Source organism: Microcaecilia unicolor, chromosome 13 (assembly GCF_901765095.1).
Source record: "Microcaecilia unicolor chromosome 13, aMicUni1.1, whole genome shotgun sequence".
Lineage (NCBI taxonomy): Eukaryota > Metazoa > Chordata > Amphibia > Gymnophiona > Siphonopidae > Microcaecilia > Microcaecilia unicolor.
Window position 1 is genome coordinate 82,630,038 of NC_044043.1, and position 133,632 is coordinate 82,763,669.

General features: G+C 44.6%; 1 protein-coding gene across 1 annotated transcript; it reads right to left on the reverse strand.

The window, feature by feature from the left end:
* Positions 1-365: 365 nt before the first annotated feature.
* GPR153 (G protein-coupled receptor 153) lies at positions 366-89,744 on the reverse strand. Its single transcript, XM_030185628.1, has 6 exons — positions 89,543-89,744; positions 53,472-54,005; positions 44,621-45,050; positions 8,207-8,396; positions 6,905-7,086; positions 366-1,702 (listed from the first exon to the last, which is right to left on the reverse strand). The coding sequence occupies exons 2-6, from the start codon at positions 53,846-53,848 to the stop codon at positions 923-925; spliced, it is 1,959 nt and encodes a 652-aa protein (XP_030041488.1). The 5' UTR covers positions 53,849-54,005; positions 89,543-89,744; the 3' UTR covers positions 366-922.
* Between the last annotated feature and the right edge of the window lie 43,888 nt (positions 89,745-133,632).

The following is a 133,632-nucleotide window of genomic DNA, read 5'->3' on the forward strand; positions in this document are numbered from 1 at the left end:
TATATGCCAGCTTATAAATGTTTAAGTTGTAGAATATATTTATGTGCCTGAACATAAATGTTGATCTGAGCCATTTTAAAAATATAAACGTTTATTTTTCCTGAAGCTGTCACAGAGCCCTGTATCCCTTTGCCAGTTTGGCTTTCGGGGGAAACATCAAGAACTTGGGGATTCAAAGGGCGACCACCCCCAATCCTGTACAGGAGCACCTCTCAATAGGAACACTTTTCTGAAACTTAAGACCTCCTGAGGTGGATCTGTTAGGACATAGACCAGGGCTGTCCAACTTTGGCCCCTCGCCAGGTTGGGTTTTCAGGATTTCCACAATGAATATGCATGAAATCTATTTGCATGCAAATGATCTCGTGCATATTCATTGTGGAAATCCTGAAAACCTGACTGGATAGTGGCCCCCGACACAGACGTTCATTCCCCTTCTAAAATGGAGAATAAAAGTTCAATTTTCAGGCCTGCCTTAGCTCTGCCCAAAACATGCCCAGACCATGTTCCCTTGCCATTTGCACGTTCTTCGGTTTTAGAAAGGTATAACCCGGCATTTGTAAAATCAGAACTCAGACATTTATGCAAGATAAATGTTTAAGTGCTGGTTTATGTCCATCTAAAATGCAAATGTCATTTCTAAAACAAGCACCTTACAGTATATCTTTGCGAGAAAAGATTTAGGAAGAACCACGCTAGCTGTGCTTGAGATGCAATAGAGTTTTCAGATCTCATACTAATTTTAAAAAAGGTCTATTTTGGTATGGCTGGAAGCGGAGACTGTTTCTTTGATGCTTAACCAACTTCAGATACTTAAACAAGTATTTGTTACTTGTGTCGTTTCCCTCCTCACTTACCTTCCCCACCAACTTAATACAAAACCAGACCAAAATTCATCAATAATTACGTTCAACAATTCTTCCTAAGATGCAGATCCAATAGAATCTGAATGAAAAGTTATATATCCAGAGGAGGCAGAAGGGGAGCTTAAAAAACTGTTTGCGCTTCCTTTGCTTTCGACTTTTCTCAGGTTTTCTTGCTCACCCCAGGCAGTGCTCAGATCTGTCCCGTACCCCTCAGACTCTGATCGGCTGCTTCCAGCCGCCAGTTCATCAAGTGTTTTGGCTTCCGATGCATCAATCTGTTTCTGACCACTCCGGGTCCCCCTGTGGCCCTCTGTATAAAAGCGTCTGTGATCTTCCTGAATCCTGTGGGGCCCGGGCACTGTGAGTGTGCATCCTTTCCCCTGGGCGGGGAACCTGCGCAAGGCCTGAGGCTCCCGTTCAAAATCCGTGAGAGGGAAGTGTGAAAGGGGCACTGCCTGGCTGTGGAAAGGGTCCGGGATGAGAAACATGGAAGATGGCCTGGCAGAACTCTTGCTTGGGCTTGGGTGCGGTGTTTCGTCAATAAAGCTGACTATTTCCTCCCTGCTAAAACATTTGTAGTCTTCCTTGTAGAGTTCTTCTATGGCGAACTGCTTGAGAGAAATGATGCTTTCCGCTGACTTCCGTCTCTTACGATAAGAGCTGCTGCCCTCATGGTAGGCCACGAGGCTTCCTTTCCTCTTCTCGTTCCTTGGCAAGCTGAAGAAAGGTATGGTGGCCATGTCTTCCATCGACCCCCAGCTCTGAAGAAAGGCTGGAATCGGGCCTGTTGTCCAGATATCTGTTTCATCATGAGAGTAGCGTCTTGTTGGAGGGACCTACAAAAGACAGGAACAAGAAAGCAAAATATAAAACTTCATATAGGAAATTCAAATTGGGTGTCTACCTCTCAACTATCCCAGAAAGAAACCAGAGATAACAATTTTGAAAATCACAAACATATGACCTGCATCAAGAACGGTGTTGAAAAACTGCAGCGTAGAGATTTAAAATTGTTAATTTAATACACTTATTTTAAATTGGGAATCAATTAAGACAAGACTCAATTTTCATCAACATCTGGTAAAGTTCAACTATAATTAGCAAAAGCTATTTGGAGCATTGTTACATTAGACCATTCATTAAGAGGAAAATATATCGATAGACTAAGGGGGAAGGAACAGCTTTGATCTTTATGAGTCAGTTGAGAGGTGCGATTGGTGTTATTAGGCATTTCCAATGTCTTTTGCCCTTATACGGAAACTTGACCCCCTAGAGGTATTTCCATAAGACTACCACTAGGAGTCACGAGTGCCATTTTTAACCCAGTGCATGAGCAATTGGAGATCGCTCCTGCCCCATCCCCACTAGACTCCTGGGAAACATACAGGGTGGGGATGAGCATTCCAGGGGGCACGCCACAGTGTGAGGTATTACCAGGGAAGGGTAAGTGACTTCCTAGGTAGATTCCAGATGGGAGGAAACATTCAAGTAGGTTTTCTTCTGCTTGGGGGAAGGGGGTCTTAGGAAGGGGGTCTTGGGAAGGGGGTCTTGGCTAGGGTTACCATATTTTGTCCTCTGAAAAAGAGGACACATGTCAGTCCTGCCCCGCCCACACCACATCACTTTCGGATCCTCGCCCTGCCCTTTCTCGCTCTCACCCCGCCCCCTGTCACATATTCCCCTCCCCTCCCCCTAGTCACATATTCCCCTCCCCTGCCCCCACCCGTCACCTCCCCTCCCCTTACTTACTATCTACTGCCCTGGTGGTCTAGTGACCTCTTTGGGGCAGGAAAGAGCCCCCTCTTTCCTGCCCGGAGCGCTGCCTTGCCCTGCATCCTTCTTGGTCTCGGCTCGGGATTCAAAATGGCCGCCAAGAGTTGAAGTCTCGCGAGGCCGCTTCAACTCTCAGCGGCCATTTTGAATCCCGAGCCGAGACTGAGAAGGATGCAGGGCAAGGGCAGGCAGCGCTCTGGGCAGGAAAGGGGGGGGGCTCTTTCCTGCCCCAAAGAGGTCACTAGACCACCAGGGCAGATAGTAAGTAAGGGGAGGGGAGACCCACGGCACCACTCGCCTGCCCGCCCGTTTGTCCAGAAATCCGGACAAACAGGCGGGCGGGCAAAACCCGCCGGACATGTCCGGGGAAATCCGGACATATGGTAACCCTAAGTCTTGGCATTGGAAGGGCCTTGCAGTAATGGGGGAGTTACATACGGGTGGCTCTTTGGGAGGTCATTTGTGATTGAGGGGGCTCTGAGGACAGCTTACTTTCACTGTGGGCAGTCCCTTTAAGATGTGGCCTAGCAGCATCAGGCCACGGCTTTGAAGCCTGATGTTCAGGGGATGACAGAATAATGCTGCTTGCAAAGTGGAGCACGAACATTATTCATTTACCGCGGGAGTCAGTGACCTGTGGTACTGAGCTACCACTGGTTGCTGACTCCCTTGGTAAATCAAGGGGCAGATAATGCCCAACTTTTATCACACCTTGATAACTCTCCCCCGAGTCTTGTCTTTGGATGCTGAACTGGTTGAGCTCACTGTTTGGAAAAAAAGGCAAAATGCACAAATTGGTTTAGCACACAGCTTGGCATTGAATATCTGAGAATAATGCTAGTGACAGCTAAAACCCACTCACACCCATAGCTGAATATTGACCCCCTTAGGGGTTCTTTTACTAAGGTCCGCTGAAAAATGGCCTGCAGTAGTGTAGGCGTGTGTTTTGGCCGCGCGCAGAATCATTTTTCAGCGCACATGTAAAAAATGCCTTTTTGGGGGGCCGTAAATGGATGTGCGGCAAAATGAAAATTGCTGTTCGTCCATTTTCGGTCTGGTCTCACGTGTTAACCGGGTAGTAATGGTCAATGCGCGTCCAAATGCCGATTACTGCCCACACGCCAGAAAATAAAAATATTTTCTGACGCATATCAGACGTGCATCAAAAATGAAATTACCGCCTGGGCCACGCGGTAGCTGGGTGGTAACTCGGAATTGGTGCACGTAGGCGCTTACGCGGCTTAGTAAAAGGACCCCCTAAGGTAAGCTAACGGATTTAGTATGTGCTAAATGATATGATGCCTGCTATGGGAGGGATTCTATATATGGCACCTAAAAAAATCAGCGCAGAAAACATTTCCACCTAAGCGCATTCTTTAATCTGCACCTAGATTTAGGCGCGGTATATAGAATACACTCAAGTGGCAGTAAAAGCGCCTCCATTTACACCAATGAAAACATGGCATAAATCCCGACACCTAGATTTAGGCGCAGAGGGCCATATTCTATAACTACGTGCGTAAATTTCAGAATGCCCATGCTCATCTCTCCACCCATAATCATGCCCCTTTTTGTTTGTGCGCATCTAAAGTTAGGCGCAGTGCGTTACAGAATACACTTAGCGAGTTGTGCATGTAAATTCTAATTATTGCCAATTAGTGCTCATTATTGCTTGTTAAGTGCTGTTATCAATGCTAATTAGCTTGTTAAGCCAATTAAGTTATGTACGCCAGGGGCGTAGCCAGACCTCACGGTGGGAGGGGGCCAGAGCCCAAGGTTGGGGGCACATTTTGAGTGCCGCCTTGCTCCCCTCACAAATACCATTGCTGGTGGGGGTCCCCAATCCCCGCCAGCTGAAGCCTTCTTCAGTGTGGTCTCCGGCGCAGCTGCGTTTGCTGCCTGCCCCCTGCTCTTCTTTCTTCTCCTGTGCAGGCTAACGCTGAGCATCAGCGTGCACAGGAGGAGCAAGAAGAAAGAAGAGCAGGGGGCAGGCAGCGAACGCGGCTGTGCCAGAGACCGCTTTGAAGAATGCTTCGGCTGGTGGGGGTTGGGGACCCCAGCCAGCCAAACCAGGAGCCTGGATGAAATTTGCAGAGGCCCAGGCCCCCATGGCCCCCTGTAGCTACGCCCCTGATGTACGCTGTTATAGAATCCGCTTGGATTTCAGCGTAGATCTCTAGGCAAGCTATATAGAATCCAGGGGGTATATTCCTATGGGCGTCTTATCATTTAGCGCACGCTAATTGTTAGCATGGCTTAGTAAAAGGACCCTTTAGTGTCTACCAAGTTTTGATAAATAAATCAGTATCTTTTCTATTTAAAAAAAAAAATAGAATCCTTATTAACGTAAGATAATTAACGTACGCTTTCAAGCAAAAATACCATATTTATCAGCAAATAGGCTTTGCTCTTTTTCGAAGAGAAGGTGGAGAAAATTTGAATTTAGGGCCCAGATCTCTGGTATTACAAAAAGTCACTTTTACAAACTTAAGATGATTTATTCAAGCCATAACCTTGTCTCAGCCCTGCGAGAGTCGACCAGATTATTGCAACGCCTTATATAATGGCTTACGGCAATCTGACATTAGACATCTTCAATCAGTTCAGAATCTGGCAATTAAGTTACTGATGAGTTCTAATAAATATGATCACATTACACCTCTCTTGCGGGACGAACACTGGCTCCCATCACCGATATGATAACCTTTAAGATCCTTTACCTGGTTTATAAGATAACTTAATTCAGGAATTCCTTATCATCTTTTGAGCCAACTGGTTCCCTATATTCCTGTGAGAATGCTTATCCTGCTTATTTTCAAAGGAGAAGGACGCCCATCTTCCGACACAAATCGGAAGATGGGCACCCTTCTCCTAAGGGCAGCCAAATCGGCATAATCGAAAGCTGATTTTGGCCATCCTCAACTGCTTTCCGTCGCAGGGACGGCCAAAGTTCAAGGGGGCGTGTCGGCAGTGTAGCGAAGGCGGGATGGGGGCATGGTTAAGAGATGGCCGTCCTTTGCCGATAATGGAAAAAAGGGCGTCCCTGATGAGCATTTGGCCGACTTTACTTGGTCCCTTTTTGTTCACAACCAAGCCTTGAAAAGATGCCCGAACTGACCAGATGACCACCGGAGGGAATCGGGGATCACCTCCCCTTACTCTCCCAGTGGTCACCAAACGCCTCCCACCCAAAAAAAAACCCCAAATTAAAAAACATTTTTTTGCCAGCCTCAAATGTCATACCCAGCTCCATCACAGCACTATGCAGGTCCCTGGAACAGTTTTTAGTGGGTACTACAGTGCACTTTAGGCAGGCAGACCCAGGCCCACCCCCCCTCTACCTGTTACACTTGTGGTGGTAAATGGGAGCCCTCCAAAACCCACCAGAAACCCACTCTACCCACATCTAGGTGCCCCCCGTTACCCTTTAAGGGCTATGGTAGTGTTGTACAGTTGTGGGTAGTGGGTTTGGGGGGGGGCTCAGCATCCAAGGTAAGGGAGCTATGCACCTGGGAGCAATTTGTGAAGTCCACTGCAGTGCCCCTAGGGTGCCCGGTTGGTGTCCTGGCATGTGAGGGGGACCAGTGCACTACAAATGCTGGCTCCTCCCATGACCAAATGGCTTAGATTTGGCCGGTTTTGAGATGGGCGTCCTTAGTTTCTATTATCGGCGAAAACCCAATGTCGGCCATCTCTAAGGTCGACCCAAATGTTGAGATTTGGCAGTCCCCAACTGTATTATCGAAACGAAAGATGGCCGCCCATCTTGTTTCGACAATACGGTCAGGGACGCCCCTTTACGGGGCCGTCCTTAGAGATAGGCGCCCTTATAGATGGGCGCCCCCGTTCGATTATGCCCCTCTTTGTCACCTTCACAGAACCAACTGGTGGTCCCTTCGTTTTGGATAGTTGCTTCTGCTTCATTGTGAACTAGATCATTTCATGTCTCTGGTCCTTCTTTGTGGAATACATTGCCACCTGCTATACGTCTAGAAACGTCCTTACCGCTTTTTAAGAAACAATTGAAGGCTTTTTTATTTACAGCTGCTTTTGGTAACCAGTTTTTCTTTTCTTGCAGACCCTATCACACCGCACCTGTGCGGGTGCCTGTGCAAGCTACCCCATATCTGCTGATTTTATTTTCTGTTATAAATGACATTCTTTTTATTTTAAGATTATTGTTTTTATCGTGGTTAACCGCTCAGATTGGTTTATAGGCGGTATATAAAATTTCAATAATCTTGGAAAAAACATTACTGCATTACCTGGAGATACTTCATTTTGTCCTCTGGTATTTCCCTCAAAGGATAGACCTGTGGGACTCCCCTTTCCAGTGCAGAAAAATCGTATTTTGTAATTCGATCCATTGCTATTATATCTCCTCCGTAATAGTCATATGGTCTTTCATACATCAAATCAGAGTAAATTCCACCATCTGGGCTGGTGTCTGCAGGATTGAAAGCCATATATTCAGAATAAAACAAAAGTGAAAGGAAATTTTAACAATCACAAAGTAGACCCCAGTCAAATACATCGCAATTGTCATTTCATGCCGGATTTGTAATTTCTTCACATATTACAGATACAAATCGACAGTATTTGATCTTCCACCAAAATGATGTGCATTCACATGATTCACAGGTCCATTTACTAAGCTGTGTAAGCGCCTACGCATGCCCAACGCACGCCAATTCCAAGCTACCGCATGGCCCGAGCGGTAATTTCATTTTTGGCGCACGTCCGATACACACATCAGAAAATATATTTATTTTCTGGCACATGGGCGTTAATTGGCATTTGGACGTGCATTGACCATTACCGCCCGGTTAACGCGTGAGATTTTACCGCTAAGTCAATGGCTGGCAGTTATTATTATTATTTATTGCATTTGTACCCCACATTATCCCACCTTTTTGCAGGCTCAATGTGGCTTACAGAGTGTTGTTATGATGTAGTCATTACAAGATCTTAAATACAATCGATGATAGGCTGAAGGATCTTAAGTACAATCGATAATAGGCTGAAGGTAAATGGGGATTTAGATGGAAAGGTGGTAGGTAAGGTTGTGTGAGAGGTGTTTTTTGGTGCACATGAGTGGTTTAAGGAATGATTTGCTTCATTGAGGATTGCTTTTGTATGCTTTGTTGAAGAGATGTGTCTTCAAAGATTTGCGAAAGTTGGTTAGATTATCCATGGTTTTCAGGACCATGGGTAATGCGTTCCATATTTGTGTGCTTCTGTACGCAAAAGTAGTGGCATATGACTGTTTGTATTTAATTCCTTTACAACTGGGGAAGTTCAGGTTGAGGAATTTGCGGGCCGATCTTTTGGCGTTTCTGGGTGGTAGGTCCACTAGATTTAACATATAGAGTGGGGCGTCTGTGTGGATGATTTTGTGAACGGTTATGCAAATCTTGAACTCAATTCGTTCCTTCAGCGCACCCTAGTAAATGGACCCCTTAGCTTCTTTAGTGGAGAGTGGCGCCACCTGGCAGAAAGGAGGAGAACTGTGCATACAATGAAATGTGCTCATGCCACACACACACACACACAAGCTCATTTCTTACCATCGTCTGTATCGTCATTGGACATGATTGCGACACACTTCTCCCAGACTGCCTTCACATCTGCTCTGTAGCGGTCACAGGCCCAAAGGAACATGGGAAGGAGAAGGGACTGCACAACTGAACACCAGAGAACACACAACACCATCCAGTCATAAGATGTATCAAACTTCAAGCTGGTAAAGCTCACAACCTGGAACAGTAAAGCGATAGCAAATTACTTTACAAATTTTTCAGTTCAATTTCTTTATTACATTTTGAACACACAAAAATAAATGTATTCAAATCTTCAGCAATACCTACAGAGCAGAAGAACAGAGTAAGCCAAACAAAACACTGGGAGGGAAACTGTTGACTACAATCATAATTGAACACAATCCAGTACATGCCCAAAGCTAAGATTATTCATTTGAATTCAAAAAGCATGGTAGAGACTCGGATGATCCCCAACCAATTATGTTTCTTTGCTGCAACTGCCAGTGCATATGAGTGGAGGAGTAGCCTAGTGGTTAGTGCAGCAGACCTCGATCCTGGGGAACTGGGTTCAATTCCCACTGCAGCTCCTTGTGACTCTGGGCAAGTCACTTAACCCTCCATTGCCCCTGGTACAAAATAAGTACCTGAATATATGTAAACCGCTTTGAATGTAGTTGCAAAAACCTGAGAAAGGCGGTATATCAAGTCTCATTTCCCTTTCCCTTGTGACATCACAATATCAGAAGTGAGCCAAGTATCGGGCAATCAAGCCATTGTGACATCACTGATGAGGTTGGTTCTTATTGGTGGAATGAGTGGAGGAATAGCCTAGTGGTTAGTGCAGTGGACTTTGATCCTGGGGAACTGAGTTCATTTCCCACTGCAGCTCCTTGTGACTCTGGGCAAGTCACTTAACCCTCCATTGCCCCTGGTACAAAAATATGTACCTGAATATGTGTAAACCGCTTTGAATGTAGTTGCAAAAACCTCAGAAAGGCAGTATATCAAGTCCGATTTCCATTTCCCTATTTGAGATCCTACATGGAATGTTGCTACTATTGGAGGTTGAAGATGGAATGTTGCTACTATTGAGATTCTGTTGCTACTATTTGAGATTCTACATAGAATGTTAATGTTGCTATTCCACTAGCAACATTCCATGTAGAAGCCTGCCCTTGCAGCTCAGCAATGCGGCCGCGCAGGCTTCTGTTTCTGTGAGTCTGACGTCCTGCAGGACATCAGACTCACAGAAACAGAAGCCTGCGCGGCCGCATTGCTGAGCTGCAAGGGCAGGCTTCTACATGGAATGTTGCTAGTGGAGGAGTAGCCTAGTGGTTAGTGCAGTGGACTTTGATCCTGGGGAACTGGGTTCAATTCTTACTGCAGCTCCTTCTGACTCTGGGCAAGTCACTTAACCTCCATTGCTCCAGGTACAAATAAGTACTTGAATATACTATGTAAACTGCCTTGATTGTAGTTGCAAAAACCACAGAAAGACAGTATATTGTCCCATCAGTATATAACTCAACTTAGAAACATCCTTTCATCTATTCAAAATTGTCTGAACTGCAATAGAAAGTAAAATGTCCAAGAGCCTTTTATCTGGACCAAGAAGGTCAACCTTTTCTATACTCGATTTACCAATAATTATTAAGTAAAGGTGTTTTTTTTTTATGTGGCCCATTCCCCCCCCCCCCTACCTGTTACATTTGTGGAGGAAACAGTGAGCCTTCCAAAACCCACCAGAAACCCACTGTACTAGAGAGCTGCACGGTTTCCGTCCCCGCGGGAATCCCGCGGAACCCGCGGGATTCCCGCGGGGACGGAGGCAGTTCCTGCGGGGTTCCCGCGGGGATGGAACCAGTTCTGCGGGGTTCCCGCGGGGACGGAGGCAGTTCCTGCGGGGTTCTCGCGGGGATGGAACCAGTTCTGTGGGCTTCCCGTGAAAGTGTAAGCTGCACCTGCACCAGCCTCTCATCTACCGAATACCAATTTATTTGAGTGCTGTCTCCTCCTCCTCTTCTTCCTTGCTTTAACAGCATAAATGTGGAAAGTCTTCCATTAAGGAGATGGTAGAGTCACAAATGATGACGGAATTCAAAAAGGCGTGGGATGAACACAGAGGATCTCTAATTAGAAAATGGAAGTTATATAAAACCTAACCTTAAATGGCTGCATGTGTGTGGATATGTCAAGTGACACTTAGATGGTGACTCTGGCTGTGATGAACTAGAGCTGATACCTGGCAGACTTGTATGGTCTGTGTCTCATACATGGCAATCTGGTGTAGGATGGGCTGGAAAGGGCTTAGACAGCAACTTCAGTGGCTGGAACATGAGGACAGTGCTGGACAGACTTTTACGGTCTGTGTCCCACAAATGAGAACATGAATAGGCTGGAGTGGGCTTCGATGGCAACTCCAGCAGTTGGAATATAAGGATGGGGCCAGATAGACTTCTGTGGTCTTTGTTCCAGAAACACGAAAGAAAAACCATAATCAAGTATATAATATCACACTCGTTGATTTAATGATGAATTGATCATGAGTGTGACTATTGGGCAGAGTGGATGGACCGTTCAGGTCTATTTGCTGTCACTTACTATGTTACTATTAATCCTCTTTGCTCCCAGGCTGGTGCACAGACCTCAGCTCTGACACAGGCACGAGAATCAGATGTCACCTGACCTACTGGCGCGTGCATGTGGCGGCCTCTCAGCACACACTGCCAGTGAATCAGAGACAAATCTTACATGTGCGCACCAGAGTTCCAAGTTCCAACTTCCGTTCCTTCCTTGCCTACAGTGCTGTGGTTCAAATCCAGAAAGAGACTGAGGGAGCTGACTGGAACTTTCTTTTATGTACTATTAAATTCTTACGGGGATGGGTGGGGATGGGTTAAATTCTTGCGGGGACGGGTGGGGACGGGTTGGGATGGTTTAAATTTTTGCGGGGATGGGTGGGGATGGGTAAGATTCCAGTGGGGATGGGTGGGGACGGGTAAGATTCCAGCAGGGACGGGCGGGGATGGGTAAGATTTCTGTCCCCGTGCAACTCTCTACACTGTACCCACACATAGGTGCCCCCCTTCACCCATAAGGGCTATTGTAGTAGTGTACAGTTGTGGGTAGTGGGTTTTGGGGGGCTCAGCACCCAAGGTAAGGGAGCTATGCACCTGGGAGCAATTTCTGAAGTCTACCGCAGTGCCCCCTAGGGTGGCCGGTTGGTAACCTGGCATGTGAGGGGGACCAGTGCACTGCAAATGCTGGCTCCTCCCACGACCAAATGGCTTGGATTTGGCCGGTTTTGAGATGGTTGGGCTCAGTTTCCATTATCGGCAAAAACTGAGGCCGGCCATTTCTAAGTCCAGCGATCTCAACATTTAGGTCGACCATCTCTAAGGTTGACCTAAATGTTGAGATTTGGCCGGCCCCGACCGTATTATCGAAACGAAAGATGACCGCCCATCTTGTTCGATAATGCGGCACATGGGTGGTAATCGGCATTTGGACGCGCATTGACCATTACCACCCGGTTAACGCGTGAGATTTTACCACTAAGTCAATGGCTGGCGGTAAGGTCTCAGACCCAAAATGGACGCGTGCCAATTTTCATTTTGCCGCACATCCATTTTCAGCCTCCCCAAAAAAGGCATTTTTTATAGGTGCGCTGAAAAATGGATCTGCGTGCGTCCAAAACACGCGCCTACACTAGTGTTGGCCATTTTCAGCACACCTTAAAGGACCCCCATAATTTTTTTTTTAGCATGAGGGCATGCTTGGGGCAGAGAGTAGGCATGCCCTGAGGTAATTGATTAGCGCAGGCAAATCACTGAATGCTGCTGTGAGCTCTTGCCACCTACAAAATAGGTGGCAGTAAGGACTCACACGCTCACTGGCAAATTAGCACGTGGTCATTAATCGAAAAAAAAAAAGAAACTGACCATTTTGCAGTCACACTAAAAGTGATCTTAGCGCACGGAAAACCCATGCACTAAAAATAGTGCAGGCCAGTTTTTAGCACAACTTTGTTAAAGAGCCCCAAAATCTGTCCTAAAATTCCATGGGTCAAATCAGAAAGATGATATAATTCGTATGTATTATTTTTCTGGCTTCTGAATTTAGGCTTTAATTGATACACATTAATAAAACAGATGTTTTGGCCCAAATTCTACATATGGCGCCTGAATAATCAGTGATGAAAAACCACTCCCTTAGCGCTAGTCTATAAGCTACGCCTAAAGCCAGACATTCTTTATAGAATACTAGAGGAACCACGCCCATTTCCTCAACAATGAAACGGGCCCTAGGAAGGCTGTCACGTAAGCTTTTTTTTTCTCTCTCTCTCCCCTGCCCTCCCCTCCCCTCCATGTCCAGCGATTCTTCCCTCCCCTCCCTTCCATGTCCAGCGATTCTCCTCTTCCCTGCCCTCCCATCCGTGTCCCGCGATTCTCTCCTCTATTGTCCTCCCATCCCATCCCATCCATTTTCCTCTGCCCTGCCTTCCCCTCCCTTCCTCCCCTCGCGATTCTCTCCTGATTTGTACCTGAACGTTCTCTGGCTGGCTGGCGCTGGCTTCCCTCTCACTGTTCCACCCACTCACATCATTACGTTTTGACGCGAGGGCAGGACAATGGGTGGTTATAGATGTTACGAACTCAGGCATCCAGACGTAGAACGTTGGAGGTGCAAATTATTATATAGGATGTGCACTTTTACTTCTTGTATTTAAAATTTAGATGCACCCATTTAGGCCACCTAAAATCACGCCTAAATACCTGCACCTAAGTTAGGTGTAGATCGGGTGCATTCCATAATAGTGCGCATAGTTATTTTGGAACACCCACCCACCCATGCCATGCCCCCTTTTCGGCTGTGCGAATTAGAATTTATGTGCACTGCATTATAGAATACTAGTAAAAAAAGGCCCGTTTCTGACACAAATGAAACGGGCGCTAGCGAGGTTTTCCTCGGAGTGTGTATGTTTGAGAGTGTGTGTGTGAGACTTCCAGCTGAAGTCTCGGCGGCCATTTTGAAGAGCGATCCGGCAGCGGGGGAGGGAACCCATTGTTAATTGGGGAACCTTCTGGGCGGAACCCAGAACACGAAAGAAAACTAAGTATAGTGACCAAGAAGGCGCAGCCCAAAGTTAAGAACTACCAGGACTCCACAGTCTTCCCAGATGCACCCTGGACTGGTTTAGCCGGATTCAAGGAAAGGAAATTATCAGATCAAGGTAAATTTTACCTTCCTTATCATCTTGCTAGACCAGTCCAGACTGATGAGATGTACCAAAAATGTATCCCATCAGGTGGGAGGAAGAGATGGCTCCTGCCACACAGCTCTGCCAAAGGCAGCATCTCCTCTGGCCTGGCCATCGATCTTGCCTTGTTTCACAAAGGAATACTGTGAGGACCAATCTGTAGGCCAACTACTTAAGCTTCTGCCTACGAATTTGCCTGAGCGCTAGTTGATTGAGTTTTCAAGCCCACTGGGACCTCTTCCAGTCAAAGACTTTGAGACCTCTCCCCCCCTTAGTGAGGGCCGTGAAATAATACAAAAACTTCATCTGACTTAAGAAAAGAATTGGTGACTTTCATGTACTGCAAAAGGACTCTACAGACATCCAGCTTTGCCTCTCTCTCTGAAAATGCTGGAAGCAAGACCACCTAATTTAGATGAAAGGGGAACACAGCTTTTGGAAGAAGGTATCATCCTGATAGAAACAGATTCAGCTGAAAAGGAAAGATAGTGATCCCTGCAGGAAAAGGGCATGAAATTCAGATACCCTTCTGGCCAAACAGATGGCTCCTGAATCTATCTTCAGTGAAAATTCCTTCAGCAAAGTATGCTCCAAAGGCTGAAAGGGTAGTTTAGAAAATGACTGGAAGACCAAACTGAGATCCCAAAGGGGGCATGATTCCTCACAATGAAGGCCAAATTTGCTTGATTGCTCACAAAACATGACCCACATCAGGCTGCTGCTACTTTTTTTTTTTTTAATAAAAATGTTTATTAGCAAACAGAGGGAAAGCATACAGATCATTCCATATAGCAAGTACAAAAATACTGAAACTTACGTGAATATCACCAATACCAACAGCACTGAACAGTTAATGAAACAAAACAATGCAATTCCTCTGTCCTTTTTTCATTTGGACTCCCCCCCCACCACACACACTAATCTTAATCCCTCCCCATTACTCTTCGTCCCAAGCATCCATCCACACCACTACTGTCAACAGGGACTTGAAGAACTTGAAGGGCCCCTGCCATATACCCGTTCCGTAAGTGTTAAAGAGTATTTTTTCTCCGTCTTGTTCTCATTGCCCATACTTCATTCCTTCCAACTGGCCATTCCTTTCCTAGTAGCCTGCCAAATTCTCAGATAAAGAAGTGTTTTGGCTGTCCAAGACTTAAGTATAGTTTGAAACACCATTAACAATGCCACTATGACAAACCAAAAACTGAGCGGTGGACCTTGTTCTCGAAGGGGTTATGGATCCCCCAGTCCATTGAACCCTTGTTGTACAACATCTATTACCTCCAGGGCCCCCTGCCACAGTGATGCTAATTTGGGACATTCTAAAAAAAATAGGTAAAAGACCCTTTAGTTGCCTTACATTTTGCACAATGATTATCCTCCCATAATCCCATGTGTTTCACTTGCTGTTTTTTTTTTTTGTTACATTTGTACCCCGCGCTTTCCCACTCATGGCAGGCTCAATGTGGCTTACATGGGGCAATGGAGGGTTAAGTGACTTGCCCAGAGTCACAAGGAGCTGCCTGTGCCTGAAGTGGGAATTGAACTCAGTTCCTCAGGACCAAAGTCCACCACCCTAACCACTAGGCCACTCCTCCACTGTTGCTACTATTGGAGATTCCACATGGAATGTTGCTACTATTGGAGATTCTACATGGAATGTTGCTATTCCACTAGCAACATTCCATGTAGAAGTCGGCCCTTGCAGATCACCAATGTGGCCGCGCAGGCTTCTACATGGAATGTTGCTAGTGGAATAGCAACATTCCATGTAGAATCTCCAATAGTAGCAACATTCCATGTAGAATCTCCAGTAGTAGCAACATTCCATGTAGACTCTCCAATAGTAGCAACATTCCATGTAGAATCTCCAGTAGTAGCAACATTCCATGTAGACTCTCCAATAGTATCTATTTTATTTTTGTTACATTTGTACCCTGCGCTTTCCCACTCATGGCAGGCTCAATGCAGCTTACATGGGGCAATGGAGGGTTAAGTGACTTGCCCAGAGTCACAAGGAGCTGCCTGTGCCTGAAGTGGGAATCGAACTCAGTTCCTCAGGACCAAAGTCCACCACCCTAACCACTAGGCCACTCCTCCACTGTTGCTACTATTGGAGATTCCACATGGAATGTTGCTACTATTGGAGATTCTACATGGAATGTTGCTATTCCACTAGCAACATTCCATGTAGAAGTCGGCCCTTGCAGATCACCAATGTGGCCGCGCAGGCTTCTACATGGAATGTTGCTAGTGGAATAGCAACATTCCATGTAGAATCTCCAATAGTAGCAACATTCCATGTGGAATCTCCAATAGTAGCAACATTCCATGTAGAATCTCCAGTAGTAGCAACATTCCATGTAGACTCTCCAATAGTAGCAACATTCCATGTAGAATGTCCAATAGTATCTATTTTATTTTTGTTACATTTGTACCCTGCGCTTTCCCACTCATGGCAGGCTCAATGCAGCTTACATGGGGCAATGGAGGGTTAAGTGACTTGCCCAGAGTCACAAGGAGCTGCCTGTGTCTGAAGTGGGAATTGAACTCAGTTCCTCAGTTCCCCAGGACCAAAGTCCACCACCCTAACCACTAGGCCACTGTGAAGCAGTTTAGCATCTTTTACCAGCAAGAAAACTTTCCTGTGTACTGGCTGCGTTTATGCTATTCACTTTGTACCAAAATAAAGAAAAATATCACAGAATAAGTTTAAAGGAATCAGAGAGTTAGAAGTGGTTTTTATTCTTACCAGCACAGCTTCAGATATCAGTTTGAAAGTCTTGGGAAAATATCACATGTACAGAATCTCAGTTAGAAAAATATCATCAAATGTACAGAATCTAATATCAATAGCTTAGGTAATAATAATAAGCAATCAGACTAATTTGATAAGGAACAATTGTAAGGAGGACAAAGAAAATGAGAGAGACAGAGATCAGCACATGTTATCTGGAAGCATGGAGAGAGAAACAGAGAGATCACAGGTGTTTCCTGAGACCAGGCTTTCTTAGAGAGAGAGAGATAGGTCACATGTTATCTGAAAACATGTAGGGATCAGCACATGTTATCTGAAAGTATGGAGAGAGAGAGAGAGAGAGAGCAGGAAATATATCAGTGGTTCTGAAGTGAGATAAAATATAAAGAAAGGAGAGGATAGTTCTCTGTTATAAAGAAATAGTTCTTACCAGAAGCAATGCAGAAATAAAGAAGGGAAAATATATTTCCTGGAGAATAGCCAATTAGCAAGGATGCCCTGAATCAGGACAGAGAAAAGTCTCCTGCAAAATATGGCTAATTCTGAAGATTTCTTTGTGTGCAGGTATTCTTATAGAAAAAGTGATGTCGTCACCTCTCCCCCGTCCTACACCAATCGAAGGTAGCATAGGTGTCCTGCCAACACCCTATTGGTACATTTGACTTTGACCATCTTGTAACTGAAGAAAAGATGTGTATTCCAGATACTGGGCTGCCATAGTAATAAAAGCCAGGGATGTCTGCATTCCTGTCTATGGCTACCAGCAGTGACTAGCAGCCAGGTACAGAAAAGACAGAGGGGGGGGGGGGGGGGGGGGGATGGGAGGCAGTACAGCACAGGTAAAGTAGAACATCTTTTTACACCTGGAGAGATTGGGCAGTCTCCTGGTTTCCTAGATCTGAGTGCTAGATAAACCCTCTAGATACTCTCCATTCTTCTCCCCTCTGCTTGTTTGGTACCACACTGCAAGTATATTGAGGATTAGGGGTACATTAGGAATTATCTACGACAAAAAGAAAGAAAGAAAGAAAGAAAAAAAAAAGGACAGTATGTTTCTAGACATTTAAAGGAGGGTGAGGGAGCCATAGGTGCCACAGTACTACCAAAATGTTCCTTCCTTCCCTCTACCACAAAGTGTTCAGCTTCTCACCTCCCGTCCTTACAGAAGACACATCACAGTTGGCTGGCATGGGGACCTTGAGCATCCACACATGCTCAAGGCATGCCAGCTTCTGCCCCCTCCAAAAAATGATGGTCGAAAGGATGGAAGCCATCAAGCCTTGAACATGCACAAATGCTCAAAGTCCTGCACCGGCCAGCCAGGACACATCTTCTGTTATGCTGATTGTAGTGTCGCTGTCACAGGGGAAGAGAAGAAAAAAGAAGGGAACCTTGTGGGGGAGGGAGAGGTGGAAGGAAGGAGAGAGATGATGGAGACCATGGGGAAGGGCAGGAGAGAGATGCCGGAGATCATGGGGGTGAAAGGTAGGGAAGGAGCTGGATGCCATGGGGTAGGACATAGGGGAGTGATGCTGGACTATGGAAAGAGAGATGCTGGGGTCGGGGGTGGAGCTGGGGTAGGTGGGCAAAGCTTGGGCCTCCCAAACAAAATGACGTTCTGCTACCCCTGCACTGAATCTCGCATTTTTCTTCACAAATTATCTTTTTTTGGCCCTGTTGATGCTTCTTTCTCATTTCCCTTCCAGCTCAGTGGGAAGCAGGTCTGGGATCCTGATGTCATTAGACTTCCATCCACAACCAGCTGTAGATATTTCTGCTATATGACAGACCCATCTTTCCACTGGTCACTGCGGCAACAGTGCTGAGGACCATAACTAGACACCAGGACTCCTTCCAGAGCTCTACCGTTGACTCTAAATTTGGCTACCAGGTGTCACCATTGGCAATCTACCTTCTCCTCACCCTCACCCCCTGCAAATGCTGCCTCTGCAACATCTCCATCCCCAGATGACCTAGTGTGTTGAAGACCTAGCTCAGGGCCTCCTGAACTAGGCACCTCCCACATGGCAGCATATAACACTATGAGCCACTGGGCTGACCCCTCAGTAAGGGATCAAGCTTTATCCAACAGGGATGAAATCTGCAGAACAGTCTTAATAACCACAGATGTTTCTAGGCATTTTATTTACTTTGTACTAGTGTATTCAACTAAAGAGTGTTGGATTTTTTTTTCCACATTTGTATCCTTTCTCCATCATTTGGTAGATCAGGTACAACACTGCTATTATCTCCCATGATATTTTAAACCGATCATCTGTATGAGGCATTCAGTTCTTTCTAACATAAGCTATTAAACCTCTTGTGGGAACTGAAAGCTGAGCTATAACTTTACAACTGCCAATACTAATTCCTTTCACTGATGCCCCTGGCAACGTATTAACGAGACTCGCACTAAATTTAAATGTGGTAATTGGTTCTACATTGGGTTTCATCACTTCACAGAGCTTCCTAATTCATGCCACACAGATTCTTTTTTTTTTTTTTTTTACTGTAATCTCTCCAGTCTTAAATGAAGTCTTATAGGAGGTAACAAAACCAAATCAATTGAGCTCTCGGAGAAAAATAAATGCACATCACAGCAGCCCAGCCATGCACAGGCAATGCATCTCACTCCCAATAAGATAATCGGCCAGATGAAGCAGCCAGAGTATAAAGAAAGATCTCAAGAGATCTTGTTAGCTTCACGTCCGGAAAGAACCTTTACCCCCGTGGCACAGCCTGGGGTGAAAAAAAGCTACGGAAGAGATGCGTGTCCAAATATGGGAAATGGACTGTGCCATAAACCTGTACGTACTAGGCTGTTATCTGAAATGCTGTCTACTGAATACAATGAGCTGGGAAGAAAACAAGAAATTGTCAATAAACACAAAGGTTCTCAAAATATGAGCATCACCAGAAAATAATAAATGTAGGAAGGAAAAAAGCCTCAAGAAGCTCACGGCAAAAAAGCCTAAACAGCAGGGCTGCTTTTTCCTTCCTACGTTTAGTATTTTCTGATGCTCAGATTTTGAGAACCTTTGTATTTATTGGTGTGTTACTTGAAATGGTGTGACATCTGGTGTAGGTGTCAATGATTTTGCTATTTTGATTAAGAACAGACTGTAAAACTTAATGAATTTATAGTCTGAAAGTTAAAGGGCCCCTGATTCCTTTCTTCTTCCTGCAAAGAACAGATCATTAAGAAACGCCAAACTGCCCAAAACACAGCAGCCAGACTCGTATTTGAAAAAAACGAAATACGAAAGCGCCAAACCCCTAAGAGAAAAACTACACTGGCTCCCACTTAAAAGAACGTATTGCGTTCAAAATTTGCACCCTGGTTCATAAAATCATTCACGGCGAGGCCCCGGTCTACATGTCTGACCTCATAGACTTACCAACCAGGAACACAAAAAGGTCAGCACGCACATTCCTGAATCTCCACTACCCCAGCTGCAAAGGACTAAATTATAAATCAACATATGCATCCAGCTTCTCCTACATAAGCACGCAACTACGGAATGCACAACCAAACGCCATAAAAACAATGCACGACCTAACAAACTTCCGAGAATCACTAAAAACCAACCTGTTCAGAAAGGCATACCACAATGATCCATCCTAAATACCAGACAACGAAACTTATACCAGAACTGGAGAAATACCGAACTCTCTTTACTTGACTGCTTCATGTACTTTGTCACCAATGAACTTTAACGCAATACCACTTTATTTCTCATTCCGGAAATGAACTCTCTATACTTGACTGCTTAATTTACTCTATCACTTATGAACTTTTAATGCAATAGCACTTTGCATTTCTCATTCCGGAAATGGCGATCGCCATTACGGCATAATGTAAGCCACGTTCAGCCTGCAAATAGGTGGGAAAATGTGGGATACAAATGCAACAAATAAATAAATAAAGATAGTACATTGTAATTAAAACCTTGGTTTATAAGTATCTCTCATGCAAACAGAACTGAAATACATTTTGCAACATTGTATATGTCTGAAATACTACAAATCAGCCACCTCTTGAGGATGACAGATGGTCTGGCAGCATAATACCCACATCAACTTCCAAAGAGAAATGTGGGGAATGGCATCATTCGTGCTATTTCTGGATAAATTGAGTCATCCAGCGATAATACGGATTCAGTGACAAAGAAGCGACTTGGACTGACTGAGTTGGAATCCTCTTATTTTACTTTTGCAGCCAAGATTGTTATTAAAATGTGGACAATTCATTACACAGAACGTAGGATGCTCTTCTTCTCCTCAACCAAGGCGAAAGCTTGGACGCTGCCTCTTAATATCATAGGGGTCGGTTTACTAAGGTGTACTGAAAAATGGCCTGAGGTAGTGTAGACGTGTGTTTTGGGCACGCGCAGAATTATTTTTTAGCACACCTACAAAAAAAATGCCTTTTTTTTGCCGAAAATGGACATGCGGCAAAATGAAAATTGCTGTGTGCCCATTTTGGGTCTGAGACCTTACCGCAAGCCATTGACCTAGCGGTAAGGTCTCACGCGGTAACCGGGCAGTAATGGTCTACGCGCGTCAAATGCCACTTGACGCGCATAACTGCCGCGCGTCAGAAAATAAAAAATATTTTTCAGACGTGCATAGCGGACAAGCGCCAAAATTGAAATTACCACAAGGGCCACATGGTAACGGTCCATCCAGTCTGCCCAACAAGATAAACTCATTTTACATGGTATGTGATACTTTATACGTATACCCAAGTTTGATTTGTTCTTGCCATTCTCAGGGCACAGACCGTAGACATCTGTCCAGCACTCTTCTTGTACTAAAAGTTCTGAAGCTAACGTCGAAGCCCCTTAAAATTTACACTCAAGCCCATCCATATCTATTCAGTCACAATCAGGGTGTAGACCGTAGAAGTCTGCCCAGCACCGGTTTCACTTCCCAATTACCGGCGTCGCCACCCAATCTCTGCTAAGATTCCGTGGATCCATTCCTTCTAAACAGGATTCCTTTGTGTTTATCCCACGCATGTTTGAATTCCATTACCGTTTTCATGTCCACCACCTCACACGGGAGGGCATCCCACATATCCACCACCCTCTCCGTGAAAAAAAATACTTCCTGACATTACTCCTGAGTCTGCCCCCCTTCAACCTTCATGTCCTCTAGTTCAAAGCATTTGTGGTTCGCTACACATATAGCACTTAACTAGAAGTTGTTTAAAAATGGACATAAATCACTCAGCCCTATATTCCTTTCACCCTTTGATCAATGTTTTAGTTAGCATACTAATGTAACTTAAGATTCAAATTGAATTCATTTGATTTTACTAAATTGATTGCTTGAAGCCTGCTTGTCTAAATTCATCAATGCATCAGATGCAACACACCGAGATAAAATCTTGCTTACCACAACACATAGAGGTAAAATATAAAGTTAGCTAATGAAAATCACAATAAAACTACAACTGCATTTTTTTACGTTATTCTCCAATATAAACCTCATCTCTTTATTTCTTGTTCTTCTACTCCCGTCAGGAAATCGTTAAGCATTACGAGACAATGTTTTCTGTTTTCTCCTATATCCACTCCTACTTCCAGCCCTGACTCATGGTCATGTATAAGTAGTGTTCACTTTAAACAGTTGTGCTCCAGATATTTATTGTGACATCTGCAGTAGGCAATGCAAAGATCCACAGCTTCCCCGTGGATCCTGGGAAGGTTTAAAGTGCTGTTAGACCTCCAGGTCTCAAAAGACTCTGAAGAACAATGGTAGCCTGAGTGAGGAATCAAAGGCAGCTGTCTAGCCTGGTTGCCAGGGTTACTGGTCATACCTGAGGCTGGTCCACCAGTACCCACTGTGTTTTCATACACTTGGATGCAGAGTTTGCGAGAAACAAGAGCGCATGAAGCAGATGCTACAAAGCAAAATGCTTTTGCTGTAATTCTCAGGTCTTTGTCCTCATGTTACAAGCCTGTATTCCCCCCCCCCAAAAAAAGGATCCAGCATAATCGCTGTTGCACATTTCAATTCTGTGATACTGCTAAAGGGAAGAGGACGGTCAAACCTGAATGTGTTGTGTGTCTGAGCGTGCACTCTACCATCTCATCATACTGTATTGAATATCAGTACTGATGCTCCCATTTGGTAACTTTCTAAGCCACAGGGGAAGCTAATGATGTTGAGGATTAATGCTGATGGAGGATAAACCCCAAAAGCAGACGTACCACTTTAAAACACAGAAGCTCTTCTCCATATTTCTGTCAGAATAAAAACACGTGCAACGCACGTAAAACGTACAGCGTGGATCTCAAAAGGGGGTGCGGCAATGGCAAGAACTTGGGCGTTCCTAAAATTGACGTGCAGTGTTATACAATAACTTGTTCTGTGCCTAAATTTAGGCTGTGCCTAGATTTTAGTTGTGTGCGTGGTGTTACATGTGTTCTATAAACCACGCTTACATTTTAGTCACGTGGATGGCGTTACGCATATTCTGTATACCGCACCTAACTTTAGGCATGTCTTATAGAATACACCAAAGTGTGTTTTTAATCAGCGCTGATTTTTTTTTATGTGCCATAAATCGAATTTCGTCCTATTGAACTGTGTTGCACTTCTGTGCCAGTGATTTCATATTTTTATGGTGCAATCGTCTTAAAGGTGCTCTCTAGAACTGTGTTTTGTACCTGTGCCAAGTGACTTAATCCAATTAACTTGGTTACACAAGATTTGGTGACTCTGGTTCTGGTAGTTGTGTTTATTACAATTGGGTTTTGAATCTTCAGTGCCAGAGCCCTAATTAACTCAATTTGGTTACATAGCACCTAGTGACTCATACCTTGGAAGGAGGGGCAATTTGTGTACAACTGCGTAGTTAGAGAAAAAAAAAAAACCTGAACTTCACTTTACCTTGGGAGCTGGGAGCTGTGAACGGGACAGTACATACCAGACTCTACGACAGCTGCACATAGTAACATAGTAAATGACGACAGATAAAGACCTGAACGATCCATCCAGTCTGCCCAACAAGATAAACTCATTTTACATGTTATGCAATACTTTATATGTATATCCGAGTTTGATTTGTCCTTGCCTTTCTCAGGGCACAGACCATAGAAGTCCTCCCTGCATCGGTTTTATTCTCCAAATACCGGCATCGCCACCCAATCTCCGCTCAGATTCCACGGAACCATTTCTTCTAAACAGGATTCCTTTGTGTTTATCCCACGCATGTTTGAATTCCATTACTGTTTTCATCTCCACCACCCTCTCCGTGAAAAAAATACTTCCTGACATTAGTCCTGAGTCTACCCCCCCCTTCAACCTCAATTCATGTCCTCTAGTTCTACCGCCTTCCCGTCTCCAGAAAAGGTTCGTTTGCGGATTAATGCCTTTCAAATACTTGAACGTCTGTATCATGTCACCCCTGTTTCTCCTTTCCTCCAAGGTATACATGTTCAGGTCAGCAAGTTTCTCCTCATACGGTTTGCAACGCAAATCCCATACCTTTTTCGTAGCTTTTCTTTGCACCGCTTCCAGTCTTTCTACATCTTTAGCAAGATACGGCCTCCAAAACTGAACACCAAGGGGGGCCTCACCAATGACTTGTAGAGAGGGGCATCAACACCTCCTCTCTTCTGCTGGTTATGCCCCTCTCTATGCAGCCTAGCATCCTTCTGGCCGTCGCCTTGTCGCATTGTTTCTTCACCTTCAGATCCTCCGACACCAATACCCCAAGGTTTGAGTCGAGCTTACTAATCTCTCCCCTCCTATCCGGTATCTCTCTTTTGGGTTTCTACACTCCAAGTGCATCACTCTACACTTCTTGGCATTACATTTTAACTCTATTGATTTTTTAGAAACCTCATAGCGTTATTCTAATTCTATACCCCTACTATTAAGTGTAGTGTAGTGTAATATAATAGTGCTCAGTATCAGGTGCTACTACTTTAAGCTAACAGGTAGCTTATGCTGACGCACCAGTAACCACCATCATTGCACTCCAAGCCCCTTCCTCCCTTCCTAGCCATGTAGTATCTTAAAGATACTATCCAGCTTATAATTGAAAAAGAAAAACGTCTATATTGCGACCCAAATCGGGAGATAGACGTTTATCTCACAAAAACGAATAAAGCGGTATAATCGAAAGCCGAATTTGGACGTTTTCAACTGCACTCCGTCGCGGATGCGGACAAAGTTGATGGGGGCGTGTCGAAGGCATAGTGAAGGCAGAACTGGGGCGTGGTTATCGGGCGATCAGAGATGGGCGCCTTTCGCCGATAATGGAAGAAAAATATGCGTTTTTAGCGAGAATTTAGGGCACTTTTCCTGGACCCTGTTTTTCCACAAATAAGGCCCCAAAAAGTGCCCTAAATGACCAGATGACCACTGGAGGGAATCGGGGATGACCTCCCCTGACTCCCTCATTGGTCACAAACCCCCTCCCACCACAAAATATGCCGTTTCACAACTTTTTATTTTCACCCTCAAATGTCATACCCACCTCCCTGGCAGCAGTATGCAGGTCACTGGAGCAGTTATTAGGGGGTGCAGTGGACTTCAGGCAGGTGGACCCAGGCCCATCCCCCCCCCACCTGTTACACTTGTGCTGGTAAATGGGAGCCCTCCAAACCGCCCCCCAAACCCACTATACCCACATGTAGGTGCCCCCCTTCACCCCTTAGGGCTATAGTAATGGTGTAGACTTGTGGGCAGTGGGTTTTGAGGGGGATTTGGGGGGCTCAACACACAAGGGAAGGGTGCTATGCACCTGGGAGCTCTTTTACCTTTTTTTTTGTTTTTGTAAAAGTGCCCCCTAGGGTGCCCGGTTGGTGTCCTGGCATGTGAGGGGGACCAGTGCACTACGACTCCTGGCCCCTCCCACGAACAAATGCCTTGGATTTATTCGTTTTTGAGCTGGGCGCTTTCGGTTTCCATTATCGCTGAAAAACAAAAACGCCCAGCTCACAAAAAGATAAACGTTCATGTTTTTCAAAAATACGTTTCGGTCTGCCCCTTCACGGACCTGTTCTCGGAGATAAACGCCCATGGAGATAGGCGTTTCCGTTCGATTATGCCCCTCCACATGTGATACCATAACCTCCTTATATTTAAAGAGTTGAGCTGTCTTAGTTATCAACATATGATGATCAAGTTACTTATGTCGCCGGACACCGCTGTATTTCTCTTGGAGTACCGGGTCTGCTGGTGTTCAAGAAGACTGCCCGTCGCTTACTCTTTTATTTTTTTTTATTTTTTTCTATTTGCTCGTGCAGTGATCCCCTTAGCCCTTCTTTCTCGTTCTCAACATGCCTGCATGTTTCGCACAAATGCGTCGTCAGGACAACGTATGATTAAACTTTTTCCGGAGACCATGTGGTGAGCTCGGTCCAGGAACCCAACCATGCGCCGATCACGAAATTACCGTGGGATGCATTTTAAAGTTGCAGTAAATACGAGTTAGTGTTTTATTGCAGCGTAGTAAAAGGACCCCATAGAAATTCATAAAAACAGCAGCAAACTAAAGGGCCCTTTTACTAAGTCGCATAAGCGCCTATGCGCGTCCAACACCTGCCAGTTTGGAGTTACCGCCCAGCTACCACGTGGCTCTTGCAGTAATTTCATTTTTGGCGCGCGTCCGAAAAATAATTTTTTTTAAATTTTCTGATGCACGCCAGCTACGCGCATAGGTCATTACCGCCCGGTTAATGCGTGAGACCTTACCGCTAAGTCAATGGCGGGTGGTAAGGTCTCAGACCCAAAATGGACGCGTGCCAATTTTAATTTTGCCGCACGTCCATTTTTGGCAAAAATTTTTTAAAGGCCTTCTTTTATAGGCAGGCTGAAAAATGGAACTGCGTCGCCCAAATCCCGCAGGACGTTTTTCAGTGCACCTTGGTAAAACGACCCCTAATACTCCTTTCCCTTCTATTCATTCACTGTCCAACCCACAAGGAAATGGCCATATTTTCTACCGTTTATCAAAGCTTCTATAGTCCCTCTCATCTCACAGATTTTCTGGCACGCTGTTCAACCACTAGCAAAATATTAATAGAAAATATCCCCATAAATGTCACACAATACTCTGACACAATTAAGTACATTTGCAGTGACATCACAAAGTGTGTCTGATCTGATGCAGAACATTCTGAGCCACCCTAAAGCTGACACTTAATTTTTTTTTTTTTTTTTAAAGAGCCAAAGCGGAACAGCAGGAAATGTCACATTTTCAAACAGCACTTGCATTTGTGTTTTCAAATGTTCCCTTTATTGTAAAGACAGCTGACATTTGCAGCTCTGTGCCTCTTGCCAAAAACTTCCCCACTCCTCCTTTCCCACAATGCTTTTTGACCCTGATTTCTGGGGAGCAGCACATATTTTTTTTTTCTGAACGTGCTGGATACAATCAACACTGAAATGTCAGCACAAAAACCTGAACTCATGCCAAAAGCAACACTTATTACATCACTGTGGGATTGCATTGCTTGTAAAGAAGGCAGGTCCCCTTAGCCTAGGGGTAGGCAACCACGGTCCTTGAGGGCCACGATCCGGTCGGATTTTCAAGATTTCCACAACGAATATGCATGAGATCTATTTGAATACAGTTTATCAATAGAAATCAAACAAAATAAAACATGGAAAAGAAAATAAGATGATACCTTTTTTATTGGACATAACTTAATACATTTCTTGATTAGCTTTCGAAGGTTGCCCTTCTTCGTCAGATCGGAAATAAGCAAATGTGTTAGCAGATAGTATATATAAGAGAAACATCAAAGCATTACTTTGACAGTCTGACAGAGCGGGAGGGTGGGGGTATGCATGGGGACATCAAAGCATTTCACTGATATTCTAACAGGATGGGTGTTGGTAGGTGAGAGGAGGGTAATAAACAGAGAAATACAGCTTTATGGTTTACAATGGGTTAGAAAACCCAGATCCTTATTAAGTCCTGTTTGTTGGGTTTCAAAATATTCAATCATTCTTATTTCAAAGGTCTTACGTTCCTGTATTGTTTTAAAATTACCTTTCAGTATTCTTACTGTGAAATCACTGGTGCAGTGTTCTGGTCTTGTGAAGATATACTATCTGCTACCACATTTGCTTATTTCCGATCTGAGGAAGAAGGGCAACCTTCGAAAGCTAATCAAGAAATGTATTAAGTTATGTCCAATAAAAAAGGTATCATCTTATTTTCTTTTCCATGTTTTATTTTGTTTGATTTCTATTGATAACCTTTAAGAGTGGACTAACATGGCTACCACACCTCTCTACTTTGAATACAGTGAAAGCAGTACACGCAAACACAATCTCATGCATATTCGTTGTGTTAGTCCACTTTTAAAGGTAAATAAGTAGAAATAAATCAAAACAGAAAAGAAAATAAGAAGATACCTTTTTTATCGGACTAACTCAATACATCTTATGATTAGCTTTCGAAAGTAACCCTTCTTCTTCAGATTGGAAATAAGCAAATGTTGACAAATAATGCTAGTAAAAGAGGCCCGTTTCGTAGAGGAATGAAACGGGCGCACCCAAGTCCCGCCTTCGCTACGCCTCTGGCACGCCCCCTTGAACCTTGGCCGTCCCTGCGATGGAAAGCAGTTGGGGACGTCCAAGATCGGCTTTTGATTGTACCGATTTGGACAACCCTGTGAGAAGGACGCCCATCTTCCGATTTATGCCGAAAGATGGGCGTCCTTCTCTTTCGAAAATGAGCCCTAAAGGCTCCAAAACCTCTACTACAGCTGCAGTAGCTCCGACAAACTCCTCTCAGTTCACCCCCGAAACAGAACAACCTTGTAGTGCTTCCCCTCCTGTTTGGTGGGGGGGGGGGGGGGTGCCAGGGCCAATCCCTCCTCCGGCCCAAAGACTGCAAGGATCGGTGCTCTGCTCTCAGGTTTTGGGGGAGCCTGCCGCTCTTCTTAGGTAAGAGAAGCCCGTCATGCACTAAGGTCTCCTGATGAATTCAAGGGACTCCCCCACCCCCAGCAATATATTTTGTATATGTGTGTGTCTGTGGGTGCCTGTTTCTGTGAATGCGTGTATGTGCGTGTGCATGTGTGCATATTAATGGCCACTGTATATATTTGGAAACGTCAAGCTATTCTACTATTTTAATCTGAATATCTAACAGTAACATGCTAGCATCTGATATAATTAAGAATAAAACAATTACGTGACCAATTGCTATTTCAAATTAAAATATGTGTGTTGACAAATGTGTGCCGTTGACCTAGTGACTGTTTTCCAGTAAATGGATGTATGCATTAGAACTAGCGTCTGGTTCATAAATAAGTACATAAGTAATGCCATACTGGGAAAAGACCAAGGGTCCATCGAGCCCAGCATCGTGTCCATGACAGCGGCCAATCCAGGCCAAGGGCACCTGGCAAGCTTCCCAAACGTACAAACATTCTATACATGTTATTCCTGGGATTTTGGATTTTTCCAAGTCTGTTTAGTAGCGGTTTATAGACTTGTCCTTTAGGAAACCGTCCAACCCCTTTTTAAACTCTGCTAAGCTAACCGCCTTCACCACTTTCTCCGGCAACAAATTCCAGAGTTTAATTATACGTTGGGTGAAGAAACATTTTCTCCGATTTGTTTTAAATTTACTACACTGTAGTTTCATCGCATGTCCCCTAGTCCTAGTATTTTTGGAAAGCGTGAACAGACGCTTCACATCCACCTGTTCCACTCCACTCATTATTTTATATACCTCTATCATGTCTCCCCTCAGCCGTCTCTTCTCCAAGCTGAAAAGCCCTAGCCTCCTTAGTCTTTCTTCATAGGGAAGTCGTCCCATCCCCGCTATCATTTTAGTCGCCCTTCGCTGCACCTTTTCCAGTTCTACTATATCTTTCTTGAGATGCGGCGACCAGAATTGAACACAATACTCAAGGTGCGGTCGCACCACGGAGCGATACAACGGCATTATAACATCCTCACACCTGTTTTCCATACCTTTCCTAATAATACCCAACATTCTATTCACTTTCCGAGCCGCAGCAGCACACTGAGCAGAAGGTTTCAGTGTGTTATCGACGACGACACCCAGATCCTTTTCTTGGTCCGTAACTCCTAGTGTGGAACCTTGCATGACGTAGCTATAATTCGGGTTCTTTTTTCCCACATGCATCACCTTGCACTAGCTCACATTAAATAGCTCAGCTGCCTTTAGTAGATTGTACCGTTCCTTCTGTTTTACATTTGAGGACTTACCCAGGGACAAACTCTACATTAGATTCAATTATTTTGAGTGGTACTTTGAAAATATGCTTGCTGGCTTAAAGCCTACTATATGCTTCCCATGAAAAATGGTTAGACTCAAGTTTTGGGCAAAGGTGATGGGAAAAAAAAAGGGCAAAATGCCTGGCTGCTTAGCTTGTTTGTACAATTATGCAATGACCTAACTGATGTACATAATGTTTATTTTTCTGCAGCTCCAGGACTGAAGCAAAACCGCAGAAAGCACAATCAGATCTACTTACTAAATCATGTTAGAGGTTTAAGAGAGTTTTTAAACATGCATTAAAGTGATAATATGCATTACATTTTGTAGGTCAAATACGTTACTGAATTGTAAAGGCGAAGAAGAAAACAGTAATCAACACAATGCGATGCACAATACTGAAGTAAAGACAGAAGTAACGCAAAACTTAGGGGCCCTTTAACTAAGCCATGTAGGCGTCTATGTGCGCCCAAACACGTGTCAATTTGGAATTACAGCCCGGCTACCGCGTGGCCCGGGCGTTAATTTGATTTTTTTTTTACGTACGTCCACTATGTGTGCAAGAAAGTTTCTGGCGTGCAGCGCTACTGGGTGGTAAAAGGCATTCTACGCACGTAGACAATTACTGCCCGGTTAATGCTTGAGACCTTACCGCTAAGTCAGTGGGTGGCGGTAAGGTCTCAGACTCAAAATGGACATGCACCAATTTTCATTTTGACGCATGTCCATTTTCGGCCAAAATTTTAAAAAGGCATTTTTTTTACAGGCGTGCTGAAAAATGGATCTTGCGGTAATTTCATTTTTGACGCGCGTCCGAAAAATATTTTTTATTTTTGGACACGCGTAACGGACGCGCGCCGAGTGGAATTTGATGTGTGTACGTCATTACCGCCCGGTTACCATGTGAGTTTTTACCGCTAGGCCAATGGCTGGCAGTAAGGTCTCAGACCCAAAATGGACGAGCAGAAATTTTCATTTTGCCGCACGTCCATTTTCGGGAAAGAATTTTTAAAAAGGTCTTTTTTACAGGCGCACTGAAAAATGGCTCGGCACACGCCCAAAACTCACGCCTACACTACCGCAAGCCATTTTTCAGCGTGCGTTTGTAAAAGGACCCATATATTAAGTAATAAGCAAAATATCATGTTGAATCTTCTACCAAACTGATGACCAAAATGGCCAAACCGTAGGGTAATTATATACTACATGAACCAGAGTACCAACGTCTTGATTACGATGCCAGCATTGATTAGTTTCTGATAAACCATGCCCTCCAAAGATGGTGTGGGAACCAGAAGTGAGGTTGATTGCTGCCCAAGGGTCTTGATTGTTTGCATTTGTTTCTTCAGCCACACATAATAAATTGGCAGGCACATATATAATCCCAGTCTACGTATACTTTGCAGTTTATGCATTAAACTGAGCATGTGCGGAAGTGTCAGTGTCGGAGGCTAGAGCACCCTACTAACTTCCTGTTGCTCAGGAAGCACAAGCGAGGGCTCCAGTGGCGACTCTCTTCAGCTAGAAGTGCTTGAGCATCGCCATTAGCAACGGTATGATGCAGTAGGCTGGAGGAGTGAGAAAATGCTTGTCTCCCACCAGTCTACCCGCCAAAATTAATTCCTGGCTATGTCCCTGCTTTGATAGTAGATGTTTGAATACTGAGGTCAGCAAGTGGTTGTCTTTTTATTTGTGTTTTGTAGACATATGTTTTAAATAAGTTTGCATTTTGCCATTGTTTTTTTGTTAGGGGGGTAGGGACTTGATATACTGCCTTTCTGTGGTTACAATCAAAGTGGTTTACATGTTATATACAGGTACTTATTTTGTACTTGGGGCAATGGAGGGTTAAGCGACTTGCCCAGAGTCACAAGGAGCTGCAGTGGGAATTGAACCCAGTTCCCCAAGATCAAAGTCTACTGCACTAACCACTAGGCTACTCCTCCACTAGCAACATTCCATTTAGAATCTCAAATAGTAGCAACAGAATCTCATATAGTAGCAACATTCCATGTAGAATCTCAGATAGTAGCAACATTCCATGTAGAATCTCAAATAGGGAAAGGGAAATGGAACTTGATATACTGCCATTCTGTGGTTACAATCAAAGTGGTTTACATGTTATATACAGGTACTTATTTTGTACTTGGGGCAATGGAGGGTTAAGCGACTTGTCCAGAGTCACAAGGAGCTGCAGTGGGAATTGAACCCAGTTCCCCACGATCAAAGTCTGCTGCACTAACCACTAGGCTACTCCTGCACTAGCAACATTCCATGTAGAATCTCATATAGTAGCAACAGAATCTCAAACAGTAGCCAACATTCCATGTAGAATTTGCTTATTTCCGATCTGAGGAAGAAGGGCAACCTTCGAAAGCTAATCAAGAAATGTATTAAGTTATGTCCAATAAAAAAGGTATCATCTTATTTTCTTTTCCATGTTTTATTTTGTTTGATTTCTATTGATAACCTTAAGAGTGAACTAACACGGCTACCACACTCCTCTACATGTAGAATCTCAAATAGGGAAAGGGAAATGGAACTTGATATACTGCCATTCTGTGGTTTACATAGTATATACAGGTACTTATTTGTACCTAGGGCAATGGAGGGTTAAGTGACTTGCCCAGAGTCACAAGGAGCTGCAGTGGGGAATTGAATCCAGATCACCAGGATCAGAGTCCACTGCACTAACCACTAGGCTACTTCTGCACTGATCATTAGGAGTGTCTTAATTGGAATCCACCCAAGCTCAGGCAATAAATAATAAAGGAAGAGGGTGTGAACCTCACAAGTTTCATAGACTTTTTTTATTAAAACAAAATGTTGAAGTTTCATCAAACAACCCCATGACTCGGACTATAATTCTGCAGCCTCAGCATCCGATCCCCTTCATTACTGAAGGCTGGTCAGACCTGAGTACGCCACAGTCAATGAGAGACACTGAGGGTAAGCTTCAGAGCTTGACCCCTTTAATCTTCAGGCCAGCGAGCATTACCAAACTTGTTGCCCAGGGATGCCATTTAGTGAGGGGGGGGGGGGGTTAGCAGAGATTGCAAGGGAGAAAAAGATACAAGACAGGGGCCTGGGGAGGTGTCAAATATTCATAAGAAAATCAAATTATAATGATTCATGATCATATGATTAAGAACATGCTGAAATATCTTGAAAAGAGAGCAATTTGCACAATGAAATGAACAGTCAGTTTCTTGGGAACTGGATTCTCTCAATCTTTAAATGCATTGTGCCACTTTTCAGTTCATTTGCTTAGCAGTGAGTTCGGCTCCCTCTAGATCATTTCACTGTGTTTCATGCTTTCAAGCAATATGTCCATAGCATTTCCTAAAGGCATAAGAACATAAGGATGTAAGAACATAAGCACTGCCATACTGGGACAGACCGAAAGTCCATCAAGCCCAGCGTCTTCTTTCCAGCAGTGGCCTGGCAAGATTCCAGAACAGTACAATACAGTTTATGCTGCTTATCCTAGAAATAAACAGTGGATTTTCTCCATCTTTTCGTTTATTTGCTGCATTTGTACCCAACATTTTCCCACCTAGTTGCAGACTCAATGTGGCTTACACTATGTTGCAAAAGGTATAATCATAAACAGAGTAAGAGGTATGGTCTAATTTAACATATTACTGGGTAAGAAATTAGATAGCTCAGTAGAATTATTTACATAACAAAATAAAACAGGTAACGCAGGGGTGTGTTGGTAAATTGTTAACAGGGGGCTCTCCCTTGCCAGCAAAGTAAAAGAGAATTCAGGAGGGGCCCAAGCCCACATTTTGGGATCCATTTGTTAAAGTAGCCATGGAGAACCGGCTCCCAAAATTCTTAAAAACTTAACAAACGGCTCTCGAGAGCCTGTGAGAGCCTGCTCCAGCACACCACTGCAGGTAAGATATAATGACCAATAGTGTTAGATAATGTGATTAACATACTCAAATTAGAAGGGATCAGTATTAGTTGGTTTAGATGTAGAATGGAAGACATCCAAAACTTTTTTAAACCCGGCTAACTGCTTTTACCACATTCTCTGGCAATGAATTTAGAGTTTAATTACACGTTGAGTGAAGAAATATTTTCTCTGATTGGTTTTCAATTTACTACTACTTTGTAGCTCCATTTTATGCCTCCTAGTCCTAGTATTTTTGGAAAGAGTAAACAAGCGATTCACATCTACCCGTTCCACTCCACTCGTTATTATATAGACCTCTATCATATCTCCCCTCAGCCATCTCTTCTCCAAGCTGAAGAGCCCTAGACGCTTCAGCCTTTCCTCATAGGGAAGTGGTCCCATCCCCTTTATCATTTTCGTCGCCCTTCTCTGTACTTTTTCTAATTCCACTATATCTTTTTTTGAGATGCGGTGGCTGGGAAAGTGGACTGTAGGATCAGTTTGACAGGTAGAGCTATTAGCAGCAGGAAGTAATATTACCCTTAAACAGGGTTCGTCTGCATTACGAGTGCTTTCATTTGCTCGTTAAGGATTGGTATCTCTGGCTGGAGAGATCATATAATGCTTTTTAGGACCTCCCTTAAGACCTTGCATTTGATTCTTAGAGCTGTCTCTGGCCAGGCTCGTGCGATGGGGAGATAATTTTACTTGTGATTTTATTTGGGGAGCTATGTGTGAAGAGATTTTACTTGTGATGTAAATGGATGAGTGAATGACTCTCTCCTCTCTGAGTGTACGTGGATTTTGGTTCTTTTCCTATCAACTTATAGAGTTCTTTTCTGCCTTCTATTTGATTTGGTTTGATCGTAAACCGATTTTACTTGCTTGGCAAATAGAATATAAACCCAATAAATGATATAAATGGACAGGGCATAACCAGACAGCAGATTTTGGGTGGGCCTAGTCCACACCCTTGTCACCTCTCGTTTAGACTACTGCAATCTGCTTTTTGCTGGCCTCCCACTTAGTCACCTCTCCCCTCTCCAGTCGGTTCAAAACTCTGCTGCCCGTCTCGTCTTCTGCCAGGGTCGCTTTACTCATACTACCCCTCTCCTCCAGACCCTTCACTTGCTCCCTATCCGTTTTCGCATCCTGTTCAAACTTCTTCTACTAACCTATAAATGTACTCACTCTGCTGCTCCCCAGTATCTCTCCACACTCGTCTTTCCCTACACCCCTTCCCGTGCACTCCGCTCCATGGATAAATCCTTCTTATCTGTTCCCTTCTCCACTACTGCCAACTCCAGACTTCGCGTCTTTTGTCTCGCTGCACCCTACGCCTGGAATAAACTTCCTGAGCCCCTACGTCTTGCCCCATCCTTGGCCACCTTTAAATCTAGATTGAAAGCCCACCTCTTTAACATTGCTTTTGACTCGTAACCACTTGTAACCACTCGCCTCCACCTACCCTCCTCTCTTCCTTCCCGTCCACATTAATTGATTTGATTACTTTATTTATTTTTGTCTATTAGATTGTAAGCTCTTTGAGCAGGGACTGTCTTTCTTCTATGTTTGTGCAGCGCTGCGTATGCCTTGTAGCGCTATAGAAATGCTAAATAGTAGTAGTAGTAGTCAAGAAGTGGGTGGGCACCAAGTGTTCTCCTCTCCCCCCCCCCCCCCCCAATGCGATGAGACCAGTATCAGCAGCTTAGGAAGCTTAGACTGCTAAAGTGGAAAGCAGTGTTTTCAGCACCATCAGGGGGAGGTCTTCAGCTGGCGAAGCTTGGGATCCCCACTAGCTAGCACTAAATATGTGCTGCTGTTGGGTGGGCCTGAGCCCTAAGTGGATGGGCCCCGGCCCACCCAGGCCCACCTGGGGCTACACCACTGAATGGACACAAAGACAGTTATAGAGAGATGCTGAAAATTCATGCTATTATCAAGGTGAAGCTCCATCCTAGGTCTGCAATGGCAAAAGAAAGCAGGTGCCTATTTTTACAAAGCACTTGCTTCCTTTTGCCGTTGCAGAGCAGTAGTGTGTTCAGTTCTTGTGTTCGTCTCTTTCTTTCTGAACACACTACCAAAACACTTATCCACACTTTTATCACCTCTCGCTTAGACTATTGCAACTTGCTTCTCACAGGTCTCCCACTAAGCCATCTCTCTCCCCTTTCAATCTGTTCAAAATTCTGCTGCATGTCTTATATTCCGCCAGTGTCGCTATGCTCATATTAGCCCTCTCCTGAAGTCACTTCACCGGCTCCCTATCCATTTCCGCACACAGTTCAAACTCCTCTTATTGACTTACAAGTGCATTCACTCTGCAGCTCCTCCGTACCGCTCCACTCTTATCCCTCCCTACACTCCTCCCCGGGAACTCCGTTCATTGGGTAAATCTCTCTTACCTGTACCCTTTTCCTCCACTGCCAACTCCAGACTCCGTTCCTTTTATCTTGCTGTACCATACACCTGGAACAGACTTTCTGAACCAGTACATCAAGCTCCATCTCTGGCCGTCCAAGTCTAGACTACAAGCCCACCTTTTCGAGGTTGCTTTTAACTCGTAACTGCTATTCACTTGTTCAGTACCCATGTCTGTTTTATCATTCTCACCTTAAGTAATACCCTCTGTTGAGCATGGACTGTCTCTTCATTTTCAAATGTACAGCGCTGTGTATGTCTAGCAGCACTATAGAAAGGGTAAGTAGTAGTAGTATGGATATTAAGGGGCCTATTTACTAAGAAGGGTTAGGGTTTTAATGTGGCATTTAACACAAGGTAATAGCATGGTTCTTGATTAATAGTTAATGCAGCAGCTTAACTGGTAGCATAAACTTTGTTAAACACCTGGCATGGCAATTCATGTTAGGGGAAGAGGCATGGAAGGGGACTGCACCTTGCAGTTAACATGGAGGCCATTAATGTGTGTTAACAGATAACACAGTCCTATATTTTTTACAGTATTGCGATCAACTCTCCCTTTGCTCTCTAGAAAGCAGATGTAAAGCAGTTAGGTTGAGGTGGTGGAGATGAGGACAATATCTGGATGCAAGAAAGCGTGGGACAAATTCAGAGGATCGCTGAGGGAGAGGAAGGGACTATAAAACCTAGTAGCTACTATGGTGGGAAGACTGGATAGGCCAGATGGTCTTTAAATGTCATCATTGTCTATGTTTCTATAAGGAGAACACAAAGGGTGGCTAAAGAAGCATGACGTAGCATATTGAAGGTTATGGGGTACCTGGGTTGAAGCCACCAGACTATGACTTGACAACAGTGCTTACCGATCTCTTTGTAGTCGTGACCTCACGACTGTGGCCAAATAAAATTCTGTCACACTCTGGAGGTGCAGAATAATAATGAACCTATAGAAAGCCTCAAATGCCGGTTTTGCGACCCCATTCGGGGTCCTGACCCATAGTTTGGGAAGCTCTACTCTATAGGAACCAACCGGTCTGAGGCCAGCAGATTGAGGTGACCAGATCTTCTCCAGAAAGGTGATAAAGATAAAACAAGAGGCAGATAGAGAAAGGCAACCTAGTAAAACAGGGCACAGGGTAGCCAAGATGTTCCAGAAGACTCAACTCCCCAACTTGATCAGTGCCAGCAGGTTGGTTTGCTGGTAACGGCTGCTTCGTACTCTGCAGAAAAAAAAAGGAGCTAGGAAACTCACCAGTTTTGGTAGACGTTTACATTATTATAAAAACTGATGGGGGAGGAACTGGGATTTTGCATGCTATTTACCCAGTATGGCAGATAATCAATGAGGAAGACAACAAAACCTGACTTGAATAAGGAGTAATACCGTATATTTTCAACAGAATGCAGCTCAGCATATGACTAGTAGCTTGGGAGTGTCTATGCAATATGGACAGGAATAACTGTGCATACCAGGTGGGTCAGTTGGTCTTTTTCTGCCATCCCCTGCCACGTTACTGGGTTAATTTCACTGTGACTGCTTGTGTCCTGAACTGTGCAAACACAGAGCGCTGTCATATGGAAAACAAAATAACTATTATAATTAAAATGCAATCTCCCATCATTTTCTGCACGTGTTCTGTCTATGTGACAGTTGTTCGTTGTTGGTTAAGAAATGCTATTGTCATCATTGTTGCTGGGAAATATATCCAGGGATTTTTGGGCTCTTGTAACCTTCGTGACTTATGCACGCAGCGCGGCAGCCTGCTCATTTCCTACATCCCACTGCTGACATTTTTCCATCTTAGCAGTTTTCCAAACCACCAAATAATTGTTAATGTTTTTGAATACAAAATACTTGCGTATCCCACGCTGAATGTCCTGTCCTGAAAAATTAGTTGATTGGGTCTCTGCAGGAGAAAAGTCTTTCAGAAGTATAGCGCTGCGTGAGTCTGGTAACGCCTTGCAAATGTTGAATAGTAGTAGTAGTAGAGCTGGTGGGGGGAGGCGGGGCTAGTGCTGGGCAGACTTATACAGTCTGTGCCCTGACAATGGCAGATACAAATCAAGGTAAGGTATACACAAAACGTAGCACGTATGAGTTTATGTTGTTGGGCAGACTGGATGGACCGTGCAGGTCTTTTTCTGCCGTCATCTACTATGTTACTATGTAGAATGAGAAGTATAGCTAAGTACGGTTCAGCATGAGCAGCGATTCCAGGTTATTACTTTGTAGGGGGACTTGGGAGCAAATTCAAAATAGCTCCTTCTAAGGCATATTCAGATGGAAGGGGAAAGAAACACACGATTTGCAAATTGAGCCAGACCAAAGGCCCAGCTAGTCGAGCACTGTGACCAACGCGCGCTCCCTTCAGTCAGCTGAGAAGCTACTGCTTTAATTTCCATCATTTCAACTTATTAAACTTGGGAGTGGAGGAGTGGCCTAGTGGTTGGGGTGGTGGACTTTGGTCCTGGGGAACTGAGTTCGATTCCCACTTCAGGCACAGGCAGCTCCTTGTGACTCTGGGCAAGTCACTTAACCCTCCATTGCCCCAGGTACAAATAAGTACCTGTATATAATATGTAAGCCACATTGAGCCTGCCATGAGTGGGAAAGCGCAGGGTACAAATGTAACAAAAATAAAATAGATACTATTGGAGATTCTACAAGGAATGTTGCTACTATCGGAGATTCTACATGGAATTTTGCTATTCCATTAGCAACATTCCATGCAGAAGGCTGCGCAGGCTTCTGTTTCTGTGAGTCTGACGTCCTGCACGTACGTGCAAGACGTCAGACTCACAGAAGCAGAGGACGTCAGACTCACAGAAGCAGAAGCCTGCGCGGCCACATTGGTGATCTGCAAGGGCCAACTTCTAGTGGAATAGCAACATTCCATGTAGAATCTCAAATAGTAGCAACAGTGGAGTGGCCTAGTGGTTAGGGTGGTGGACTTTGGTCCTGAGGAACTGAGTTCAATTCCCACTTCAGGCACAGGCAGCTCCTTGTGACTCTGGGCAAGTCACTTAACCCTCCATTGCCTGCCATGAGTGGGAAAGCGCGGGGTACAAATGTAACAAAAATAAAAAAATAAATATCAATCTTCTATTTTTATGTAGAAAGTACTACTGAATGCAATTCTCTTCCTGCCGAGATCTGCCAGATTAGCTCTGTGACTAAGTTCAGAAAGCATTTCATAGCTTATCTTTTTTTTTTTTTTTTTTAAAGCATTTCCATTTTGATAGCTTTCATGTTTTTAAAGGATTTTTCTGCATTTTCTAATTAGTCCTTGACTTAACTTTATAATTTTTTTTTTCATTTTGTACGTTTTTATTGTAAGCCACCTAGAAAAGTAGGATACTGTTGGCTACACATTGTTAAAGTAAATAAATACATAAATAAACCGATGAAAGCAGAGGTGACAGCTGGTAATTATGAAATGGGAGAAGCAGATCAGAACAAGTTCACTTCAGCTTATGTCTCCCCCTGTTGTTCCACCTGTTCTCCTTGTGACCTCTCTTCTGTCCTCTACCCTCTGATCCATCACATTCTTACTAATTCTTCACCAGCTCCTCTTCGGTGATGTAAGTAATTCTTATTTCCTGCTCTTTTGTCACTTCTGCCCATGTAGAGAATTATGTTTCAACAATTTTTATTGAGAAATTAACACTTCCATGAAACTTGGCTTTTATCAGAATAAATAACACATTATTGTCATATCAATATATCCATAGCCCCTGCCATCTTTGCTTTTCTCATGTTCTCCCACCCTCCCCTCCCACCCCCTCCCTTGCATCCAATGAGTTGATGCTCATGGTATCGAAAAGCGGTAACATAAAATGATGAGTTCAAATACAAACATATCTTCCTATTATGTTTTCCCCCCTCCCCCTCCGAGCAGGTCTCATACGTTCTCTCATCATCTCCCCCTCCTTCCCTTTCCAAATTGTTACATGCATAGTTATCCACTACAGTTAACTTAATTGTTGTTACAGAGTATTGAGAATGAGACTTCTCCCTCTCTGGGTCATCCCGTCCAAAAAGCATCCCCAAATTTTGAGAAAGCGCACTTTTCTTTTGTATGTTCCTTTCGCTTCTCTCGCTTCCCAGGTCATCAGTTGGTGCACTTGCTTGCGCCAATGCCAAAAGGTCAGTGGGTTTGCAGACGTCCAGTGCTGCATTATACATTTCTTTGCAACCAAACATACCTTGCGACAAAACATGATCTTGTCTGTGTTCAAGTCTAGTGTATGTTTCTTGTTGGTCCAAAATTAACTGTACTGGATTCATATCAATTCTACTAATCACTGTGTTAGACAGGAATTATGTAGAGAATTAAATGAAAACACTTGTCTGTTTTCTCTTTTCCTTGTTAACGTTCCTTCAGTCTGAGCAATGAATGGGCCGTGTCGGGTACCAGCGCACGGACAGCCGCTAGCGCTGCTTCGCAAACAGACCCCTAATTTTGTACCTGAAGCGTTGGAGGGTTAGGTGACTTGCCCAATATCCTGTGTACCTGAACGTAATTCACCTTGAGCTACTACTGAAAAAGGTGTGAGCAAATCCAGATCGATAAAAATATCAAATGGATCACCTTTGGTGGTCTTGTGTGAAGGTTCGGGCTTACTGGAAGGCAATTCAATATAGACTTCAGTATTGGCTGTCTAAGCTTATCAAGTGGTCATCTGAATATTTCCTTTTTCCCAAGAAACCTCCAGGCCTTACTAAATCACAGGCCCTAATTAGTTCGTCATTCTGTGTTGGCTGCTAGGGTCACTCTGGCCGGCTCAGTGGAAATCTCCTTCTGTTCCTTCTTTGGTTAAATGGTAAGTTTTGGTACATATGTGAAATGGAAAAAACTTTGGGCTATTCGTTGCCATACTCTGTCTAAGTGGGAAGCTATCTGGAATCCTGTCCTGAAACATTGTTCTTGTTGAAAAGGTTGAGATTGGGAAGGGGAGATAATCATAAAACCCTGGTAGAAACCTTAGACGTACACAAGTTTTTGTCAGTTTAGAGTTGAATGCACACTTGAAAGCAATCAACGAAACAACTATCTTTCGAAAATCTCTGAAAGCATTCTTCTTCAACAAGGCCTACAATGAACACCTATAATCTCACTAAGTCACCTCACCAACCCACTCAATGATGAAAGCTCACCTTAAACAACTATCCTAATCACTCCCTTCCTTCTTCCCTCCTCCATACCTGATCGCTACACATTACGAATTGTATCTGATATCTTGTTATGATTATGTCAACAAATCTATGTAAGCCACATTGAGCCTGCAAATAGGTGGGGGAATGTGGGCTACAAATGCAATAAATAAATAAATTAATTAATTAAATAAATAAAATTGTTCATGTTCTTTCTGGTTACTGGAGATTGTATTCCTCCATTATTGTACTGTACTTGGTTCAGTAGGTCAGTTTGTGTCTTGCTTGCCTTTTGTTATGTCTCTCAATACTCAATAAAGACTTCTATAAATTAAAAGAAAAAAAAAAAATATATATATCATATGGAGCAGCCGTGAGATTTGAATTGAGCACCCCTGGACAGCAAGCCTGGTGCTCTAACTAAGCTAATCCTTCAGGGGTCCTTTTACCAAGCTGTGGGAAAAAGGACCCTGCGGTAGCGGCTGGGGCCGTCTTTCCCATGCGCCAGGGTCCTTTTTACCGCAGTGGGTAAAAAGCCCCTTTAAAAAAATGGCCAGGCGGTAAGATTACTCTTATCACGTTGCCATGCGGGAGGGAGCAGTTACCGTCACCCACTGAGGTGGCGATACGGGCGCCCGTAGTAACCCGGCAGCGCACAGTTATGCCCGATTACCGATTACACTATAGAGGTAAAAAAAATTTTTATGGCATGCAGCAGTCAGTTAGCATCGGGCTTATCGCCGCTTTGTAAAAGGGCCCCCTCAATTACCCAGATAATCACCTGGACGATGGCGCTGAATACCGGTAGTGCCTGAATATCTCCCACTCCACCTTCACTCCAACCCCGCACCAGCCCAGCGCTAATCAGAGACTGTTGTGGCAGCGTTTCCTGACATTCAAAGGTACTCTTCAGTCAAGGGCTGCCGAATATCAGCACTGAGCCCGGTCAGCGCGATTTAATCAGGTAGGCGTTCTCTCAGTTTACCCCTGGACCCTTCCACTGTTACCTTCTTAAGAGGAGAGGTGGAGACCGCCACACACACCAGTCTCCAACTGTACTGAAGCTGTGTGCCTACTCCTGTCTGTTCACGCTTTCCAAAAATACTAGGACTAGGGGGCATGTGATGAAGCTAAAGTGTAGTAAATTTAAAACAAATCGGAGAAAAGTTTTCTTCACCCAACGCATAATTAAACTCTGGAATTCGTTGCTGGAGAACGTGGTGAAGGCGGTTAGCTTAGCAGAGTTTAAAAAGGGATTAGACGGTTTCCTAAAGGACAAGTCCATAAACCACTACTAAATGGACTTGGGAAAATCCACAATTCCAGGAATAACATGTATAGAATGTTTGTACGTTTGGGAAGCTTGCCAGGTGCCCTTGGCCTGGATTGGCCGCTATCGTGGACGGGATGCTGGGCTCGATGGACCCTTGATCTTTTCCCAGTGTGGCATTACTTATGTACTATGTACTTATCCTATAATGCCAAATAAAGAATCAATGTTGATTACTGTCACAAGTTCTATGAAAACATGAAAATGCCTTCTGCAGCCCCACCTCCTTCCACTTTTCTATTTTAATACATCAAAGTACTTTTGCATAGGCTGTGCATGCCCAGTATGGTTCATGTTTAGTGTGCACTGCAATGAATGTTTCCAAAATGTGTGATGTGAACGGAAACAAAAGATCAGGCTGTGGCCTAGGTAAAATTAGCATCGCATTACTAAAGTTACTGTCTTTTTAAGCTACGATTTTCTGCTCTGGCACAGTAGGGAGGTGTGGTAGCCATATTAGTCCACTCTTAAAGGTAGTCAATAGAAATCAAACAAAATTAAATCATGGAAAAGAAAATAAGATGATACCTTTTTTATTGGACATAACTTAATACATTTCTTGATTAGCTTTCGAAGGTTGCCCTTCTTCGTCAGATCAGAAATAAGCAAATGTGGTAGCTGACAGTGTATATAACAGTCTCTCATAGACAGTCTAGCAGGGTGGGTAGGAGATGTGTATGGGGACTTCAAAGCATTCCATAGTCTATCAGGATGTTTGTGGGGAGGGGAGGGTGATAAGCAGAGAAATACAACTTTATGGTTTATAATGGGCTAGAAAACCCAGATCCTTGTTAAGTCCTGTCTGATGGGTGTTAAAATATTCAATCATTCTGACTTCAAAGGTTTTACGTTCCTGTATTGTTTTAAAGTTACCTTTTAGTATTCTCACTGTGAAATCACTGGTACAGTGTCCTGGTTCTGTGAAGTGCTGTCCCACCGGGGTGGGGACCCTACTGGCTGTATTGTTCATGTGATGTCTGGCACAGAAAACCAAGCTCCAAGGCTAGCACAGAAAAATAAGTTTTCACATATCTTTCTCATCTACCAGTACCACTATCCATAGGCCTAGAAAAAAAAATGCATCTATCTTTCTTCCAGCTAGTGCAGCTGCTAGCAACTTAGGAACAGACTATTTTTTCCACAACTATACATTTTTTTCATTGGCTGTTGCCACCATTACCCCCTAAACATAAAGCGTATAACACTTATTGTGTTTTATTTTGCTGGCGAGACACCTGCTTGCATTTTTTTAATTTTTATTACATTTGTACCCTGCGCTTTCCCACTCATGGCAGGCTCAATGCGGCTTACATGGGGCAATGGAGGGTTAAGTGACTTGCCCAGAGTCACAAGGAGCTGCCTGTGCCTGAAGCGGGAATCGAACTCAGTTCCTCAGTACCAAAGTCCACCACCCTAACCACTAGGCCACTCCTCCACTGTTGCTACTATTTGAGATTCTACATGGAATGTTGCTATTCCACTAGCAACATTCCATGTAGAAGTCGGCCCTTGCAAATCACCAATGTGGCCGCGCAGGCTTCTGCTTCTGTGAGTCTGACGTCCTGCACGTATGTGCAGGACGTCAGACTCACAGAAACAGAAGCCTGCGCAGCCTTCTACATGGAATGTTGCTAGTGGAATAGCAACATTCCATGTAGAATCTCCAATAGTAGCAACATTCCATGTAGAATCTCCAATAGTATCTATTTTATTTTTGTTACATTTGTACCCTGCGCTTTCCCACTCATGGCAGGCTCAATGCGGCTTACATGGGGCAATGGAGGGTTAAGTGACTTGCCCAGAGTCACAAGGAGCTGCCTGTGCCTGAAGCGGGAATCGAACTCAGTTCCTCAGGACCAAAGTCCACCACCCTAGCCACTAGACCACTCCTCAATGAGAAAAGGATTTGTGATCTCAATGCAAGTGTCCTCTCCCTTCAGCCTCCTCTGACCAGCACCTGAAGATATGCTGACTGGAGTTAGATTGCTGTTCTTATGCTTTATCTGATCACTGACAGCTGTACCAGATTGCTATGCTTATCTGCTTTGCCTGACCTATATCCAGTATGCCATAAAGCTAAGTATTTTATCTGATTGAGTGGGTCATTTACATATATCAAAGGAAATATGAAAGAACCGTGAGCTGGTGACTAGCAGCCTGCATCAACGTGATAACCTGAAAAAATAAAGTGATACCTCAAAAGAACTGTCACCCCAGTTTCAAAGCAAGAATCCCATCTAGACATACAGAATCTCAGGTTACATGTTCAAAAAACCCACCCAAGAAATAGTGACGTCAAAATCGAAACCTTCGTTCTTACCTAGTTCTTGATTACGGTTTCAATGCGCTGAGGAACGAAGCCTATTTTGATGAAAGTTGATTACTTACCAGTATAGGAAAGCCCATGAGGAAATCATAAATAAAAACAATCCCAGATATTAAATATGTAATTTGAAGCGAGGTTTTCAGGGGCTCTGAGCCATCGATGGATGACCTTCGTTTGCCTTGTGCGTCCTCCACCACGATGGTAGGCACGTTGAATTTATGTTTATCAATGTTGTGCCCGGTTTGAATAGAAAAAGTCTGAAACAGGGCTATTCCAATGCAAATGACTCCCATCACCACACTGCCACCGATCAAAAGAAGGAAGCAAACTCCAAACCCCAGACCAATTTCAGTAACGATGAATCTACAATCCCGAGCGTAAAAACGTTCAGTTGTGTCATGCCATCCTACGGCAGGTAATGTAGACAGGATAAAAGATACCATCCAAATACCCATTACTGTGTGGACGGCCTGTTTCTTTGTATTGCTTAACCTAGAAAAAAAATCCAAAAAAACAAACATGTTAAAAAAACTGCACAGAATGATACATAGACAAATTTAGCAGATAAAGAGAATCTGGTCTACCCAGTTTGCCTATTTCAGTTTATCAACTATGCTGCCATAGATCCTAACAGATTTGGAACCTTCTCTTTTCCTTCCCTGATACTAACATTTCTTCTTTACCTTTCTTGGCGCTTATTAAAAAGGTTAGTGTATGACCGACTGCTTGACTTTATTGATTCTAATAACATTAGTCATTAGTTTGGCTTTCACATAGTAACATAGTAGATGACAGCAGAAAAAGACCTGCACAGTCCATCCAGTCTGCCCAAGAAGCTAAATTCATATGTGCTACTTTTTTATTTGTACTGTCCTCTTCAGGGCACAGACCGTATAAGTCTGTCCAGCCCTATCCCCGCCTCCCACCACCAGCTCTGGCACAGACCCTTTAAGTCTGCCCAGCACTATCCCCGCCTCCCAACTACCAGTCCCACCTCCCACCACCAGCTCTGGCACAGACCGTATAAAGTCTGCCCAGCACTATCCCCGCCGCCCAACCACCAGCCCCAGCACAGACCATATAAGTCTGCCCAGCACTAGTCCCGCCTCCCAACCACCAGCCCCGGCACAGACCATATAAGTCTGCCCAGCACTAGCCCCGCCTCCCAACTACCAGCTCTGCCACCCATTCTAGGCTAAGCTCCTGAGGATCCCTTCCTTCTGCACAGGATTCCTTTATGGGCGTTACTTAGACATTATCGATTTCCACTTTAGATGTTACTAATATGGACTTTGACAAAGGTACTTCTCATTTACTTGTTACCCTTGATATTTCTTTTGCTTTTGATTCAATGAATCACGTCATTTTGCTTAGACGTCTTGAATCTTTTGGCATAAGAGGTGTGGTCTTAGCTTGATTTTCTTCTTTTTTTTAACAGACAGGTGCTCTTATTCTTTATTAACTGCACAGCCATTTTTTTCTGAGAAGCGATAGCGAACATAGAAATGCTAGCCTCTTCCCTGAAGAAGTTTAACGAAACTTGGCCATGTTGGCAGAGGTTTGGTTGGATGAAAAATCATTGCTGCTAAATGCTTTAAGCTAAGCTAAGTACTATTTATATATATTTTTAAAAATAAATTTAAAAATAAGGTTTTGAAAAGGGTTGAAAGATTTTGAAAACGTTTTTGGACAAAAGAACATAAATAGAAATGTGATTCACGGGTGGATCAATGAGGATATAAGGAACACCATCAACGATTTAGGACTTAGTTCCCATATGGTGGAAACCTTTAAGAAATCTGAAGATCCCCGGACACATTAAAATATATGTATGGATCCATCACTAATATGGAAACTGATTTAAGAGATTGATTTACATAATTAATTAATATGTGTTTGGGAGATTGACCGTATTGTATTGAATTTCTCCTCACACGTGAAGAATTGGTCTACTTAATTTGCTTATTCTTTATTAGACATGCTTGCTATACCGCATTTTCTGATAGACAGGTCAAAGTGATTTACAAATTAAATAAATTGTTAGAAAATAGAGAAAATAACGCCATTAAAACAGATAGGACAGTGAACGCTCATTCCATAAAGTACAGATCCCCAGTGGCAGCTAGTATCGTACAAAAACACCGGAGAATTATTCAAGCTCATCCAGTTTTTCAAAATCACAATTTAAGAATAGCCCTTTCCAGAGAAAGAAATTTAAGGGAACTTTTTACAAGGCAAGGTGATTTTGCAGGATGATTAGACAACTGAGAGTGAACTGGGAGATTTTGCATGTGGACATTGTAAATCGTGCTCTATGATGTTAAGACAACAGAATTTTTTTTTTCTTACATTTGTACCCCGCGCTTTTCCACTCATAGCAGGTTCAATGCGGCTTACATATTATATACAATGGAGGGTTAAGTGACTTGCCCAGAGTCACAAGGAGTTGCCTGTGCCTGCAGTGGGAATCAAACCCAGTTCCCCATGACCAAAGTCCACCACTCTAACCACTAGGCCACTCCTCCACTGGCAACATGCCATGTAGAAGCCTGCCCTTGCAGCCACACAGGCTTCTGTTTCTGTGAGTCTGACATTCCATGTAGAATCTCCAATAGTAGCAACATTCCGTGTAGAATCTGAAATAGGGAAAGGGAACTGGGACTTGATATGCTGCCTTTCTGTGGGGTTTACATAGTATATACAGGTACTTATTTGTACCTGGGGCAATGGAGGGTTAAGTGACTTGCCCAGAGTCACAAGGAGCTGCCAGTGGATTCTAGAAAATACCAACTTAACTCTACTACAAATTACGAAAGTAGTTATGCTGTATATACATTGCTTTCTCCTTGCCCTAAGGTGTATGTAGGCAAAACAATTCGAACACTAAAAGAAAGTTGAAATGAACACAGATTTAGTGTTCTTCATGGGAAAATAGAAGCTCCATTGGTACCACATTGTATAAGTGGATCTCATACATTCGAAGATTTAAAGTGCTGTGTTTTAGAACAAGTAATCAATAAGAGGTGGGGATAGGGGAAGAAAACTTCCACAGAGAGAATAACAATGGACTGATAGGTTACAGACTTTTCTTTTAGTTAAACCGTTCTGCATTTAAGAACGATATTGCTGCTTGGTTGTTTTGAATCGCCGTTCCTTTAAAAAGTAGGGTTCCATTTTGGACACATTAGCAGCGATGGAAGAACGAGATGTGAATGTTTGCATGGTGGGCTTCTGTGCAAATGAAACTCCAGTTTTGTAAGTACTTGAAGCTATGAAGAACCGAGTGAAACTAACAACCGAGTCTTTATATACAGGGTACGACTTGGGAGCCGAAAATTAATGCCACTCCCGATGAAGCACAAAGTGAAACGGTGATGCATTGTAGAGCAGATCAGCAGTTAAAACAAAGGTAAGTACCTGCTATATTCTACTCTTGAAAATATAAAGAAGTTTGGTATAATGAATGAAATATGAAAAGAAAGTGAATAGAAAAATCATAATAAAAACAAAGTGAATATCCTATATAATAAAACTCACCCTCAACGTTCTGAGGACACTGACGTCAGTGTCACTTCCTTCGGGTTCGAAGGGTTCGTGGTGGTGAAGCCACCGAAATCACTGTCTCTGGGCCACGCCCTCGCGTCAAACGTGATGACGTCGAGGGCGGAGCAATGGCGTCACAGAGCGAGGGCGGAGCAATGGCGTCAGTGGCTTCACGACTCAGGAGAGGAAGGTGGCGTACGTTGACGAGGTGCGGAGCAATGGCGGTCAGTGGCTTCACAATGCCGAAGGGGTGGGTAGGGAGGGGTGGGTTCGGGAGGAAAACCTTGCTAGCGCCCGTTTCATTTGCTCCTGAAACGGGCATGTTTTACTAGTAAAGACATAAAAGAAAGGAGGGTTTTTTAAAAGACTTATGAGGAAGCTGCTCAGCCGCCAGTCCAGCGTGTTGTTACTGAGCTTCTGAAGTCTTTTTTCCTCCGATCAAACGTCTTTTGGAATCAATGGACTTGGTATTGTTGAATTCAACTTGCATTGTTAGCGATAGTGATTAGTTCCTTAGAGCAAGTTTAAAGTCTATTTATTCATACATTTCCTTTCTTTGCAATTTTAAAAGAAGCCATTTGCTGCACATAATCTGTTTTATGCACATGCATGGCTTTTAAAATTACCACCTAAAATGTATTACTGCATGCTGTTTCATGTTAACACGCGCTATTTTATTTACTGCTACACCCTAATTACTGAACATTATATTTTGTCCTGATATCATTATGTTACATTTTTACCTATTTATCCACTTTTTATTATACATAATTTTCTTATGCACCTTAATTGCAACAATTTGGAAATTCTTATTCTGTTAATATGATTGCCATGATATCTTTATGCACCTTATCTGTTATCTATATTCTGATTTTCTTATTCCATCAATGTGATTATTGTTGTATTATATTGTAAGCCACATTGAGCCTTCAATTAGGTGGGAAAATGTGGGATATAAATGCAGCTATTAAATAAATAAATTAGTGCATACTACAATTTTTAGCACGCACTAAATTTGATACTCAAAATGAAAATGCACACTTTTAAAAGCAACCTTGAAAGTCCTAATTCCCTTGCTAAAATGAAGAGTTAGTCCTCTCTGCCACTGTGAATATGCAGGATTAATGAAAAGACAAACGTGATTTGAGGGTACATATAGTGAGAGTCTAGGCCTTGGAGTGATATCTATCCTAATAATTGAGCACCATATTCCATCTGTCCAAAATTAGAACTAATTGCTGCCAGCATGACTTCATCAAACTAGTTGGAATTGGGACAGATACATTTAGAATGATTAAAATTGTATGCACAGATTTTCTTTCTAAAGAACTCTAATCAACAGCTGCTTGATACAGGTGTCACTGCTTTGATCACAGCACTTAGCAGAAAACTTCCCTCAGATAATGAATAAGTCTAGATTTAAATGTCATTAAAGCGACGTGGATTTTGTTCGTCTCTAAAAATTAAAGCCAGGGGAGAGAGAGAGGGGGGGAGGGATAGAGAAAGAGAGGGGAGGAGAGAGAGAGAGGGGGGGGGGGAGGAGAGAGAGAGAGAGATGGTGGAGGAGAGAGTGAGGGGGGATGGGGTGGGAGAGGGAGAGGGAGGGAGAGAGAGAGAGAGAGAGATTGCACTTAAAACTGGACAGCATTCAGAAGACTGCAAAGTATGGGGTCCTTTTACTAAATGCGCCAAAAAAATGGCCTGCACTGGTGTAGACATGAGCATTGGATGCGCGCAGGTCCAATTTTCAGCACACCCGCAAAAAAGGCTATTTTTGGCCAAAAATGGTGTGCGGCAAAATGAAAATTGGCGCGTGACAATTTTGGGCCTCAGACCTTATTGCCACCCATTGATGTAGCGGTAAGGTCTCACGCGTTAACCGGGCGGTAATCGTCAGTGCACGTACAATGCCGATTACCGCCCGCTTAGCATTCCGGAGCACATAGTGGTTTTGCGTCAAAAATTAAATTACCGCCCGGGCGGTAGTTCAAAATTGATGCGCCTACGCGGCTTAGTAAAAGGGCCCCTATATATCTTATTCCAAGCATTACACTCAAGTCAGGCTAAATGGTCAGCTCTTCCATCCATTGCTGTCTACCAGCTAATAAACACATCGTTGTCCACCTTTTTGGAAGCAGTTCCAAAGTGATGAAATATGCTGCATTTGAAGTGTGGGTAGGCGAATCCCTTGACTATTTGAATGTTCACAAAACAATATTAAGAACAGTGCTTCTGAAGACATGGTGGTAAAGTGAAAAGAGGTCTATGGTTTTCATAGGGAATTCAAGAGCTTGCTAGGGGTGGGGTTATCTTTTACATATTATGTACTTTTGAGGGATTCGGAGGCATTTTTACTGAAGGGACAGTTGTAAATTGCCGTATACGAGTAAGAATTACAAGAATTTCTGCTGTATTATAAATATTTAATTGTGATTTATTTCAGATTATTGTAATATACCTTGTAATAGTTATTGTGCTTATCAAGGCAATATATAAAATTTAAATTAAATGAAAATTGTTTTGTGTCTTGATAAGAATGTATGGTGTGCCACTCTTGTTGGATGCCTGTCTGTGCAACCCAAAAATTTGGCATTTATGCTTATTTTAAAAAGCATTGAGAGGAAAGTGGGGACGTGCACCGTTCTGTGAGTAACGTCGGTTATATATTTTTTTCACAGCTATGGTTTTAACAATTTAGAACCTCTATACAGCAGATGCACCTCAGTGAACGTCTTTGCTATCACAGTTGTTATAGAATTCCTCAAGTCACTTCACTGGCTCCCTATCTGTTTCCACATACAGTTCAAACTCCTCTTATTGACCTATAAGTGCATTCACTCTGCAGCTCCTCAGTACCTCTCCGCTCTCATCTCTCCCTACATTCCTCCCCGAGAACTCCGTTCACTGGGTAAATCACTCTTATCTGCACCCTTCTCCTCCACCGCTAACTCCAGACTCTGTTCCTTTTATCTTGCTGCACCACATGCCTGGAATAGACTGTCTGAGCTGGTATGTTAAGCTCCATCTCTGGCTGTCTTCAAATCTAGGCTAAAAGCCCACCTTTTTGATGCTGCTTTTAACTCCTAACCATTACTCATTTGTTCAGTACCCTTATTTTATCATCCCCACCTTAGTAATTCCATTTTCCTCTTATTTTTCCTGTTTATTTGTCCTAATTAGATTGTAAGCTCTGTCGAGCTGGGACTGTCTCTTCATGTTCAAGTGTACAGCGCTGCATACGACTAGTAGCGCTTTAGAAATGATAAGTATTAGTAGTAGTAATTCCCAATTAAATAAATTTAGCCTATGTCTGAAACTTGGTTATTAAATAGGTAAGTGAAGAATCCTAAGAAGGACTGCAGCAGGGCTAAGAAATATATCAAGTAGATACACTCTAGAACAGATGCTGTTATAATAAAGAAATGAGGGTATCAAAGTCAATCACAATAATTGTGGCACCTCCAGCAGCCAAGTAATAGCATGGCAGATCTGGAACTGCTTTAGAAACAACACCCATAGTCCTTGGAGAGAAGGAAATCAGAATTCATCCTGCTGGTGAGAAATGCTACTAGCAGAGAACACAAGTTCAAGCGAGTTGGGTTGGCCGGTGTCAGTTTGAGTAGAAAGAGCGAGAAGTAAATTCTTCCCACTTGGGGGTCCTTAAGGTGCACTGAAAAATGGCTTGCAGTAGTGTAGGCATGGGTTTGGGGAACACGCCAATCATAGGAGCCAACTTTTCAAAATTATTGGGGGTGCTAAACCCAATGAAAATAATCCCTCCCTGGACACATACAAGGAACTTTCTTAATATTGGGGGTGCTCAAGCACCCACAGAGTCGGCTCTAATGACGCCAATCCATTTTTCAGCATGCCTGTAAAAAAAGGCCTTTTTTAAATTTTTGCTGAAAATGGACGTGCGGCAATTTGCAAAATGAAAATTGCAGCGCACCCATTTTGGGTCTGAGACCTTATCACCAGCCATTGACCTAGTGATAAAGCCTCACGCGGTAACCGGGCGTTAATGACCTATACGTGCCAAATGCTACTTGAAGCGTTAACCATGTACGTGCCTACAATATCCCTATAGGTGCCTATATGGTTAGTGTGCGCGGTAAGTGTAGGCATGCTAAAAACACCAATGCACCTTAGTAAACAGGCCCTTTGTGGTTAAAGAAGCAAGTTGTGAACCAGGGAAATCAGGGTTCAAATTTTGCTTCTCCCACAGATACTCTTTGCGACCTCAGGCAAGTCACTCCATTGCCTCAGGTCCAACTTAGATTGGAAATCCACTTGCTCACTGAAGTAACCCATCTACCTCACATTCAGCCTGGATTTGGAAAAGGTAATAAATCTAAAATCCAAAACTAAATTAAAGTAATACTTCTCCTCTTATGACCACATAGCAGCAATAAACTCAATTTTAAAAAAAGTAACCAAACAGGCCTCGGTATATGCCTTTACATTTTTGAAAGAAGGAGGAACAATGAGAAATGGACAATAGCTCTTCAAGAACAAACCAAGAGGATGTCTAAGGACTCTGAACCTTTGGTGTCCTCTTGTTCTTGAAGAGTATTGTCCGTTTCCCACTGTTCCTTCTTCTTTGAGATTTCCTGTGGGCTTCCAGTGTTCCTCCACTTCGGTGGATCATCCTCTGTGTGCGATTTACATTTTGGAAGCCATTTTGGATGACAGAACAGAAAATATTCCCCCTGAGGCAGCAATATGTGAAACAGGGATTCCCTGTCAGGATGTCCACTAAAATTGCCTTTCCAATGCATTGAAAAGTAGAAGTCTTTAAGGAAGAACTTGGAAAGAAGTTTAATATGGATTTTTCTGTGCATTGCTGTTAAGGATAAAGCAGCAGCCACATTGTTGACAACCTTTATATTTTGTTATTGTGGAGGTTGTTTTCTTTTTTAAACCTGTGATGTGACTACTCGCTCCTATTTCTATTTTAGTGAAAGTGGTAAGTTGTGTGAGTCTACTGAGATTTGTTTCTCCACATTAGTCAGTTATAATGTTCATTGTTCCACTACTACGCTGCTTTTCCTTTACAGAATCTCATAGATTTTCAGATTGATACACTGTTTCACTTCTTATATATTATTGTCATATTTACATAACAAAACAAAGCCTGCTTAAAATGTAAGGGCTTCACTTTCTTCCAAACAGATAGGAGTTTCCAAAGGAACTTCAGTGGGAAATGCATTCCAAAAAACTGGCCTCATATAAACAAAAGACCTATTTCTACTCTAGGCAAGATGAAGAATCTTTACAGTAGGAAAAGACAAGTCTTGATGGTAGAGACAGTCAGAAAACCAACAGTAAGGAAGTTAATGTAATGAAAAATATGCGAGAAACAAAGTTTACCTGTAATTCACTGGCCAACGGACCATCCACATTCGATGATATGATAACGAGGTAACAGAAAAGCAGGTGACCAAACTTAAGGTATAAAATGTGGAAACAAAAACCTTGCAGAGACCCTCATTCCATTCGTAGTCCGTGTGCTGCCTCCGGAGTTGTATCACGGAGTACATGGTGATGGGGATGGCCAAGTTGAGGATATGAGTTCCAGCCAAGGTACAAATCAAGAACTCAAGAGGCTTCCATTTCTTCTGCTTGGCGCTGACACTCAGAATTCCCCAGGTGTTGGCCAACAGAGAGATCCCTGAACAGACGAGCCAGGCTACTGCATTACTGTGCAGTCTCTGGTCATCATGCATGGTGGAGCGTAGAGTCACCATCAAACGAGGCAAGCTGCAGACCAGGCGTGAAGATGAACGGGAAAAGAAAATACATCCTATGGCGAAATGCGGTCCATCAAGTGTACGTTTGATAAAGGTAATGCAGTTTTTTAGTGCTATATAAATCCATTGTTCTTAGCGCTCCCAACTCGGTGATCTGTAGAAGAATGAATTATTACACAGTTTAAACATGTGAAACAACAAAGAAAGACAATGATCAAGTATATAATATCATGTTCATTATTGATTTAATCTAGAATTGAGAATGAATAAAACTGTTGGGCAGACCGGATGGACCATTCAGGTCTTTATCTGCCGTCACTTACTCTGTTACTATGGGCCCCTTGTACTAAGCACCGGTAAGACCAATGTTGGCTTACCTCTCACTAAACAGGAAGTACCGCTAGGCTACTGCAGCAGCCCAGCGGTACTTCCCATCCCTAGCGCACCGTCATATCAGGCATATGCCCAGCGGTAATCGATCAGTGCCACATGCTACCCGGTTACCGCCGGGTTAGCGCGAGAGCCCCTACTACCACCTCAGTGGGTGGCGGTAAGGGCTCCCCCCCCCCCAAAACGGCCATTTCCTGCAGGAAAGAGAGACTTCCCTTTTACCTGCTGCAGTAAAAGGAGGCCTCGTTGCGTGTGAAAAACACGCGCCAACACCAGCACAGGCCCCTTTCTGCTGCAGCTTGGTAAAAGGGGCCCTATGTATGGTACTATTTTACTTTTATATTGCTAAACCTATGAAAATGTATACTTTTTTTTTTTTTTAGTAACTCTTCATGCTATACATTGGAGACAAAAAACAAACGCCCAAAAAACAATTCCATAAGAAAATAAACGAGACGCATCAATGCGGAGAAACCTCAACATCTATTCTAGCCCGTCGTTGGCTTTGGTTATTTCTACACATATTACAGGCTCTGCTATGATGTTCCAACAAAAATCTTCTAAATATGTGTAGAAATAACCAAAGCCAACGACGGGCTAGAATAATCATTGGTTCCATCTCATTAAAAAAAAATTTGCATTATAAAATAATGAAAAATATCTTCTATGAATGAACAGATACAGACCCAACTTGGTCCCATGTTTTGTCACAACTGCCTTCTGGCACAATGTCATCATTAGTCCATATCAAAGTGAACCAATGTTTGTGGTCAAGGTGACTTAAGTTGCTAATTCAATAAACAAAGTTTTCATCATACACTTCTTAACTTATCTTAAATGAATTCCCCCTCAACATGATCATGTGTCAATATGCTGCGTCAGGAATGGACATTGGAAAGCATGAATTCCCATGCATGTTGAGGGGGGAATTCTTTTAAGGTTTGTTAAATACTACATTCATTAGGATTATCTAGAAAACCTGATACACCTGTAGCCCTCAAGGATAGATGGCTGAATGGGGCTAAGGTCTGGACCAGCCCAGGAATCTGTCAAATGATAGTTACATGAAAATACAAATTGCTTTTAGTTTGAAAGAGCTAATAAACCACAGCATTGTACAGCTCTTAAAAGCTAGACACAAATGTATTTGAATATTCCAACAAACAGATTTATGTGGCTGTTGCAGTGACCACGTTACTCCTTTAAAGGCTCAGTTAGAGGATAATTGTACTAATTTATTTATTTAGATTTTGCTCACACCTTTTTTCAGTAGTAGCTCAAGGTGAGTTACATTCAGGTCCTCTGGATATTTCTCTGTCCCAGGAGGGCTCACAATCTAAGTTTGTACCTGAGGCAATGGAGGGTTAAGTGACTTGCCCAAGATCACAAGGAGCAGCAGTGGGATTTGAACCGGCCACCTCTGGATTGCAAGACCGGTGCTCTAACCACTAGGCCACTCCTCCACTGGCAACATTCCGTGTAGAATCTCCAATAGTAGCAACATTCCATGTTCCACTGCACTAACCACTAGGCTACTCCTCCACTAGCAACATTCCATGTAGAAGCCTGCCCTTGCAGATCAGCAACGTGGACGCGCAGGCTTCTGTTTCTGTGAGTCTGACGTCCTGCACGTATGTGCAGGACGTCAGACTCACAGAAACAGAAGCCTGCGCGGGTTGCTGACCTGCAAGGGCAGGCTTCTACATGGAATGTTGCTAGTGGAACAGCAACATTAACATTCCATGTAGAATCTCAAATAGTAGTAACAGAATCTCAAATAGTAGCAGCATTCCATGTTCCACTGCACTAACCACTAGGCTACTCCTCCACTAGCAACATTCCATGTAGAAGCCTGCCCTTGCAGATCAGCAACGTGGACGCGCAGGCTTCTGTTTCTGTGAGTCTGACGTCCTGCACGTACGTGCAGGACGTCAGACTCACAGAAACAGAAGCCTGCGTGGGTTGCTGACCTGCAAGGCAGGCTTCTATATGGAATGTTGCTAGTGGAATAGCAACATTAACATTCCATGTAGAATCTTCAATATTTATTTAGATTTTGCTCACACCTTTTTCAGTAGTAGCTCAAGGTGAGTTACATTCAGGTCCTCTGGATATTTCTCTGTCCCAGGAGGGCTCACAATCTAAGTTTGTACCTGAGGCAATGGAGGGTTAAGTGACTTGCCCAAGATCACAAGGAGCAGCAGTGGGATTTGAACCGGCCACCTCTGGATTGTGAGACCAGTGCTCTAACTACTAGGCCACTCCTCCCCTCCTGCACAAGATCATTAAACCTCAGCAAATGATTGTGCCAAAACCTTATTTATATTTACCCCTTAAAAGGCATTAAGAGTTTGGGAACAGGAAATCATCTCTCCTCACTGCTTTTGAAGAACCTACTATACTGAACTGGAGCATGGCTACAGCAAGAGAATGTTTTTATGCCAGAGTTACCAAGTGGCTCCAAATTATCAGGACAAGCTGATCCAGTCTTAGGTTAATCCCGCTCCATGCAGCGACTTAGGGCCCCGTTTACCATGTTAACTGCGTAAGCGCCTACAATATCCCTATAGGCGCCTACATGGTTAACGCACACACTAACTGTAGGCGAGTTAAAAATGGTAACGCGCCTTAGTAAACAGGGCCCTTAGAGTCTGAGGCTGGCGTTTTTAGCGCACTAAAACTAAGTGAGCGCTAAATGCTAAAAACGCCCATATGAATACATGGGCGTCTTTAGCATATAGCGCACACCTATTTTTAGCACGCGCTAAAAACGCCAGCGCACCTAAGTAAAAGACCCCCCTTAGGGTCTGATATTTAATATTACAGAATGGGGCTCGTTTTCAAAGCACTTAGACTTGAAAGAGTGAAAAATCGATTCACTTCTACCTGTTCTACACAGGATTTCATAGACCTCAATCGTATCCCCCCTCGGCCGTCTCTTTTCCATGCTGACGAGCCCTAACCTCTTTAGCCTTTCCTGATATGGGGGGAGTTCCATCTCCTTTATCATTTTGGTCGCTCTTCTTTGAGCCTTTTCTAATTCTCCTATATAACTTCTTTTTTTTTTTTTTTTGAGATACGGTGACCAGAATTGAATGCAATACTCAAGGTGAGATCGCACCATGGAGTGGTACAGAGGCATTATAATATTCTTGGTCTTATTTACCATCCTCTTCTAATAATACCTCCTTTTGGGTTGGGCAGATGGCGCCATTTTGAAAGTTGGGTGGATATGTGTTACACACAGTTGTTATCCCACAGAATGCCTAAAGGGAGATGGGGCATATGAACGTTGCATTATATGATCTTCACAGAAAAGTGATTTTACAGACAATTTATTTTTTGTCTCTTGAAATATTTAGTTTTTGCTTCCGATTAGAGCATCCTTTATAGAGTGTTTTGGAATCTCAATGCTTCACCAGCTAATTTGGACACATTTATGTACCAATGGGAATAATGATGATGGTACACAGTGATTCATCAGCTATTTGTTAATGGTCCCTTCGGAGGCCAGTCAGTAGGATAGACCTGTTTTGTGACATCTGACCTATCCCCTCTATTTTAGAGGGTGGAGGAAAGGATACTAAGGGCTCCCATATCACAAAATATTTATACTATTGAAGATTTAGAATCATCACATTGGGATTTTTATTTATTTATTATTACATTTGTACCCCGCGCTTTCCCACTCAAAGCAGGTTCAATGCGGCTTACATAATAATAAGGATTACAGAGTATTGATAGAGACAATGTAAGATATTTACAGCAAAATAATAAAAGAGATAGGTGGGTAGAGATGGGCAAGGGTGAGGGGAGTAGGAGGGGTATGAGTAAGGGGTAGTTGAGCATTGGAGGTGGAGTAGAGGGGATGGGACAAGGGATAAGCATAGGGAGATTTGGTGGGAGATGTAGTCTGGGTCATTGTCATTGTCACCTGGATATGTATTGGGTAAATGGGTCAAAGGATTAAATGGGGTCATTTGGGTAGGCTTGCTTGAACAGATGGGTTTTTAGTGCTTTCCGGAAGGGTAGATAGTCGCTGATTGATCGGATGGATCTGGGGAGGGCATTCCAGAGCTGGCTGCCTAAGAAGGAGAAGTTGGATCCATAGTAGGTTTTGTACTTGAGTCCTTTGCAATTGGGGTAATGTAGGTTGAGGTAAGTTTGCAAAGTTTTAGACATGTTTCTGGAGGGAAGGTTAATCAGATTGAGCACGTAACCCGGAGATTCACCGTGGATAATCCTGTGGATTAATGTGTGGATCTCAACATCCCTCTGTAAGGTTACTTTGTTGTTTTGAGCATTTTGTTTTGGGTTTCCTTTTTTTTAATTTTTTTTCAATTAAATTGAAGGTGCAAATTGGATGCGCACCCAAATTCGCGAGTGCAATTTTGAGTACCTTATATAGAATTAGGGTGACTGGAGCTGTAGACCTTCATGAAAAGAATGAACTACAATTTGAATTATGTGCAGCTTGTGCTCGCTGTCTTATTTTTCAGTGGTGTTCTAAAAATGAATTCATCCGTTATCCTCCACTGAGTGACAATCCTGAAGAATCAGAAATTTCTTGTCCCTCCATTATGTTGCCTTTAATGCTCTGATGAATTCTCATTGCTGTTGATATTGTGCACCTTTGTACGTCTGTTCATTGCAAGAAAATCAACACAACTGGCACAGAACAGCTCAGTAAATGCTCTGGTGCTGCCAGATGCCAGCTGATGTCTAAGCTTCTAAAGGAAACCGCAGAATAATGAACAATTTTAGACTGAAATTGTTCTAAATGTGACCCTCTGAGGACCTGGTATAAAAGGCTTTCTTTCTAATTATTGCTGGTACATAGTTGAAAACTTAAAAATAAAACTAATTTACTGTTTTCCCTTCAGACATAACTACCCTATTAATTGCTTGACTGTCGCAATTTGACTTACAACTTTAATCTACAAACATGTTCTCCGTAAGTGGAGTGATGGGAACTACAAACACATTTTTCCTATAAATGAATAAATAAATACATTCTTACAACATTTCTGATTTGAGAACTTGGGCAAAGCCTGGTACTGGGTGACCTTGACTACTGGAATTCTTTCTATTTAGGACTACTTGCAACTCAGATGCAAGCTTTACAGACCAGTGGCGTAGCCAGACCCAGCATTTTCGATGGGACTAGACTTAACTTGGATGAGCCCTTCTGTGCCCCTCTCCCATCTTCCCAGAGATATAAAAAGAAAAATTACAGGTTTTTTTCACCTACCTTGCATCCAACATCTCTCCCCTCTCTCCTCCGTGGCAACCCAACATCTGCTGCCCTCCTGTTTCTCACCCCCATCCCTCTCCCGGTGTCCCTTACAGGCATTCTCGGTACCTGCATTAATACATTTTTCTTGCTCCTGCTGGCCCCGAAGGTTTCCATCTGGTGCAAAAATGAAATACTGCAGGAACAGGGGACACCTATAAGGTACACCAGGAAGGGATGGAGTTCAGAGACAGGAGGGCAGATGCCGGGATGCCGCGGAGGAAAGCGCATGCACGCCAGGAAGGGAAAGCAGGGAAGGCGGTGTGACAGCGAATATCGCCCATGAAACCTTCTACTGGCGGGGCTTGGGGACCCCTGCCAGCCCAGGTATGTTGAGGTTACAGCGGGGGTTGAGAGCAACAGGGAGGCGGGGTAAAATGTGCTCATGCCCCCTCCCAAATCAAGGTCTGGCTATGCCTCTGCGCCACCTATGAAGCTGTACAATCCCTTCCTCATCCTCTTAGTTCCTCTGTACTTATCTCATGCTTTCCTAAATTCAGACGTTGTTCTTATTTCCACCTTCTCCACTAAGGCTGTTCCATGCATTCATAATCTTTTCCATAAAGAAATATTTTATTTATTTATTTGTTACATTTGTATCCCACATTTTCCCACCTATTTGTAGGCTCAATGTGGCTTACATAGTACCGGAGAGGCAGTGGTGTGCTGGAGCAGGCTCTCACAGGCTCGCAAGAGCCGGTTGTTAAGTTTTTAAGAATTTTGGGAGCCGGTTGTTAAAGTAGGGCTCTCCATGGCTACTTTAACAACTGGCTCCCAAAATGTGGGCTTGGGCCCCCTGCTGAATTATCTTTTATTTTGCTGGTGGGGATGCTGAGCCCCGCCAGCCAAGTAAATAGACTGCTGCTGCTCTCAGCTCCTTGTTTCCAGCTCTGGGCAGCAGGCTGGGACTTCTCGAGCATGTGAGAGAAGTTCCAGCATGCTGCTCAGAGCAAGATGTTGGGAGTGGTGGCAGTCCATTTATTGGCTGCCAGCAAAGGTATGCCTAGCGTGCCCGCACGAAGGGAGGGAGGAGAGAGAGGCAAGTGTTGCTCCCCCCCCCCCCCCCGGCCGCCCCTGGCCCTTCCAACTGCAGAGCTGGCAACCTCCAGAGAAAGAGCCTGTTATTAAAAATTTACCAGCACACCCCTGCGGAGAGGCCTTTGCAGGCTCCGGTGTGAACAAATACCGGGTGATGTTGTGGTAAGATCAAGTTCATGTGGCACAGCTATGTTAGGGAATCGGAGAACGGAAGAGTTGTGTTATGTCCATTACGTACTTTAGTTTGGCTGTGTTGCAGAGATTAGGCATTTAAGTTGGATCGGTAGGGTATGCCTTTTTAAACAGGTTGGTTTTTACACGTGAGTGATTTCCTGCAGTGTCGTCTTGTCATCGGGCACAGGAACCACAACATACTGACAGCTTTCTTGGGGTAACAGCAACCCAGCGGTACTTCCCACCCCTAGCATGCCATCATATCCAGCGCTACAAAAATATATTTATTATTGTAGCAGCGGAGTGTACCCAGTGGTAATCGGGCAGCGTCGCTCGCTGCCTGGTTACCACCGGGTTAGCACGGGAGCCCTTACCGCCACCTCAACGGGTAGTGGTAAGGGCTCCCCCCCCCTCGAAATGGCCGAATGGAAAGCGCTTTACTTGCCGCATGGCCATTTCCAGCCGGAAACAGAGACTTCCCGGTTACACGCTGCGGCAAAAGGGTGCCTCGGCGTGCATGAAAAACATGCGCCAACACCAGCGCAGGCCCCCTTTTGCTGCAGCTTGGTAAAAGGAGCCCTTTCACCAGAACTGAAGCAATGTGTAATACTTGGGATTGAAGGTCAGCTGGGGATGGAATGAGTGGAATGTTTTGGCTGTAATTATGTGTTGATATTCTCTGTTATGGGAAACAGGCTAGTTGTTTAAGGGATGCCAGCACCTCTGGGAAAGGCACCTTCAACCTGTGCAAGTCTGGGAAAGGCACCTTTGTTTCACACTATAAAAGAGGGGGGAGCACGGGACCTTCTTTAGAAGCTTGCCTGGACGTAGGGACGCCTTGTTCAGTGAAGAGTATGTCCCTGCAATCTCTGAGGAAGAGCCAGTGCTTCCCTGGTGGTCTTCCCAGATGCTGACTGAATTGCGGGTGCTGTAAGTATCTTGGTGTATGTGTTCACATATGTATCACCAATAAAAGCGATATACCGCATATTGTGTCTGGTGGCTTTTGTGTTGTCATAAGCACAGCGCCCCCTAGTGTTACACAATGGCGGCAGAGCTATGCAGAGATAAAATAGGAGTTATGTAACCATGGGATATTCTAGACACTGCTGTACCCCTCTCATTTAAAAGTAGCGCAGGGTGGAAAGACCCTCTCTTTTGAGAGAACAGTACGCAGTTAAAGACTTTTGGGATTGCCAGTCCATGAACAGGCCAGTGAATCCTCAAGAAGGCACAACCTCACAGCACAAATGACACTGTAATATATTGCTTAAACCCCTTTGAGTATCTACCTTTGCATTAACAGTGTTTCACATCTGACTAATACTTTTTTTTTTACACATCATCTGAGCAGCTTATGAGAGAGAGTTTGACAAGTTCAGCAGACTATGCTTTAATGCTCAGCACATGCTGACCCCAGTTTTCCATCACAGACAAACCCTGGTCTTTCCCAGGCTCCCATCAGTCAATGATACCATTTGCCCTCAGAGGAAATCCACAGGAGGGAGGCAAATCATTATGCTACATCTGCAGCATGACAGTGGGGGGAGGGGTGGAGGAGAGACGTGCCAGGGAGAATTCAGTCACCACACTAGCCAGTTATTTACATGCTTTCAAAAACAGCAGCATTTTCTTTCCCAGAAAGAAAAAATGGAATTGGGTACTTAATATTGGTTGCTGGGAACAAAGTTATCAATCTTATATAATAATTCTCACCTCCAACGTTCGAAAACCTGGCTGCCTGGGTCCGTAACTTGGGTCTCCGAGGCCTCAGCTGACGTCACGACGCATTACGGCGTGGAATCTGTTTGTGTGTGTCCGTCAGACATCAGCACAAACTGATTCCACGGGTCGTCACAAGCCGTGCGGCCGAGAAGACGAGACTTCGGCTGGCAGGGGTTGGGGTCCCCCGCCAGCACAGGCATGCGACGGCGGCTGCGGAGGTTTGCTGGCGGGGAGGGGGGCTCGAGAGGGTCGTGACGGGGGGGTCTGGAAATCAGAGGGAGCAAGGCAGGAAGGGGTCTGGAAATCGGAGCAGGAGGGAGGGGTCTGGAACGGGGGGGGGGGGGAACCTTGCTAGCGCCCGTTTCCTTTCTGTTGGAAACGGGCCTCTTTTACTAATTAAGCAATAAGCTGCATGTGCATCTCAGCAGCGTGCCCGTATATAGGCACCCAAATCTGGGGGTAAGCATAAGAGTGTACATGCAAGCTTATGAATTTGGGAGCATGAGTATGCCTGCATATTTTATAAAACGTGTATACATTACAAATCTGTCTACACTCTACCCAACCTGTGCCCCTGGTCATGCCTTAGAAATATGCCCATATAAATACTTGCCATCTTTTTGGTGTGCATACTTGCATGCTGGCAAGCAACTATGCAATTTTATATAACAGGCATAAGAACATAAGCGTTTATCAAAGGTCCATCAAGCCCAGGTTCCTGTTTCCAACAGTGCCCAATCCAGGTCACAAGTACCTGGCAAGATCCCAGAACAGTAAAACAGATTTTATGCTTCTTATCCTAGAAATAGAAATAAGCAGTGGATTTTCCTCAAGTTCATCTTAATAATGGCTTACAGTCTTTACTTTTAGGAAATTAGCCAAACCTTTTTTAAACCCTGCCAAGCTAACTGCTTTTACCACATTCTCTGGCAACAAATTCCAGAGTTTAATTACACACTGAGTGAAGAAATATCTCCTCTGGTTTGTTTTAAATTTACTACTCAGTAGCTTCATTGCATGTCTCCTCATCCTAGTATTTTTGAAAAGAATTGTGTGTCCCCTAGTCCTAATATTTCTGTGAAAAAAAACCTCTATAAAATTATATCCCTAAGGGGGAAAAAAAGATTGTGCTTGAAGAGTGTCTGACAGTCAGATGGGAAGAAGAGAAGCCCCAGATCAGAAAATAAATACAAAAATATGGCATAAGTATAATTAATGTAATTCTGTACAAGAATTTATATAAATAAATTCTTATTCTCATACTGCATGATGAGCACAGCAGGTAATTAGGGCTCTTACCAGATGTAATTTGATATAAACAAATGATACCAGACTGCAACTGAACAGATTTTGCGACTATAACCAAAAGGCTTGTGCGTACAAACTATGCCACGGCTTGGCGTGCTCAAATTTGGTTACTCCCTGGCAGCCCAAACTTCATGGACTGAAGGACCTTCACATCTCAGAAAAGCTGAATATCCCTTAGATGGCTTTTATTCTGGATTCTGCTCTGAAAGTTAGGCAGGGTTTATAGAATAGTGCTTAAGTGCAGGGGTCACACCCCAATTTAGGTGTGTCCATTTGTACCATTGAAAACGTGGTACAAATGCCCCCCGCCTAAACTTATGCATGGAATCTCCTTATTCTATAACTAGCCTTTGAGCCCGTAAAAACGGGCTATTATAGGAAGGGGGGGTTGAAAGGCCCGCCCCCGCCGCCGAGTTCGCCGCTGCCCCTTCCCCTCTGAATTCGGGCCCCCCCCCCCCCCACCAAGCCGTCACCACCCACCTTCCACCCGGCCGGGCCCTCGCTCCGCTATTGAAACAGCGAGGGTCCGGGAACGCAGCACTGAGCTCTGCTGAGCTGCCGACGTCGGCCTTCGTTCTTCTTCTCTGCCTGTCCCGCCCTCGTGTAACGTAACGTCGTTGAGGGCGGGACAGAGGCATGTCTCTCCTGCCCCCAGTCTGCGTGAAGGCTCGGACTCTGCGGTGAGCATTCTTGCTCGTTTCCCTTTCGCTTCCACCCTATGCGAGGGCTCAGACTCTGCGAGGGCTCAGACTCTGCGGTGAGCGTTAGACGGCGGTGTCCCTCCCTCAGAAATAAGCAGTACAGACCCTCTCTGTTCCGTCCCCGTCATCACGTATTGACGCAGGGGCGGGGCAGAGAAGGCTTTAGGACTTTCCCCGGGACAAGGGCTTATATAGATATGGTAACTAATTCTGGTTAGAGGCCTTTGACTAGGGGAGTAATACGGGGTAGAGGAAGGGGCGGCAACTTGTAACAGTTTGCTGACCGTCGGAATGTACTCATATTGTTATGTATAACCTGCTAAGGAAATTGTAGATGGGGAAAAAAGAGTAACTGGATTTGTTTACAATAAAAACTGTTGGTATACTAAAGTTGGGACTAAGGGGTGGGAGGGAGGGAGGGAGTAGGATAGGTGGGGGGAAGTAAATGGAAAATGTTGATGATATGTTTCTTGGCTGTATTGCTCTAGTGCTCTCAAGAGTATGTTCAGTTATACCAGTTTTGAGAATGTAAAGAGATATTTCGTGAAGTGTCATCAATAAAAAAGTTGAAATATAAAAAGCCAATTATTGGCACTTGCTATTCACCTAAATTGCACATGTAAATTGGGCACATACATACTTTCTTGGCAACTTTTATAGAATTAGGAGGCTAACGGTCAATTAACGGCATCTTTTGTGTGCGTGTGTGTGTGTGTTTGCAGAGCTTAGAGGAGGGAATGATAGGGGAATGCAGAAACGTGGCTATCTGGATTGGATGCTAAGCACATCCTCAAGATCATAGTAGCATAGTAAATGACGGCAGATAAAGACCTGAATGGTCCATCCAGTCTGCCCAACAAGATAACTCATTTTACATGGTATGTGATACTTTACATGTATAGCCGAGTTTGATTTGTCCCTGCGTTTCTCAGGGCACAGACCATAAACGTCTGCCCAACAGTGTTCCTGTACTAAACGTTCTGAAGCTAACATCAAAGCCCCTTAAAATTTACACTCCAGCCCATCCATATCTATTCAGTCACGATCAGGGCGTAGACCGCAGAAGTCTGCCCTGCATCGGGTTTACTCTCCAAATACCAACGTTGCCACCAAATCTCCACTAAGACTCCGTAGATCCATTCCTTCTAAACAGGATTCCTTTGTGCATATCCCACGTACGTTTGAATTCCGTTACTGTTTTCATCTCCACCATCTCCCGTGGGAAGGCAATTCCACGTATCTACCACCCTTTCCGTGAGAAAAAATACTTCCTGACATCACTCCTGAGTCTGCCCCCCCTTCAGCCTCGATTCATATCTCCTACATCACAGAAGTAAATTGGTTCTTTTCCCCTTTCATGTACAGTACAGCGCAATGGATATTCTGGATAAACTGCATTTTGTTGCCTTTGGACAAGAGCCACTAGGAAGTTTCTCTTTCAAACTCAGCTCTTCCAAGATTTGCTTTGGATCCAAAGCAGTGACAGAAGATCAGGGCTCATGTAAAGCTGTGGAGGAATACAAGTGGACAGACTGGGCGTACCAAAGGTTGTCAACTTCCAATAGCTATGTTCTCACTATGAAATCATTTATCCATCAGCAAAGGGCCCTTCAGTAGAACAGAGGTCAAAACTATTAAGCAGAGGAAATTTGGGGCCAGCTTTACTAAAGGGCACCTACTACATTGGACAGACTCAGGAAAGATGTCAGGAAGTATTTCTTCACGGAGAGGGTGGTGAACGCTTGGAATGCCCTCCCGCGGGAGGTGGTGGACATGAAAACGGTAACAGAATTCAAACATGCGTGGGATAGGCATAAAGGAATCCTGTGCAGAAGGAATGGATCCACAGAAGCTTAGCTGAAATTGGGTGGCGGAGGGAAGAGGGGTTGGTGGTTGAGAGGCTAGGATAGGGGAGGGCAGACTTATACGGGGTCTGTGCCAGAGCCGGTGATGGGAGGCGGGACTGGTGGTTGGGAGGCGGGAAATACTGCTGGACAGACTTATACGGTCTGTGCCCTTAAAAGACAGGTACAAATCAAGTTAAGGTATACACATATGAGTTTATCGTGGGCAGACTAGATGGACCGTGCAGGTCTTTTTCTGCCGTCATCTACTATTGTAACACTAGGGGGCGCTGTGCTTATGACAACACAAAAGCCACCAGACACAATATGCGGTATATCGCTTTTATTGGTGATACATATGTGAACACATACACCAAGATACTTACAGCACCCGCAATTCAGTCAGCATCTGGGAAGACCACCAGGGAAGCACTAGCTCTTCCTCAGAGATTGCAGGGACATCGCTGAACAAGGCGTCCCTACGTTCAGGCAAGCTTCTAAAGCAAGTCCCGTGCTCTCCCCTCTTTTATAGTGTGAAACAGAGGTGCCTTTCCCAGACTTGCACAAGCTGGCATCCCTTAAACAACCAGCCTGTTTCCCATAACAGAGAATAACTCTCCCAGACCTGCACAGGTTGAAGGTGCCTTTCCCAGAGGTGCTGGCATCCCTTAAACAACTAGCCTGTTTCCCATAACAGAGAATATCAACACATAATTACAGCCAAAACATTCCACTCATTCCATCCCCAGCTGACCTTCAATCCCATGTATTACAACTATGTTACTATGTCTATGTTTATTTGCATCCTTGATATATCACCTTTTCAAAAATGGTCAAGGAGGTTTACAATAACTAAAATCGCCAAAATTTCAAGATGAGGAATGCCAGCATAACGATGGGAAAGATAACGCACATACTCATCAGATAAGCAAAACAAGGTAGAGAAGGGGAAACAGGAAAGAGAGGGGAAAAAGGGGTCACGCAGAGACCGGCTACTCGTCTACCAGGCATACCGTTACGAGTTAACTAGACCAAAAGCAAGTTCAAAATAGTGGGGTTTTTAATAGAGTTTTGAATTTGGTAAAGGAAAGTTCAGCTCTAATATAATTGGGCAAATCGTTCCACAATTTGGGTGCCAAGAAAAAAAAAAGGCAGATGATCTGATACTTTCATATCAAGCCAGTTTAGGGGCAGGAAGAAGAAAATTCATTACTATCTAGCGAAAGTACCGATCTCGCTGGGAGAATCTAGATAAAAAGCCTTAAAAGCCAAACACAAGATTTTAAAGCGGGAACGAAACTCAAGCGGTAACCAATGGAAGGCGCGGAGCAACGGAGTAACCTGCTCATACTTTTTAGCACCATGCAAAAAGCAAGAGGCTGTGTTTTGTAATGTTTGTAGGTGCCTTAACTGTGTTGCTTGCTGATAACAACATAAACAGAATTACAACAATCCATTCGCGAAAACAAAAGAGCCTGTATTAGGGTACGAAACGCAGAGAAGCTCAAAAGATCACGAAGGGAGCGAAGGTGACGAAGTCAGAAAACTGGTTTTCAACACACAGGCCTCAAAACGTAAAGCTGAGAATCAAACAGGACCCCGAGATAATGGAAACACTTAACTGGCAGTATAGCCAAAAAAACGTGGGACCGAGGTAGGCATTGAATGATAACCAGGTATCCAACAAGTGATTAAGCTTCCTGGCATGCTTAATGAGTGTTACTACTACTTCTACCAGGGGCGAACTGACCAATCGGGCAAGCAGGCAGTGCCCGAGGGCCAAGAGGATCTACCTGGATGCCCGGCGCACCGCTGGTGATCTACCAGCTTATTTTTGAAAGAGATCGCCGGCCATCTTCCGACACAAATCGGGAGATGGCCGGCCATCTCCTGAATCTGGCCAAATCAGTATAATCGAAAGCCAATTTTAGCCGTCACCAACTGTGTCCCGTCGTGGAGCCAGCCAAACTTCAAGGGGGCATTTTGGCAGGGTAGCGAAGGCGGGACGGGGCGTGGTTACGAGATGGCTGGCTTCGCCCGATAATGGAAAAAAGATGGCCGGCTCTAACGAGCATTTCGCCGGCTTCACTTGGTCCATTTATTTTTAGGACCACGTGTCAAAAAAGTGCCCCAATTGACCAGATGACCACCGGAGGGAATCGGGGATCACCTCCCCTTATTCCCCCTGTTATCACCAACCCCCTCCCACCCCCAAAAAAAACATTTTGCCAGCCTCTATGCCAGCCTCAAATGTCATATCCAGCTCCCTGACAGCAGTATGCAGGTCCCTGGAGCAGTATTTAGTGGGTGCAGTGCACTTCAGGCAGGTGGACCCAGACCCACCCTCCCCTACCTGTTACACTTGTGGTGGTAAATATTGAGCCCTCCAACCCCCCCCCCCCCCCCAAAACCCACTGTACCCACATCTAGGTGCCTCCCTTCACCCCTTAGGGCTATGCTAGTGGTGTAGAGTTGTGGGGAGTGGGTTTGGGGCGGATTTGGGGGGGCTCAGCAGACAAGGTAAGGGAAGTATGCACCTGGGAGCAATTTTTGAAGTCCACTGCAGTGCCCCCTAGGGTGCCCTTGCATGTGAGGAGGGCCAGTGCACTACAAATGCTGGCTCCTCCCACGACCAAAAGGCTTGCATTTCGCTGGGTTTGAGATGGCCGGGCCCGGTTTCCACTATGGCCGAAAACCAAAGACGGCCATCTCTAAACCCGGCGATCTCAACATTTGACCAAAATGTTGCAATTTGGCCGGCGCCAGTCATATTATCGAAAGAAAAGATGGCCGGCCATCTTTTTCGATAATACGGTTGGCGCCGGCCATATAGATAGCCGGCCATCTGTTTGGCCAGCACCGTTCGATTATGCCCCTCCTAGTGGCCTCAGCGGTGGGGGGGGGGGGGAACATGTTTTTTCTGTCCAGCCCGCTGGGCTGCCACTATTCCCCCCGCCTGGCAACCGAGACTCCCAGCATTGTTTGAAAACAAGGCATTATACAGTCTGCTGACCCCTGGCATTTTCTAAAGAGCCTCTTACCTTTTCAAGAGAAAGATTTGCTATTGAGCTAATTACACCATGCAAAATATGTTACTGAAGAGCAAGTTAAGATCACTATTTCCCTCTAGGTTCCTATTAGTCTTTAACCTCGAAAAAAACTGTTTTAACACTTTGTTTACCCAAGCAAAGATTAGTGCACTTAAAACTGCTTGCAGTTAATGTAGCAAAACCTATTTAAGAAGCTCATTCTACAATACACTTGAAATGCAGCTCCCATTAAACTATTCAGAGCGCATCCTTAGAGATTTACCAACTTATTCAAACTAGGTTTATTGAAAAAATTCAGCACACTAGAAACATTTCAAAGGCTTGCCTAACCTTTCTGAAGAAATCTCGATCATACTTGTGAAAAGAATTGTAGCTGGGTTTTGGAGGATCACAGATACCCTAGCTTTGCTAGACTGTCAATTTGGGTGGGACTGAGCCCAAAGTGAATGAGCACACATTTTCTCTCCACTCCATTCTTCCTCCATCCTCTGCCCCTTCCCCTTCCCTCCAGCATGTCTCTCCTCCACAAGAACAGCAAAAAGGAGGAAGGGACCTCACGAAGCCGTGAAAAGCAAAAGAAGGCCCGTTTCAAATCGCAATGAAATGGGCGCTAGCAAGGCTCCCCTCCGTCCCTCCCTTTGTGTCTCCGTGTGTCGCCGGCCCCCCTGCAGCCTCCGTGCGAATGTGCTGTGACCCTGGCCCTTTTGGCACGCCCCCCCAGCGTCCGTGACCGTTCCGTTCCCCCCGATGTGTGTTGCCAGTGCACCCCCTTCCAACCCCACCGATGTCTGCCGGCGCTCCCCCCTCTCCGAAGGCCCCCCCACCCCACTGACCTGCCGAAGTAACGTGTGCTCCGCCCTCGACGTCATCGCGTTTTGACGCGAGGGCGGAGCAGAGCTACAGTGCAGTACAATGTTGGAGCTGAGAATGTGCTCCGCCCTCAACGTCATAACGTTTGACGCGAGGGCGGGGCCCACAGACTGTGATTTTGTGTGGCTTCAGAGCTTCGAACTTACGAACCTGGCTTCAGTGACGTCAGTGCAAATAGAACGTTGAGGGTGAGTTTTATATATATAGATAGATACTTTAAAACGACCCGACACTGCCATGTTTCAGCCCGAAGGCCTGCCTCAGGGGTCTTGATGAATCTCTGATGTTGTAATGTAGGGCTCGACAACAGGAAAACTTCATTGCAAAGGATCTGGCTGTAAAATCCTTCGATTATCTTCTGTCTACGGTATATACTTAATCTTGATACTTCTCTCACAGCTATTCCCCGTCAGTACCCTGAAGCAGCTACAGTCTGATCTACAGCACAGCGAAACGCTGGCCATCGTTGGTCAGGGGAGATCTGAACGAGGCAACCGTGGACCCCATCCGGGAGCACAACACAACCTAAGTTATAAGCTATGTTCATTGTGGCGAATTGATACATCAGAATGAGAAATGGACTGCATGTTAGTATGTTAGATAGTAAAGATTCAAACGAAAAACATATTCAATACTGCATGCACACTGGAATCTAAGGAGGTTTTTCAGCCTATTATAAAGATCAAATCCCTGTATAGATCGAGTAATCGGCAAACGGGATTGTTTTAGTACCGAAAGGGACCATCACAGACCTTGGTACGTTGAGGCTGTTTTCCTCCATTAAACAAAAAAAATTATCCATTCTTACTAGATAGTGGAGGAGTGGCTTAGTGGTTAGGGTGGTGGACTTTGGTCCTGAGGAACTGAGTTCAATTCCCACTTCAGGCACAGTCAGCTCCTTGTGACTCTGGGCAAGTCACTTAACCCTGCATTGCCGCATTGAGCCTGCCATGAGTGGGAAAGCGTGGGCTACAAATGTAACAAAAATAAATAAAATATTGAATGAGTGAACCCCACTACCACGTTATTGCGATTTAGATGATTATCTTCTGTCTTGCAGATGCGCTGAAAAACAGCAGCCCTATGGTTGGCTAATGTAAATGATGCAAGTGTAGCCCAGCCAGCTGAAGAACTCCTCCTCTGGCAGACAGAACTCCTGCCAAGCTCAGTTTTCCGACATGCACCTGCTTTCCTTTATAGAGTAGATGCCACAAAGGCAGAATTACATCTTACTGTAACTGCTTAATGCTCCTTAGTAAAAGGGCCCTCTAGGGTTCTGATGTTTTAAACTCTAGCAACATAACTGAGCCAATATTCAGTTGGCAGGAGACAGCACGCCTAAGTGCCGCGGTCGTCGCTGACCTCGGCTATTCAATACCGGGCCATTACCGGTAACCGGTATTAAATATAGGGGGGGGGGGGTTGACTGGCGTTAACTTAACCAGCTAAGGGACCCTTTTACTAAGCTGCGTAGGAGCGTACGCATGTCCTATGCGCATCAATTTTGAAGAACCATGTGGCCTGGGCGGTAATTTCATTTTTTACGAAAATCCTCTGCATGCAGCAGAAAATTTTCCGGAATGAAGTGCTAACTGGGCGGTACGCGACACTGTATGCATGCTGACAATTACCGCCCGGTTATCGCGCGAGGCCTTACCTCTAAGTCAATGGGTGGCAGTAAGATCTCAGGCCCAAAATGGACGCACGCCAATTTTCATTTTGCCGCACATTCCTTTTCGGCCCACCCCCAAAAAATGGCCTTTTTTGCTTCTACACCAGCGCAGGCCACTTTTCAGCGCACCTTAGTAAAAGGACCCCTAAATGAATATTCAGTACTGCTGCCATAAAAGTGAAAGGTAAGAATATTCAGCCTTCCCTGAAAATGCGCGAGCACCATCACCATTCCAGTGTGCTTTCGTTTTGCTGCAAAAGCTTTTGCACCATATTTTTTGTGTTAACTTCTGCAAGATGTTTCCCCTTCCAAAATTAGTTTTCACTTATGCTCAGCTGCTCTGAGTAATCTGCACTGAAGTTTTCAATTAAGGGGGGGGAGGAGGAAGCATTTTCCAACATGCCTTTCCAGTTCAGTAGTGGAAAGTATACTCCATTAACATGTTTAAAACAGCCCAGCTGGATGGAAACATACCAAGGGGAAGTATTTTTCAGCAAAATCCTGCCAAGGAGCAATTCTGTGCCCTAGAAAAGAGGAATAATGGATCTCCATGTTTGCAAAAAAAAAAGAATAAATCCTTTCAGGACAATTTCCTTTACCATTCTGCCTGTAATTTATTTTAACTGGGGCCAAAACAAAAAGTAAGTAGGGTTCTAAAAATGCAGAGATCGTGTTACTCCCTACTCTCTTCACTTGGAAGTTATTTATATTTAAAAAAAAAAAGGTTTAAGCCATTTTTTCAATATAAAAGAATCTCAAAGAATGAAAATCCTTTAAGTGCAAGACCTAAACCTAGAAACACATTTCTGTATATGCAAAGGACCTTCCTAAGCAGTTAGTTTTCGTTCTATTCACTCACAAAATGCTCAGATTTAGCTCATGCCTTCTTCAGTGATAGATCAAGGTAAATTAGAGAGAGCTTACAATCTAATTGTATCTGAGGCGATGGAGAGAAGGGGGCATGCGATGAAGCCACAAAGTAATAAATTTAATACGAATTGGAGAAATATTTTCTTCACTTAATGTATAATTAAACTCTGGAATTCGTTGCCAGAGAATGTGGTAAAGGCAGTTAGCTTAGCGGGGTTTAAAAAAGGTTTGGCCGGCTTCCTAAAAGATAAGTCCACAGACCATTAATAAAATGGACTTGGGGAAAATCCACTGCTTATTTCTGGGATAAGCAGTATAACATGTATTGTACTTTTTGGGGATCTTGACAGGTACTTGTGACTTGGATTGGCCACTGTTGGAAACATGATGCTGGACTTGATGGACCTTCAGCCTGTCTCAGTTTGGCAATACTTATGTACTTATAAAGTTTAGTGTAAGTTAACAGACATCGGCATGCTAAATGCTGAGCATCCTATTCTATGCCTATGGGTCATTTGTCCATGTGCCACTTAATGCACACTAATGTCTCTTAGTGCACAGGAAGGAGCCCTTTGACAAAGCGGTGGTAAGCCAAACGCAAACTTACCGCATGCTAATCTGGAGCTACCGCCGGCCCAACACGGGTGGCGGTGATAATTTCAGTCCCAGTGCATGGCATTTCCCATGTTGGGTAACATAGGGCTGTATTTTTTTTTTAGCAGAGCACTAACCCAACGGTAATCGGGCAGCACCTCGTGCTACCTGGTTACCGCGGGACCCTTACCGCCACCTCAATGGGTGGTTCTAAGTGCTCCCCCTTGCATGGCCACATGGTAAGAGCAATCTTACCGCATGGCCATGGCTATTTTCAGCCTTTTTCACCCACTGCGGTAAAAAAGGCCGCAGCGCATGGAAAAAAATTTCCCCCGTTGTTACCGCAGGGCCTTTTGGACTCCTTAATGCACACTAATGTCTGTTAATACACACTAAGTTTTAAGAACAGGACCCCTAAGTGACTTGCCCAAGATCACAAGGAGCTGCAGTGGGATTTGAACTTCCCTAATTCTCAGCCTGCTGTTCTAACCATTAGGCTTGAATAATGCTCTTAGGATCAGATTCCGTATGGCATGAAAGTTAGGCACCAGGAAGATCTGCATGAAGCCTGTATTCTATACAGGGCAACCGAACTTTATAGAATACTAGCGCAGTGCGCAGGTTGCGTCCAACTTTGGGCATCAGACTTACACCTGGTTCTATCAGAAGCTAAAAGTTATTATATATGTTTATATTTTGTTTTCCAGGGCCAGAGTAGAAATAAGATTGTAAATCTATCATTGACCACTTAATATAAATGTTTATGACCGTGAATAAGTCTCCAGCCTTTACATTACACAGACCGTCGTCTGTGGCGTGTGGCTATATGCACCGACTGTAACTTATATTTCTGGCTAATGCTTTTTTAGAAAGAGGAGTGGCTGGTGAACAAGAAGTCACTGGATGAAGTTTCCGTGGACTGGAACTCAAGAGTAACGGAGCAACTTCTTCATGGAAAGGACGGCAGGACCGCTTTCCAGTGGAGGAAAGCAAAAGTAACAGAATTAAAGTGATCCCCATGTTGATCCTAGAGGACCCCTAGTTAGTCTGATTTTTCAGGACATTCAGCATGAATATATATGAGATATATTTACACTGAAATAAAGCGGAGCATTCCTGGTGGATACACTGAAAATTAGAGTGGCTAAGACTGGAATGGAAACTAGGGTGGGTGGGAGGGGGGGTCTTTTACGAGGTGGTGGCAAGCCCAACGCTAATCCGGAACTACCAGCAGTTCCCACTCCCGACGTGTGCCACTTTTTGTACCGCTGGTGTTTACCTGGTGGTAATCGGGCAGGGCCCGGTTACTGCCAGGTTAGCGTGGGACTCCTTACCGTTCCCCCCTCCCCCGAAATGGCCACACAGCAAGTGGTTTCAATTGCTGCACGGCCATTTCTTAAAGACAGGATTTTAACCACTGCGGTAAAAGGGGGCCTCAGCGCACATCAAAAACACACAATTTTACTGCAGCTTGTTAAAGGACCCCCTAGGAAACGCACCGAGGATCCCTAGTTTTGAGGAGGCAAGGGAAAGTTAGGAATCAAACTATGCCCACATTAGCCCTCTCCTTAAGTCACTTCACTGGCTCCCTATCCGTTTCCGTATTCAGTTCAAACTTCTCCTATTGACCTATAAGTGCATTCACTCTGCCACTCCCCAGTACCTCTCCACTCTTGTCTCCCCCTACGTTCCCCCCCCCCCCCCCCCCCCCCCGAGTACTCTGTTCTGTAGATAAATCTCTCTTATCCGTCCCTTTCTCCTCTACTGCTAATTCAAGACTCCGTTCCTTTTATCTCGCTGCACCTCACGCCTGGAATAGTCTTCCTGAGCCTATACGTCTAGCCCCGTCTTTAGCCGCTTTCAAGTCCAAACTCAAAACCTACCTCTTTGCCACTGCTTTTGACTCCTAACTCACTTACCCTGTCCTTTATCCTCACCTCTTTATTCCCTCACCCTTGATTGTTCTGTCTGTTTACCCGTCTTATCTAGATTGTGGGCTCTTTGAGCAGGGACTGTTTCTCTGTATGGTGTGCAGCACTGTGTATGCCTTGTGGCGCTATAGAAATGATAAGTAGGTAAGTAGGGATCTTTGGCACTGCACCAGGAATTCAACTGGGTGAACTAGATGGGCTTAACGTTCCTTATCTACCACCATGATCTGTATCTATATGTCACACTGTTCAGAAGAATATAGTCAAATTCTAAAGGTTGCTGGTACTTTTTAACAAATTTCACAGTGATATGGACCATATTCAGGAGGGGCAGCTGCCAGGATTATAGAGCAGAGGTGCTATGTATTTTGGGGGTAAGCATGAGCTAATATTGCTTTGGAACTTAACCGCTCATAGTTCACCTGTTCCTAACTCAATAATCTCAATGTAGGGAGCGTATTCTTTTTCATTTAAAAATGTGAGGGTCTTATCTTGACTTGGAGAAACTTGAGAACATTTTTATATGTAACCGTACAAAGTTTAAAAAGATTATTTTACAAATGAAAACTGAATTGAATTTGTAGTGACATGTTTTATTCAATGAATTACGGGTGACGGGTGAGCATACCCACCTGCACATAGAAACACAGAGCAAAGATATACAAAGTAAAATGCACCATTTTTTTGTAAGCTGGAGGGACTGTTTCTCCCTAACAGTTGTGAGAATGAGCAATAAATGTGTTTCTTCTCAGTAAGGCGAGCTTACTAGAAAAATGACAATTGTCTATTCAGTTCTAATTTCTATCCTCCCATTTAGGGATGTAGTTATCAATGTGACCTACCATTAAGATGTGTTATTTTACCACAAACTCATACTATTTAAGCACAGGTCCCATTTTATGTAATGAGACCTAGCTACTAAGGTTTAACAGTAATACAACACATCTTAATGGTAGCTCAAATTGATAACTTCTCCCCTTAATTAAAGAAAAAAAATCTCTAGAAATCAAAATCACAGCTATATGTAATAAACATGAGCCAAGTATAGTGCAATGAAGCCATTGTGACATCACAGATGAGGTTGGTTCTTAGGCATTGGTGGAATGAGGCATTATGACATCACAGTATCAGCTCTGGTTAAATCACTACTATCTAATATAATAATTTGCTCCTCCAACGTTCCAATGTGTCTCACTGGGATCGTAACCATCTCCTGGCGTCACTGGCCCGCAGTAGAAGCCTGCTGGCCTGACATCAGGAGATGGTTACGAACACAGTGAGCAACATTGGAACATTGGAGAAGCAGCTTCAGCCCTTCCTCCACACGCAACACCATCTCCACCCAGGGCCGCCCTCGCCGCCACGCCCCCACTGAGGTTGCCACCACTCCCCCCTCCACCCCCCCCCCAGAGGTCGCCGCTGCCACTGCTCCCCCCTCCCCCGAGGTCACTGCCGCTCCCCCTCTCCGTCCGACGTCAGCTCCCATTTCCGGCCACTGCTGCTTCTGCTGTTGAGCAGCAGTGGCCACTACAAAAACAAACATAGCAAATGAAACCACCAAAAATGTTTTTCAAAAGGAAGCGTGGCAGTTTAGGATGGGCTGGAGAGGGCTTCGACAGAGACTCCAGTAATTTGGAACGCAAGAACAATGTCAGGCAGACTTTTACGGTCTGTGTCCCGTGAATGACATGACAGATTTAGATAGCCTGAAGTGGGCTTTGACGGCAACTCCAGTAGTTGGAAGATAAGGACAGAGCCAGGTGGACTTCCACGGTTTATGTTCCAGAAACACCAATGAAAAACCATGATACAGTATATAATTTACCAAGATGTGGGGAAAAGGGACCCTGCAGTAGCAGCGGGGGCTGTTTTTCTCACACCTGGAATAGACTTCCCGAGCCTGAACGACTAGCCCCATCTTTGGCCGTTTTCAAATCCAGGCTAAAAGCCCACCTCTTTAACGCTGCTTTTGACTCCTAACCACTACACACTTGCCCTGTACCCTTTTATCCCCACCTCTTTAATTCCCTTATCTTTTAGTTGTTCTGTCTGTTTGTCTGTCCTGTTTAGATTGTGAGCTCTTTGAGCAGGGACTGTCTTTTCACGTATGGTGTACAGCAATGCGTATGCCTTGTAGCGCTATAGAAGTGATAAGTAGTAGTAGAAGTAATGTAGAAGCCTGCCCTTGCAGATCAGCAACGCAGCCACACAGGCATCTGTTTCTGTGAGTCTGACGTCCTGCACGTACGTGCAGGACGTCAGACTCACAGAAACAGAAGCCTGCACGGCCGCATTGCTGATCTGCAAGGGAAGGCTTCTAAATGGAATGTTGCTAGTGGAGGAGTAGCCTAGTGGTTAGTGCAGTGGAACATGGGATGTTGTTACTATTTGAGATTCTGGAATGTTACTATTACTTGAGATTCTACATGGAATATTGCTACTATTGGAGATTCTGTTGCTACTATTGGAGATTCTACATGGAATGTTGCTACTATTGGAGATTCTGTTGCTACTATTTGAGATTCTACATGGAATGTTGCTATTCCACTAGCAGCATTCCATTTTTAGATTGTGAGCTCTTTGAGCAAGGACTGTCTTTTCATGTATGGTGTACAGCGCTGCGTATGCCTTGTAGCGCTATAGAAGTGATTAGTAGTAGTAATGTAGAAGCCTGCCCTTGCAGATCAGCAACGCGGCCGCGCAGGCTTCTGTTTCTGTGAGTCTGATGTCCTGCACGTACGTGCAGGACGTCAGACTCACAGAAACAGAAGCCTGCACGGCCGCATTGCTGATCTGCAAGGGCAGGCTTCTAAATGGAATGTTGCTAGTGGAGGAGTAGCCTAGTGGTTAGTGCAGTGGAACATGGAATGTTGCTACTATTTGAGATTCTGGAATGTTGCTATTACTTGAGATTCTATATGGAACGTTGCTACTATTGGAGATTCTGTTGCTACTATTTGAGATTCTACATGGAATGTTGCTATTCCACTAGCAACATTCCATTTTCAGATTGTGAGCTCTTTGAGCAGGGACTGTCTTTTCATGTTTGGTGTACAGCGCTGCGTATGCCTTGTAGCGCTATAGAAGTGATAAGTAGTAGTAATTTCACGTTCACTGTTGATTTTAATCTTGAATTGACAAGGAATGTGATTGTTGGGCAGACTGGATGGACCGTTCAGGTCTTTATCTGACGTCCTTGCTATGTTACTATGTTAATCATTAATCAAAATCTTCTTCAGGTTATTCCCCTATACATGTGCTCCCCCCCCACACACACAGAGGCCCATTCTTTAATTCTTCCCTGAATTCCATGATGTTGACTATCATTAGTACTCTTTTGATGACACTGTGGAACAGATGTTCTCATCAGTTATCCCATAACACAATACGGGAGTGATGTTTTATATTCATACACATCTGGCCTCACAGCTGCTAAATACTGCATACATCTTTAAAAATCTTTACTATGGATGATATAAGTACACCGTCTTAAATATTCAATTCAGACACTGAATTAGAGATGAGAAGAAATTAATACGTCCCTAGGTTTGGGTTTTTTTTTCACAGTGATCATTCTAAAGGATTTATTAAACCAATATGGTAAATTCACTTTAGGAAGGTGAGATAAGCCAAGATCCAACTTACGTCACTCTCCTATGTTTAGATTGTGTACATAGTATACTGACCAATCTGGAGGGAGAATCTTCAGATAGGAAAAGGAAGAGTTAGGGGTTACAGCAGATGGGCAGACTGGATGGGCCATATGGCCTTTACCTGCCGTCATTTTTCTCTGTTTCTATAACAGGTGTGATTTCAGCACACCTCTCTAGTGGCACAGCCAGGACCTTTTAACAAGGGGTGCATCTCCCACGTACCCTCCCCCGGCTCCAGCACCCCCTGTACCTTAAAATCATCTCTGCTCTAGTCTTCGCCAGGGCAGCGACACTCAGAGACCGCTTGTGGCCTGAACCGGGACTTTGTCTCTGAACCGTCCTGCCCTTCACAAAACAGAAAGCCGCATCAGAAGGAGCGGGACAGTTAAGAGAGTAAGTCCCAGTGCAGGCCGCAAGGCAGCTTACGAGTGCCGCTGCCCGGCAAAAACTGCAGCAGAGATGATTTTAAGGCACGGGCAGGGAGGCGAGGGGCCGGGTCTGGCGGGGAATGCGTATGCAACACATGCACCTTGATTAAATATGCCACTCCACTTCTCTCATAATGTCTACATGAAATACAGCAGACTGCATTAAACTTCTATTTTATAAGGATAGAGTAATAAAAAACAGATACAGGAGGCGATTCTATTTAAAGTGCACCTGACTTTATGCACATTCAGACCCAGGTCTCCTGCATTCAGCGGGAGACTCCCGCTTTGGCAGGTCATCTCCCGCACTCCCGCTGCTGCTTCTCCTGATGAGCAGAAGTGGGGACAAAATAACAGAAAGCAAGCACAGAGCTGCAGTCTTCAGGCCAGGGGCATAGCCAGACTTCGGCGGGAGGGGGTCCAGAGCCGGGGTGAGGAGGCACATTTTAGCCCCCCCCCCCCTGGTGCCCCCCTGCCCCCCCCCCCCCCGCCGTCACCTATTTTTGCTGGCAGGGGACCCCAATCCCCGCCAGCCGAGGAAGTCCTCTTCGTCCCGCGAAGGCTTCGTTCTGTTTCTGACGTCCTGCACGTTGTCCTTGCAGGACGTCAGACTCACAGAAACAGAACGAAGCCTTGCAGATCAGCCAGCAACGGACGTCAGACTCACAGAAACAGAACGAAGCCTTCGCGGGAAGAAGAGGACCTCCTCGGCTGGTGGGGATTGGGGTCCCCCGCCAGCAAAGGTAGCCCACGGCGGGGGAGGGTTGGGGCAGGGGGGAGTTAAGAGGGTCGTCGGCAGGGGGGTCCAGGGCCAAATCTATGGGGGCCCAGGCCCCCCTGGCCCCACGTAGCTACGCCACTGCTTCAGGCATGCGCTGTTGGCTCTGAGGCCCTCTGCCTCCGCTGACATCAACTTCCCGCTCTGGGGCAAAGGACCAGCAGAGCCGACAGTGCATGCCTGAAGGCTGTGGCCCCACATTTGCTATTTGTTGTTTTGCCGCTGCTGCAGCCGCCGCTGCTCGTCGGGAGAAGTAGCAGTGGCCAGGAAACAGAAGATACCGGGTGCGAGGGAGAGGGGGCGTAGAGAGAGACCGGATATGCTGAATGGAGAGAGCGGAGGTGAAATGACAGAATAGTGGGGATGCTGGATAGAAGAGGGGAGAGATGGACGCTGGTTGGAAGGGTAGCGAAAGAAAAAGGGAAGACACTGATGGATGGGTAATGAGAGAAAGAGAGAAGACGTGGATGGAAGGTGAGCGAGAGAGAAAAAGTAGGGAGAGAAAGAGGCAAGACGCTGAATGGAAGGGTAGAGAGAGAAAGAAAGAAAGAGGGGAGACACAGGAAGGATGGGGAGAGAGAGGGGAAACGCTGAATGGAAAATGGTAGAGAGAGACTGGATGGAAGGAAGAGGAGAGAGGAGACACTGGATGGAAGGATCGGGAGAGATGGTAGATGTTGGGTGGAAGGATGGGGAGAGAAAGAGGGAAGACACTAGATGGAAGGGTAGGGACAGAAAGAGGAGAGATGCTGGATGGAAAGGGGGAGAGGATAGAGTTAACTCCATTCATTGGGTAAATCTCTCTTAGCTGTACCCTTCTCCTCCACTGCCAACTCCAGACTCCGTTCCTTGCTGCACCATACACCTGGAATAGACCTCCCGAGCCAGTACGTCAAGCTCCAGCTCTTGCCGTATTCAAATCTATGCTAAAAGCCCACCTTTTTGAGGCTGCTTTTAACTCCCAATCCCTATTCACTTGTTCAGAACCCACATCTGTTTTATCATTCCCACCTTAAGTAATTCCCTTATCCCTTGTTTGTCTGTCTTGATTAGTTTGTAAGCTCTGTCGAGCAGGGATCGTCTCTTACATGTTCAGTGTACAGCGCTGTGTACGTCTAGTAGCGCTATAGAAATGATAAGCAGTAGTAGTACTATTTACACAGGCAGAGACATGACATAAGTGGTTGTGCTTATAGTTTGGTGCATAACAGCAGACTGATACTAGTATTCTAAAACAGATTTGGCGTGCAACTCTGCCGTTATACAATACTAGCTTTAGTGATTGTTAGCACCAACCAATGGCGTAGCTATGTGGGGCCATGGGGGCCTGGGCCCCCGTACATTTGACCCTGGACCCCCCTGCTGATGACCCTCTCAACCCCCCTCCCGCCGGCAACCCTCCCCCGCCGCAGTCGCCTACCTTTGCTGGCGGGGGACCCCAACCCCTGCCAGCCAAGGTCCTCTTCTTCCGGCGCAAGGCTTCATTCTGTTTCTGTGAGTCTGAAGTCCTGCACGTACAATGTCGAGAGGGTCATCGGCGGGGGGGGGTGGGGGGGGGGGTCAAAGTTGTTGGTGGTGGTGGTGGCGGCAGCAGCGGGGGGGGGGGGTCGGCAATGGCAGGGGGGGGCTAAAATGTGCCCCCTCACCTCTGGCTCTGGACCCCCCTCTTGCTGTCAACCCTCCCTCGCCACCGTCGCCTACCTTTGCTGGCGGGGGACCCCAACCCCCGCCAGCCAAGGTCCTCTTCTTCCGGCGCAAGGCTTCGTTCTGTTTCTGTGAGTCTAACGTCCTGCACGAACGTTGCTGGCTGATCTGCAAGGCTTTGTTCTGTTTCTGTGAGTCTGACGTCCCGCACGTACAATGTGCAGGACGTCAGACTCACAGAAACAGAACAAAGCCCTGCGCCGGAAGAGGACCTCGGCTGGCGGGGGTTGGGGTCCCCCACCAGCAAAGGCAGGTGACGGTGGCAGTGGCGGGAGGGGGGTGGTTGAGAGGGTCATTGGCGGGGGGGGGGGGGTCAAAGTTGTTGTTGGTGGTGGTGGTGGCGGCAGCGGTGGCGGGTCGGCAATGGTGGGGGGGCTAAAATGTGCCCCCTCACCTCTGGCTCTAGACCCCCCTCCCGCCGAAGTCTAGCTACGCCCCTGGCACCAACTATCGGTATTTATGCCAATTGTCAATTAGTTAATTATGTTATGTACCTAACTGGCCTTATTCTATAACTATGCACCAAATTGCCATCTACAGAATTGGTGGGGGGGGGGGGGGGGGGGGGGGGAGTTTCTATCATCTTATATGAAATCTCTTGAAAGAAACATCCACATTTCCTCCAATTTACAGAACTAAGACTTTCTTTCTTTCTATTGTTTAATCTACCTTTCGTAAACTCTTAAAGTGATGGCCTACATGCACACAGTTCAGTTAACCATCTTAATATGCACAGTGGTACCTGGGAAACTCAGGCAATTGCTAAAGTGACCTTGTGAATATAGTACAAGGGGGTTGAGGCACTGGAAAACAGTAGCTATACATTCACTTTTCCAAAGACGGCAAGTCAGAGGCTCTGGTTAGGGGAAGAACACATCTGCCTTACTTCTCAGACCCCAGCAGAGCACAGCTGACAGCTTCTCTGAGGATGAAAACCTGATGAGCTCAGTTGTAAAGACACATGGGGTTGAGAAGAAATGCCAATAGAAAGTTTGTTGGCACAAATCCTTGTTAAATGTAATTCTTGTTTAGTTATAAATCACATACATACATATATAAATAGGGCAGATCCATGCATAACTCCATTACTTTTACTCACTACACTCTTTCTAAATATACCTAAATATTCAAAGTCGTTAACTGGCGACAGGATTATGAAAAATTACAAGAGGACCTTACGAGACCGGGAGACTGGGCGGCTAAATGGCAGATGACGTTTAATGTGAGCAAGTGCAAGGTGATGCGTGTGGGGAAAAAAGAACCCAAATTATAGCTACGTCATGCAAGGTTCCACGTTAGGAGTTACGGACCAAGAAAGGGATCTGGGTGTCGTCGTCGATAACACACTGAAACCTTCTGCTCAGTGTGCTGCTGCGGCTAAGAAAGCGAATAGAATGTTGGGTATTATTAGGAAAGGTATGGAAAACAGGTGTGAGGATGTTATAATGCCGTTGTATCGCTCCATGGTGCGACCGCACCTTGAGTATTGTGTTCAATTCTGGTCACCGCATCTCAAGAAAGATATAGTAGAATTGGAAAAGGTGCAGCGAAGGGCGACTAAAATGATAGCGGTGATGGGACGACTTCCCTATGAAGAAAGACTAAGGAGGCTAGGGCTTTTCAGCTTGGAGAAGAGACGGCTGAGGGGAGACATGATAGAGGTATATAAAATAATGAGTGGAGTGGAACAGGTGGACGTGAAGCGTCTGTTCACACTTTCCAAAAATACTAGGACTAGGGCGCATTTGATGAAACTACAGTGTAGTAAATTTAAAACAAATCGTAGAAAATATTTCTTCACTCAACGCATAATTAAACTCTGGAATTCGTTGCCGGAGAACGTGATGAAGGCGGTTAGCTTAGCAGAGTTTAAAAAGGGGTTAGACGGTTTCCTAAAGGACAAGTCCATAAACCATTACTAAATGGATTTGGGAAAAATCCACAATTCCAGGAATAACATGTATAGAATGTTTGTAAGTTTGGGAAGTTTGCCAGGTGCCCTTGGCCTGGATTGGCCGCTGTCGTGGACAGGATGCTGGGCTCAATGGACCCTTGGTCTTTCCCAGTGTGGCATTACTTATGTACCTTACAGTGCATCTAAATATCGAACGCTCGCTGGAGTACAACAAAAAATCAAGGGGAAAGAGCCTCAGAGCCCTCCCTCCACTTTTGTGTATCAGAAGATTTTTGTGGTAGGATTAACGAGGGTCAGTTTACTTCACAGACATAAAAAGCATAAAAGGCATAACATTCCTTTCCTGGCAAAACTTATAGAACGGACAGTCTGCAGTCAACTCGATGACTGGCTAATTGAAAGTAATTGGCTAGACCTGTGTCAATCTGGCCTCAGACCTGGACACGGAACAGAGACAGTTCTTGTGTCCCTTCTTGATGATCTGCCTAGATACTAGTGTTGCTTGATTTCTCGGCAGCCTTCGACACTGTGAATCATAATATCATAGTAACATAATAGATGACGGCAGAGAAAGACCTGTACCGTCCATCCAGTCTGCCCAACAAGATAAACTCATATGTGCTGCTTTATGTGTATACCTGACTTTGATTTGTATCTGCCATTTTCAGGGCACAGACCACTACTACTACTATTTATCATTTCTATAGCGCTACAAGGCGTACGTAGCGCTGCACAAACATAGAAGAAAGACAGTCCCTGCTCAAAGAGCTTACAATCTAATAGACAAAAAATAAATAAAGTAAGCAAATCAAATCAATTAATGTGAACGGGAAGGAAGAGAGGAGGGTAGGTGGAGGCGAGTGGTTACAAGTGGTTACGAGTCAAAAGCAATGTTAAAGAGGTGGGCTTTCAGTCTAGATTTAAAGGTGGCCAAGGATGGGGCAAGACGTAGGGGCTCAGGAAGTTTATTCCAGGCGTAGGGTGCAGCGAGACAGAAGGCGCGAAGTCTGGAGTTGGCAGTAGTGGAGAAGGGAACAGATAAGAAGGATTTATCCATGGAGCGGAGTGCATGGGAAAGGGTGTAGGGAAGGACGAGTGTGGAGAGATACTGGGGAGCAGCAAAGTGAGTACATTTATAGGTTAGTAGAAGAAGTTTGAACAGGATGCGAAAACGGATAGGGAGCCAGTGAAGGGTCTTGAGGAGAGGGGTAGCATGAGTAAATCGACCCTGGCGACGTCTGCCCAGCACTAGCCCCGCCTCCCAACCACTAGCCTCGCCTCCCAACCACCAGCTCTGCCACCCAATCTCTGCTAAGCTTCTGAGGATCCATTCCTTCGGAACAGGATTCCTTTATGTTTATCCCACTCATGTTTGAACTCCATTACCGTTTTCATCTCCACCACCTTCCGCGGGAGGGCATTACAAGTATCCACCACTCTCTCCATGAAAAAATACTTCCTGACATTTTTCTTGAGTCTGCCCCCCTTCAATCTCATTTCATGCCCTCTCGTTTCTACCGCCTTCCCATCTCTGCTTACAAGACTGGCAGAAATAGGTAACAGTGGCACAGCACTTACCTGGTTCAAATCCTATTTGTCAGATAGACAACAATCAGTTCGGTTCAGCATCAGCACATCATCACCTTGGGCAATGGAGTATGGGGTACCACAGGGATCCATAACTGTCTCCCATTTTATTTAATATCTAACTCAAGCCTCTGGCTGAGCTGCTTCGGTCAACGGACACAAAATTCTACATGTCTGCTGATGATACCCACTGAACGAGGTCTACCCACAGCTCCGAGTAAACTGACTGTCTGCCTAACCGCAACTCAGGAATGGACAAACAACAAACAAACTTTGCCTGAACCCAAAATAAAACAGAGATTCTTTGTGTACCAAACACAAGTGCAAAAATAACCGACTTCAAAATACCTCCCCCTAACATAGTAACATAGTAGATGACGGCAGAAAAAGACCTGCACGGTCCTCCCAGTCTGCCCAACACGATAAACTCACATGTGCCATTTTTTGTGTATACCTTACCTTGATTTGTACCTGTCTTTTTCAGGGCACAGACCGTATAAGTCTGCCCAGCACTATCCCCGCCTCCGGCTCTGGCACAGACCGTATAAGTACTACTACTACTATTTAGCATTTCTATAGCGCTACAAGGCATACACAGCGCTGCACAAACATAGAAGAAAGACAGTCCCTGCTCAAAGAGCTTACAATCTCTGCCCAGCACTATTCCCACCTCCCAACCACCAGCCCTGCCTCCCACCACTCTCTCTAAAAACACAGGTCAGGAATCCTGGGATACTGGTAGACTCATCACTAACTCTGATCCCACAAATTCAAACCACCTTCAAAACATGCCTCTTATCACCTATGGCAGCTATGAAATCTCTCTCTGTATATTGAAAAGATAAGTCCGACCACAGTGGTCCATGCCATGATAACATCACGACTAGACTACTGTAATGCCCTGTACACTGGCCAAACCAAAAAAGAGTTTGTATCAGCTCCAACTAATTCAGAATGCTGCAGCACAACTGATAGAAGGCTGCAAGTGACGTGACCACATCACACCCTTCCTGCAAAAACTGCACTGGCTACCAGTAACTTACTGGCTAAATTTAAAACTCTCTGTCCGATTTTCAAGGTCCTCAGACAAAATGGGCCAGAGTACTTAAAGAACAAGTTAGGTCTTTAAGTCATAAGAACATAAGAGTAGCCATACTACTGGGTCAGACCAATGGTCCATCTAGCCCAGTATCCTGTTTCCAAGTGGCCAAGCCGCACGCAGCAGCAGGCACATCAGCAAAGCTGCCGTCGGGGCGGGCTTCCTTCTCTGCCTGTGTCTCGCCCTCGTGTGACGTAACGTCGGCGAGGGCGGGACAAAGGCAGAGAAGGAAGCCCGACGGCAGCTTTGCTGATGTGCCTGCTGCTGCAAGTTCACAGTGCTCGGGCCAGATGGAGGGGCGGCGGCGACTCCGGGGGAGGGGGAGCGGTTCCGACGTCTGCAGCATGCCAGTAGAGACTTCCCTCTCTGTCCCGCCCCCATCATCACGTATTGAAGCGGAGGCGGGGCAGAGAGGGAAGTCTCTACTGCGCATTTGCGAGTGAGTACGGTCACTCGCCCTTTATATGTTTGATTCACACCTTGACACAGCTAATTTGGTGAAACTCTGGCCACAGTTGGTCTCTATGTGGAAGCTGAGTTGCATGTGTCCAAAAGCTAACTTTTGCTTTTCTTACACTGAAGTCACATTTTGGGGGGGATCCACGAAAATGCTGGTTTCACTGGAGTTTTTTACAATTATTTCTCACGGGTTTCTTTTCATGCCTGTGAAGTAAACTGACCCTCCTTAAAGCTACCACAAAAATATTCTGATACACAGGACTCTGTGTTTGATATTTAGAAGTACCGTTAAGCTATATTTAGAATGAGTGTAATGAGTAATATTATTAGAGTCTCTTTTTCCCTCTATTTATATTTAATACTTTTTAATAACTCCTAATTACTGCCAATTGTTTGTTAACACAGATAATTGATTGTTAATTCCTGTTAGTTTACATGCAGATCTGAGATCCGTGCCCAAATCTGGGTGATCTATACAGAACCGGGGGGGGGGGGGGGGGGGGTTAGTACATCACCCTCCTAGTATTTTGTCTTTTTGTTACTCAGTTCTCTTTTCTTCTCTGCAGTGGCGTACCAAGGGGGGGGGGGGCGGTGGGGGCGGTCCGTCCTGGGTGCACGCCGCTGGGGGGTACCGCGGCGTGCGCCTGCTCTGAGATCGCTGATTTCGTGCATTCGCTACAGCTCCCTCTGCTCTGCCCTGGAACAGGTTACTTCCTGTTCCGGGTCAGAGGGAGCTGTAGCGAACGCGCGAAGTCAGGGAACTCTGAGCAGGCGCGCGCTGCGGCACCCCCCCCCCCCAGTGGCGTGCACCCGGGGGAGGTCTGCGCTGCATCGTGGGGGGGGGGGGTGCTGCACCCGGGGGGGGGGCGGGGCACCGCCCCGGGTGTCTGCCCCCCTAGGAATGCCACTGCTTCTCTGTCTTCTGCTTTACTCCTTTCCTTGAGAGGGATCATTTAGCTAGGAGGATCCAGCATTTTTCTCTCCTGGGATCTGCATTGTTTGTGGAGTTTCTGACAGCTCTTCTAAGTTTAGCTGAAGGCCCTGGGGCATCAGTCTCTGAGAAATTTCTCTAGCACATCAGAGGCGTCACCAAAGCTTTAAATGATGTCCTCTCCTTCCCAATCCCTACTCTCCTTTAGCTCAAGATTTCTTTTCTGGGACCAGGTGTACTGTACTAATTTTGTTATGTGTTACTTCTATTTACCACATCAACCGCCATGTCATGGGGGGGGGGGGGGGGTTAAATTTTACTGTCTGACCAAAATACCCTGGTTTGGACGGACAGTCACTTATTTTGTTTTTAAAAAAATATTATCTATAAACTTGCCAAAATATTCCACGGGGTCACTATGGGCACATCCAATCAAAGAAGGTATTGCTTTCAAAATCTGCACCCTGGTTCATAAAATTATTTACGGCGAAGCCCCGGGATACATGACAGACCTCGTAGACCTGCCAACCAGAAACACAACAGGATCCGCACGAACATACCTAAATCTCCACTACCCAAGCGGCAAAGGACTCAAATACAAATCAACTTATGCATCCAGCTTTTCCTCTTTACGCGCGCAACTATGGAACGCACTGCCAAAAGTCGTAAAAACAACGTACGACCACCTAAATTTCCGGAAATCACTAAAAACAAACCTGCTCAAAAAGGCATACCCCACCGACCCAACATAAAAGCCTGAATACCTGCAACACAACGAAACCGAAGCTCGTAATGGACATAACCTAACTCTTCCTCTCTAAGATCCCCTAATGTGTCTGTCACACATGAACCTTATTCTACCACAATATCACCTTGTATTTTGCTGATACCGGAATTGGCGAACACCGACACGGTACTATGTAAGCCACATTGAGCCTGCAAATAGGTGGGAAAATGTGGGATACAAATGTAACATATAAATCTTTCAAAAACGCGCGAGTCCAGGGAATCACTAGGGAAACTGCTCTTTCTGGGTGGGGGAGGGGTGCGGGGGGGCACCTTCCCCGACTCCTCTCTCTCCCAGAGCGAGCACTCGCCAGGCAAGGAGTCAAGCACGCAGGCGCTTGTCTGATACCCCACACTAGTTCGCACGCGCAGCTCCAAAGCGGATTTTGCCCGTCCAAACTGCCCTTGGGGTAAAACCCCGAGAAGCGCAGCAGGACTCTCCACAGCAGCAGGGGACAGTCCTGTGCAAAAGCTCCCTACCTCTCTTATGTTTAAACTATGGCATTCAAATTTGGGGGAGAATATCCTGCCTCCTTCTTACTTATATGATGATTGATTATTATTATTATTATTATTATTATTACACAGACAGTTAGAAGAAGGTGAACACAGAAAGGGGGAATTGCACAAGCGACGGCCATCGGGGAGGTGAAGTTCGCGGTTAGTTTTCCAGCACTTGAACTCGCAGGCTTAGCCCGAGCGTCTGCCGGGCTCGCACTAATCTACCTGGGAAAGAGAAAGCACGTGGGGGCACCGTAGCCTCCCCCACCCCATGGCCTCCCCCATTGATTTCCACTCCTAAACGGTGCCCCAGCCCGTGGGAATGAAAAATGAACTTCATGCGCCATCCCCTAAAAAAAAAAACCATGCATGCACCGTTTTCCCTTTTACCTTGCACGATTTCGCTCCATGATCCGCCAGCAGCCTGGAGAAATCATCCTTCTGTCCTGCAGAGACGGAGGGGGAAGGGGGGGGGTTCCTGCTCCCTTCGGAGCTAGGGGACTCCGGTGCCCAAAGCCGAAGAGGACATTTCCAGGCGGCAAACCCACAGCCTGGATCACAAGACACCCCCCCCCCCACACACCCCCTTGGCGTTTCTTGACGAGCAAACGCGGAAAAAAGTGCGTCTGGGCTGCAACCAGCCGTCACTCTGTGATCAAGAGTTGCAAATAGCTCGTCCCCCTGGAGGAGAATGTAAGGCTCGGGGGTTTTTTCGGTCCTATCGAAGCCGATCCGTGGTGGTTCTGGCTGGGGACTGCGCCGGTGCTGCTCGTCCAGATCAGCCCCTTCTGGAATGTAATATTTATTCTTTCTTCTCCCTGCTTTTTCTCAGGGGAGAAAGGTAGCAGCGCGCATGCTTACAGGCTTAAAAAATCCTCTCTCTCCTCTCTCTCGTGTTAAGATTAACCCTCTTGTTTCTTGACCCCTGTCAGGAATCTAATCGTACGATAGGAACTGCAAACTTCAAAGCCGGCTGCTTTTGTGCCTGTAGAGCCCAAAAGGGCTTATTTCGTGGGAAGGACTGGGCTGTGATTTGCTCTTTTCATTCCTGGACCCTGGATCTAGGCTGGAGTTTTTTTGCAAATTGCAGCAGCAGGGCACAGGGTCATCGAACGGGGGTTTCTGTTTAGGTTGCCTGGGAGATGTGTATTAGATGGGGGTGGGGTGGGGGGAGAGAAAATGCCCACGCGGCCCCAGCCAGCACCACTTCCAAAACAGCTGCGCCCTCAGATTGACAAGGAAGGATGGTGCCGGGGGATTAGAGCAGTCGCTCACTCCACACAGCTCCGTGATCAAAGGGGAGTGGGAGGGAGCACTCGTGTTCTAACCACTTAACTAACCCCTCTAGAAGCTAGGGGAGTAGGGGATTCATCGAAACCACTCATTTACCCAAGCCTAGTATGGTGGCTGATTGCGGGGTCTTTTTCCTCGCCAACGTCCTGTGATGAGGGTCGGGGGAGGATGTTTGTGGGAAGTCTTTTAAGGACTCTCTCTCTCCACCTCCCTTATCTAGAACATTAGGGAACTGACAACAAACATTTGGGGGGGGGGGGGGTTAGATTATACAGATCGGTGAGATTGGAATGTGTGGGCTACAGAAAAGGAAAGGGGGAGGCTGGGTGGTAAAAGAAGCAAGTAGGGAGGGCAACTTTTATTTCTGTTTTTAATGGCATTGTTGGGAGATGAGCAGTGAGAGAAACGGACATGGCTAAAACCCCATTAAAATGCGTTCGATGTATTTCTTTTCTTCTGGAGAGGGAAGAGGTAGATCACAGGTGACTAAAGCGGTCATTTATTTTAGCAATACTGTTCCAGGGCCCCCAAGACTTTCAAGGGTATTATAGGTAATCAATAGAAATAAAACATGGAAAAGAAAATAAGATGATACCTTTTTTTATTGGACATAACTTGATTAGCTTTCGAAGGTTGCCCTTCTTCATCAGATCGGAAATAAGCAAATGTTGGTAGATGACAGTATTTATAAGTGAAACATCAAAGCATTTCAGTGACAGTCTAACAGGATGGGGGTGGGTAGGTGAGAGACAGGGAGATATGCATGGAGACAGGAGGGTGACAAAGCAGTACAATTTTATGGTTTATAAAGGGCTAGAAAACCCAGATCTTTGTTAAGTCCTGTCTGGTGGGTGTCAGGATATTTAATCATTCTGACTTCAAAGGTCTTACGTTCCTGTATTGTTTTAAAGTTCCCTTTCAGCATTCTTACCATGAAATCACTGGTACAGTGTTCTGGTTTTGTAAAGTGCTGCCCCACAGAGGTGACATCCTGATTGGTACTAGGGTATTATAGGAATTTACCGGAGATCTGCTGAGATATCTATATCTAGTTTTGGTTTTTTTTGAAGCAGAGTCAGCTCAAGTATTGAAAATGCCACAATGTAAAAAAATGATTTAGCACCGATATTCTTTGTCTAACATGAAGATGAGTTTAAGAGTATATCAGTCGCCATGGTAACACAGATGATCTAAATTTGAAGTGTAATATAATCTCTTAACATCACTCCTCCAATGACCTCTTTTGCCTCTCTTACTTTTGGCGGTGCGCCAGAACAAGTCGGAGGGAAAAATATGCAAGTCGGTAGCCAATTAAAAATCTTAGAGCAAATCCAGCTCTCCGATGATGAGTCACATCTTGTAAATCGGACAATAAACCTAAAGAGTGTTTAAAAGATGCAGACTTTTCCTTTCCTCAGGCAAGGATATTGACGTCAAAAGAGGCCATTGAAATACTAGGAAACTTTTTTTTCCCCCTGTAAACTCCTTCATTCTAGAGAAACAAACTGGCTGCGTCATGTTAGGGATCATCCAAAATTCCATCTTACCAGGTGCTAGTGTTCTGGGAGGATGTTGCTCCTCTTCTCTCCAAGTTGTAGATAGATAGCTGTGGAAAGTCAATCACAACTGCATTGATATGATACAGACGTTCAAATATTTGAAAGGTATTAATCCGCAAACGAACCTTTTCCGGAGATGGGAAGATGGTAGAACGAGAGGACATGAAATGAGATTGAAGGGGGGCAGACTCAAGAAAAATGTCAGGAAGTATTTTTTCACGCAGAGAGTAGTGGATGCTTGGAATGCTCTCCCGCGTGAGGTGGTGGAAATGAAAACGGTAACGGAATTCAAACATGCGTGGGATAAGCATAAAGGAATCCTGTGCCGAAGGAATGGATCCTCAGGAGCTTAGTCGAGATCAGGAGACGGGGCTGGTGGTTGGGAGGCGGGGATAGTGCTGGGCAACCTTGTACGGTCTGTGCCAGAGCCGGTGGTTGGGAGGCAGGGCTAGTGGTTGGGAGGCGAGGATAGTGCTGGGCAGACTTATACAATCTGTGCCAGAGCCGGTGGTTGGGAGGCGGGGATAGTGCTGGGCAGACTTATACGGTCTGTGCCCTGAAAAGCACAGGTACAAATCAAAGTAGGGTATACACAAAAAGTAGCAAATATGAGTTATCTTGTTGGGCAGACTGGATGGACCGTGCAGGTCTTTTTCTGCCATCATCTACTATGTTACTATATTACAACTGCATTGTGTTCATCCAATAAAAATGTATCATCCATAGCTCTGTTTGTTGACCTACGCTTCTCTTTATCCAAGTGGGATACTCTAGTTTTGGAGGGCAAAAATGACTGAGGAAAACAACGAGCAATCTGGTGTAGCAAAACGAAAACAATAGTGAAGACTTGCTGGAAACCAGGGCAAAGTATAGGGGAGGAGAATTGAGAGATGGTAGCCAGTGCCCCCCAAACTCCCATGGACCTGTAGCCATAGGATAAATTGCATACTTAACCTGTTGGGACATAGTTTACAACCTGCTGCACTGCTCAGACCTGAAGTGTAGCAGCGCCAAGGTTGCCAGGTTGAAAATGTTTTTCCCGCACAAAGGAGCCCAAAATCCAGCCCAAAACCCGCCCAAACTCAAACCCCGCCCCTGACACCCCCGCCCCCGCGTCATCACCCCGCCCCCGCCGTCATCAACCCCGCCCCCGCCGTCATCGGCCCCGCCTCCCCCGTCACCGGCCCCGCCTCCCCCGTCATCGGCCCCGCCTCCCACGTCACTAACCCCGCCCAAAAACGTCATTAACCCCGCCCAAAAACGTCACTAACCCCGCCCACCGCGGCCGAAAAAGCCGCCCAAAAAACCGCCCTGAAGCAAAAAAGCAGCCCAAAAAACCGCAACCCGCCGCGGGTAAAAATTTCCCGCGGCGAGTCGCGGAAGACCGCCCAATTGGGCAGTAAAACCGCCCACCTGGCAACACTGAGCAGCGCTTTCAGTAAATTCAAGGATCATGCTTCTTCAGTATCCAACATGCTGATTGGCTCCCTTTAACAGCCAATTAGCATATGGATATCAACCCAGTTCTTTGGACACACACAGGTTTTCAGATCTGCTTTTTTTATGCAAATCTATCTCATGCATATTCACTGTAGATATCCCTGAAACCCAGAGATAGGTGTGTCCCGAGGATTAGGTTGATACAGCAATAGGACACAGGTTAATTTAGACTAGAGCAGGGTTCTCAACCCAGTCCTCGGGACATCCCTAGGCACAGGGCAGTGCCAACCCGGTAAGCGGGGTAAGCACCGCAGGGGGCGCCTGCCTTCAAGGGCGCCGCGCCAGCCGCCACATAGCCGTCCAGTTGTATTTAAAAATTAAAAAAAATAATAAACCTTACTGCGTTGGTGCGTCGGCAGCTGTAACATTTCACCTTCACAACTCCGCCCATGACCGGTCCTGTACTGTGAGTTCAGAAAGCAGAGCGCCTCCCTCCTCTTCGCTCAACGTAATCCCTTCTACGCCCACCGCGCCGCTCATCCAATCGGCCGTTTCGTCAGTGTGCTGGCGGAACAGGGAAAAGGAAGCGGCTACAACCGGGCAAGCGATGCGCAGGCGCCAGACTGTAGGCTCCAGTTCTGCTTCTGCAGAGTAGCAGCAGCAGCAGCACCCCGAGCTTCAGTCTAGGCAGGGGTCGGTCGGATGGAGAATGGTAGCCCCATGGTCGCCCGAGCCCATCTTCTGGCTGCAAGTGGGCGCAATCGATTTTTGGCTTGCTTGTACTTGGTGGGATTTCTGGTGAGTCCTGTCCAACTTTGTCCTTGATGCTACGCTTCGCTTTATCCTCTATGGGATTTATACGTTTTGATTTTAAGGTATTTTCGGTTAGCTTTCTTTTTGTTTTTTTTAATCAGTGTTCTCAAGATCATTGTATGTTTCTGAACTATGTTTGATTTTATATTATCTATCTACATTTTGAAGTTAAATGCAGAAGTATTTACAGCTGAGTCTATATTTTTAATATAATGGGGGGGGGGGGGAGGAAAAAAGAGAAGGGACATTGTCTATTTGTAGTTATAATCCTTTTGAAACTCTAAAAATTGTTCTATCAAATAGCCTCCCATTCCCAAATGAGCTGAAAAAGGGGGCAGGGTGGGAGAAGAGAGAAAGGAGATGCCACACGTGGGGGGTGGGGGCGCCAACTGATAGTCTGCAGGGGGGCACCAGAGACCCTAGGCACGGCCCTCCCTAGGCAGTCAGGTTTTCAGGATACCTCCAATGAATATGTGGGAGGGAGATGTGCATACAGTGGAGGCGGTACTTGCAAATTTGTCTCATGCATATTCATTGTGGCTATCTTGAAAACTAGACTGGATATGTGTCCAGAAGAGCGGTGCAGACACAGTATTGGTGGTGGTGTCGTCATCTAAGGGTGAAGAAATAGAATTGTCTGTCATATTTGCTTTTATTTATTTTAAATTTATTAATTTATTGTAATTTATTAACCACTTTTTGCCCTAATTCCAGTTGAGAGCAGGGGCGTAGCCAGACACCCAATTTTGGGTGGGCCTGGGCCCGAGATGGGTGGGCAGAAGAACTCTGCCTTGTCCCACAAGTGATTTGGTCTCTCCCTCTCTCGCCTGCATGCCATTAGGTCTCTCAAACATCCTCCCTCCCTTGCATGCAGCAACTAATGCACACTGCTCATGTTGGCCCCACAGCCTTCCCTCTGATGCAACTTCCTGTTTCCGCATAGGTGGGAATACATCGGAGGGAAGGCTGTGGGGCTGGTGTGAATAGTATGTATCAGTTGCCGCTCGCTGCAGGCGAAGATCTGCTATTTACAAGGTATGCAGGAGGGACAGTTGTTGGGAGTTTTTGGCTGGTGAGGCTTAGGGATCCCTGCCAGCCACATCATAGGTGTGCTGCTACTGGGTGGGCCTGAGCCCGAAGTGGGTGGGCCTGGGCCCATCCAGGCCCACCCTTGGCTACGCCACTGGTTGAGAGGTACCTATTTTTGAAGTGTATTATAGATGGAATAGTTACTTTTTCCACCTTCTTATGTTTTATTTATGTATAAATATACTTGTATGTATTTTTGCTTAGATTATTGAATCTCTCGCCTCAGTCAGTACTCCTCGGAGGCAGAGGAAGGGAACTTCTGGCAGCTAGAAGGATGTCTCTGCTTAGACTCTCCCTCAGCCACCCCTGTAATGTTGGCTGAAGTTGTAGCAGCTAGCCTCCTTCTCTCTTAGGCTCAAAGATGCTTTTGCAGAATGCCTTTGGAGCTATGACTGAAGAGGAGGAGACAGTGGCAGGCACAGAGTCACAAAGGGGCCCATTTATTAAGCCATGTTTGCAAATCCTATGGATGTCAATTTTGAACTACTGCCCGGCTATCGCAAAGCCTGGGTGGTACTTTAATTTTTTACGCACGTCCACTAGGCGTGCTGGAAAATTTCCGTATGCATGTAGACCAGTGATGGGCAACCTTTTGAGCTTGGTGTGTCAAAATTCGCCAAAAAACCGAGCATAACTCGGGTGGTGTGTCACTTTTGAAAAAAACCATAATTTCGCGATATTTATAGTTTAAATAACAAAAATGTATAATTGTAATATATAACTGTATTTAATAAACCAAAAACTAATTATTTAACTTACCTGCCGCTATTTCTAATGGTGGGAAACGGCACCCATGATTTATTCTCCCTTTTTGTTTTCCCTCTCTCATAACGAATTGCTACAAACAAGTAGTGAAAGGAGCATTATAAAAGCAATGAAAAGTGATTTCTTAGCTGGACCGGTATTTTTAGGAACTTCCCAAACAAGTGTGGAGCAGGAGCAGCAGTCAGTGTCCAAGCACAGCTGAGCTAAGGCTGCAACAGGATCACAGAGAGGAAGAAAGCAGTAGCTGCCTGGGTTACTGGCACTCAGCACTCAGGTTCGACATTTAATCACAATTGCCTCGAGCCTCAGGCAGTTTTTTCACCTGGCTGAGCTACAACTGCAGTGAGCTGTGATTGGCTGTAGGGAGCTTGTCTGGCGCCTAAAAAGGCACTCCTAATTGGATGATTCTGACGAAGAGGACTGCTGGTTACCAAGGCTGCGAGGTGGGGAGGAGCAGGGGGATTCTGACTCGGAGGGGGGGTTCTGAAGCTGCGATAAGACCACCAACACGCCCCTGTCGCCCCTGCCTAAGACCAGCCCTGGCAGTAAGAGCAGGTAGGCTGAGTTCTATTTGCTGCCGTCTTTCAACCCGCGTGTCATCCAAAATGGCTACGCGTGTCATAGGTTCGCCATCAGGGATGTAGACCATTACCAACTGGTTAACACGTGAGATTTACCGCTAGGTTAATGGGTGGTCTCAAGCCCAAAATGGATGCGTGCCAATTTTTATTTTGCTGCACGTCCATTTTCAGCAAAAAAAGAGGCCTTTTTTCATGCACGCTGAAAAATGGACTTGCGCACATCCAATACACGAGTCTACGCCAGCACAGGCCATTTTTCGGCGCACCTTAGTAAAAGGACCCCAGAATTCACAGGCAGAAGAGGGGCGGGAGCAATGGCAGGTGCAGAGTCACAGAGTTAGGCCTCCAGCCCATTTCTTCTCTCCCTGAGCCGGAGCATCACCAGACTCCCATGTCTTGATCCATAGAGCCGACCCTATAGTACAGTGTTTTATATATTGAGTAACTGCAGAAAACGTACGGTTTGCAAACTCAAGAGCTAACATAAAAATTCTTCAGCACTCTCTGCAGCTTTCCACTGGCTTTATGTTGTTTGAACATTTTATTCAAAACCCTAGGAGGTTATTTTTAGCCAGCATGCTGAGCTCTAATAAAAGGACCTGCTTTCCTCACACCCAGAGAAAGTGAAAAAAAAATTCATGAGTGTTATCACCGTTCACTGCAAAGCTGCCTCAGTCTTCATGGCTCCTGGATAGATTCAGCTTTGCTGGAGTATTTCACCCCCCCCCCCCCCCAAGGTGTGTGGAGTATGTGAATGTAGAGAATGATTGTTGGATAGCAATGTACGAGAATGGTATGGGATTTGCGTTACAAGACGTATGAGGAGAGACTTGTTGACCTGAACATGTATACCCTGGAGGAAAGGAGAAACAGGGGTGATATGATACAGACGTTCGAATATTTGAAAGGTATTAATCCGCAAACGAACCTTTTCCGGAGATGGGAAGGCAGTAGAACTAGAGGACATGAAATGAGATTGAAGGGGGGCAGACTGAAGAAAAATGTCAGGAAGTATTTTTTCACGGAGAAAGTGGTGGATACTTGGAATGCCCTCCCGCGGGAGGTGGTGGAGAGGAAAACGGTAACGGAATTCAAGCATGCGTGGGATAAACATAAAGGAATCCTGCTCGGAAGGAAGGGATCCCCAGAAGCTTAGCTGAGATTGGGAGGCAGAGCCGGTGGTGGGAGGCGGGGCTGGTGGTTGGGAGGCGGGGCTAGTGCTGGGCAAGACTTCTAGGGTCTGTGCCCTGACAATGGCAGATACAAATCAAGGTAAGGTATACACAAAAAGTAGCACATGTGAAATTATCTTGTTGGGCAGACTGGATGGACCGTGCAGGTCTTTTTCTGCCGTCATCTACTATGTTACTATGTTATGGGGTTCTTTGGCTGAGATTATGTCATAACCAGTTATTTTATTGTGTGTCATTGAATGTGATGGTAAAAAGTAATTGGCATCTCCAGCCCCATCACTGATCAAAGTGTTTGCTATAATCAGTGCCGTAGCGAGGGCTAATGACACCCAGGGTGGGTCGCCGCTGCGCACTCCCCCCCCCCCCCCCCCCCCCCGGTGCAGCACGGCGCACCCCCCCCCCCCCCCGCGGCGCACCCCCCTCCGGAGCGACCCCCCCGGACCGCATTCTTACCTGCGGGAGGGCCGATCCGCCCCGAGTGCACGTCACTCGGAGCTGCATCGGCCCCGCTGGTTCCCTGCTCTCTCTGCCCTGGAACAGGAAGTAACCTGTTCCGGGGCAGAGGGAGCAGGGAACCAGCGGGGCCGGCACCCCCCGAGCACGTGCACCCGGGGCGGACCGCCCCTCCCGCCCCCCCCTTCCTACGCCACTGGCTATAATACAATTTTCAGCTGTAGCTTTCCCTCATGCTTATTATATTGCTGATGTGATTATATAAAATGCAAAGCAACCCTGACGTGGTGCTGAAATGTGAGAAATACATAACGGGACCTGATAACACCTGCTCATGATAAGTAGTTGCAAAAATTTCTAATTCTTTAGATGGTTTTGCTTACCTACCTTAAGATCACAACATCTGTATCTTGAGATGTTAATTTGCATAAGCAGATCCCATATTGACCAAACATGCAGTGCTCGACTGGAATCCTCACCTACATTTCTTGTCACATACTAATCTTATGAGTTTTCTGCTGATCTCTGACAGGAAAGAACAGTGATAGCTCAGATCTAGCAACTGGAATTCCTCGCATTTCTAGCAGAGTAAAAAAAAACCTGATAGGATCGAAAGAATATTTACAACACTACTCATAACTTCTGCACCTTAAATATAGCTGTACGTTGGGCATCCTAAGCACTCATAAGTACATAAGCACCGCCATACTGAGAAAAGACCAAGGGTCCATCAAGCCCAGCATCCTGTCTCTGACAGCGGCCAATCCAGGCTTCAAGAACCCGGCAAAACTCCTCCCCCCAAAACTTAATAATGTTCAATGGACTTTTCCCTCAGGAATCAGTCCAAACCCCCTTTAAATTCCGTAAGGCCAGCTGCTGTCGCTACATTCTCCGGCAACGAGTTCCAGAGTCTAACTACACGCTGAGTAGTAATACCTGAGCCAGGTAGATTTGGGAGAGTTGGAAATCAAATATTAGAAAGAGATCTACTTTTTGGGATCTGCCCGGACTTGTGACCGAGACTGGCCACCATCAGAGACGGGATATTCTGCTGGTCTGACTCACTCAAAAAGGGGCGTAGCCATGGGAGGGTGGCATGGGCAAATCAAAGGACGTTTCTAGACATTAGACACAATGTTACAGAATAGGTTCATTGATGCACCCAACTGGCATTAGTTGAATGCAATCATTTACACCAGGTTTCTGTGCCCAAAGTTAGGCACGAGATCTGCAGTAAGCTAGTGTTCTATAAAAGGTGGGGGCCCTTTACCAGTGATGTAGCTATGTGGGGCCAGATTTGGCCCTAGACCCCCCTGCCGATGACCCTCTCGACCCCCCCTCCCGCCGCCAACCCGCCGTCGCCTACCTTTGCTGGCGGGGGACCCCAACCCCCGCCAGCCGAGGTCCTCTTCTTCCTTCATTCTGTTTCTGAGTCTGACGTCCTGCCCTTGGTTTATTAGAGACTCTTGAAAAGTGTTATGTTGGATAGTTATCGAGGGATACATTAATATAAAAAAATATAAAGTTTATTTTACTAAGACAATGTGCGTCAATTTGGAGTTACCGCCCAGCTACCACGTGACCCTTGCAGTAATTTCATTTTTCACGCGTCTGCTAAGCACGCCGGAAAATAATTTTTATTTTCTGGTGTGCGGCAACAACCGGGTGGTAATCGTCATTCTACGCGTGTAGACAATTACCACACAGTTAACGCACGAGACCTTACCGCTAAGTCAGTAGCTGGCAGTAAGGTCTCAGACCCAAAATGGAAGCGCCAATTTTTATTTTGCTGCACGTCCATTTTCGGCAAAAATTTTTAAAAGGATTTTTTTTTAACAGGTGCACTGAAAAATGAATTTATGCGCGCCCAAAACATGCGCCTACACTAGCACAGCCCATTTTTTGGTGCACCTTAGTAAAAAGAACCCCTGAAAGCTGAGCTGCAGGTGCAGCCTATACCGAAATCTCCTCTACTCCTACAAAACGTTTCCCTCTCAACAGTGACCATCCTAGGTCAGCTGCCACCCAGGGTGGATCGCCGATGTGCACCCGCCCCCCCCCCCCCCCCCCCCCCGGCGCAATGACTCCCCTCTCCCCGGATGCATACTTAGCTGCTGGGAGCAGCTGCGTGGCTCTCGGCTCCGCTGGCTCCCTCTGCCCCGGAACAGGAATTAACCTGTTCCGGGGCAGAGGGAGCAGGGAACCAGCGGAGCCGACAGGCGCACGGCTGCTCTCTGCACCCCTCCAGTGGCGTGCACCTGGGGTGGACCTCCCCCACCGTCCCATCCTTGGTACGTCGCTGCCTCTCAAGCACTTTTCCCAGATTAGAGCCCTGATTACTTTTGAGGGATTGGTTCTATATTTGTTATCGTTCGCAGTTACATCTCCTGTTAGAGGTTCCTTCTAGTTTTGAACTGCAGATATGCTAATATTTATCACCCACCTCAATCAGGTAATACATGTACTGAGCCCATGGGTCTCAATAAACTTAGCAGCCATTAGCAAATGAGTTGGTAATAGCCAATGAGCTAATTATCGTCCTATGTGTATATTCTGCATAAGCCAGAATTCTAATGAGTTCTCCTTCTGTCAGTAGCACCTGATCCCCTCCAGCTGTATAAACACGGGCTGTCCACGCTCAAGACCTGCTGCCGTTTAAAAGAACAGTTTAGTGATAGAGTGGGGTATAACGTGCATTGAATTTTGCACGTTCTCAACAATTTTGAAAAGCTAGCTCCTCTAATCTTAGTGGAATTATCTAGGGGGCCCTTTTACTAAAGCCGCGTAAGAGTCTACATGTGTCCAATGCGCACCAAAATGGAGTTACCGTCCGACTACCACGTGGCTCTTGCGGTAATTTCATTTTTGGCACACGTCCAATACACACATCTGAAAAATATTTTTTATTTTCGGACACACGTAATGGACGCGTGCCAAGTGGCATTTGATGGGCATAGGTTATTACTGCCCGGATTCTTTACCGCTAGGTCAATGGCTGGCAGTAAGCTCTCAGACCCAAAATGGACATGCTGTAATTTTGATTTTGCCGCACATCCATTTTTAGCAAAAAAAACGACCCCATGTAATCCAACAACCCCACATAATCCTCTTCACCCAGCAACACAGCATGACTTTGACCTACTGGACAACACACAATCTTAATCCCTCCTGACCCTCCACATATACCTCATACAATCACTTTTCAATCTTGTACTTGTTATCAACCAACTGGGCAAACACCTTTGACAGTAAGCTACATTGAGCCTGCAAATAGGTGGGAAAATGTGGGGTACAAATGCAACAAATAAATAAATAAAAGGCCTTTTTCACAGGCATGCTGAAAAATGGATTGGTGCGTGCCCAAAACCCACAAGCCATTTTTTCAGTGCACTTTAATAAAAAGACCCCATTGGGTTTCTTTTCCCTGACAGCTGTAGTATGTGCCACTGGGGAGTCACGCACATTTCCATGGAGATGAGTTTATTACTGTCCTGAGGCGGTCTCCGATTAATAACAGTTGAACGCGAGATGAATTTCAGCTTGTGATAGACCCTTCTTGCGCCTGCCAATGAAGCTTAGTCTGCAACAAGTCTAGATTTGGTAAATATTGATTTTGTGCAGGAAGAAAAAAATAATATCTTGATAGTCCCGAATTTGACTCTGAGTGCTTATGAATTAATTATGCGCTTCTATTTTTGACAGTGTGTCAGTGTTAGAGGGTTTAATTATATCCCATCCTTTTGTCGCTGTATACTATATAAACAGCAGGTACCCCAAAACATAAATATTTTGTGCACTAGGAAAAATCATTGGATATAAATAGCACACTTCTTGCTTGGCTGTCTTCTACAGAAAATGCGGTTTCTCAAATCAAAATGATAACTTTATAAGCATTGAAAAATAAATCTTTGCCAGCTCTAATTTAAGTAACAAGCCAGATGGTTTCAACAGGGGTGAACTTAAAACCAAATTTATGCTAAGAAGCATCCAAAGCATCTCTATTTTTCCGCCAGGCATTTAAAAAAAATATTTATGCCATGCAAAATGAAAAGGCTTAATTTAATGCCACCTCAACCCTACTCCCTATTACTGAATTTGAAGGGGGTGTTTATACATCATGGATACAATGCTTACAGGGAGGATGTGCTGCCTTCTCCCTCCCATTTTGATGAAAAAGGGCCCTGATTCATTGCTTTGTATGCTTTCCTACTTAAATTAAAACCTGACAAAAATAGCAAATCCCATCCCCCCCCCAAAGCCAAACTTCCAAATCATTGCTTGCAATGCATTTAGCTTGTTCTGCCTAGAAAAGTCTTTGCAGAAGACAGTAAATGGGTGATTCTATGAGGACCTGCTTAGATTCAGGCAGTAAGAACATGCAAAAGTATTGGTATTCAATTCATGCACATGTGCATGTTGATATATATCCATTAAATGACCATTTTCCAGCTGTGTGCTATTCTGTAACAAAGTAACACTATTCGATGGTGTGTACTTTGCGGCTGGGCATTCATATAGGTGGAGTTTGGGCAGGGAGGACATTTATGAGTGTACAATATAAAATTGTATAGAGGGTCATTTTCAAAGCAGACTTACAACGTTACATGTGTTACTATGTAACTGTGTAAATCTGTTTGCTTTGAAAACGAGCACCATAATCTCTCAGCAGTCTGAAGGGTGGCCCTCTTCTGGTGGAGAGTACCCCCCTTTCAAGAGCTCCATTACAAATTTTTGTTACCGCTTTATGTCCACCCATCTAGAGCACGGAAAATGGGGGTTCTCACTGATGGGAACTGTCCTAAATGTAGAACTATTACAGGTGCATTTATGCATTGTGTATGGGAGTGTCTTAAGATTTTGACATTTGGAACACTTTATGGTCCCGTTTGAGTTCTGTACATGGTCAAAACTTTTTCTGGCATCACACCCCACCACAGCCTGTTGGACAAAATAAACAATGTGGTTGAGGGGGTGAGAGTTTCTACTTTATTTTTGCGCAAGGCATGCCCGGTTGCTAAAGGTTGTATTCTTTTGCAGAGGATAACAGACCATTCACTGAATTTGTTATGGCACAACCAGCCTTTTTAAAAATTTATGCCGAAAATGAACGTGTGGTAAAATGAAAATTGCTGTGCGTCCATTTTGGGTCTGAGACCTTACCACAAGCCACTGACCTAGCGGTAAGGTCTCACGTGGTAACCGGGTGGTTATGGTCTACGTGCGTCAAATGCCACTTGACGCACATAGCTGCCGTGTGTCAGAAAATACAAAATATTTTTTGGATGCACGTAGCGGATGCGCACCAAAATTGAAATTACCGCAAGGTCCACGTGGTAACCAGGCGGTAACTCCAATTTGACGCGCGTAGGTGCCTATGCGGTTTAGTAAAAGGGCCCCTCAGTTTTGCTGAATGATTTCGACATTTGGGGCTAGATTCCATATATGGTACCTAAAAAATCAGTGCAGAAAAAAACCGTGATTAGCACTGTTCTATAAACATCACCTAACGTTAGGCACAGTTTATAGAACACACATAGTGGCTGTCCCACAACTAAAATTTAGGCTCAGGTATTTACACTAACTAAAACCTGGTGTATACGTCCACATCATATTTAGGCATAGATTGGGCGTTGCCAGAGAATGTGGTAAAGGTGGTTAGCTTAGCGGAGTTTAAAAAAGGTTTGGACGGTTTCCTACAGGAAAAGTCCATAGACCCTTATTAAATGGACTTGGGGAAAATCCACTATTTCTGGGATAAGCAGTATAAAATGTTTTGTACGTTTTTGGGATCTTGCCAGGTATTTGTGACCCGGATTGGCCACTTTTGGAAACAGGATGCTGGGCTCGATGGACCTTTGGTCTTTCCCAGTATGGCAATACTTATGCACTTATATCCACCCATGCCCCTCCCATGGCCACACCCCCTTTTGAGATCCATGCAGTCTGATTTATGGTCATTACCTTATAGAATACACTTAGTGAGTTATGTGCGCAACTCCCAATTAGTCCCAATTACCAATAATTGCTTAACATCTAATTATCAGTGCTGATTGGCTTGTTAACCAATTAAATTCTGCATGCTGATTTGCACGTGGAACCTTAGTTGCCATTTATAGACTCTGAGGATTGATGCTTTACTAGCTTTGTATAGATGTCATGGGGATGTTTAGTGAGACCTTCTTCATTTCTGGGGAAACCTTATGATAGTGGGAGGGGGAGAAAGAGGGGGTATGGGGGGAATAAAACTGAAAAAGAGGGAGATTCTGATACTGATGCTTAATGGTTTTTTCACTGTGTTTCATGTCCTTACCATGTTTTAAGACAACCTGCACAGAAAAAGCTCTGGTCCAATTCCAAAAGTCAGTAAACATCAAGTCTGCTCTGCTGCTGCTGTTACCATGTTTTAAGATTTTTGAATGTTTGCTCTCGAATAAAGATATTTAAATATCGTTTATCATTTATTAGTTTTTTTTTGGATACCGACATTAATTGCACAGCAAGTCAAATCAGTTTACAACATATAGAAAGAGGTAGCATAAAAGACTTCATTAAAATAAAGGAAAACACATCATTTTAAAAAAGAAAACACAAATCATTCATAGCTACAATTCCAAATCAATGATATAAATATAAAACAGTATTATGCATGTTCTTCAACAACCTATGTGTGAGCATTTACACCAGCTATATGGACTTCTTATAAATGCTCCCAGGTACATATCTCACCGTTGCTCTCTTATTTATTAAGCCCTCCAAAACCTACCCAAAACCCACTGCCCCCAACTGTACACCCCTATAATAGCCACTTGTCCGTAGCTGACGCTCACCAGAAAATAAAAAAAAATATTTTTCAGGCCACCTAGTGGACATGCACGTAGTGGAAATGAAATCACCGCAAGGGCCACGTGGTAGCTGTGCGCTAACTCCATTCTGGAGCAGGTTGGGCATGCGTAGAATGCTTGCGCGGCTTACTAAAAGGGACCCAAAGAATGGCATGACAATTAAGGCTGCTAGGTTCATTCTCTCTAGCTACCGCAGTGCTGAAGACATCATTCCTTCTCTGATTTTTACTCTTCTTCTCCACTGATGATCCCCGATTGCTTGTCCCATGCTGTCTTGAATTTTGCTGCAGGTTTTACACCCCACATGCACACCAGCCTTTCCATAAAACAAAACAAAGCTTCATGTATTACTCCTACTCACCTCTAGCCTTTATTACTTTCATCTTCTTGAGAGGTACAGCATCAAAGAGATGAAAATGAAATAGAAAGTCTGACTGAGCTTTACCGACACTACAAGCAAACATCAGCCGTTAAAGTGCAGCACACCAAAGTTCCAACATCTTAGGTTTAATAATTTTTATTGATGAATGAAGATACAAAACAATTCCATGCCCATCAGTATCACTCTGGCCATAAACATTTCAAACCTGTACTAATACAGCTGAACTGCTATCATCAACTTTTCTTGTATTTCTCCCCTCTAACCTCCCCCCTCCCCTCCCCCCTTCCGTAGTACTATATTGATTAACATATAAATACATTGTAATTCTCCAGGAAAAACCTTACATGTTGTGAGATGGGGCAAATTGATATTTGTAAAGACAAACACACCCACCCAACGATCAATAAAGAACCACACGGAGAACATAATGCAGTCCTAGTCTGGATAAAACAGAATAAACAGAAATAAATCAAAATTTAGGAAAGAAAACAAGATGATACTTCTGTTATTGGACTAACAATACATTTTTGATTAGCTTTTGAAGGTAACCCTTAAGGGTTACCTTCGAAAGCTAATCAAAAAATGTATTTAGTCCAATAAAAACAGGTGTCATCTTATTTTCTGTGTTTTGATGTATTTCTATTTATTACCTTTAAAAGTGGACTAACACAGCTAACATAACCAACATAGAAATCGCTCATAATTGAGAAGTCCAGGTTGGGGCATGTCAAACATCTGCCGATGTAGAGTCTTTTCTGAACTACATGCAAGAATGAATGTGTATGTACCAGTCATATGCAGCAGGAACAACCATTGTACAACTGTTAACATCTAAAACATCGACTGAGACAACTAGGCAACATAGAAGTATAAATGTTGTCATTTATAGGTGTAAGTTGGCATTTCAGAACATAGACAGCTACATAGTAACATAGTAGATGACGGCAGAGAACGACCTGCACGGTCCATCCAGTCTGCCCAACAAGATAAACTCATATGTGCTACCCTGTATGTATACGTGACCTTGATTTCTATCTGCCATTTTCAGGGCACAGACCGTAGAAGTCTGCCCAGCACTAGCCCCGCCTCTCACCATCGGCTCTGCCACCCAAGCTCCGCTAAGCTTCTGAGGATCCATTCCTTCTGAACAGGATTCCTTTATATTTATCCCACGCATTTTTGAATTGCGTTACCGTTTTCATCTCCACCGCCTCCCGCGGGAGGGCATTCCAAGTATCCACCACTCTCTCCGTGAAAAAATACTTCCTGACATTTTCCTGAGTCTGCCCCCCCCCCTTCAATTTCACTTCATGTCCTCTAGTTCACGTGTGCCATTTTGGAAACTTACACTTGTAAATTTTTTAAATTAAGGGACCCTTTTACTAAGCCGCTTAGGCACATACGTGCATCCTACGCGTGTCAATTTTGAACCACTGCCCGGCTACCGCATGGCCTGGGTGGTAATTTCATTTTTTTACGTGTGTCCACTAAGCATGCTGGAAATTTTCCAGCACACGGCGCTAACTGGGCAATAATGGGCATTGTACGGGCATAGACCATTACCTCCCGGTTAACATGTGAAACTTTACTGCTAGGTCAATGGGTGGCAGTAATGCATCAGACCCAAAATGGATGTGCAACAATTTTTATTTTGTCGCATGTCCATTTTTGGCCAAAAAAAGGTCGTTTTGGCAGGCGCGCTGGAAAACCGCTAAGAGAAAAACTATACTGGCTCCTGCTAAAAGAACGAATTACGTTCAAAATCTGTTCTCTGGTTTACAAAATCATTCATGGCGAGGCCCCGGTATATATGTCAGACCTCATAGACTTACCAACCAGGAATACAAAAAGATCATCACGCACATTCTTGAACCTCCATTACCCCAGTTGCAAAGGACTTAAATATAAATCAATATATGCATCTAGCTTCTCCTACATCAGCACGCAACTATGGAATGCGCTACCAAAGGCCATAAAAACAACGCACGACCTGTTCAAAAAGACTTACCATAATGATCCTTCATAAATGACCTGACATCAAAACTCTACCAGAACCAGACAAAATCGAACTCTCTATACCTGTTTGCTTCAATCAATTTGTTACTAATGAACGTTAACGCACTACCCCCTTATCTCTCACGCCTGAAATGAACTGTTTATCTAACTTACTTTATAATTTCAACATTTATGAACTTTAAATGTAATACTACTTTGTATTTCTCCTTCGGAAATGGCATTCACCATTACGGCATAATGTAAGATACGTTGAGCCTGCAAAAAGGTGGGAAAATGTGGGATACAAATGCAATAAATAAATGGACCTATGTGCATCCAATACACACATCTACACCAGCGCAGGCCATTTTTCAGTGTACCTTTGTAAAAGGACCCCTAAGTACATAGATCACAATCATGCAGCTCAATCAAAAAAAAAACTTTTTTTTTTTTTTTGGGGGGGGGGGGGGGGGTATTGAACACTGGGGGATCAAGAGAGTGACCTCCCCTAATCCCTCTAGTATAGCATTGCCCAAATCGGGCACTTTTACAAAAATGTAACCAGAAGTAGCTGTAAATCTCAATATTGATTATGTTGATGATAGATGTGCATTTCTCTTCTCAAATGGAAAAACACGTGTATTTTATGGTCCTGTCCTAGTCCTACTCAAACCACATCCAAACCATACCCTCTTATCACAAGAACATATTGTAGATTTTTCACTTGTAAATTACAGCTTTCAAACATTGGGTTTTCAACGTTTATTCGATATACACACATAAATGTCAGTATTTACAGTGTAAATCATGAATACAGCTTCTAAAATAAGGGTCATAGTTTGAAATGTCTAACTTACCTGTAGGTGGTTTCAAATCATGGTTCTGTTGGTTAGAGAGCACATATTCATGCATCCATGTATACCTTGAAACATAAGTTGGACGTTTCAAATTATACCTGATTATTGAGAAGGCCACCCAACACATAGAACTTCTAAGTTTACTGGCTGAACATTGCTGCTTAGACACATATGATTAAGGGGGGTAGTTATCCAGGGCACTAACGCATGTTATATTACCATAGTGCATGATAATTTTAGGTACTGAGGCTTTCACAGTAATGAGATGTAAAACAGCTCATTACTGTGTAAATCCAAAGATGCAGCTTGCAGTAAAGATTGCAAGCCATATTATTCTTGGAAAAATATTGCCAGCAAAAAGCTGGTGTTATTTTTCTGTCCCAGGATTATCAGAATGCAAAGCTGTGGTCCAATGCTCCTGGTCACTTCTTAAAGAGAGAAGCCAAAGTGATAGTGAGCTCCCCTTCAAGGCCCCTCCCCCCCCCCCCCCCACATCTGATTCCTCCTCTTCCAAAGCCTCCCCCATCCAGATGCTTCCCCCAATCATCAAATGCCCCCTTACCTTTCCATAGCCCCCCTGGATCTACCTTTAAAAATCCCCCCCCCCCTCAAGATTAGTTGCTCCTGCCTTTACTGGAGCCAGGTTTAAAATGGCACTGGAGACCCCTAAAGGTAGTCTCACAGTACTACAACTAAGGGTCAAACTGCTGCATAAGAGCCTTTTGAATCTGGTGCTGGCAAAGACGGGAGCAACTAGTGATTCTTCCTGCCCCAACCCCACTAGACTCCGGGGAATTTTCAAGGTAGAGCTGGGGAAGTTGATGGGAGGGTGGGGGCTTGAATTGAAGGGGTCCTCAGGAGGAGGAATCACATATGAGGGAGCCTTCAGGAGGGGGTTTGTGATTAGGGGAGTATTAGAGGGAGTTCACTGTCACTTTGGTGGACACTTTAAGTAGTGCCTGGGAGCATCGGATTACAGCTTAGTGGCCTGGTGCTCCTAGGATGGTAAAATAATGCTGCTTGCAAAGTTAGTCACTCCTGTGGTAAATTATGGTGCAGTAAAAACCTGATTTTTACTGCACTCTAATAAACACCCCTCCCCCTAAAGTAGCAACCCTGGAATGAGTCAAATCCTGTCTCCTTTTTGGACAGATAACTTTGGACATATAATAAGTTATGCATCCAAAATTATCCATTCAACTGCCTTGGATTATTTTTTTAAACACACTCTTGGTCAGCCTCTGTCCTCGCTTTTGAACATCATCCTCACAGTGTCTTGTAAAAGCCTTCCTACCATTGTACATTTTCCACATTATGCTGCCTAAAAATACTATTCAAAATGCATTCAAGTAAGAATTTGTTTCACTGGTCTACAGAACATACTCTACAGTTTCAACATGAAAGCACAATTATATAAATATCCAAAAAGTAGTTATGATTTTAAAACTCCTATTTTAATGTTGAATTGTATTTTCCAGACAGCAGAATGTGGAAAATGTACCAAAGGCATGAAGACATGGCATGGTATACTTATCTATATCTATCTATCTATCTATTCAATTATTTTGCCAGCCCAAAATAATTGAATAATGTAAAAAATTATTTTTGTTACATTTGTACCCTGCACTTTCCCACGCATGGCAGGCTCAATGTGGCTTACATGGGGCAATGGAGGGTTAAGTGACTTGCCCAGAGTCACAAGGAGCTGCCTGTGCCTGAAGTGGGAATTGAACTCAGTTCCCCATAACCAAAGTCCACCACCCTAACCACTAGGCCACTCCTCCACTGTTGCTACTATTTGAGATTCTACATGGAATGTTGCTATTCCACTAGCAACATTCCATGTAGAAGTCGGCCCTTGCAGATCACCAATGTGGCCGCGCAGGCTTCTGCTTCTGTGAGTCTGACGTCCTGCACGTACGTGCAGGACGTCAGACTCACAGAAACAGAAGCCTGCGCAGCCTTCTACATGGAATGTTGCTAGTGGAATAGCAACATTCCATGTAGAATCTCCAATAGTAGCAACATTCCATGTAGAATCTCCAATAGTATCTATTTTATTTTTGTTACATTTGTACCCTGCACTTTCCCACTCATGGCAGGCTCAATGCGGCTTACATGGGGCAATGGAGGGTTAAGTGACTTGCCCAGAGTCACAAGGAGCTGCCTGTGCCTGAAGTGGGAATTGAACTCAGTTCCCCATGACCAAAGTCCACCACCCTAACCACTAGGCCACTCCTCCACTGTTGCTACTATTTGAGATTCTACATGGAATGTTGCTATTCCACTAGCAACATTCCATGTAGAAGTCGGCCCTTGCAGATCACCAATGTGGCCGCGCAGGCTTCTGCTTCTGTGAGTCTGACGTCCTGCACGTACGTGCAGGACGTCAGACTCACAGAAACAGAAGCCTGCGCAGCCTTCTACATGGAATGTTGCTAGTGGAATAGCAACATTCCATGTAGAATCTCCAATAGTAGCAACATTCCATGTAGAATCTCCAATAGTATCTATTTTATTTTTGTTACATTTGTACCCTGCGCTTTCCCACTCATGGCAGGCTCAATGCGGCTTACATGGGGCAATGGAGGGTTAAGTGACTTTGCCCAGAGTCACAAGGAGCTGCCTGTGCCTGAAGTGGGAATTGAACTCAGTTCCTCAGGACCAAAGTCCACCACCCTAACCACTAGGCCACTCCTCCACTGTTGCTACTATTTGAGATTCTACATGGAATGTTGCTATTCCACTAGCAACATTCCATGTAGAAGTCGGCCCTTGCAGATCACCAATGTGGCCGCGCAGGCTTCTGCTTCTGTGAGTCTGACGTCCTGCACGTACGTGCAGGACGTCAGACTCACAGAAACAGAAGCCTGCGCAGCCTTCTACATGGAATGTTGCTAGTGGAATAGCAACATTCCATGTAGAATCTCCAATAGTAGCAACATTCCATGTAGAATCTCCAATAGTATCTATTTTATTTTTGTTACATTTGTACCCTGCGCTTTCCCACTCATGGCAGGCTCAATGCGGCTTACATGGGGCAATGGAGGGTTAAGTGACTTTGCCCAGAGTCACAAGGAGCTGCCTGTGCCTGAAGTGGGAATTGAACTCAGTTCCTCAGGACCAAAGTCCACCACCCTAACCACTAGGCCACTCCTCCACTGTTGCTACTATTTGAGATTCTACATGGAATGTTGCTATTCCACTAGCAACATTCCATGTAGAAGTCGGCCCTTGCAGATCACCAATGTGGCCGCGCAGGCTTCTGCTTCTGTGAGTCTGACGTCCTGCACGTACGTGCAGGACGTCAGACTCACAGAAACAGAAGCCTGCGCAGCCTTCTACATGGAATGTTGCTAGTGGAATAGCAACATTCCATGTAGAATCTCCAATAGTAGCAACATTCCATGTAGAATCTCCAATAGTATCTATTTTATTTTTGTTACATTTGTACCCTGCGCTTTCCCACTCATGGCAGGCTCAATGCGGCTTACATGGGGCAATGGAGGGTTAAGTGACTTGCCCAGAGTCACAAGGAGCTGCCTGTGCCTGAAGTGGGAATTGAACTCAGTTCCTCAGGAACAAAGTCCACCACCCTAACCACTAGGCCACTCTAAAGATCCTTTAAAAAAAAAAAAACCTTTCCTATTAAAACACACCTTTAAGAAATTATTGTAAACATTCTAAGAATAGATCCTGTGCCCCATTGTCTTTTTGAAACATCTTCTGTTCTTCATGCTTGTGAAAGCATAATATTGTACTTACAGGAAAGAAATCAATACACAGCTGATGAAGAAAAACAGATGACAATGTTCTACGTTTTGGAGCAACCCATGCAATAAGTCAGCTGCTAGAAAATCCTGTCTCCCCCCCATCCCCCATCCCCCAAAGAAATCTTTCTTATATGCAGGATAGAGATTTAAATTTGACTAAACTTTGCTGTTTAGTCTCGCTAATCTCTGAGTTTTTTTCCATCCTTTTTCTCCTCTTCTCGCCAGGATGTCTGTGTTATCCCTTCCTCTCACCTTCTCCCATAATGCAAACAAAGAGAAAAGCAAAAGTAAAGTCATGGGCGTAGTTTGACTGTTTCATTTTGGGGGGGGGGGGGCAAAGGATGGGGCGGAGCATATTCATTTGCATATCTCTCTATATAAAAGGCAACCCCAACGTTCTGAAGCCTCCACGGAAGTTGAGGCGCCCGAGATATCCGGTGTGCCCTGGAGTGTCTGCACCGCCCTCGCGTCAAAACGTCATGACATCGAAGGCAGAGCTATAACACTCGAGGGCCGAAACGCGAGGCGAACGCGAACCTCCAACAAGTAACGCAAGTAGCTCCGAGGGACGGAGGGAGGGGGCCCCTTGCTAGCGCCCGTTTCATTGCACTCAGAAACGGGCATTTTTTCCTAGTATATATATGTATATATATATATATATGCAAATGAATATGCTAATATGGAGGAAGGAAGGGAAAAAGAGCTGGCTTTTTGGGGGAATAACCATAATGAATATGTATGAGATATCAAGCCAGCTCTTCCTTCCTTCCTTCCATTCTGACAATGAAAAGTAGATTTCTCCTTTAAAACTTTCATGTAGACAAAAACCCACACCAAAAAGCAACTCACCTCCTACAAGTTCTTCCACTAAACCAAACCTAGCCCAAACGACAAAATGGATGCAGCAGCTCACAGCAGGTTTGCTTGCTGTGTTTTGAGTGAACGGCGACGGCTGCGCGGGGGAGTGGAAACGGAGATGTACCACATGGCTTCCTTCCTTACAGTGGTGGACTAATCAGGAGCCTTCCAGTCCAGTGGCGAACGGGCGTTGGGCAAGCGAGCGGGGGTTGTAAAGGCAACAAGCAGATACGCTCGTCTCCGTCCGCTTCGCTTCCCTGCCCTCTCTGTTTGCGCCCCGCCTTCCTCTGATGTCATTTCCTTTCGGGCGGGATGCTGAGAGGGCAGGGAAGCGAAGCGGATGGAGACGAGCGTGTCTGCTTGTTTCTTTTCCTTCTGGCGCCCCGGGTAAGTCGTCGTCGTCGTTTGGGGGGGCATTGCCCCCCTCACCCCCCCCCCCCCCAGTCTACGCCCATGAGTAAAGTGATCTAGCAAATAACAGAAAAAAATAAAGCAAAGCAAGGAAAGAAATAAGTACTAGACGTAGTAGTGCTGGAACACAATGTCCTATAACCACGGGGGGAAAAAAGTCACAAGAAATAGATAATGGGGTTCCCTCCAAAAGGAATATAAAACTAAGATGCGAAGGGCAATTCTATAAACAAGGTACTAACATTTACACGCCTATGTGCATACATGTTTAGAATATTAGCATATATATAGTAAGTGACGGCAGATAAAGATCTGAACGGTCCATCCAGACTGCCCAACTGCCACACTCATTATCAATTCATGATTAAATGAACAATGAACGTGATATTATATACTTGATCATGGTCTTTCTTTGTGGTGTTTCTGGGACATAGGCCGTAGAAGTCCGCCCAGCTCTGTCCTTATGTTCCAACTACTACAGCTGCTGTCAAAGCCCACTCCAGTCCATCCGAATGTGTCTTAGTAACATACTAACATAGTAAATGACGGCAAATAAAGACCTGTAAGGTCCATATGAATGAAAGCGTGCACTTATGCATATATATGTCAGTATGTTTGTTTGAAGGATTTTTGAAATTCCATAGAAGAGTTTTTCTGTTTTGAAGCAACTGTACTACACCCAAGCAATGAAGGTGGCCCTGATAGGATCAGGCCATTCCTGCACAGCACAGGCAGCCCAAACAGTACATGCATTATGCCAACAAGTTTTATTTTTATCCTCTTGTCCCTTTGGGCTTTGATGCCATGAGCAACTAGTTATGTCTCCCAACTCAGCCCAGTCATTTATTTATTTATTTATTGCACTTGTATCCCACATTTTCCCACCTATTTGCAGGCTCAATGTGGCTTACATTGCAACAAAAGTCCTCAGCAAGGCAGTGGCGTTCCTAGCTTGGATTGCACCCGGGGTGGATCGCCGATGCGCCCCCCCCCCTGGTTGCAGCACGCCCCCCCTGTGAAATTACACCCCCCCCCCCGGGTGCATGCCGCTGGGGGGGGGGGGGGTGCCGCGGCGTGCGCCTGTGGACTCCGACTTCGCTAACTTCGCTCGTTCGCTGCAGCTCCCTCTGCCCCGGAACAGAAAGTAACCTTTTCCGGGGCAGAGGGAGCTGCAGCGAACGAGCAAAGTTAGCGAAGTCGGAGCCCACAGGTGCACGCTGCGGCACCCCCCAGCGGCGTGCACCCGGGGCGGACCGCCCCAACTGCCCTCCCCCCTGGTACGCCACTGCAGCAAGGGCCACACACATGTTCGCTTTCTGAAATCTTGCAATTACAAGCTAGAAGTCTGGTCAATATGGGGTCCATTCACCAAGCTGCGGGGAAAAAGGGCCCTGCGCTAGTGCTCAAGTGAACGTGTCACTAATGTACTCCCAGCATTCAATGGGCCATTATGTCATCATTGGCCAAAAACCTCCACAAATATATTTTTATACTTTTTTTAATACTAAAAAAAAAATCACATCGTACTCATCCAAATATGTGAACAAAAACCCCAAAAATATATAAATAGAGTGACTTAGCTTCTTGTTTGATCCAGCTGCATAACTCCCGGTGACATAACTCCTGACGGGGACCCGTTTCGCCCTCCGGATTTTTCAAGCGAGATAGTAGATGCGCGCTTTGTCATCTTTTTCAAAACAAACTTTTTGAAAATTTTTTAAAAAATATTTCCGCTAGTGCCGGAAATGGTGCATGCTGGGGGTTGAACTACCGCCAGCAACCGCGTTGGGCTGGCGGTAGTTCCGGGTTGACACACGGTAATCCTTTAGTAAAAGGGTCCCTAAGTGCAGAAGCAAAGCATCGAGCCTCAAAAGCAAAAAAAAAAAAAAATCCATTTATCTGGTTTGAATCCTGTTTAGCCTTGGCATGATTTTGTGCAGATTGTCAGTGCATTTCTTGCTAAGAACAACAAGGAATCAATAGCATTCCCTGTAATAATCTAGTCCTCCCGGAGTCTGAAAGCATTATCACTAATCCCCCGTGGCTCTGTTCTACAAACGGTGAAGTGAACGAGAGCAGACTTTAGAGAAAATTCTTCAACCACTCACAGAGCACATACGATTGTTTTTTTTTAAATTTCTCGTAATATAAATAAAAACAAGAGAATGAGCTGCAGGCACTGTTTCCCTGTCTCCAGCTAAAGGCTCTATTATCTTTTAACGTCAAAGGGTGGGGGGATGGGGGAATCACTTACTTAGGTCATTGAGATCTATTTTAGTCGATTCTGAATCAAGCAGGATCCTGACACAGGCCAAGGTTTGAGGCACGGAAATTATTTCATAGAGAGGGAGGGGCCTTGGTGCTGGTTTAAAGTTCTGGCCTTGTGAAAATTAAAGGTGAAGATGGCAAAGCCTGTAATGGCCTAGCAGCAGAGGTGGAGGAAGTCATTACTGTAATGGATTTTGGGCATGTTTGGGATTTAATGGCCAGGTAGTAGTGGGAAAAGATTGAAAGGTTTAAAAGACATGAGGTAATGGGGGAATTGGAAATTACCGCATATGGGAATTTATATGCAGGTCTTGACAAAATGAGCAAACCTCAAGTGGGCAGACTGGATGGACCCTCTTGGTATTTATCATTTAAGGACTTGCTAACCCACCTTATCTGGGGTAGAGGTCAACATAGTAACATAGTAAATGACGGCAGAACAAGACCTGCATGGTCCATCCAGTCTGCCCAACAAGACAAACTCATATGTGCTACTTTTTGTGTATACCTTACTTTGATTTGTACCTGTCCTCTTCAGGGCACAGACCGTATAAGTCTGTCCAGCACTATACCCGCCTCCCAACCACCAGCCCCGCCTCCCACCACTGGCTCTGGCACAGACCGTATAAGTCCGCCCAGCACTATCCTCGCCTCCCACCACCAGCTGGCTCTGCCACCCAATCTCGGCTAAGCTCCTTAGGATCCATTCCTTCTGAATAGGATTCCTTTATGCTTATCCCACGCGTTTGAATTCTGTTACCGTTTTCATTTCCACCACCTCCCGCGGGAGGGCATTCCAAGCATCCACTACTCTCTCCGTGAAAAATACTTCCTGACATTTTTCTTGAGTCTGCCCCCCTTCAATCTCATTTCATGCCCTCTCGTTCTACTGCCTTCGCACCTCCGGAAAAGGTTCGTTTGCGAATTAATACTTTTCAAATATTTGAACGTCTGTATAATATCACCCCTGTTTCTCCTTTCTTCCAGAGTATACATGTTCAGGTCATCAAGTCTCTCCTCATACGTCTTGTAATGCAAATCCCTTACCATTCTCGTAGCTTTTCTTTGCACCGCTTCAATTCTTTTTACAGGTCAAGGCAGTGTACCAACTAAAATATAAAGAGGAAAGAACTGTGAAGTCCAAAAACAGGATGGCACTCGACAGCGCTTTTTACGAACCTGTGTGTGAGATGGTCAGTGGCAGGCCCCTATCTGAAACAGTAATAAGAGTAACCGGGGATCCAGACCCACGATGCTTTGTGAGAAAGAAAAGCCGCTGTCGTTCACCGTGTGACAAAACCCGATCTGAACAGCTGTGGAGGAAACCAACACGCAGAGATGTGGAATCACTGTACATGACCCTGAGGCAGGCAGAGTATCACCGAAACACAGTGCCGTGCCGGGTCTTTTTCATGTGTGCTGCGTCAAAAATAAACTTTTTTTTTACTTACACTTGCCCGCTGAAGTCTGTCAGCCCACCCCTACTCCTTTCTTTTTGAACATTGTTGTTACCTAGGGTTTGTTTCCCATTTGTTCTTTTTGTGTGTGACTCTTGACATCTAACCAGCAGCAGATTCAAAATGATCTAAATATTTTATTACAGTTCAGATCGAAGAGATAAAGGCAGGCTATTGCACAATGCAGGAGCCAAATAATAAAAGGTACTATGTTTTGTAGCCAGGGACATATCTGGACTTCAGTGGTGGGGGGGGGGCCAGAGCAGAGGTGAGGGGGCGCATTTTAGCCCCCCCCCCCGGCACCGCCGACCCCCCCCCTGCCGCCGCCAGCACCACCTCCAACAAGTTTGACCTCTCCCTCGACCCGCCTTGCGATCTGCAGGGCTTTGTTCTGTTTCTGTGAGTCTGACGTCCTGCACGTTGTAAGTGCAGCAGGACGTCAGACTCAGAAGAAACCAAACGCAGGAAGAAGACTTCGGCTGGCGGGGGTTGGGGTCCCCCGCCAGCAAAGGTGCAGACGGCAATGGCGGGGGGGGGGGTTGAGAGGAGCGTCGGCAGGGGGGGGGTCCAGGGCCAAATTTACAGGGGCCCAGGCCCCCATAGCAGCTACGCCCCTGGTGTAGACCATTGGCTCTCAACCCAACCCTTGAGGTACACCTAGCCAGTCAGGTTTTCAGGATATCCATAATGACTATGCATAAGATAGATTTGCCTGTCAAGAAGGCACTGCATGACCATCTATCTCAAGCATATTCATTGTGGATATCCTGAAAATATGAGTGGCTAGGTGTGCCTTGAGGACTGGGTTCAGAAGCACTGGTGTAGATAGACTCAAGCCAGCCAGAAGAAGGGTACGATCATTTAGTGGAATAAGCAAGGGAGAGGAGACACATGGAACTGTGAGGTTTGCTAAGTAAGCTGGGGTTCCCTTGTGTTAAACCTTTAAAAATCAAAACTGTGATTTTAAATTGAATACAACAGTCAATCGGCAACCAGTGAAGTCAAGGTAATAGTGGAGGGTAGGATCACATCTTTTAATATGGCACAAAAGGTGAGGCGCTGTATTTTGTAAAGTTTGCAGTCTTCTACGGTTGGTTTTAGAGATACCAGGGTAAATGATATTGCAATAATCTAAGCATGAAACTAACACAGCGAGTTAAAGAGTGTGCAATGTAGGTGTGCCAAAGTATTGTTAAAAATCTTTTTCAGTTGATGCCAGATGAAAAAGCCTGATTTAACAACATTTGAGATCTGTTGAGTAAAGGAAAGTTGTGAGCAGTGCGTGTTTTCTAGCAAAAAAGGTGCCGGTACTCAAATGCCAGACCACCCTTCAGGGGTGGGGCGATCACTGAGGGACCCACCCCATAATAGCCAGGCCCCCTGCAACCAGTCACAGAATCTATGAAAAGGCAGAATTGGTGTGTAGAACCTGAGCTTTTTTACTAAAACTTGGGGACCATGGGTCAATTTCAGCAGACAATGAAAAAGGTGCCGGTACTCAGTACCCCCTCAAAATAAGCCCTGGTTGTGAGTCACTAGCAATCCCTAGATACCTAAATAACTCTACCAGTGGAACAGGTACCCCAAAGAAACAAAGACCTGAAGTGGGTCTGAAATTGTGACCAGTGATCCAACAGGCCATACATTCAATAACAGGTGGTTAGTCTTGACCAGTTTCTAACACCATCAAGTCATGCCTGCAATAGAGAAAGGTTAGGGGAGTCATGCGTGGTGTAATACACCATTCAAATGTCATCTGCATAATAACATGTGCTGATGTTAAAGCTCTGGATTAGTATGGCTAAAGGACTCAAGAAGATATTGAAAAGAAGTCGAGATAGAATTGAGCCCTGAGGGACACGACTTGGCAAGTCATACAAAACAGATGAAGCCGAAGATGTTTTACAATAAAAGAATGATTTTGTAAGAAAGATACCAACCAAGATGTCATCTATGTGGGACAACACTTGACAAAATGTATTTATTTGTTGCATTTGTATCCCACATTTTCCCACCTATTTGCAGACTCAATGTGGCTTACAATAATACATCCTAACAATCGTCAATCAAGAGTAGATAAAACCATTGGTTACATAAAGAACAAGTGTAACATAATGGATAAAATCAATTCAATAAATCAGAAAACAGACTGATTAAACAATTCGAAGAAATGAATTGAGAACACAGCAACAATGATCTTATGATGAGAATACTAAAAGGAAACTTTGAGACAATCTTTTAAGGAGAGAGGGAGATAATGGATTGTGCAGATGGGCAGACTGGACAGGCCATTTGGCCTTTATCTGCTGTCATGTTTCTATCAATGCGTGGTATGACTTTCCTGATATGCCTCTATGATGAATACCATAGCGTGAACAGAAGAGAGGTGAGTATAAGCCACAGAAACCCTATACAGCATGTGTTCTAAGAAACTGCAAAAGAGCAAAAAATAAAATACCTGAAGAACAAGGAAATGACATTCTCTCTTGCGGTGTTTAGCAACATATGGGTGCCTTTTCTACAGCCAGATGCTGGGTGCTCAAGGGCATTGAATTCTCAAGGACATGTAATTCTCTCTCACTCTGTTCTATCCTAAAACCTTCTCTTCATCTGTATTATAGTTTCCAGGTGGTCTCCCTTCTAGGTGGTAATGCTCTGGGTTTTTTCCAATCCCACATATTGTCAAAATCCAAGTAAACCAGCAGCCTTGTACATGAAGTTCTGTGTCTAAGTCTTGCAATATATTGTAGTATCTGCATGCAGGTAAATTACTGGGGGGAGGGGGCAATATTTGGCATGATTTAACTGGGTAGGAAGGCTCCTTCCCAGTTAAATAACACTGCCATCTCACGTGATATTCAACAGCACTTAACCATACAGCACTGCTCAATATCTTGGGTGACTGCTGTGGCATTACCCAGTTAGTGCCGGAGCAGTCTGGGGATGGAGCAGTCTGGGGAGTCAGATGTTACCTAGGGCATCATTGATATTCAGTGCTAGTATCTAGATAACTATCTGGGCAAGTAGGACTGCATACATAGCTATCCAAGCAAGTCAGGACTGGGTACAGGCACTGAATATCAGTAGTATCCAGATACTGTCAAGATTCTTGGCATCACCTTTGACTCCAAACTTTCTTTCAAAATCCATATTGACAACATTCTGCATAAATATTTCTTTGTTCTCCACAGGATCTGATCCATTTGCCACCTTCTATCCCATGATTGTGATTGCTCCTTATCTCCTTGGTCATACCACATCTTGATTATTGGAACTCTCTCTTCATTGGCCTATCCCTATATTCTCTTAAGCATCTTCAACTAGTCTAGTCTACAGCTGTGAAACTTACCCACTCTGCTCACCACTTTAATCACGTCATCCCCCCCCCCCCCCCCCCAGTTCAATCAAAACACTGGCTCCCAGTATCCGCTCACATTCGCTACAAGATACTATTACTGGTCTTCAAGGGTTGCCTAGCTGCTGCTCCCAACTACCTCAATCGCCTCCTGATTCCATACTGTCCAACTTGTATACTCCGCTCTTCCCAGGCCTATTGGAAGCACCTCCCTTTCCTCTCTGGTTTACGTTTACAAATCTCCCATGAAACGGTGTTCAGCTGTGTCGGACCTCTCCGATTCTCATTCCGATCAGAAATATCATGTACTAAATTCAAATTGTAGAATTATGAGCACAGATATGCATTATGGAATGGGTTAAAAGGCCAGAGATTGATAAGTCTGTATGACTCTGGAATCTATCAGAGATTGATGAGCCTGCATGATCTCTGGTATTTATGATACCCTTACGGGGGGGGGGGGGGGGGGAGCAGGCCTGGGAAAGAAACATGTGTAAACAAACAACAAAAGAATGTGGTCTAACAGCTTGAGGGAAACAGATAATAATCTGTGAGGATAGTTTGATAGAAAAAGAGTCATGTAAATCATTGTCTGAAACAAACGATATAAGCCGCCATTTCAGAAGAGTATTTCAGAGAAGCAGTTTCAGTGAACATCTTTTTAATGTAACTGTACTTATCTCTCATAAAAAACTATTGTATTTGTATTTGGTAAGTGAATAAAATATACTTTCTCATATGCATGTAGCATTGGTTTCTTTTACCCCTCCCAGTTGAGAATGGCTGGTTCATGCTAATTAGGGAAGGAATACAAGCAGCCTAAAAACAAAATCTCTGTTAAGAACCCACCTCTAACAATCCGCTTTCTGCTCTAACTCTTGATTTTGTCTCTTCTCCCCTCCCCTACCACTTATTGTAATTTTGTAAACGGTCTTGAACCCTGTTCAGACCATACTGTGGTATATCAAGAGCCTGGAAAAAAAAAAAACCTTCTGGGATCTGTCGAAGACCTGGATATTCAGTGACAGTACCTAGATTTGGGCCAGGATTGAATATCTGGGTCTAATTGAATCCACAGCAGCCAATGTTTTAAAAGAAATGCTGCCTGCAGCTGCCCAGTATACGTTCAAGTATCCATCACTTATCTAATATTGATAAGTGATACTATGGTTATATTCTCAACTGCCCCAACAGACATTACTAAGGAGGTGGGCTTAGGGCATTCCTAATACTTAGATGTTTTACAGCCATAATGGAATGGCTAAGGCTGAAACTTCAACATTTTGGTCTACACCTGTTTTTAGAATGAATAAGGCACAAAAAGGTGCCCTAAATGACCAGATGACCACTGCAGCACAAAACCCCTTGGCATCTTATCCCCCCTCCCATTGCTCCTCTGAATATATTCCTCAGCTCTCAGTTCCCCTACCGTGGAATTTAACAGGGACTCATTGTCTCTGGTATCTAGTGAGAGCAGGACCAATGCCCAGTTGCTCCTGTTCCTCCATGTCCCAGGTTCAAAATGTCACCTGTGATCCTAGTGCTAATCTTTTGGTACTATTGCTAGAAGTCAGGATGTCAAAAAAGCATTTTACCTTTATTTGGCAGCCCGACCTTACTGGTAAGAACTGCGAGATTACTGACAGAGGTTGTGAGTGCCGCTTTGAACCATGACAAAGGCTTTGCTAAAATCTAAATACATTACATCTAGCGCTCTCCCTCAATCCAACTCTTCGGTCTCCCAGTCAAAAAAATTAATTAGAGTTGTTTAACAAGACCTGCCTCTAGTAAAACCATGTTGCCTTGGGTCCCGTAATCTATTGGATTCCAAAACGTTACTATTCTCTGTTTTAAAAGTGTTTCCATTAATTTACTTACCAGAGAAGTCAGGCTTATTGGCCTGTAGTTCCTTCCACTTACACACTTGCTACCAACCTACTAAGGCACAGTTTACCATGTCTCTTTCCCTGCAGTCTTTTACACATGCATGCCAATCTTTGCTAAAGGAGGAAGGGAAAATGAGCCATCCCCAACTTGTTTCCTTCAATAGCTGTCTTGTATGTATTAGGGGATGTGCAGCCCAAAAATTTGTTTTCAGTTTCCCATGAAGTTTACAGGAATTTCCCCCCCATTTTTTCATTTTGGGAGTAAATGGTGCACACACTCTCTTTTCAGGCTGAAAATGACATGGAGTAATATAGGAAATACTGTCAACGTTTAACCTTTCCCCTGTTTCAAATGAATGCACACCTTCAGTGCACACACCATAAGTTTATATAGGACATGAAAACCAAGCCCATTCTATACTTCTCTCCTGTGCTAGACCCTGACATTTAGAATAAAAATTTACAGCAAAAAAATGACAAATTAAAATAAACACAGATTAGAAGAAAGATTATTTTAGGAAAGTCAAATAAAATCCCTTCATGTATCTTTCTGAAACTACTCCCGCTTTCTGATTCAGGCAGCAGATTATCAGCATTATTACAATATGCACGACCCTCATTATCCCTATCTAGTTCTGAAGAGTTGCTCGATTTGAGTTTAATTACTCAGATGCTGTCTAGGCAGGAGAATACCAGAGCCAACGGGAATTACAAGAGGATGGAGAATATGTAAAGAAAATGCTAGAAAGTGGCAAAAATCAAGAGTTCTGCTTTTCATGCATTAAAAAGCAATAGACCAAAGCCACAGCATTCTGGTTAAGGGAAACGGGATTGGAGATACGCAAGTGTTAACCCTTCCCCTGCCTCTGACCATAGCATATAAAAGATGCCATAAGAGGTGCAATTATGCTATTGGATTCAAGATGGCGTAGAAAAGACCCTTCACTGGCTCCCTATCCGTTTTCGCATCCTGTTCAAACTTCTTCTACTAACCTATAAATGTACTCACTCTGCTGCTCCCCAGTATCTCTCCACACTCGTCCTTCCCTACACCCCTTCCCGTGCACTCCGCTCCATGGATAAATCCTTCTTATCTGTTCCCTTCTCCACTACTGCCAACTCCAGACTTCGCGCCTTCTGTCTCGCTGCACCCTACGCCTGGAATAAACTTCCTGAGCCCCTACGTCTTGCCCCATCCTTGGCCACCTTTAAATCTAGACTGAAAGCCCACCTCTTTAACATTGCTTTTGACTCGTAACCACTCGCCTCCACCTACCCTCCTCTCTTCCTTCCCGTTCACATTAATTGATTTGATTTGCTTACTTTATTTATTTTTTGTCTATTAGATTGTAAGCTCTTTGAGCAGGGACTGTCTTTCTTCTATGTTTGTGCAGCGCTGCGTACGCCTTGTAGCGCTATAGAAATGCTAAATAGTAGTAGTAGTAGTAAATACGTGGGGGGCATGTCTGTGGGTAGAAAGGGAGACATTATCAGAGTATCTATAATGGGTTCCCCTCCTGCATGCCACAAACATCATCTTCCTCGCTGTAATTAAACATCTCTTTTGCTTGTCAAGTAACTCCAAAATATATGTTTTAACGTTTTGTTTTTGTCAAGACAATCCTATGGCATGAGTCACTGCGATCCAGATTACCTCCAACCCCTGCTCCTTGACCTCGCTGGAGTTAGAGATGGTGTGTCCCCCTGCTCCTCAAGTTCATCAGCACTGGAAGAGTGCATCAAAGTTCTTCAACCCTCGACTCTTAGATAGTTTAAGATGGCACTGGCTGTTGCTATTTAGGACTAAAAAGAATTTGGATGATTGGAGCCCACAAAATTTAAGAGTGCTGGTATGGAACAAGAAAGAGAAATGTTTTCATAGCTATACTTTTCTCTTTGATTTAATGGTAGGAGTTTGCAGCACGTAAAATTTTGCTTTAGTGATAACTTACGAAATGCAAACACCTCATCAGAACACTTCATAAATAGTAGTCTTGTTCAAAGTTCTCGGGGCTGTATACAGTGGTGAGCTGGAGCGGGCTCTCAGTGGCTCACGAGAGCCGTTTGTTAAGTTTTTAAGAATTTTGGGAGCCGGTTGTTAAAGTAGGCCTCCCCATGGCTACTTTAACAACTGACTCCCAAAATGTGGGCTTGGGCCCCCTCCTGAATTCTCTTTTACTTTGCTGGCAGTCATGCTGGCCCCACCAGACAAGTAAATAGGCTGCTGCTGCTCCCTGTTTCTGACTCTGAGCATCAGGCTGGGACTTTTCATGCAAGCGCAAGAAGGTTCCATCATGCTGTTCAGAGCCAGAAATAAGCAGCACAGAATGGTGGCAGTCCATTTATTGGCTGGTGGGGCTCGGCAAAGGTATGCCTAGCGTGCCTGCACAAGGGAGGGGAGAGAGAGGCATGTATTCCCTCCCCCCAAATTTCAGGGCCGGCTATGCCCGGAGAGAGAGCCTGTTAAAAATTTACCAGCACACCCCTGGCTGTACATGTCATTTCTGTCTTGGCCACTGTTTGGAAAACAGGATACTGGGCTAGATGGACCACTGGTCTGACCCAGTATGGCTACTCTTATGTTCTTATGAAGCTGCACTGTTAAGATTTAAAAATGTTATTTTGCATACTGAGAAATGTCTGGTTTCCTTTGCTAAGATTTTACCAAGTCGTTCACTGGGGCTCTCTCTAACTGAATGCACCATGTATATTACACGTTTTCTATACTGGTGCTGTCTTTACATGTTCTAGATTTTCACAAAAAAATGTTTCAAATAAAAAATCCGGAGCAAACAACACAGATAACTAATGACAGCAGTATGGATAGCTGCTGAAAAAACAAATGTTGATCATCCACTGTAGGCTCCCTTTAAGGATATTAATACTGAAGCAGTAAATAGATGATAGATCAGTAGATTATTGCTTTGCTTTCTTTTCTGGTCAACTGAACAAGCTGTATTTACTGTAAGTTGATGACTTGTCCTGCTTTTACCCCTGTGCTACACTGTAATTATGTAGCTACCATTCTCTGGTTCTATGACTCACTTGAAATGTAACATCCTATTATTTTCCATCCAACCCACTGATGGAGCTTATCAAGTAAAGGTGGCAGCTAAGCATGGAGAAATAAAAGTGGCAAATCTTTAACCAGTTCTAAATTCAGTGTCACAGTGGGGTGTTAAAGTCATTCCACACTTTTTATTTTATCACATTTCTGTTACTTTGAAGGTTCCCAATTACCTCTGAAAAATATAGAGTCATAAAATAAAATATATGCCATATATTTTGCACAGAAACAGAGAAAAATGCAGGCAGATAAACACCATATGGCCTATCCAGTCTGCCCATCCGTGCCATTTCATGATTATAATACATGCTAGGCCTCATTTTGTGCACTTTTATGAACCTACTGTAATAATACTGAATTATTTGGCTATCCAGTAAATACAAGAGGTTGGAGTACAAATGGTGTCCACAAAGTATCAGAATAATGGATTGATGGCGGGGATAGTGCTGGGCAGACTTATACAGTCTGTGCCGGAGGCGGGGATAGTGCTGGGCAGACTTATACAGTCTGTGCCCTGAAAAGGACAGGTACAAATCAAGGTAAGGTATACACAAAAAGTAGCACATATGAGTTTATCTTGTTGGGCAGACTGGATGGACCATGCAGGTCTTTTTCTGCCGTCATCTACTATGTTACTATGATGAGAGGTCGTAATATCAGCAACTGATTAAATGATAGAATCAGCATCTTTCATGTAGGGAGGGGACAGGGCAGGAAAAGGGCAGTAGGAATATGAAGCGGGGGAAGAAATGAAAGGGGCAAAGAGTAGGGGTGAAAAAAAGGGTAAAGAACAGAAATGGGAAGGACTAAGGGATACAGAAAAGAAAGAGAAACAGAGGTACAAAGAAAGAAAGGGAGAAAAGAACAGTGGAGAACATAATAGAGACAGTGGAGAAGAAACAAGGGAAAGAAGGTCAGTGGCACAAGAAAAGAGAGGATTAAGAAGGTAAGAAGGAAGGCCGACAGGGTGAGGGGTAAAATGTTAAAAATGTACAGGAGGTGGGCCTCTTTCAGTTAACAGGAAGCTCTGGAACAAGAGGGGTCTGAGAATGAGGATAAAAGCAGGAAAGGAGCAAATTATTATTATTATTAACATTTGTATAGCGCTACCAGACGCATGTGGTGCTGACTCAATCGAGCTTACAATCTAAAATAATACAGACAGACAAGACAATTAAGGGCGAGGGAAGTACTAGGTGAAAAGGAACAAGGGGGGAGGCAAATGAGTAGTGGCTAGGAGCCAAAAGCAGCAGTGAAAAGGTGGGTTTTCAGCATAGATTTGAAAACAGGTAGAGATGGAGCTAGATGTACAGGCTCAGGAAGTCTATTCCAGGCATAAGGTGCCGCGAGAGAAAAGGAACGAAGCCTGGAGTTAGCAGTGGAGGAGAAGGGGGACGGACCAGAGAGATTTATCCAGTGAGCGGAGGTCACGGGGAGGAATGTAGGGAGAGATGAGAGTGGAGAGGCAATGGGGGGGCTGCAGAATGGATGCATTTAAAGGTCAGTAAGAGAAGTTTGAACTGTATGCAGAAGCGGACAGGGAGCCAGTGAAGTGACTTGAGGAGTGGGCTAGTGTGGGTATAACAATTTTGGTGGAAAATAAGCCGTGCTGCAGAATTTTGGATAGACTGGAGAGGAGAGAGATGACTGAGCGGAAGACCAGTGAGAAATAAATTGCAATAATCCAAGCGAGAGGTGACAAGGGTGTGGACAAGGGTTTTGGCAGCGTATTCAAAAAGCAAATAAATATTTACTTGTGTAAAACTCTGAATATTGCCCCCTCCCCCATGCTTACTCTAACACTTTCACTAAAAACGCAATAATTATGTCTAAAGACGTGCTACTTCACTTTACTTCTGTGCACTGCAAAACATACTAATTCTGGGCCTCTTTTACTAAGACGAGTAGGTGCCTATGTGCACCCAACGCGCACTAAAATGGACTTATTGCCCGACTACCGTGTGGCTCTTGCGGTCATTTCATTTTTGGCATGCGTCCGCTACACACGTCTGAAAAATAATTTTTTTTTTGGACGCACATAGCGGACGCGCGCCAAGTGGCACCTCACGCATGTAGGTCCTTACCGCCCAAATACTTTACAGCTAGGTCTATGGCTGGCGGTAAGGTCAGAGATCTAAAATGGACGCGTGCCAATTTTGATTTTGCCGCACTTCCACTGTTGGCAAAAAAAGAGGCCTTTTTTTACAGGCGCGCTGAAAAATGATTCTGCACATGCCTAAAACCCACGCCTACGGCTACACTACTGCAAGCCACTTTTTAGCGCGCCTTTGTAAAACATCTAGATTCCCTACTTCTTTATGAGGAGGCATTTGGACATTTTGGAAGGCTGGAGGAGATAAAAGTAAGACACAGGGACAGGGGAACTGGATTGCCTCACATTTTGCTGAAGTAAGAAGCAAGTGGTTGAACTTAAGCCAGTCACTGCACAAAGGCAGATTTGGAGACACAAGATATTGGAGGAGGCACAAGGGAAGGATCAGTATGTTGTTAGCATAACAAGAACTGCAAGTTAGTGACTGAAAAACATAGAAACATAACGGAGGATTAGGGCCAAAAGGCCCATCCTGTCTGCCCATCCTCAGCAACCACTAACTCCTTTTTGTAAAGGATTCCACGTGCCTGTCCCTAGAATCTTCATGTTTGGCTGTAGTGGTTGTAGGTATATGATTTGGTCAACCGTAAAATGTTTATTCGGGATACAGTAAAAAGGGTTGGTTAAGATTAGAAATTTAGTTTTATCACTGTTGTTCCAATTTGAAAGTTGTAGCCCATTTTTCTATCAAATCTAACCCAGATTTAATAGTACTCTGTATGTCATGAATGTCATTGTCAAAAGTGAGGTAAACTATTACATCATCTGAGTACATGAATGCGTTGAAACCAGATAACGCCAATTTCCTTCCCAATAGAAGAGTAAGAAGTAGTAATAGTGACAGAAAATGTTAGAAGGATGGGTGCCAGAAGAGAACCTTGAGGCATACCACAAGGTGATGAAAATGATGAACCAGAAGAGATCCAGTGAGACTAAAATAATTGAGTTGGATGGGTCAAGTGTGGTTCTGATCTCATTCATCATAGCTACAAGGAGCAATTCTGTGCTGTGCCCTCTGCGAAACCCCTTGCCTGGGATGATGTGCCAGAGTTTTGTCAAGAAACATGGAAAACTGATCTTCTCAAAAATTGTTGCAAAAAAAATGGAAGAGTTGAGATAGGATGCCAGTTTATAGGATCAAAACGTTCTGCCCAAGATTGCTTCAGAATGACAGAGATAAATATGCATGTTTCCATAAATCAGGCATTGTCACACTATTGCTAAGCACAGGCGAAATTTTAGGAAAGGAGAGGATAGCTTGAGGAGAAAAAATGCTGGTCAAGCATCTAAAAACAAGGAAGTAGGGCGAAGAGTGCTAGTCAACTTCTTAAGAGTGACAAGAGTTAAGGAAAGGAACTGGGACCAGACTGGAGAGGACAGAGTTTAAGAATCTGAGGAGCCCTTTTACAAAGGCACGCTGAAAAAATGGCCTGTGGTAGTGTAGATGCACCTGGAAAAAATGCCTTTTTAAAAATTTTTTTGACAAAAGTGAAAATTGCCGCACGTCCATTTTGGGTCTAAACCTTACCAACAGCCAATGACCTAGTGGTCAAGTCTCACGCTGTAACCGGGTGGTAATGATCTACGAGCATCAAATGCCACTTGGTGTGCATCCAATACGCGTGTCCAAAAATAAAATTATTTTTCAGATGTGCGCCAAAAATGAAATTACCGCAAGAGCTACACGGTAGCCGGGTGGTAACTCCATTTTGGCGCGTGTAGATGCTTATGCGGCTTAGTAAAAGGGCCCTTGAGTGTATAAGATAAGAAGTCTTATTAGGGCCTCAGAGGAAAAAGAAAGTAATGAGATCTGTATAGGGGAAGATACAATTGATGACATTCAAGACATGTGGATTGATCTAAAAGGAAAGTAAAAAATCAAACAGGTGTTGATAGGTTTTCAACAATGATATATGATAAAAAATCTTTTAAAAATCTGCCTTGGATATCAAATTCTTCAAGAAAGCCTACAGACAAATGTTCAAACTGTTATCCCAGCATTACCTCTCATGAGATGTTATAGTGATATTTTCAATTATCAAAATGAGATAATCAATGGACCCTCAAAATAGACTTTTCCCTGTGAGAAACATTGATCGTGGGACATGACACAAGTGGAGATTAAAAAATTAATTTTAGCTCAGAAAAATAATTAGGTTCCTGGGGAATATGCTTTGTCTCTGTGGAAATTTGTAAGACAGAACTTAATTAGTAGGTTTTATTTCTTCAGCCTACTATAGTTATTTCCAGTTATGCCGTAGAATGTCTAATCTATGGAAAGAGAGGATCATGTTTATTTTTAATGAAAAGGAAGTTGTGTGAAGTATATCATCATATGGGCCAACAAGATTGATTAATGCAATTAGAATGCATGGAACAAATGGACAGTTTATGAGAATGGAGCAATGAGGCCATATTACATTTTGGTTTCAGTTAGGGGTATTTCACACCACATCATTTAGCTCTGACATATTAAAGAAGATTGCAAGTTAGATATTTTGCAAGGATATGAAGTCTACTTTAGATTGTGTTAACCTGATTTTGTTTTACACAGTTCAACATCTCAGAAATATATGGTCTAATTTATTGTAATCCACAATGAACCAAGCTATTGTTAATTGCAAAATAGAAGCAGTTGCATTGCATTGTATTTATATAAGTATGTGTATTATGGATCAATGTTGTGGTGGGATTTTAGGAAATTCCCAAAAGCAATCGTAAGGACGAACCAAAAAAAAATTTTTTTTTTTAAAGGAGCTTTAAATTTGGAATAGGGTGTCTGTGTTTTACTACTTAAGTTGTATTTTTTTTCTGCACTGTTACTTTGTAATTTTAGATAACCTACTGCAAAGGTATAAATGTGTGTTTTTACTTTATCTGGAAAATTCTATAAATGGCACCTGAAGTTAAGCGCTAATTCCGTGCCCAAATGCTGGCAAGGAAGTATGTTCCAATGGATGCAGGGTGCCAAAACAGGGCATAGAGGGTAGATCGACGTGCAAATACACTTACACATCCAGGCATAGGATATCGCCTAAGTGTATCCATGCACAACTGCACAGGGGGCATTCCCATGGGTGGGTCAGCGGTGTTTTGGAAAAATTGCCTGCAGTATTATAGAGTACCGCAGATCCGCACCCAACTTGCATGGCAGGATTTACAACTTGGTTTCAGCTGGTGCCAGTCCTCACACTCAACGCTATTCTATAAAGAGTGTTCATCTCACAGCACCCTTCATAGAATAGCACTGGGCACAATTTACGGAATCTAGCCCTACGTGAGTTTAAAATACATGTGCATATCACAAATCTGCCTCTGCTCCACACAAGCTACAAACATCCTCAGTACACCTTTGAACAGACCCCCAAATTCTCTATATGGTGCCTTCAAATGTGTGCGCTAATTTGGCGTATAGCAAAGAGAGAGAGCAAAGTACAAACAAAAGTCCAAAAAGCAAAACAAAAGTACCAGGAGCCTTCAAAAACAGGGGATAGAACTTTTTAATCATATATTTTGATGAAACAATCCTAGAATGGACCCGACACGGTCCCTGTTTCGGCACACAGCGCCTGCGTCAGGGGTAGCAAAGTGTAGCACAATGCGTATGGCTGTTAGCTGGAAGCAATAAGCTGCGCCTCCGTGCTATCCCTTCGCACAGTTTTCAAATAGAAACAAACTCTCACAGACAAACACCTTCTCATCACGAAATCAGTGTCTGTGAGAGTTTGTTTCTACTTGAAAACTGTGCGAAGGGATAGCATGCAGTTACACTTCGCGACCCCTGACGCAGGCGCTGTGCGCCGAAACACGGACCATTTCATCAAAATATATGATTAAAGGTTCTATCCCCTGTTTTTGAAGGCTCCTGGTACTTTTTGTTTTGCTCTTTGCGCTAATTTGGCTGCATGGCCAAACTGCACTCACAACTTACTTGATTAACAAGGCAATCAGCACTGATAATTGGTACTTAACACCTATTAGCGGCACTAATTGCCTTTAATTAGACTTAACGTGCATAACTGTCTAGGCATATTCTATAATGCGGTGTGTGATATCCCCCTTCTCACTCAGGGTGACCTGGTGCTCAATATGCAGACCAGATGCAAATTAGTGTGCTACCCCTTCTAGCTCAGGGTGACCTGGTTCCCACTCAGCAAATTAAACAGGTCTCACCAACTGCATATTTCTCAGGCAACTCTTTATTCCAGCCCCTGGGCACACTTCTTCTAGCTTAATACTTTCTGCTTTCATAGATCTTCACACAGCCTCCCCACACAGATACATGGGCTCAGTACTACACCAATACTTTGGGGACTCTCACCCCAGGCTTTGCAGCCTGCTTCTCTCAGTACTTTGGACACACAGTCCTCCCTTTGAACACACAGTTCTGGACACACAGTCCTTTCTTCTTTGGACACACAGTCCCCTCTGTGAACACACAGTTCCTTTCTTCTTTGGACACACAGTCCTTTCACTGAACACACAGTTCATATAAGTACGGAGGACACACAGTCAAACACTAATGCTTTAGGGACTTCTTACCCCAGGATTTCCAGCCTGCTGATCCCCTTTGGACACCCAGCCCACCACAAGTCCATAAGGTTAGCCAGTATCTTTCAGGGGCTCTCTCTTCTTCTGCTGCTAGCTCCCCTCTCTTCCTTTCACACTCAGGTGGGGTATAAAGTGGTTAATTAGCTACACAGGACCCAGCCCATAACCTCCTACACCTGTGGACCTCCCAGAGCTCTCCCCAGTCCTAGCGACCTCCACCTATTCTCCTACTAGCGCCCTCTAGTGGCCTAGCCCAGATAGGACAGCCTCATACTTATCACAGGTGCACATAACTTATGTGTGCATTCGAAAAGGGAGTGTGGCCATGGGCGTGGAAAGGGCAGGTTGTGGGCATTTCAAAAAAACTATACACACTATTATAGAATACATCCAATCTGCACCTAAATTAGGCATAGATATTTAGGCCTGGTTTTAGGTGGCCTAAATGGGTGCACCTAAATTTTAGTTGTAAGAACGGCACGTGAGCATATTCTATAAACTACGCCTAACTTTAGGCGTAGTTTATAGGATCACAATAATTGCGTGGTTTTTTGGTACCAATTTTTAAGGCACCATATATAGAATTCCCCCCTCCCCCCAGACTGTATAGAATAGATGCACTCTTTCCATGCACCTACATTTTTATGCACTTACACCCCTACTCAATCATATAAGAGCTCCTTTCTGTACATAAAACAGGATTTACATGTGGAAAATGCTTTATAGAGTTACCCCAATATATGTTTGTGTACTAGGAAGAATATATATATATATATATATATATATATATATATATATATATATATATATATATGTATACTAGTAAAACATGCCCGTTTCTGGAGCAAATGAAACGGGCACTAGCAAGGTTTTCCTCCCGAATCCCCCCTCCCTACCCACCCCTTCGGCATTGTGAAGCCACTGACCGCCATTGTTCCGGACCTCGTCAACGCACGCCACCTTCATCTCCTGAGTCCTTGTTGGTTGTAAAGCCACTGACGCCAGTGCTCCGCGCCCTCGACGTCATGACATTTGACGCGAGGGCGGGGCCCAGACACAGCAATTTCGGTGGCTTCACCACCACGAACCCTTTGAACCGGAAGTGCCCGCAGGTACTGACAGTGACGTCAGTGTCCTCAGAACGTTGAGGGTGAGTTTTATTATATAGGATATGAGAATTATACACATTCATCCTTCATTTATATTCTATCGACTTACTACTGCCATTACCCCAAACTTCAATATTTTTCAATAGAATCTTCATCTTCCCCTCTCCCCTGAGACCATTTTCCATCTTCATCCCACCTATTTCCATTTAATTAGATAGCAAGGTAAGTGGAGAAACAGCAACTAGAGAAGCACATGGAAGAATCTTTTCGGACCTATTATATTTGTCATTGTTCTTTTTCTATTCTTCTGACTTCCTGCCACAGGACACTTACACTGTCCTTTCTGCCTAAACGAGAAGAATGCAGTGTT

Excerpts from the sequence above, each read along its gene's own strand:
- GPR153 (XM_030185628.1), bottom strand. The coding sequence starts at position 53,848 with ATGGTGACTCTACGCTCCACCATGCATGATGACCAGAGACTGCACAGT. Across the intron at positions 8,397-44,620 it reads TCATGGGCTTTCCTATACTG|GTTGTGAGCTTTACCAGCTT; the intron begins GTAAGTAATCAA and ends TTACTGTTCCAG. Across the intron at positions 1,703-6,904 it reads ACAAAATGAAGTATCTCCAG|GTCCCTCCAACAAGACGCTA; the intron begins GTAATGCAGTAA and ends TGTCTTTTGTAG.